We start from the raw sequence: 144,179 nt of genomic DNA on the forward strand, positions 1-144,179 counted from the left end.
TCAGTTGTCGTTCACCAGTGTACGTACGTCACCAAACTATAAGAGCCATGACGTACGATTGATGACATAATCATATATAATAATCACGCAGTACATACTACAAGATGATTAATTGTTCCTGTTTCAGGTAACAATTAATCCATAGAAATCTCATTGCATCACCACAGACATACACGTATCGACGACGACTGTACGTGTCGTCGGCAAAACGATAACTCGAGCTAGTAAACTGTTGGCGAATTTAATTAACCACCATCATGATTTGCCCGGCTGCCGGGATTGTTAGATAGGAGCAAGCTAAGCAAGGTGAGGAACAAGCGACCCAGCTAGTTGTTGCTCAAAGTCTTGGGTAACAAATAGAATCGAATCGTTTTTGCGTGTGGAAAAGACGGCTACTCCGTTATCTACGTATCTAAAAGGAAAAGAACATCCATCAGCTAATAATATTTATGCATGCTACTAGCTGATAGCTGATTGGAGGAGAAAGTAAATTCTGCCCCCCAAGAGCATGTGCTCTCGTGCACCACTGGATTTCTTTTTCCCGTGATTGTGCCCTGAGAGCATGTATTTCATTAAGGGGAAGCAAAAGCAAACACAATACAACAGACTCTGCTAAGCTAAGGATTACCAGCAAAGATTTGACACTTAAAATAAAAGGTAATTTACCAACAGCGGTAAACATCCTAGAACCAACTAGAGCAGCAAGAAACTAATCAAGGGATATGATAGGGACATTTTTTTAGCGAGAAGAGTTATAGCTTCAACCTTCTTCTTTTTTAACGTAATGGTAGGAGCTATGTCTTTCAATTAAGAAGATGATAAAATTGACCCAATTTATAAGGAAAACCATGTATGAAAACCTTACAGTCGCACAATTTATTAAAGGAAAATCGCCGAAAAACCTAAACACACTAGCTCAGACGACTAACCCTAGGCAACCCACTTTCACACAACCGTCAGAGCGCACCGCATGTCATCTCAACCTTCTAAATAAAAGAGGGGGCATTGGTCTCAAACTATTACAACATTATATTAGCTTTTTTTAGACTACAACATTATATTAGCTGACAGATGCTACAACAACACAAACACATAATCATGACTCCAGGCTGGATGTAAGAACGGGTTCTAGATAACATACCAATAATCTATATATTTATATATAATATTAAATAGGGAAGTGTTTTTTTTTCTTTTACTTTCCAAATTGCCATCGTTCCCTTCGTATCCCATTTGTGACCCGGATTTATGACCCATGATAAAGAGCATGATTTAAAAAATGTGCTAGGTTTCATGCAACGCCGCACGTGTATGTTTGCTAGTAAAAATAAAAACAAAATCTATTAGGCGCGGAGAACCACATTTATATCTTATCATGAGCCACCCGACCCGATCCACAAAAAAAAACCGACCCACTAATGTATTGAGTTAGGTTGGAGTCGTGATTTTCAACCTATGACGATCTGACCCAACTCGAAGAAACCCGACCCAAAGTAGAAAACCCAGAAAATAGCCCAACTCAACTCGATCCGTCAGTGCGTCTGGTCAGAATTGTGCCAAAGATTATGGCGCAACAATTTTTTCGTGGCCTGACCTAATTTGACCGGATATAATAATTAGACCCGACTCTAAAGTGAGGCAACTACCAAGTGTGAAACCAAAGCTCTGTTTTTTCCATCATTCTGTTGTAATGGCGCCCAGTGTCTAAGCCAATATAATAAATAAATTCCCATTACAAAAAAAATTAGGTTTTCTTTTACCAAAAAGCAAGTCATATTATCTAACAGAGTTGTGAATCCACTATCAAAGAATTCAAACTACATCTTTGTCCACATTCCTATGTGAGGAAATATCTCCTCGAATGCATGCATATACGTGGTGTTAGTGTTATCCACATCTGCATCCAAAGATATCGTCTGGTAAGTCTTTGCATATTGGTCCAAACAAATGCGTCGTGCAACACATTTACCCGCTGGCAACCGATGGAAAACTGCTTGGGGAGCATGTTGGCGGAAATGCTGAAAGGCACGCATCATGCGGTGCAACACGTACACGCCATTCATCTGACAAATAAAGTCATTAGTCATGGTCATAATCAATAAACCTATGTACTATGAGTCTGTTCGTTTGGCTGTGGCTTGTCGTAAACGATCGTAAATTTCCAGCCAGAACAGTATTTTTCTCTTACACAAACCGGCCAGCAGTACTTCTTCACGAACCAGCAACAATACGAACCAGCCAACCAAACAGGCTGATTATCGCTATTTTAATGTGGCGTGCATCATACTATACCACGTACAACGCCGCTGCTTAGCTAGGCGCTTATCAGCATATGCATGTTTATTTGCCACCGTGGAAGTTTGGCAAGGAGCCGGCGCCAGGAGATCTTGTTGACTCAGAGGATGGTAGCAGCAGATTAGGGCCTTGTTTAGATGCCACCCAAATTACAAGTTTTTTCACTCTCTCTCTATCACATCAATTTTTAGCCGTTTGCATGGAGTATTAAATGTAGGTAAAAAAAATAACTAATTACACAGTTTAGTTGGAAATCACGAGATGAATCTTTTGAGCCTAGTTGGTCCACGATCGGACAATATTTGTTAAATAAGACGAAAGTGGTACTATTCATCGGGTTGAAATTTTTTCGCAATCTAAACGAGGCCTAGCATGGAATGCTAGCTTTTCCCATTGTAGGTGAGCGCGTGTTTAGTTTCAGAAAGTTGGAATTTGGGACTACTGTAGCATTTTCGTTTTTATTTAGCAATTAGTGTTTAATCATAGACTAATTAGGCTCAAAACATTCGTCTCGCAATTTCCCACCAAACTGTGCAATTAGTTTTTTTTTTGTCTATATTTAATGCTCCATGCACAGGTCACAAACATTCGATGTGATAAGTACTGTAGCACTTTTTGAGAATTTAGGGTGGAACTAAACAAGGCCTGAAGGCTCTTCAGCAGGTCGTTGTACATGTGACGCCACGTGCACGCAGCGACTTCACACGCCATCCGCGCGCGTCCCCACTTCGTAAGCAAGCAATCGATCTGAACCGGACAACTCGCTGCCGAGAAAAAGCGCCGAAGCTCAGTTCGCTGGCGAGCTTGACGTTGACTTGAGGTCAGGTCAATGCAGGCTTCTGGCATGCATGCATCCTGGCGCGCCTATAAATATGGCGCCATTGCTTAGCATCGAAACATTCGATACAAGCTTGCTTTATTGTCCTTAGAAGCAGCATCTTAGTACGTATTATATTAGGGATGTGCTAATATATATACTACTTATCCTCACGTGATCTAGTGTAGTATATTCATACGTGAAAAAAGCTAGCTGTGGATCGATCGGACATGGCCATCGGCACTGCCACCGAACGACCGACGGCGGCGGCAGCCGTGGCGAGCGACAACCTGCTACGGCGACTGATCCTGTCGCTGTCGCTGTCGACGGCGAGCAAGGTGATCGTGAAGCAGCATGGCGGCGGCCACCAGCATCAGCACCGGGCCGGCGCCGGCGGCGGCGCGTTCACGTGCAAGACGTGCGGGCGCGCGTTCCCGACGTTCCAGGCGCTCGGCGGCCACCGGACGAGCCACAAGCGGCCGCTGGTGCGCGCACACGGCCTGGACCTCCTCCTCGGCGCGCGGCCAGGGAAGGGTGCCGCCACGGCCGCGGCCAGCGACGTGCACCGGTGCACCACCTGCGACGCCGTGTTCCCCACTGGGCAGGCGCTCGGCGGACACATGCGCCGACACAGGGCGGCAGCGGCGTTCGATGTCGCCGTGCCCGTGCACGGCGAGAGCGAGACGGCGGCGAGGGTTGTTGATGCCTTGTCTGGAGATGATGACGTGGGGCCCATTAGGTTATTCAAGTTCATATGAAACGATACTCGTTTGAAAGTGGCAAATTACAAATGCTCATTGCCTCATGCGTTTGTACATCATCACAAGAGGTTTTATTTTATTTTATTACAAAACTCTTATATACTGTAATAAAATAAGTACATAGTCATGCATATATATTGGAGAAACAATGTCTGATTAAGGTTTAAAGCTGCTGAATTTCTTTATTTCCTATATACCATCAATACAATATTTTTCTGGAAGAAGATACTATGAATCACTCTTCAATTCTTTTGTGAATCACTCTTCAATTACCTATATAATTTTCACACTGACATCGTATAACTTTTCTATTTATCCCAAAATTCTCCATGGTCTCAACAAGAAATAAAAACGAGAAAATAAAAAAAAAAGAGAAAAACAAATGAAAGGCAGTCATCAGGCAAAAAAACTTAACCCTATATACCCACCACTGCTGGCACTCAATGTATGCCCAGTATCACTTACTCCTACTCCCTTGTATGACCGCTTATGCACCCAATTGTGATGAACTAATATTGATTAAGGAAACGAAACCATAAAAGTTTTACTAGATCTAAATAAAATCTACCTTACTATTGTTGGCAATTTTTACACAAAATGTGCAAACAAGAATAAATATGTGAAATTATTTCGTTAATTGACGCAATGACTCCATGAGGTATATATAGTAGTCATGCCGTTGAGATCAAAGACAGAACAATTATATTCCCTATATTCCAAAACGTAGGTCATTTCAGTTTTTTTCGAAGTCAAACTTATATAACTTTGATCAAATATAGAGAAAAGTTTACGAGCATCTAGTTAGTTTTCATTAAATCTTTCATGCAATATTGTAAATGATAACATATCTTTTGTGCAAATTTTTAGCCAAAGTTATAAAAAGTTTTTGGCATAAAACAAAACTAAAACGGCCTAGACATTGGAAAAACTTGTAATCGTAGGTTATTATATAGCTCTTGATCGAGTATAACACTTCTAACTGTAGGTTATTATTATCTATATATTTTTGGTCACGTTAAGCCATTGCTGAGTATATCTATATCATTCGATACATTAACAAACACACACTAGGCCACATATATGTAGTCACACCGGCTTGTAGCTAGAGCCGATATATTTGGTAGACCTACAAATAAACTGTACGCGCACACTACGCGTTTAATTAATTTCTAAGCCACTTGCTTAGTATAGTACAATAGTACTCCTACTAGTCATTGCACTGTGGCTCACAAGCAGAGTCGATGGATCGAGTCGTCAGTGAATTCATTTTGGTGTCGGTTGTTGCAAACAACGAAGGCAGCATCAGCTGAATTTCCTGGAAACTTTCGGAGGTGTCACTCAACAGCGACAGCCGTACGCAGTGTACATGAGTTCCAAGTTCTGAGAAACTTCCAAAAGCTTGTTTTTTGGAGACAACGAACATGCATGCCAGCAAGGTTTTGGGTATGCTTAACAAGCTGGTACCTTTGTTCCACGACTAGCTTGACCTATGCAAGACTAGGTCTTAAGAGCTATATCAAGATAAGTATATGCACTCCAGCACTAAGCTGATGCACATTGGTTATTCCCTTTTATCCTATTCGAAAAAAAGAACCATTCCCTATTATCTTAATTAGTCTTTCATTTGCATTGGGGTCATGACACGGACGTCCCCTGATGCTGATTCATTTCTTTCCCGGCCTAATATTCTTTTGGTACTATTGGTTGGTATTAGTGTGGGTTCTATGAAAGTTTCATGGGCATTAAATAAGCTAACATGGTATAATATAAATGAAAGTGATGATGAAAGTTCGATGAGATGAAATGAGTTTCATGGGAATAAAACTTGCCAACACTTTTTCCAACAAACATGAAAAATCCTCTCTGAGAGTGGCCTAACATGCATGCACGAACCTCTCTCTCTGAGAGTTGCGTTGTTGCTTTGTGTTTGGATAGACCGGGTGATAATATATTAATATCATAGTGTGAACCGATGCAGATTAGCACAACTCCACTACACCTCTCCTCCCCATGCGATCTGCTCGTGTAGTTTCAGTGTTGTTGCCCCGTCATTGCACCCGCGTGCTCCGGCCGGCATTTCTCGTGCCGCCCGCGCCATACCCGCGCCCAAGATCTCCTTGAAGCCAACTGTTGCACCAACCACCCATGCCACCAGGCTCCCGCAGGCGCCCAAGGCCAAGCCCCCGCGGCACCGCGGAGGCGCCAGCGGTTGCGACGGTAAAACCAAGCCCACCTAGGCCCCCGCCCCTGCGCCGGCCAAGAAGAAGAAGTTTTCCTCTTCCTCCAAGGAGGAGAAGAGAAGAAGAACATGTAGCACTCACACCGTGAACCAAACAAATAGCATTTTTAGTTCCCCGTAACAGCTGACACTGGCAATTGATCGCATTACCGCGTTTCCACACCCATTGCTGAACCAAACAACATCCTATTGTTTGACAGACTGATACTAGTAGATAGATAGGCAGCTGTCCAAGTGGTCACTGCTCAGAAGTCCGTTTGTGCGCATGAATAATTGAATAGAATTCAACGACGTGTAATATTAGCAGTTATGGTCAAGCGCGTTACGTTCCGGTACGTAGGGTACGTCATTTCTTAATAACATGGATGGACGCGTTGATATAGTCGAGATCGATCTAAAGACATCAGCTTTGTTCGCACGCTGCAGACTAATGCTCGCTCATAATAATAAATTCCTTGTTCGATTCAGCACATGCATGGCTATATGACTGAATTTCTCAGTAAGTTGCATGCAATTAATCGAATTAAATTAATTAAGCAGTACGTACCGGATTAGCTAGCTAGGTAAAATAAATATGGGAGTGTCTAGCTATCGTTCGACAAATTTTATATAGCCAAATCTATCAGATTTTTTATAAATACGACCTAATAGCACTACTGGACACCGGCACCTTGCCGAGTGCCGGAAGCTTTGCCGAGTGTATTTTATCGGGCACTCAGCAAAGACGGTCTTTGCCGAGTGTCAAATAAAATACACTCGGCAAAAAAAAAACACTCGACAAAGATGACTTTGCCGAGTGTTTTTTTTCGGCACTCGGCAAAGATGTATTTTGCCGAGTGCCATTTTTCGGCACTAGGCAAAATACGTCTTTGCCGAGTGCCTTTTTTCTGGCACTCGGCAAAGATGTATAAAATGCGTCTTTGCCGAGTGCCTTTGTTTTGGCACTCGGCAAAGAGGCATTTTGCCGTGTGTATTTTTTTTGGCCCTCGACAAATCATTTTTTCAAAGTAATTTTTGAGGCCCTAAATGAATTCAAATGAAAAACTTTTCAACTACAAAGTTGTATAACTTCTCAAGATCTACAAAGTTTATTTGGGTCATTTCTTCATTTGACAAAGCGACAATAACGTTGTTCATAAAATCTATATCTTTCTCATATCTCTCATATTAGTTTCATGAAAGTAGAAGAGAGATATATAAGATTTGTGAACAATGTTACTACTACTATGTCGGATGAACAAATGACCAAAATAAACTTTGTAGATCTTGAGAAGTTATAAAATTTTATAGTTGGCAACACTTTGATTTGAAATCATCTTGTCATGCAAAAACGACGTTTGAATTTGAAAATTTGAAAATTTGAATTTTTGAAAAGACCTCGGATGGAAAAACTTCCTAAATGAAAATTGTAGGTCTCCAAAAGTTATAAAACTATGTAGTTGACAACTTTTTGATTTGAAATCATCTTATCATGCAAAACTACGTTCGAATCTCTCAAATTTGAAATTCGAATTTTTCAAACGACCTTGGATGGAAAAACTTCATAAATGAAAATTGTAGATCTCAAAAAGTTATGAAACTTTGTAGTTGATCACTTTTTGATTTGAATTCGTTTAGGACCTCAAACAAGCATTTACTCTCGGTTTAATATAATATATGAGGATAGATAACGGAATCTAGGACACAAGTAACAGTGTTGTGCAGTGGTAGAGCAGCAGACACACGAGGAAGACGTCGTGGGTTCGAATCCCGTTGGCCGCGTTAGCCGTGAATTTTGCGCAAACAATGCAGCGACTTCGATGGAGACGGATGGGCGCTGGCCGGTGGCGGCCTCCCCGAAAAAAATTGCTATTATTTTTGGGTTTTTTTTCGCATTTTCATTTTGGCGAGTGTAAATCTTTGCCGAGTGCTTTTCCCAAGTGCCCGATAAAAAGCACTCGGCAAAGATTTCTTTGCCGATTAATTTTTTGCCGACTGCCCTTTGCCGAGTGCGGCACTCGGCAAAGTGCCGGTTTCCAGTAGTGTAGATAGTTGTAGCACAATCTAACGTATAGAAATATGACAGATTTAGTACCAAAAACAAATCTGTCAACAAATAAATAGCAAAAATGAATAAATATATATACTCTACATTAGTAGTAGATAGCTAGTCTGAGTAGTAATAAGCATTAGCAAGAGGGACGAAGGTACTACTAAGAGAAAGAAGCCACCACCAGCAGCCGCCGCCGCCACGAAGGCTGCAAATAAAAGCCTGCTAGCTGATTTGACGAGCCACGCGCATGCACCAGGGTCTTGTTTAGATCACCTCTAAATTCTAAGTTTTTTCACTCTCTCTTCATCACATCAAATTTTAGCCGCTTGCATAGAGCATTAAATGTAGGTAAAAAAAATAACTAATTGCACAATTTAGTTCAAAATCACGAGATGAATCTTTTGAGCTTAGTTGGTCCACGATTGGACAATATTTATCAAATAAAACGAAAGTGCTACTATTTATCAAGTTGAAATTTTTTGCAATCTAAACATGGCCTAGTAGTACTACACGCGGACACGGCAAGCACCCCTTGTTTGGCCCCAGCAGTGTGTGAAACGAACATGAACATACATAGAAAAGTATGCAGATGCATAGATATCTTGCACACAAGCGACTATATATACAAGTAAGTATGTATCCTCACCTGGATCACAACCATATATATATCCAAGACTCGATCTTGCCCTTTATATATCTTGCACACAAGCGTCATCGACCTCAGCTCTCTGTCAGCTCGATCTTAAGCAGCAGCCAAAGCTCACAGAGTGTACACATATACACTACTACAAAGCTAGCATAAGAAGCACGCACATCGCGTCATGGAACGCCTTATTAACCATCTCCATGGACCGTCATGCTTCGACGGCGACGACGTCTTCCTCACTCTGTCGTGCGGCTCGTCCTCGTCCTGCTGCTCCTCGGAAGCAGTACCAGCAGCAGGCACACCGCCGGCGCACTCACCGCCGCCATGTGTGCTGCGTGGCCGCCGTCGCCGGCGGCGAGGGAAGCAGCAGGCGTCGTTGTCGTTCGACTGCCGGACGTGTGGGCGGGAGTTCCCGACGTTCCAGGCGCTGGGCGGCCACCGGACCAGCCACCTCAGGCGGCCGACGACGACCAAGAAGAAGACGCGGTCGTCAAAGGCGGTGCTGGTCCACGCATGCGCGGCGTGTGGGCTGGGCTTCTCCACGGGCCAGGCCCTTGGCGGCCATAGGAGGAGGCACCGTGGTGGGCCTAGTACTACTGCTACCGAAGAGGAGGTGGGCTGTGGTGGGCCTGCTGCTGCTGGCTATGCTGTGGGCCTGGCACGGGTCGTCGTGCCAGATGAGAGGCCCAGTTCGGCACAGCTGCTCGACTTGTTCGTTTAGTTAGATTTTACATCATCGTTCTTGACATTCCTTCACTTTTTCGGGTAAATTAAAAAAAAAATAGTGGGGCGCACAAGTTTTTCGATCTGGCCAAAAATGAATCGACTGTTTATAGGACTATATGTATTGTCAGAAATTAGTGCGTGAAAGCAGTTGTAAATATATTCTGTAGGATATATCATCTTCACTAATAAATTCAAGCTATAGCTAGCTAGCTTGTGTGTACTATGCAGTATGCATATTTTTCGATATATAAACAGGAACCATTTTATTACACATTTTGATTTGTTTATTACTCTGTGAGAAATAAGTGTGCTTGGGTGGTTGGGCCGGGCCATCGTCATATGATGGGCGGCCACACTCACCTAGCTAGGTGGAGGTGGAGGCGTGGAGAACCTGGTCCATCATATCTCTGCTCTGTTCATTAGAACTTATTGCAGCTGCGGCTCATTTGTTGCGAGAGAAAAATACTATTTCATAGCTGAAAAAGTAAGGATGATTCTGACTTATAAGCTCAAGCGAACAGAGCCCCTCTATCTAGGTCGGCTGACTCTGCCGGGCCCAATTATAAGACGAGTGAGTGATAGATATATGAATATAATAATGGAGCCTCTAATTTAATTTGTCAGTTTCTTTTAGAAAAGATAGCAAGAGCTTTGCCGACCAATATTAATTTCTCAGTTCATCCTAGTGCTATTTAGGGGTCAACACGTACATATAGTACCAGCCACAGCACACAATGTTGTCTCAAAACTTTATACCCACTAGTCCATCAACCCGTGTTCCCTCATGGGTTAACTTTATATAAACAATAGAAAACTCTATTTGATATATATTAACTAAAAAATTTCTTCATACGACAAACTTTTATTTGAATCTAGAATTACATACGTGTATAGCATTGGCATGTGTGAGAGATTCGTCGTGGCATAGCTAATGATGTAACATTAGTTAGATTCCACTGTTTGGCATTTTCTTTTACTTCTATGTTTTGTGTCCCAGTATAGCTAACTTTGTGCCATATATGGACATGTTGGATGTCTCTTTTTGGAATTGAATTGTGTGGATAACAATATTGAAAGGTTAGTTCACCTGCTGACCAGCAAATAAAATTTAAATGATTCAATCTTGGATATTGAGATATGTATCTTCAATTGTTTTCATAAATTGTAGTCTTTCTTGATTTGTCTAATATTTTTTTTGAGGTCAATGTGGAAGTCCATACAATAGATGTTTGGGTTGTCATTTGTTGGTTTCTGATCTTTTGCTTTGTGAATGATTGTCATCAACGTAATTAAGTTGTTGCTCTAATCTCTTGGAATATTGTTATTACATATTTCAAATTATTTGATATGTATTTATTGCAATGTTGAAAAGGAGGTGGCAACACTATTATGTTTCCATCCTGATAAGATGTTGTGCCACTTCTTTTAGAGTCATCTTGTTGATGTAGATGACTTCTTAGGTTGGTGTGATGTTCTATGATGTAGTTTTTGCTTATCATCAATAGATGTGTGATGTGACAAAAATTGGATTGATATATCAATCATAGTATTTAATGGAAAAAGTTACTTGTAGAAGAAAGGAGGAGCATTGATAGATTACCTTATTGATGGTGGCAACATCATTAGAGTTTCTGCTTTTGAAGGTCGCATGTGATTGCATTGTGTGTCAATGTGCCGTTGAAGCCCTGATGGTGTTTGCTTGTAGATCATATATATTATTTGGATTCAATTCCACCATTGTCGCATAGATTTGTTACCAGATTTTTTTGACCAAATGGATAAGATAGATTACTTAGTTAAAGATGTAGGTTGAACGCTCAAGATAAATACATTAATATTTTAAGATGGGTTGACCAGAGGTTAATATATTTATCAACATGTTACCATAACATATTTTAATTTTATTTAAAAAAGAGAGCAGATTCTAGGCTAAATTGTTATGTACTATAATGACAAAGTCGTTACAAATGCACAACGACAATCAAGATGTTCAATTTATTATATGAAAGAATTAATTTTGTGTAGTACTATTGCTTTATAAAAACACAAAACGCTTACAATTAAATTACCAGTATGTTATAGTATAATATTTTAGTTAATATATATTAAACTGGTATAAATAATTTACATGTCATTAAGTGTTTGTTTATTACTATTTACACATGATTTAGTGTTTGTTTATTTATTTATTAAAATAGATTACCAGTATTGATATGCCATAATGTTTTGGTTAACATATAGTAAAATTATTTGAAATAATAGTGGTTATCAGTTTATTTGTCGTAATAACTTATATTATATTAGTAGCGCATGTAGATTTATAGTTTTTTTTTAATTTGTCGTATAATAACTTACCAATTTACTTTATAATTATCTTTGTTAATGACATACGTGGGTAGTGTGGATGCAAACTTAGAGATATATTGCATTATCTTTTATAATGACATTTGCGGGTAATTAGATACGAATTTAGGAGTTATTTTTTGAATTATAGTTTATAATAGCAGTGATGCATAATTTAGATATAAAGTTAGAGAGTTATTTATGTATTTTTTATAATGGCAATATAGATAATTTTCTTATGTAATATAAAATATTGCTTAGCTATTATGTATTTGTTTAATGAGACGTTGCGCGGCTATATATGCATGAGCACGGCCTAATAGAATGCGGCGGTGCCGCCGTCTTCATCCTTGTTTTTTTTTTCCTCTTTCCACACTTTTCCAGCTCACGCTCCTGGCACCACAGAGAAAAAGCTTTGCGAGCCCACGGCGGAGGCCCCTGCGATCTTTCTGGATGGAACCAGCAGGAGCTCATACTCTTTTTTAATTTTGTTGGCTATCATAAATTGCTCCAAATTTTATTAATAGATTAAACTAACCGTCGACCTGGGCGTATTGCCGTATTTTTTATTAGTAACTAGTTGGGAACGTTTTTCTTCGAGCGGTCAAGGTTTTTTTCTCCTAAAAAATTAGATATTAGTCTATTTTTTAATCTATAATGACATATGTGGGCAATTTCGTAGAAAATAAAATAGATCTAATGGTTATGGATGGCTAAAGTATTTTGATTTGATGGCTAGATGTTTCTGATTAACGTGAGAATTTCTAACTTTTATCTTTTTTTTCTTAGCGCATCTAGCGAGAATTAACATGGAGCCTCCATTAAAGCCTCTAATTAGTAATAGAAAGATAAGATAAGATCGTTTGGTCCCAAAATAAGTGTACAATATGGATGGACTAGTGAGACAATGACTCACAGGATGGAGATGAACGGTGATGCATGCCCGGCGCGACGCAAAGCCACTACGGGAGACGCGTTCTTTGCCGAGTGCTTGGCGCTTTGTCGAGTGTCAAAACACGGGCACTCGGTAAAGAGGCCGTTTGCCGAGTGCCGCACTCGGCAAAGCAGGCACTCGGCAAAAGCCATCTTTGTTGAGTGCCAAACACTCGGCAAACGTCCTCTTTGCCGAGTGTCAGGCACTCACTGGTGCAGCAAGGCTTTTTGCTCCCGGTTGGGAAACCCCTTTAGTCCCGGTTTCCTAACCGGGGCACCAATCCGGGACTAAAGGTACCCTCCTTTAGTCCCGGCTTGACGCCCGGGACTAAAGGGGGACCTTTAGTCCCGGTTAGAAACACCAATTGGGAGTAAAGGGGGCCTTCAGGCCTGGCCAGGGACCGCCACGGGGCAGGACCTTTAGTCCCGGTTGGAAACACCAACCGGGACTAAATGTCCCTTTTTTTTTTCCTTTTTCTAGTTTCTATTTTTGATTTCTTTTTTCATTTGATGATTAGTTTTGATATTAAAATACATTTTCGAATACGCTGCTAATAGTAATATATATGTGTACTTCGCATGCGTAACTTTTTGTCCGAACTTTGTACATAAATAACAAACGAATATACGCGTACATGCAAATATATATGATGATCATATATATACACACGTTATTTTATGTACATATAATATGTGCATACATACATACATACATATATATATATATCTATATACATACATACATACATATATATATATATATATATATATATATATATATATATATATATATAAATTGTTTATGTCCTTAGCAATTCACTCCTCCAGATTTGGCATCCACGTTTCGTTCGGGTCATTGTAGAACTCACCGTTGGGGTTGATGACCTGGTCATTTATAAATCATGCTATAGTCTCTCGAATTGCTTTAAGTTGGTCAAGTCGTATGACTCTTTTCCTCAACCATTCAGTCTTCAATAAAAGTTAAAGAAAAAAGTATTAATATATATATATATATATATATATATATATATATATATATATATATATATATATATATATATATATATATATGTATGTATGTGTATTGCTCATGTAATTACTTATACAAATGAGAGCAATAAAGAAATTATAAATATACGATCGAAATAATATAAAGAAAAAAGTATTTATATACGTACTTTGAGTTGCTCTTCAGGAGTTCTCTTTGAGTATGCCATGATGAACTCGCAAACATAGTATCCACAGTAGTTGTTACCCTGCTCCTGCCTTAGAACCCACTTTTACGACAAAAAAATTAATTAGGGTCAATTGAAATCATCATATGGTGTTAATTGAATATAAATGTGTAGTTATAGTACTTACTTTGTGTGCGATTACACCCAATTGAGCTTTGCAATGTTTCATTTTTTGTTCCTCAACGAACCTTTTCCAAACCCTGCTCACAATAAAATAAAAAAATAATTTAACCTTTAATAATTGTTGAGAGATCGGCGCCATTATATATATATATGTTGTTATAGAGAAACTAAATTAATTACCCTTGTATAATATCTATCATGTCTTGATACTCCGTTTGCGGTTTTCTCAACGAGTCTAAGATTTTCAATCTACTATTGGCCATATCGATGACCATCAATATCCAGTGATTGCTGCATATATATATATATATATATATATATATATATATATATATATATATATATATATATATATATATATATATATATATATATATATGTGTGTGTGTGTGTGTGTGAGGTAACTAGCTAGTAAGGAAATATTGATATTGATGTCCCATATATATGATCGACATTAATTACTTATAATAACACTCACTTGAAGTTGTAGGGGAAGAGTATCTCCTTCTTGTCATGTTGGTTCACTAAGAAATTCATGAGATTTCTCTCAGGTTGAGGCTTATAATCCTTCGGGGGGGTTAGGGTGTTTGTATACGACATACGGATCAACGAACCCAACATCATTATCCTTTCTCTTTCTAAGTTCTGTCATCTCATATCTGCATACATGAAAATTGTGAATATATATATTATGAATATATAATAAAGAAATTGTGAATATAGTAGAAAATAATCACACTTACAGACAATAGCAGCTAATGAGACTTTTGTCGAGAGAGTCCAGGTGGCATAGTTGGTGTAATTCTGCAAGCTCGACATAGATAATGTCATTGCCACGAAAGTAATGGTGGTTTCTAATTCCGACAGAAAGATAGATTTGTCCCGCATCAGACGCCGACATGTACCACCCATTTCACACGTTCATTTGCGTACCCAGTTCACCTAATTTCTCTGGGTTGTATAGACTCTGGTCTGGTACAAATTTCTTGTAAGGATCCACTTCCGGAGCAGATGGTCCTTCAGCGAGCACTTCGGCAAGGTTCAAACCAGTTTCCTCATAAAACCGAAGAAACGACTCATAGCCGCCTACCTCCGCCACTAAGTTTAAGTTTGAACCATATTCGTTAGGAACGACAAGGGGGGGATTGATTGTTGCGTTTGTTGTCCGAGTTGTGCAACACCTTTCCCTACTCTCTTCTTTTTTTGCGCCGCCTCATATGACTTGGTGAGAGAGCGGTCATAGTCCGATATCGGTTGTTTCACGGCGCTCTTAAGAGAATCCTGTTTTTTTGTTTCAACTTCTTTCTTAGCTGATCTGGAGGTAGGAAGAAGTATGATGGCTCCGGGTTCTCCCTCGCTCGTCGTGCCTGTTTTGCACCTTCAAAGAAATCTATCACTTCTTTTTGTACTGCATCCTTTAATTCCTGTTCACTTTTCTCATAAGATAGTTTTTGGGGAATAACTGGATGAGTATTTGCTTTCTGCTTCTTTGCCGATGGGCAGGGCAATGGCTTCGTTTGCGGGGCGGACCTCATAGGGGCTGGCTTCCTTGGAGGCGGGGGAGGCATTGGAGACTGCCTTAGAGGCAGTGCAGACTTTGGAGGCGGCGGAGGCGTTGGAGACCTCGGCGGAGGAGTTGTGGACTTCCTTGGAGGCGGCAGAGGCGTTGGAGACCTCAACGGAGGAGTTGTGGACTTCCTTGGAGGCGGCGGAGGAGTTGGAGATGGTGGGGATGCAACAGTGCCTTCGAAGGCGTCATCATTGCCTTGAGCACTATGATGGTCGGGAGAAGCAACAACTAGACTTTGGTTGGCGGAGGCCCTGCTTTGTGAGTACAAAAAATAATGAGATATAAGTAAATGCTTATTATTAGTCATGCCCATAGAAAATTATCAAAAAATTGTTTTGTTAACTTTTGTCCGCACCTAATGTCTGCTGGCGGTGGAGCAAACGCCCTAGGGATAATGATGTAGCGCTTGCGCCATAGTATATATGCCTTGTATGCTTCTCCTGGAGTCTTCTCTCCATCACCTCCAGAAATGTCAAGAGCTAGATCCTCATAACCTTTACTCACTTTATCCACTGCGACCCTAGCATATCCAGGTTGTATTGGTGCCCCATGGATTCTTGGTGTCTTGGTAGGGTCTGGAGGAGTAAAAACACCGACAGCGACCTTGATTGTGTCATTCCCCCTTGGAACATGTAGCTCAATTGATGTCATTGGAGTAGTGACATCATCCACAGGTAAGCGCAGCGCCGCGTCATCTTGCTTTGGCAGCTCAGTGGAAGCGCAGCTGCTTTTCAACTGACCAGGGGGGCTAATATTAACATTCATTCCTAGCTCTGATGCCTGCCTCTGGGCACTCATTGCTATCTGCACTTGCTTTCTGATTTCTTCCTGCATTCTTACTTCCATTGCCTTTTCTCGCTCCTTTGCTTCAAGCACCATTTCCTCCAACATTGTCACCCGCGATGCTTGCTCCTCCTTGCTTCTCTGGCGGCTTCGGTAGGTTTCCCTGTCATTAGGGAAACCATGAACCCATGGAGTGTTACGTCCTAAGCCTCTGGTTCGGCCAGTGTGTTCAGCAGTCCCGATGGCATACGTCAGCTCATCCTTCTCTCTATTGGGCTTGAACACACCAATCTCTTTAGCTTCTATAGCAAAAGGCAATCGGCGTGCTGCTGTTTCGAGTTTTTGCCCATACACTGCCAGGCCGGTCTGTGGGTCGAGTCTTCCCCCATGACTGAAAAACCAATTCTTCGAGCGTGGGGGCCACTTGGCTAATTCTGGTTCGATCCCCTTGGCAATAATGTTCGCTTCCATTTTTTGCCACTTCGGAATGGTAGTATCGTAGCCACCTGATCCCATGTCATGGTGGTATACCTTTTTCGGGCATTCTCTTGGTTCCTTCTCACCCGTGCCTCACCCTCTGCTGATGTCTTGTACTCTATGAAATCATTCCAATAGGGCCTCTGTTTCGAGATCGGGCCCGTATCAGTATTGAAATTCGGCGTTTCGTTCTTCTTGATGTATGTGTTGTATAGGTGTTTCTTCCAAGTCTAGAATTGTGTGGCCATCTTCTTCATAGCCCACGATCGAACTAGCTCCTTCAATTCATCATCGTTGATATCATCATAATCATCCGCTTGCAACGTGAAATGGGCAAGGATATCATTCCAGAGCAAATTCTTGTCAACATCAGAGACAAAACTAACATCAGGCTCATTGATCTTTTTCTTCCATTCACGGATACTGATCGGAATTCTGTCCCTTACAAGGTACCCACAGTGTTCCACGAATTTCCTTTTATGTGGACCAAGTGGTTCGCCTGTCTCGATGTTGAATTCCAATATTATGTACCGGCCCTCCAGTGGTTTCTTCGGTCCTCGAACATTTTTGCTCTTCGCCATTGTGGTCGCCGATCCAGAGGGCTACATATAAAAAAATAAAAAATAAATATCTTTTGTACACAGAAATATATACAATATTCACATATAATATATATTTAGTATATATACCTCGCCTGTATTTTCTTGCAAAACATTTTCTTGCTCATTTTCAAGAGCTAGGTATTGACTTCCGTCATCAACATCCTGCTCACCAGCATTGGCAATAATATTCATCATTTCTTCCTCCATGTTGTCTCCCGGGCAGCCATATCTAACAAATTTAACAAAATTTAAGTCACATATATAAACAAGTCATATATATACAATAAGTCATATACAAATTTATCTAAGTCACATATATATAAACAAGTCATATATGTAAACAAGTCATATATGTACAATAAGTCATAAACAAAATAAATCTAAGTCACATATATAAACAAGTCATATATATAAACAATTCATATATGTAAACAATCATATATGTCAACAAGTCATATATGTAAACAAGTCATATATGTAGACAAGTCATATAAACAAGTCATATATGTAAACAAGTCATATAAACGACGAATTCGCCCTAGCGAGAACGACAATTCGCCCTAGCGAGAACGACAGGGCGAATTCGCCCTTGAACGACGAATTTGCCCTAGCGAGAACGACGAATTTGCCCTGTCGTTCTCGCTAGGGCGAATCATCGTTCTCGCTAGGGTATACAACAACGGGGTGGCGTTGCTCTGCATATACAACAACGGGGCGGCGTTGCTCCGCATATACAACAACGGGGCGATGTTGCTCCGCATACAACACAACAAGGCGGCGTTGCTCCGCATATAACACAACGAGGTGGCGTTGCTCCGCATACAACAAAACAAGGCGACGTTGCTCCGCATACAACACAACGAAGCGGCGTTGCTCCGCATACAACACAACGACGGCGTTGCTCCGCATACAACACAACGAGGCGGCGTTGCTCCGCATATACAACAACGGGGCGGCGTTGCTCCGCATATACAACAACGGGGCGACGTTGCTCCGCATACAACACAACGAGGCGGCGTTGCTCCGCATACAACACAACGAGGCGGCGTTGCTCCGCATACAACACAACGAGGCAGCATTGCTCCTTATACAACACAACGAGGCGGCGTTGCTCCGCATACAACACAACGACGGCGTTGCTCTGCATACAACACAACGAGGCGTTCCTCTGCATATATCACATACAAACACATATCGACGTACGTAGGGGTCGGTGGTGACGATCGACGTACGTAGGGGTCGGCGGTGATGGGCGTCCGGAGGCGGTGATGACGAGGCGGCGAGGGGTGGCCGGCGGCCGAGGCTCCTCCTTCTTCCTTCTCCCTTCTCCTTCTTCCTTCTCCCTTCTCTCCTCCACCTCCCTTCTCTCCTCTACTACCCTACAGAGGAGCGGGGTTGGGCCGGGGACGGCCGCGGCGGAGCGGGGCCAGGACGGCCACGGCAGAGCGGGGCCAGCAGCGGCGAAGCGGGGATGGCCCGCGGTGGAGCGGGGACAGGCTGAGGACGGCTGCGGCAGAGCGGGGCCGGGGCGGGGATGCCCCGCGGCGGAGCGGGGATGGGCCGGGGTGGTCGGGGGGGGGGGGGGCGTTGGCGAGCGAGCGACATCGGGGCGGTGGGGTCGCCGATGCGCGTGCGGGGGCTCGTGAGGTGCGGCGTCAGCGGCGGATCGGATGAGCGGCGGCGGTCTATTAGGGCTTGGCTCGGCAGTGGGGAGGAGGCAGAAGAGGGGCCGCGGCGGGGGCAGAGGCTATATAAGGGAGAGGACCTTTAGTCCCGGGCGCCACCACCAGCCGGGACTAAAGGCCCTTTAGTCCCGGGCCCTGTTAACGCCCGGGACTAAAGGTCACACCTTTAGTCTCGGCTGGTGGTGGAGCCCAGGACTAAAGGTAACCTTTAGTCCCGGCTGGTGGTGGCGCCCGGGACTAAAGGTTTTTGGCGGGTAGCCGAACTGCAGTTTCGCTGCCCGCCAATTCATTAGGATTTTAATATATTTCTTTTTACACAAATGATAAAAGGATAGTTAACTACACAGAAAATTAAATAAAAGACATAAAAATATTTAAAAAAAATATAGATTCTATTTTGCTTTATTGCACACAGGAAAATTATGTGACCTAAAGTTTTAATTTTTTTAACAAGTTTTAAAACACAATAAAGTGTTTAAATTACTATTTCGATAATGCAAAAATATAGTGTTCAATTAAATTCAGAAAAACTCTTGTGTTTCGACTGGAAATTTGTTTTCACATCATTTGAACGTGACATAATCCCACCATCAAACATAAATTTGTTTTCACATCATTTCAACGTGACATAATCCCAACATCAAACATAAATTTGTTTTCACATCATTTCAACGTGACATAATTCAACATCAAACATAAATTCACAATTATTACATAATATCTCTAATACACACTATTGAACATCAATATATATATCAAGCGGGCACAGTAATGAACTTCTTCTTGACGTATGTCCCTTGGTTATGATCGCGCCGTAACCATGGAGTGTCCTCATCGATTAGCTGGATGCTAGGGTCTTTGTTCACTGTGAAGGGTGAAATTTGGTCATCCTTTTCATAATCTTCTGACATGTCTGACTTGTCTTCGATTCCGACGATGTTTCTTTTTCCGGAAAGAACTATGTGGCACTTTGGCTCATCATTGATTGGGTGGTTGTCGTTTTTCCCTCTCTTCGGTTTTGTAGACATGTCCTTGACATAGAACACCTGAGTCACATCCTTCGCGAGGACAAACGGTTCACCTTTGTACCCAATATTGTTGAGGTCCACTGTTGTCATTCCATACTGGTTGTCGACTGCTATGCCGCCTCCAGTCGTCTTTACCCACTAGCACTTGAACAAAGGTACCTTAAAATGAGATGCATAGTCTAGTTCCCGTATCTCCTCTATGCGGCCATAGTATGTTTGCTTGTTCCCACTATGGTCGGTGGCATCTATGCGGACACCACTATTCTGGTTGGTGCTCCTTTAACTTGTGCTACTGTGTAAAATGTCTTCCCATTTATCTCGTACCCTTTGTATGTGAGGATATGCCACGATGGCTGCCTAGCCAACAAATACAGCTCCTCATCAATACTCTCATCACCCTGACATTCTTTTCGCAACCAGTCGCTGAAAGTTTCCATGTGCTGACGCGTAATCCATGCTTCAGACTTCCCTGAGAACTTAGATCGAAGGAGGTTCTTATGTGTCTCGATATACGGATCTACCAAGGAGGAGTTCTATAGAACTGTGTAGTGTGCTTTATTGAAATAATCATCACCCTTACCAATATATGTTTTCTTCTCTAGTGTCCCCTTTCCACTTAGTCTCCCCTCGTGTCGTGATTCAGGAACACCAATCGGGCTAATATCGGGAATGAAGTCAACACAGAACTCAATGACCTCCTCTGTTCTGTAGCCCTTGGCGATGCTTCCTTCTGGCTAAGCACGGTTGTGAACATATTTCTTCAGGATTCCTATAAACCTCTCAAAGGGGAACATGTTGTGTAGGAACACAGGATCGAGAATAGTAATCTCCTTAACCAGATGAACTAGGAGGTGTGTCATGATATCAAAGAAGGAAGGAGGGAACACCAACTCAAAGCTGACAAGACATTGAACCACATCATTCTGTAGTTTCACTAGATCCGTTGGATCGATTGCCTTCTGAGAAATTGCATTGAGGAATGCACATAGCTTCACGATGGCTATATGTACATTTGGCGGTAGAATTCCTCTTAATGCAACTGGAAGCAATTGAGTCATGAGCACATGGCGGTCATGGGACTTTAAGTGTCCAAATTTCTTCTCTGGCACATTTATTATACCCTTTATATTCAAGGAGAATCCAGACGGTACCTTAATGCTATCTAGGCATTCAAACAAGTTGTCCTTCTCTTCTTTGCTAAGAGTGTAGCTGGCAGGACTTAAGTACTGGCGTCCATCATCTGTCTTCTCTGGATGCAGGTTGTCTCGTTCTTTCAAATACCGCAGGTCCTATCGTGCTTCAATTGTGTCCTTAGGCTTCCCATACACGCCCATGAAGCCTAGCAGGTTCACACAAAGGTTCTTTGTCAGGTGCATCACGTCGATCGCGATGCGGACCTCTAGGACTTGCCAACATGGTAGCTCCCAAAATATGGACTTCTTCTTCCACATGGGTGCGTGACCGTTGGCGTCCTTTGAAACATGTCCCTTTCCAAATATTACTTTCACATCATTGACCATATTGAGGACGTCCTCACCAGTTCGGTTGTGAGGCTTGGTCTGGTGGTCTGCCTTACCTTTAAAATGCTTGCCTTTCTTTCTTACATGGTGATTTACAGGAAGAAATCATCAATGCCCAAGGTACACGACCTTGCGACACTTTTTGAAGAATATACCTTTCATGTCACCGAAACAGTGAGTACATGCATTATATCCCTTGTTTGATTGTCCTGAAAGATTACTTAGAGCTGACCAATCATTGATTATTACGAACAACAATGCTCGCAGGTCAAAGTGCTCCTGCTTGTGCTCATCCCACACACGTACACCTGGCTTGTTCCACAAAAGTAGAAGTTCTTCAACTAGTGGCCTCAGGTACACATCGATGTCATTACCAGGTTGCTTTGGGCCTTGGGTGAGCACCGGCATCATAATAAACTTACGCTTCATGCATAACCAGGAAGGAAGGTTGTAGATACATAGAGTAACAGGCCAAGTGCTATGACTACTGCTCTGCTCCCCGAAAGAATTCATACCATCCGTACTTAAAGCAAACCTTAAGTTTCTTGCGTCACTTGCAAACTCGGGGAATTCTCTATCGATTGCTCTCCACTGGGACCCATCAGCAGGGTGTCTCAACATATTGTCTACCTTACGGTCTTCTTTGTGCCATCGCAACAACTTTGCATGGTCTCTATTTCTAAAAAGACGTTTCAAGCGTGGTATTATAGGAGCATACCACATAACCTTGGCAGGGATTTTCTTCTTGGGACGTTCGCCCTCAACATCACCAGGGTCATCTCGCCTGATCTTATACCACGACGCATGACATACAAGGCATGCATCCAACTTCTCGTACTCCGTGCCATGGTAGAGGATGCAGTCATTAGGACATCCATGTATCTTCCGGATTTCTAATCCTAAAGGGCAGACTACCTATTTTGCTTCGTACATAGTGCTGGGCAATTCGTTATCCTTCGGAAGCATCTTCTTTTGGATTTTTAGTAACTCCGCGAATCCCTTGTCAGATACACCATTCTTTGCCTTCCATTGCAGCAATTCCAATGTGGTACCTAACTTTTTCTACCCCGCATCACAAGTTGGGTATAGCAATTTCTTGTGATCCTCTAGCATGCGGTCGAACTTGATCTTCTCCTTTTCACTTTCGCATTCTCTTTGTGCGTCATGAATGGCCTGACCAAGATCGTCAGCGGGCTCCTCCTCTGCCCCGACCGCTTCTTTAGCGGGCTTCTCCTCTACCCCCACCTCTTCTTCAGCGGGCTTCTCCTTTGCCCCCACCTCTTCTTCAGCTTCCCCCATTGCAGTATCATTGAAGGCACCATATTCAACAAAAATGTCATCATCGCCCCATTGTTCTTCTTCACCTTCTTCCATTACAACTCTGGTTTCTCCGTGCTTCGTCCAACAAATATAGTTTGGCATGAAATCCGACTTGAACAAGTGTGAATGAAGAGTCTTTGAGTTAGCATATTCCATCGTATTCTTACATACGGCACATGGGCAGCACATGAAACCATCGCGTTTGTTTGCCTCGGCCGCACGTAACAAAGAATGCACGCCGTCCATGAACTCTTGGGAGCGACGATCAGTATTGTACATCCAATGCCGACTCATCTGCATTACATGACATAAATACCGTATTAAAACCTAGAACATAATTAGTTAATTATACAACATGCATACCACCACAAAAGCTATAAATTTAAGAAAGTCTCGCTACAATGTAGACAATCCCAACTACCACTAAAAACACTAAAGCTAAAATGCACTTCAGCAGCACAAGGATTTCGCGACCAATCCCAACTTCAACAGATAGATCCCCCGTTTGTTCAACATCTTTGGGCTTCTTCGGCTGGATCACTGCCTCGTTAGCCGCCATATCTGCCTGTTGTGCAAGATATTTTTGCACGAGTTCAACATACTCTTCCTCCCAGTAGAAGCCTGAACATCCAGTGCCATCCCACTAAAATTAAAATAGAAAATTAAAACTTTAATCACAACCATCATGAAAATAGTTATAAACTAACCACAGTCATTAAATACGATAAAATAACTCACATTGCGATCCGGACACTTGTAGAAAATGCGACCCTTGTTGGGACCCTCCTTCTTCACTCGGTACTCCATCACAATCTTTGTCTCATCACAACACTTGCCGCATGCAATGAGTGGAAGGCCCGGCCTAAGTCGCTTTGGAAACCCATGAGAGGCCGAGGACCCGGAAGCAGTTGCCATCTACTCTCTATACTCATTTTTAATACACTATACATTTCTCATTTTATAAACAAATAAAATTAAAAAAACTCTAAAATTCTCTATATCTCTAAACAATGAAGTGTGCTATGCATGCTACAAATGAACGGTGAATACTAGTTTTTAATATCTACTTTAACCTTCCTTCATGTAAATATGCAAGCTTGAAGTGATTTTGAGCTCAAATTGCTTACAAATAAAAAAAACCACAATAAAGAACCATATATATATAGGAGATAAGACAATGGTGAAACATGAGAGTATAAAGTTGGTAACCTTTAGAACCAAAGAATCGACGAAGGAATCGAAGAAATCGATGGAGGAATCGAAGAATGGATGGAGAAAGAGCAAGAACACTGCTTAAATTTAAACTTAAGCTCTCGGGCGGGCTCGGGGAGGAAGAAGACGGCCAGCAGAATTTATAGCTCAAAAACATGTTTCAATAAATAACCATCCGTACTAGTTGACCTTGCTTACGTGATCATCTCGGCGAGCATTTCTCCACCGGACGGCACCATACTTGGTCAAGGAAGAGCTCCGATTCTACGAGGAAGGGAACACGGTCTTCCACGATCGTTGCCTCTCTCCCTCGTAGAATCAAAGCTCCTCCTTGATGTCCATTACCGCTCGGCAGAGAACATGCTCGCCGAGCTGAACATGGTCCGTAAGTTCAACTAGTACGGATTTTCTATAATTTTCTAACTATTTTCTAAGTTTTTCATTTCATAAAAAGTTAAAATAAAATGTTTAGTCACGGAGTCCATAGAAATGACCATATTTTGACCTAGCAACGTATTGTCAATTGTCATTGCATTGCATTGCACCCCGGACCGGACTCCGAACAATAAAATACTATGGTCGATCGATGCCGTTCTTTGTCGTACAGTCGCACGGTGACGGCCGACGGACCCTTTCAACCACCAAATCTGTCAGGCCCGGCTATTCGGGCGTATCGTCAAAAGAGAATGGATTTGCTTCCTATTGCACGGCCTTCCATTGCATCTATCATACCAGTCGGAGGCACTAGTCCCTATACTCATTTTTTAATACACCATAAATTTCTCATTTTATAAACAAATAAAATAAAAAAACTCTAAAATTCTCTATATCTCTAAACAATGAAGTGTGCTATGCATGCTACAAATGAACAATGAATACTAGTTTTTAATAGCTACTTTAACCTTCCTTCATGTAAATATGAAAGCTTGAAGTGATTTTGAGCTCAAATTGCTTACAAATAAAAAAAACCACAATAAAGAACCATATATATATAGTGAACAAAATGAGATAAGACAATGGTGAAACATGAAAGTATGAAGTTGGTAACCTTTAGAACCGAAGAATTGACGGAGGAATCAAAGAAATCGATGGAGGAATCGAAGAATGGATGGAGAAAGAGCAAGAACACTGCTTAAATTTGAACTGAAGCTCTCGGGCGGGCTCGGGGAGGAAGAAGACGGCCAGCAGGATTTATAGGGGGGCCTCTAGTCCCGGTTGGTGGATCCAACCGGGACTAAAGGTCACTTTCCATTCCTGGGCCACGCCACTAGCCGGACAAGAGATTTACTCCCGGTTAGACCCACCAACCTGGAGTAAAGGTCCGGGACTAAAGGTCCCCTACCACAACGGCCGGGCGCAGGAGCCATTGGGTAGGGACCTTTAGTCCCGGTTGGAGCCACCAACCGGGACTAAAGGTCTCTCTAGTCCCGGGAGCAATATTTCCCGGGACTAGAGCCTGGTTTGACCCTTGGATCAAAGGTCTGTTCTCTACTAGTGACTCGGCAAAGAATAATCCGCGGCAAAATACCTCAGGCGACGCCGGTGGCCCCTCCATCATCCTTTGCCGAGTGCTGGCCGTTAGCACTCGGCAAATGTGCTATCTTTGCTGAGTGCTGCAAGCCTGGCACTCGGCAAAGAGGTTCCTTTGGCGAGTGCCAATTCCGACACTCGGCAAAGTATTTTTTTTTGTTTTCAATTTTTTATGGCATTTATACAGTACCTTGAAGCACATGTTCCAATTTGGAACTTTTCTATGACTTTTTGGTATATTTTTTAATTTTTTTATGTTTACTTGAATTTTTCTCGAAAAAGTAAATTTGAACTGCAGGTGCATGAAATATTGGAATTTAGCGATTCAAAAAATGGTATTCATGTTTTTGAGTGTATTTTGAGGCCGTGTGCAGGGACATTCATGAAATTTCGAACATCTGTTTCACGAAACATGACCACCAACTTGTTAAAAAAGTGTTTTTTAATTATATAAAATGCAAACGAAGTCCGAAAATCACGAAACTTGTCGAGGTGTCGTGTCATCGCATGTAGAGGCTGTGGTAAAAAAATTAGAAGTTTTTGAGCAAGTTATGACGTACGATACTTAAAACCCAGACATCTCCACATGTGACACTTAATCCTGTCATATTCAAATGTCAGTGGTTTGATCCTGCAGTATCGGGAAAGTCCCATCAACTTGGGATAGTCAAAACTCAATAGGATTCCTTCTATCCAGGAGAAGATGTCTATATTGTGGCTCAACAAGCCACACAAGTTTATTATTGTCCATATGCTTGCAAAACCGACCCACGTCTTCAGGGTTGGTATATTGTGCACAAGGTATCACCACACGGTAGATTACCTCGCCCAAACCCTGATGATTACAACTTGAACCCAAACACGCATGACGGAGAGTTCTATCAATAAGAAGAGGGGCTACCAGGGATGCTTGAGATAGACTTAACCGGGGAGATTGAAATGGAAGCAGACGAGGAATGGGTTGTTGACGAGGACACTACAAATGAGGTGCATGATCCGAAGGACTTGGAAATGCTTGACGGACTACGACTAGGCAATGACAACGATGAGGATGAGGCTATTGAGGATTTGGACAATCTTGATAGTGATGACGATACCTATCGTCCAGATAATCCCGATCATGAAGAATATTAGAAATACATGTAATACTATGTTATTTTGTAATTACATTTTCTTTATTTTGCATCTCTTACTAAGTACGTCTCATTTATCTGTACTTACTGGTTTACTCTTTTTAATTGCAGGTGATGGGGCCCACTAGGAGGAGCTGCCCCTCGGTTTACGCCAACCGAAGGGACATGTCGGCGGCTGAGGAGGCGGAGGCGTCAGAGAGGCCGAGGAGGCCGAGAGGCTGGCCCAGGCGAGAGCCGTTGACTAACCACGGGCGTAGCTCCTCACGCGACTCTGTGCACGACGATGACCTTCAGCACACGGTGGACGGGGACGGGGTCCATGGATGGAGGATGAGGAGGCGGTTCTAGCGACGGAGGACGAGGAGGCGGCGACGGTAGGGGGTTCCACTTCCTCTGGTACGTCGAAGCCCTACCAGCGAGGTCCCGCAAAGCTCCCGAAGTGACCGATACCTGTTGAGAGACGCCCACTGATTGCACCCGAGGGCGATAAGTAAGTAACTTCATATGTTCTTCATTTGATATGTTGAAAAATCATAATAACAACTAATAACTATTGTGGACCACTTGTGCAGGAACTGGGTGCTTGTGGACCAGGCTGCCCCGGCACGCAATGTGAATGGCATCCTGGGACTTCTGTGCAAGGAACACTTCCCTGGCCTGGTTAGGAAAGGAGATCAGGATTGGGAGCCGGCCTGGATGTTCGACCACTATGCCCTCGTGCAGGATGCTCTAGATCAAAATGGCATTCGCAGCAGAAACAAGGCAGATCGGGTGATTAGGGAGTTGTGGGTAAGTCTTTCTTGCACTACATTCCTCAATTCCTCGCATTCATTGGACATTCTTGAAATAAAATAATGAATACCTTGTGTGTTTATGCAGGACTTCTTCAGAATCCAAGAGGGACAGGAGGAAAGTGCGTATCAGGTGGCTTATGCTTCCTGTAAAAGGCGTGTCACGGACTTGCACTACGAGTCCCGCCTCTAGGCCCACATAGACTACAACGCCAAGTTCCTACTCAGGCGTGTCAACAAAGAGGAGGCAAGACGGATGACACTGACAAGGGAGCAGTACATACAGGTAAATACAAAACATGAATATTCATTTATTTTGAGATTAAGTATGCCTAATTTGATCTTTTGATATGTCGTCTACTTGATGTCCTGTAGGTGATTCCAAGCTGGTGCGCCACCCACCACGATTGCTGGGAATATATTGTGGAAACCTGGTTGTATGGGGACTGGCATAAGAAGCACGAGGAGACCCGCGATAGGCGTTTGTAGATGCCAGGTGTACCTCACCATCAGGGCAGCCACAGCCTCAACAAATATACAAAGGCATATGTAAGTCTCCGCCATTGCTCTAATCTAGCTGCGCTCAATTCTGCATCATTTCTAACCACATGTTGTTGTCTTTCTCGTAGTCGGATGCACACGATGGCCAGCCAGTTGGTCAACTCAAGGCATATGCTCTGGCTTACATGGGCAAGGTGACGGCCGACATCGAGTACGACCCAGATGCCCTGCTTGAGGCGTACACCAACTCCAACGTCCACACCCGCCTCTCTTCGTACATGGAGGCAGCAAGGTCAGTCCATGGGCCGGGCTACGATATGAGAACCGAGGAGCGCCTTGATCCTCAGCTCGTGATGAGGGTGGGGCAAGGCAAGAAGCATGGGCGGTTCTGGATTGGCGACAGCGTCCTCGACACGGCCTCTACTCCTCCTCTCCACCAGCTCCGAGCAGCGAGCACGAGCTCAAGCGTGCCCATACGCCAACGGCCGACCGTGGTGTCGGCACTCCAGGTAAGCATTCCTATTTCATTCGTCGTTCTTTGACTTTTACATACCTTACCTATGCATTATTGAAACATTGGGGTCAAATGCTGCAGGCCTAGGTGCAGGAACTACAGGCCGAGCGGGAGGTCGAGCGGCAGAGGCTACAGGCTTTGGAGGCCCAGCGGGAGCAAGATCAGCGGCATATGGCCGAGATGATCAAGTTCATGCAGCAAATTGGCCAGCAACAAGGTTGGGCGATCCCACAGACGCTGCTTGTTCCAGACCCACCTCCACAACATCCTGATTCTACCCCGGTGAGTATAAGTACGAAGTTTTACTTATGCTGAAACTTAGAGAAACCTAGTGAAACCTAGAGAAACCTAGTGGTGGTGGTGTGGTGGTCATGGTGGTGTGGTGGTCATGGTGGTGGTGGTGGTGGTGTGGTGTTGGTGGTGGTGGTCACGGTGTTGTGGTGGTCATGGTGGTGGTGGTGGTGGTCATGGTGGTGATGTGGTGGTGGTGGTGTGCTGCTGGTGGTGGTGAAGTGGTGGTGATGGCGGTGATGTGGTGGTGGTGGTGGTAGTGGCGGATATTTATCTTGCATATTTATCTCTTCTCTTGTCGCTCACGTGCAATCTCTTCTATTTTGTGCAGCGTCAATCGGGGGTGGCGTCGAACCACCTTGGAGGGTCGCCGGGATCGCACATTGGGCCATCCCAACCCGGACCGTCGCCGTGAGCTTCAAATGACAGCCGTTGTGATATAATGTACCTGTGAACTTTGTGAACTATGCTTGTGTGTTTGGACTTTGAACTTGGGAGTCGAGATTGTGATACTTGTATGCTATGTTTGTGTTTGTGGAGGATTGTGATATACATTTGTGTGATATATAGTTGTTATATATATATATATATATATATATATATATATATATATATATATATATATATATATATATATATATATATATATATATATATGATGTATATCTTGTTTGCAACGATGGAAGACTAAAAACCAAAAAAAATTTGAATTTTTTCACTTCTTTGCCGAGTGTCATGACCATGTCACTCGGCAAAGCTGGGAATCTGAGACACTAAGCTTCCCAGCTTTGCCAAGTGCCATGGTCAAGGCATCGGCAAAGAAAATTTAAAAAAAAACTGCTTTGCCGAGTGCCTATCTACAGCACTCGGCAAAGAAAATCCAAAAAAAAGAAAACAAGCTTTGTCGAGTGCCAGATGTAGACACTCGGCAAAGCATTAAAAAAAAAATAAAAAACATATTTCTTTGCCGAGTGCGACACATGGCACTCGGTAAAGGGGCCGTCACCGTGACCTGGCCGTCACGGTGGCTTTTCTTTGCCGAGTGCCGTCGTGGCACTCGGGAAATCCTTTACCGAGTGCCCAACATGCGGCACTCGACAAAGAAGCCTTTGCCGTGAAGGAATATGCCGACAGCTCTTTGCCGAGTGCAGCACTCGACAAAGGCTTTGCCGTGTGTAATTGCAGCAAAGCACGCATCTGCTGTACTAAGCGGGCGAGGTGGGCCGATGAGGCAGCGACGCCCTAGACAAGGATGCCTTTGTCTGACCGTTTGCAATCGTTTTCATATAATTCCACGGCAGGCGCGGTGCAACGTACCCGGCCAGATGATCCAGTCTCGACGCCTGGCCGGATCGGATGCAGTACGACCTGCCTTGACACCGATGGCATCGATAAGCAGAGTGTGTGGGAAGGGAAGGGATCGGACGCAACCTGCTGCCGGCTCGCACGATACGTAGCCATGGTGGCCACGTCGTCGTCGTTGCCGCGGTGGGTGCCGACGCCGAGCCCGTCGCGGACGCTATGGCGCTGGGGCGGCGGCGGCCTCTTCGCGTGGGGCGGCCGGCGTCACCGAGGCATGGCGTCGTCAGACGGAGCGGCGGCCGCCGAAAGAGCCTGCGTCCTCGTCGTCCCCAGATCGGGGTGCGAGCTGCAGGTGGTGGTGCCATCGTCAACGGCGGAGGACGGCGGCGGCGGCGGCGACCCCAGGGCGTTCCTGACGTGGGAGGAAGTGCGCGTTTCGGCGGCCGGCGGTGGCGGCCCTCACGGGGCGCCGGACGTGAGGATCCTGGACGGGATCAGCGGGCACGCTCGCCCCGGGGAGGTGCTCGCCATCATGGGCCCCTCCGGCGGTGGCAAGACGACGCTGCTCGACACCCTCGCAGGTGAGTGTGAGTTCGTTCGTCACCGGCCTCATCATCTCCTAATAACTACCCCACCCCACGCATGCACTCAAGAGTGTCAAGTCTCATCCATCCATGCATGCATGCGATTAATGAGCCCGGCCGGCCGTACGTACTTAGTACTTTTACCGACGACAAAACGGCCGGCCGGCCAAAAAAAAAATCGCCTTTCGTTTGAGTTTGTTTACCTGATAAGCCGTGGCTGAAAGTATTGTTGGCTAATTTGGTGTGAGAAAAAAATATTATTTGTTGGCTAAAAAAGTATGGTTTATAAGCCAAATAAGTCCAAGCGAACAGGACGAATAATCCCTACTACATGTGGATTGTGGACTGCTGGTAGCATGTACATCATATTTCTCTACTGTTTTCTTGTATCTAGTTCGTGTCTAGCCTATGATAGCAGAACATACGTTTGGACCAGCCAGGATGGAGTCTTCTTTTTTTAATTAAAATAAAACAATATATCGAATCACTCATTGGGTCGTACTACAAAGGATGGGATCCGACTCTACGACAGCACTCTCCCCGTTCCAAATAATAAGACGACGTTTTGGCTTTTTCTAGATTCATGGTTTTTGTTATGCACATAGGTATACAATTATGTCTGCATAAGGAGTGAAAAACTATATATCTAGAAATGCCAAAACGTCTGATAATTTGAAATAGAAGGAGTACGTGCTAAGACTTCTCATAAGGGCCACAAAACAGGCTTAATTAAGCTATTGCCCCACTCGAAGGGAAATTGATACAAACACAGTACCCTATGTATGCATGGCGGAAGCCAGCTCCTACTAAGTTGAAATGAATTGAAATGCTTTCGTGCGTTGGTCAATGTCTTCCTATGTGCTAAGGTTTTCGTTTTCGAAAATTCACCGACACCCCCGCTTTTCCCATAAGTTTGTCCACGTACATAACCTATATGGAAACCCCATTGAAATCCAGTCTTTGTTCTTTGGAAACTTCCTTTGATGCGGTCTCCCACCAATCTCCTAGAGAGGGGCAAGGTGGTCTTTATTTTTTCTGAAAAAAACACTTGGATAATAACTTATATTTAAGGATTGTATGCTTAATTAGATTTCTCATTTGTAGGACCGTCTTCTAGACATCCACGCAAAGGGGTGAGGAAGACATAGATGCAGCCTAGCTTGTTGCCACCCATGAGCACAAGAAGTTTGATAACAAGGCCAGCCTCTCCTATTTGCTTTCCTTTCGTAATTATTGAAAGCCAGAGCTCCTGACATTGCTCTTCAAATAAAAGTCTATAATAATGTTAATTAAGTCAATCAATTTTAATCACTGAATTTGTATAAAAATATACTAATATTTAACATACTAAACAACTCACTACTGGATTCAGGCGCTTTGTCGAGTGCCTGCGGCACTCGGCAAAGCCCTAAATACACTCGGCAAAGGTTTTGCCGAGTGCCGCACTTGGCAAAGGCCACTCGGGAAAAAAATGGCCGGCAAAGCAGCCTTTGCCGAGAGCCATTTGTCGGGCACTCGGCAAAGCTTTTGCCGAGTGCCGAGACAGCACTCGGCAAAGAAAACGAGCCGTCACAGCGCAGGAAACGGTGACGGCGGCACTCGGCAAAGTTTTTCAGTTTTTTTTAAATTCTTTGTCGAGCGCCGCTCGGGCTGGCCCTCGGCAAAGTTTTTTATTTTTATTTTTTTAAAAATTCTTTGCCGAGCGCCACCCGAGATGGCACTCGGCAAAGTTTTTTATTTTCTTTGCCGAGCGCCGAACGGGTGGCTCTCGGCAAAGTTTTTTTTTTAAAAAATCTTTGCCGAGTGCCGGATGGGTGGCACTCGGCAAAGTTTTCTATTTTTTTAAAACAATTCTTTGCCGAGTGCCATGGTCATGGCACTCGGCAAAGCTAGGAAACGGGTTGGTGCCCCTTTTTCCAGCTTTGCCGAGTGCAGTGACCGTTGCACTCGGCAAACTGACCGAAACCAGTTTTTTATTCATTTTTTACATTCCATCACGACAAACACAAATTATCACATATATCTCACATCCATCCAAACATATATCACATATTTATCACATCCATCGCATATATCACATTCATCACAATATATCACATACATCAATCCAAACATCTATCACATATATCACAGTTATCCAAATATACCACTAGTGCATGACAATTATATCAGAAATCCATCACCAAGTGAACAACAAATGCAAATACAACTAATGCTACTCATCACCAAGGTGGAAACTGAGTGCCTGGTGAAGGAAAAGCTGGATCAGTCGGAGGCGCATGAGCTAGATTATTTGAACCCTCCGACTGAGGCTGCACAAAAGAGAAGAGATTGCATGCGTTAGACAAGATTACTTGGATAGCTAATCTAGGTCATACAAGCAAAGCACAAGCGAAAACTCACAGGAGTAGCTGCAGCTGTAGGAGTCAGAGGTGGAGCGAACAGCGCAGGTGGCACAGCGGTATGTTGCCCAAGAGTCTGTATGAACTGCATCATTTCTGCCATCCTCTGCGCCTGGGCCTCTCACGCGGCCCGCTCGGACTGCAGATGGGCCGCCAGGTCCTGACGTTGCCTTGCTTCTTCTTCCAGCTGGGCCTGCAATATTTCACTCCAATGTTTTAGTAATGCAAAGCTAATTAAGGTGTGTAAAGATCAATGTACGACGAGTAAAACAGGAATAACCTCAGGTGCGTCGACCCATTGCTGTGAAGCGCTTGGCCATGGCCGTATGGCCGGGCTTGTGCTCGTGCTCCGTGCTCGGATCTGGGAGAGAGAGGGAGTAGAGGTCGAGTCGATGACGCCGTCACCAAGCCAGTACTGCCCAAGCTTCTTGCCTCCACCCACCCTCATGACGATCTTTGCATCAAAGTCCTCGGTGCCCGGGTCATACTCTGGCCCATGGACCGACCTTGCCGCCGACGTGTACTCACTGATGCGGGTGTGGACGCTCGGGTTGGTGTACGCCTCAGGCAGGTCCTCTGGGTTGTAGGAGACGCTGGACATCGCCTTGCCCTTATGGGACATACACCATGCCTGGAAGTCAGAGCATTGCTGGCCACCATGTGCCTCCAACTGCGAGAAAGACAGCAAGATGATTAGAAATCAGGCATAATTGAGCATCAGAATAGATAAATGAATTCGCGTACCCATAATTGTTTGTATCCAGCAAGGTTGCGGTTGCCTTGATGGTGTGCTGGACCTTGCATCTGCAAACGCCGCTCTCGGGCAGCATCATGCGTCTCGGCCCACCCGGGCATGAACCACTTGCCCATGATCATCGCCCAGCACTCGGGATATGAGGAGCACCACCAGGGACACATTTACACATCATCAAGTATTTGACATATAAAAAGATCAAATTAAACCAACTTAATCTCAAAACGAATCAATATTAATGTTCTTTATCTACCTCAAGGTACTGGTCCCAAGTTAGCGTCATCTTTCTTGCTTCTTCTTTGTAGACCTTCTCTCTAAGTTTCGACCCGTAGTAGGTTATGATGGCCTGGATGCGCGTCTCGTGATGCATGTCGGTGATGAGTTTTTTACAGGCTTTGGTAGCCACCAAATCTGCCCTAGCCTCAGATCCCTCCTCGCTTCTGAAATAAGTTTGCATACAGACGCGATGTATCCATTCATTATTTCAAGAAAAGTCCAATGAATGCGATGTATTGAGCAGTGTAGTGCGAGGGAGACTTACCCAAAACTCTGCCTTCACCCGCTCCGCCTTGTTGGGGTAACCCACATCGGGGGCGGCGGCATAGTGGTCAAACGTCCAGGCTGGCTCCCTCCTGCTGGCGTAGTCAACAAGGCCAGGGTAGTGTTGCCTGCACAGAAGACCCAGGACGCCACTGACTAGGCATCCGTGACCACCACCTGACACAATCGTCCAGTTCCTGCACAAGTGATTAAGAAAAATTATTAGTTTCTCTATCGATTTTCAACACATCATATGAAGTGGTGGTGATTAAATCTAAAGTTACTTACTTTTGCCCTTCGGGGTGAATCATTGGGCGTTGGTGAGGAAGCAGAACCGGAGAGAGGCTCGCCAGACCTCGCAAGTAGACGTTGCACGAACCAGAGGGAGCGGAACCCGTACCATCCTCCTCGTGCGTCCCCTCCCCCTCGTGCGCCCCCTCCTCCTTGTTCGTCTGCCAAAGCAGCTCGTCGTCATCCTTGGGCCTCGCCTCCTCCTCGTCCTCCTCACGCTGTGTGGTAGGAGGCAGCGGCGGCTGCCTCCTGCGGCCGCTGCTCCTCCTCCTCCTGTTCGACGGCCCCTCACCTGCAACGGCATCTGCAGTGCGTGGTGTTTGATAAAGCGAGGACACGTCCCTGTGACGGTCGCTTCGGCCCGCCATCTTTGTTCAATCACCTGCAATTAAAAAGAATAAACAAGACATAATTAGAAGTAGAAATAGATGCAAAATAAACAAAACATAATTACAAAAACATAGTATTACATGTATTAGAAATAATCTTCATGATTGGGATTAGCTGGATCATAGGTCTCGTCATCATTATCAACATTGTCATTGCCCAAATAATCAACACTATCCGAAGGAGAAATGTTGTCTTCATTGTCATTGCCTAAACGTAATCGCTCAAGCATTTCGAAGTCCTTCACATTTTGAACCTCATCTCCAGCGTCCTCGTCATCAACCCTTTCATTGTCTAGTTCCATTCCGATGGCTTCAGTTAAGTCTATCTCAAACCTCCCTTGTAGCCCCTCTTCTTGAAAGAACTCTCCGTCATATGTGTGTGGGTTGAAGTTGTAATCTTCATCGTTTGGGACAGGTAGTTTACTGTGTGGCGAGACCTTGTGCATGATATCCCAACCCTTAAGATGCCCTTTGGTTTGGCACGCATATGACGTATAATAAACCTGCGTAGCCTGTTGAGCCACAATATAGATATCGTCTCCTGGATAGACGGAATCCTGTCGAATTTCGACTAGCCCAAGATTAGGGGCCCGTCTCGTTACTCGAGGATCAAACCAATGGCATTTGAATATGACAGGATTAAAAGGTTTGGCACCATAAAATGAAAGTTCGTATATTTCTTCAATTCTTCCATAATAGTCGAGGCCATCAGTGCGGGGCGTAAAAACTCCACTATTTGTGGTTTTTTTATTTGGCCGACTCTACTCGTAGCTTGCTGTGTGAAAGCGAGTCTGATCATGAAGGGGTTTCTATGCCGAGTCCATCATGTCGTAGAACACCTATATGGCTGCCTCCATCTCCTTCTCACATCCTTCAGCGAACTGTGCTTGGTGAGCGTCATCTAACATGTCTGCTACCCCGGCATCAGCATCATAAGCCTCGACGCGTGGTCTCACCACGTCCTCTCTCATACGATGGGCTTCACCATGGTGGACCCATCGGGTATAGTCCGGTGTAAATCCATTCTTCAAAAGATGTTTACCAATTTGTCCTTGTTTACCCTTTTCCTATTTGCACATTTGCTGTAGGGACATAAAACTACACTCGGGGATTAAGCTGCCTTGCCAAATACACGGTTCAAGAAAGCATTGGTCTTGTTCATCCATTCATTGGTGTAATCACTCTGACTTCTCTTGCCCGTGTACATCCACTGACGGTCATCCATCCTCTAACATATATATCACCGAGCAAAGTAACCATCAATTGCATCTACATGGTGTTCCTACTGTCTATTAGGTGAGGATAGGTCCTAATCTCACTCGCGGATACATAGATGAGGTTAGTCTCCATGGTCTACTCCTATCCAAGACAGAATTTTGGCAGCACCTCCCCGCTGTTCTTCAGATACACGTCTTGCTAGGGAGAGTGTGTATCCGGAGAACAACAGGGAGGTGATGCCGAAACTCTATCTCGGATCGGAATAGACCATGAAAACTAACCCATCTACGCATCCGTGGGCTGTCCAAAAAACATGGACAATCCAAAATAGATACGGTCATAGATATGTAAAGATCTGCATACCTCCAACCATATCTCTTTCGAACGGGAGACGCCTAACTAGGTTACGCGATCTACGACCATGATACGGAAAGAGGGGTTATACCTAGGGTGGCGGTGGAGTCAAGCTAGCGGAGCCATGGCGGGTCAGTGTAGTGGCGAGGCGACGCGGTGTAGACAAACCCGCAGCGGCGAGGAAGAGGATCGAGGTCGCTGAGATGCTCCGGCTCGGCTACGACGGCTCTTCTTTGCAAAAAAAAGAACAAAATACTATCTTAGTTCAAAATTTTGGCAGAACCTCCCCTGCACGGTGAGGTATCCAAAACCTGTAAAAAACATACGGCACGATGCTCGACAACCACATATACATATGCATTCAATTCAACATATCATTGCCAAGTCACATTCATCCACCACCACCACCGCCGCTGCCGCCACTCTACTCTTCTACTACTACAACCACCACCACCACCGCCACTCTACTCTTCTACTACTACAACCACCACCACCACCACCACCTATTACTACTACTACCACCACAACCACCTACTGTACTACTACTACCACCACCACAACCACCTACTACTACTACTCTACCGAACTCTACTTCTACTAAAACATACTACTACTGCTACTCTACTACTCACCTATGGTGTCGGGGGTTGGGAGGGCATCGGGGCGTCGGGGTCGGCCGAGGCGCGCTGGGGACGGGGAGAGGATGGCCGCGGCGGTCGGGGGCGCGCCGAGGATGGCCGGGGTCGCGTCGAGAGGGTTGGGGCGGTGCTGCTGTGGGCCGAGGCGTGGGCCACGGGGTTAGAGCGGTGGGCGTGGGGCGACAGGAGCCGACGGGCCGCGGTTTCTGGGGCGGCCGATGGAGGCGCGCCGGTGTGGGTGGGCCAGCGGGCGAAGGCGGTGGGGGCACGCCGGCGGGGGCGCGCCGCCGTGCGTGGGCGGCGGCGCGTCGGTGGGGTGGGGCGGGTGGGGGCGCTTCGGCGGGGCAGGGTGGGCGAAGGCTGTGGGGGCATGCCAGCGAGGACGCGCCGTTGTGCGCGGGCGGCGAAGCGGCGGGGGCGCGCCGGCGGGTGAGCAGGCGGGGCGTGCGCGAGGCGGGGCGGGATGGCTGGCCGGTCGGCGCAGGCCGAGGCGGGACGGTGGCGCGCGTGTGTGCGTGTGTGGGAGGGAGGGAGGTAACGGTTGGGTGGCCGGTTTGTCTGTGGATGGGCCGTTTGCCGAGTGCCCCGATCTGACACTCGGGCTGCCGGTTTGTCGAGTGCCAGATCGGGGCACTCGGCAAACGTGTTTTCCTTTTTTTTTAAATCTAAACCCTAAACCGCACTGCATCGTATTTTTTTTTAAAATACCACTTTGCCGAGTGCCGGGTGGAGAGACACTCGGCAAACATTTTTAAAAAAATTGGCACGCTCTTTGCCAAGTGTCCCCACGGACACTCGGCAAAGGGAACACTTTGTCGAGTGCCTGGCAGCTGGCACTTGGCAAAGAGCATGTTTGCCGAGTGTCAAAAGATGACACTCGGCAAACCAATTTTTTTTTGTATTTTGACCTCCAAACTTTTTTTGTAGTCCTCTTACAGTACATGGTACTTCATGTCGAAATTTGGTACATTTTCCGAATTGTTTGCTATATTTAGTTAATTTATTTCATTTAATTGAATTTTTTTGGAAAATGCAAATTTGAACTGCACGTGCATCGAATAATGGAATTTAATGATTAAAAAAATGATATTCATGGTATTGAGTGTAGTGTGAGGCCGTATCCAGGAACGGACCCGAAATTTCGAACATCTTGTTCATGAAACATGACCACGAACTTGCGGACGAATTGTTTTTAAATTCTATAAAATGCAAACGAAGTCCGAAAATCATGAAACTTGTCGAGATGTCATGATATCGCATGTGGAAGATGTGATAAAAATTTGAGAAAGTTTGGTACACGTTATCACGTACGATGCTTACAAACCAGGACATCTCCGCATGTCACGTACTAAACAACTACCCATGACAGACATAGATGAAGCCTAACTTCTTGCCACCCATGACAGAGAGCACAAGAAGTTTGATAATAAGGCCAGCCTCTCCTGTTTGCTTTCCTTTCGTAATTATTGATAGCCAGAGCTCCTGACATTGCTCTTCAAATAAAAGTCTATAATAATGTTAATTAAGTCAATCAATTTTAATCACTGAATTTGTATAAAAATATACTAATATTTAACATACTAAACAACTACCCCAGATTTGTCACGTGTTGTATTTTCATAACATATCTATTTGAAGCTATAAAAGCTGATATTATTTTTTCTATAAACTTAGTTAAAATTATGATGCTTGATTAGAACTAGACTAAGAGTTATATCTTCTTTTTTTGGCATGGATCGGAGGTACTCCAGGCTGTGCAACTCATTCGTATCATACGCATGCAAACAAAGCATGTTTGCTTTCTTTTTTTTTTAAAAAAATTCTCAGAACTTTTCATGTAAGATATATGAGGTCCTTCGTTTGGACATGCATGTTTCATTCATAATGGTCTCTCATGGATGGGGAAGTACACAGCTTATTGCTTGCTAAAAACTGTAGCACTCTATGCCTAGTAACAGAACTCAGCAAAAAATATTACTACTACTAATGAACCTAGATAATTAATGTTTTACGTAGAGGTTGCAAAAAATTAAGAAATTTCAGCAGAAGCAGTTGCAATCACTGGCCATGCTCCCCTCGTATCTCGGCTACCGTCCCGCACCAACTTTGCTTTGACACCATTATTGCCGATGGATCCTACACCATTCAGTGACCACGCACTGCACGTGCAGAAATCTTCTGTGTATAGGCATTCAGTTCCCATCCAATCGGAACATTACATTGCTATTACTATATGGTAGCCTCAGCAGTAGGGATGAAAACAGATCGGATACTGACGGATATCACCGATATTACATTTGTTTTCATATTTTTGTCCGGATTCGGATTCGAATACGGATAGTGTCAACTATGTCGGATAGGATACGATTGGATATCGACATTATAAATATGCGATTTGAGTATTCGGATACGGATACGGTATCAGATGTTGGATATCCAGACTCGGATACGGACAGATCTCAACCCCTCTAAACGGATTCGGTTTCGAATACGGTCGGAAAATATCCGTACCGTTTTCGTCCCTACTCAGCAGAAATCCTAGCTATTAGTAATTCCTTAGTTCTTTTTTTTAAATGAGCTTAGTTTTTGATGATTCTTCTTCTTCTGAATGTATCCGTGGTGCCTTTTGTGTTTGTTAGCTAGTTAGCTAAAATAGCCTTTGTCAAAAATAAGGTTGCGAACCAAATTTCATTTTCTAAAATCATAGTGAAAACCACAACTGATAGCGTCCGTACTGATTGTGGTCATGAGGTATGCGTAGGCTTTGTGTGCATGTTTATTTGTGGTTGTTCAGACATCCTTGTGCTAATTATGCAAAGTCATTATATCACAATGTGCAGCATACGAAAATAATAGTTTTCTACTCGATAGCAGCGCGATTTACACAAATTTCCTGCTATCGTCGATATGTCATGCATGTTATGTATCATAGAGTTTTATTTAATTTATTAAATATTATACGTGCCAAGTCCATAATATATCCAACAATCCCCACCAAACTCTAGGGTTTATAACAAAGTAGTCTCAGGACCACATTTCCTTTATATACCAGTATTTTGATGAAAACTGTTAAGTTGAACATCCATCTAGAGCAATAGTTTCACTCAGTCATAACTGAACAATGGACTAAGCCTTGAATTGACAGTTTTGTTTGAGGTGAATGTCACTAAAGTCCTTAGCTGATACTTGGTTGCAAAAGACATCCCCTCTATTTGAAGCATATAAGTCATACTCCAGTGCCTTTCATGAGTATTTAGAGATCACCCAAATCTCATAGACTGTGACTCATATAGGTGTGCTCCTCAAAAGATGTTCTGTAGGACAACATCTTTGCTTTAGCAAGCCACTTGGAACACATTAAGGTAAAAACCAACCTGCCTTACAGAAAGGAAAGATATGCATCAGAAATGAGTCTTACTAAGGATCTTTCCTCATAATTTACTATTAGCTTGTTTCACCATCCTACTTCACGGGATCTCCGATCACATAGGATAGGTTACCACTATAGTAAATTTCATGTGAGTCTCAAACCCATCTCTCTCGATGCACTTTCTATCACATTACGTGACAGACCCTTAGAGAATTGATCTACCAGATTGTTAGACGTGTGAACATAGTCCAATGCAATTACTCTGGAGTTTTTCAATTTTCTGAGAGATTTTAGTCGTCTCTTAACATGTCTTGTAGACTTCATGTTATCCTTAGAACTGTTAACCTTCGTAATCACAGTCTGGTTATCGCAGTTTATAGAAATAGTCGGTATGGGTTTTTCAACAACCGGTAAATTCATAAGAAGATTACGAAGCCACTCGGCCTCAGAGCCAATGGTGTCTAATGCTGTGAGTTCTGCTTCCATTGTAGACTTCGTTAAGATAGTCTGCTTGCAAGATTTTCAGGACCTCCAAACAAAAACACATATCCACTTGTGGCATAAAGCTCATCAGCATCAGAGATCTAGTTGGCATCACAATAGCCTTCCAGCACTTTCAGATGTCCGATATAACGAATACCATAACTCTTGGTGCCCTTTAGATAGCGCATCACTCTCTCAAGAGCACGCCAGTGATCATCTCCCGGGTTTGATATAAATTGGCTCAGCTTGCACACAACAAATGAGATGTCAGGCCTTGTTGCACTAGCAAGATACATGAGCGAACCAATGATCTGGGAATATCTCAACTGATCCCTTGCTATTCTCTGATTTTTCCTCAGTAGCACACTCGGGTCATAAGGTGTAGGAGCAGGTGCACAGTCACTAAACCCAAAGTGACTCATCACCTTTTCCACGTAGTAGGATTGTAACAGAGTTACCCCACCATCACCTTCTCTCATAAGCTTGATATTAAGAATAACATTAGCCTCTCCTAAATCTTTTATCTCAAAATTATTAGATAAAAATTCCTTCACCTCCCCAATCACTTTGAGGCTAGATCCAAAGATCAGTATGTCATCAACATATAAGCACAAAATAACTCCTTTACCCCCACCATACCGATAGTACACATATTTGTCAGCTTCGTTCACAACAAAGCCAGCAGATGTTAAAGTTCTGTCGAACTTCTCATGCCACTGCTTAGGAGCTTGTTTTAGGCCATATAATGACTTTAATAATTTACACACCTTTACTTCTTGACCATTTGCTACAAACCCATCCAGTTGATCCATGTAGATCTCCTCTTCTAACTCTCCATTTAGGAAAGCTGTCTTAACGTCCATTTGATGAACGATGAGACCATAAGAGGCTACCATGGAAAGCAAAACTCGAATTGTAGTCAATCGGGCAACCGGTGAATAAGTACAAAAAATCCTCACATTCTTTTTGAGTATAACCCTTGGCCACAAGCCTTGTCTTGTACCTTTCGATAGTACCATCAGGCCTATGTTTTTTCTTGAACACCCATTTGCACCCTATAGGATTGCACCCATAGGGACGATCAACTATTTCCCAAGTTCCATTAGACATAACAGAATCCATCTCACTCCGTACTGCTTCCTTCCATAAGTCAGCATTAGGAGAGGATATGCCTCTTCAATAGTCGTTGGTGTGTCATCCACAAAGTACACAATATAGTCATCACCAAAAGACTTTGCAGTCCTCTATCTCTTACTTTTTCTAGTGACTATAGTGTCATCCTCCTCAGGATTTTGCATACAGGGTTCCTCAATTTGTTCTATCAGAGTAAAATTTTCATGCTCATGGAGAATTATAAATTCATAACCAGTTGTGCTAGGTGCATTTTTCATGAGAAACTCATTCTCAAAAAATATAGCGTCTCTAGATTCCATGATTGTATCAACAACCATCTCAGGAACACCAGAATTTATAATTAAGAATCTATAACCCACGCTGTGAATAGCATAACCAAGAAAGACATAATCAACAGTCTTTAGTCTAAGCTTTCGCTTTTTATTTATTGGCACATTCACCTTAGCCAAACAATCCCAAGTTCGCAGGTAACAGAGATTTAATCTCTTCTTTTCCCATTCCTCGAATGGTGTAATTTCTTTGTTCTTTGTGGGCACTCTATTCAGGACATGACACGCTATCAATATAGCCTCACCCCACCATTCCTTAGATAGTCTCGCAGTCTCTAATGTGGCATTAACCAAATCAGTTAGAGTACGGTTCTTTCTCTCTGCAATCCCATTGGACTGTGGTGAGTATGGTGGCGTCCTCTCATGAATAATTCCATGCACCACGCAAAACTTAGAAAATTCATTTGAGAAATATTCTCCCCCACGATTGGACCGCAAACGCTTGATTTTCTTCTCAAGTTGATTTTCTACCTCAGCTTTATAGACTTTAAAATAATGCAATGCTTTATCTTTAGTTTTCAATAAATACACGTAGCAAAATTTAGTACAATAATCTATAAATGTCATGAAGTATCGTCTACCGCCTTTAGTCAATTTGCCATTCATTTTGCATAAATCAGAATGAACGAGTTCTAATGGTGCCAAGTTCCTCGCCTCAGTAGCCTTGTGAGGCTTGCGCGGTTGCTTCGATTGCACACACATCTGGCACTTAGAATCTTTGACTAAGTTAAATTTCGGGATTAAATTCAGATTTGCAAGCAGCGTGAGACACCCAAAATTAATGTGATAAAGTCGTGAATGCCATATATTCGACTCATCCGAAACATTAACATTGTTCACTACTTTATTACACACATCATCAAGCGAAGATAAGTAGAACAAGCCTTCGCAATCATAACCTTTTCCAACAAATGTTCTATGTCTCGATACAACACACTTATTGGACTCAAGCACAATTTTAAAGCCATCGCTACATATTTGAGAACTGCTAACAAAATTCTTCTTAATAGAGGGGACATGTTGCACGTTTTTTAATAGCACCGTCTTTCCCGAAGTAAACTTCAGAACGACCGTACCAGCACCAAGAACATGTGCATGTGAACCGTTTCCCATCAGCAAGGCTCCAGTCCTGCCGGCCTGATAGGAAGTAAACAAAGAAACATCAGCACACACATGAATATTAGCACCGCTGTCCATCCACCACTCAAATTAGAAGAAACTCTATCAAGTAGAGGAACCATATATAAACTAGTGGGTTGTATTTTCCAATATGGAATGCTATATTTTCCCTTTAATTTTCTAAACCAATTAGTAATTAATAAGTGAAAAGTAAGTTCAGTTTTTTATTAGCACATTATTGCTTACAGTTAATTATGGCCTCCATTTCGCGCATATTTTTAACTACCACCATTTTGAGCTTGTTTCAGGTCTTCAGAACGGAGAGGTTGAGTGGCCACTACGGCATGTCAGAATTTGTGATCTCAAACACCCTCTCAGCTACTCCATACCTGTCTGTCATTCCTGTATTACCCGGCGCAATGCTATACTATCTCACCGGACTAACTAAAGGCGTGGATCACTTCACCTATTTCGTCATGGTTGTTTGCATATGTTGCCTTCTAGTTGAAAGCATGATGATGGTTATTGCTACGATTGTTCCGGACTTCCTTATGGAAATCATCATTGGAGCTGGAGTGCAGGGGGTGATGATGCTAAATGGGGGCTTCTTTCGCCTTCCTAATGAGCTCCCAAAGGCCATATGGAAGTACCCCTGCTACTACATGTCCTTCCACAAGTATGCAGTGCAAGGACTCTACAAGAACGAGTTCATGGGTTTGTCTTTCCCAAGTGATCAGCTGATTGAGTCTAATGTCACCATCAGTGGCATTCAGGTCCTCAAGGTTAAATTGCAGGTGGAGTTGGGGTACTCGAAATGGGTAAACCTTGCGATCCTTTGTGGACTGATGGTGACATACAGGATGATATTCTTCACTATCGTCAAGGTTGCTGAGGAAATTCGACAAAAAATGGGAGGCAAACGAGGATGTGTAAGATAGTTGCCTTCTACGTGTCTTTCTACTTTCCCATTCTTCAATCACTTTTCACTAGAGGATTCTTGTTCTTTGCCGAGTGCCTGAGGCACTCGGCAAAGGCCAAATTGCACTCGGCAAAGCCTTTGCTGAGTGCGGCACTCGACAAAGAAAACACGGCAAAAAATTGATCGGCAAAGCCCTCTTTGCCGAGTGTCTTTTATCGGGCACTCGGCAAAGAAAAGTGACCGTCACGGCGCCGGCCCCGTTGACGGTCGCTTTGCCAAGTGCCAACCTTGCAGGCACTCGGCAAAGATTTTTTATTTTTTTTTAAAAAAAATTCTTTGTCGAGTGCCCTCTATCCGGCCCTTGGCAAAGATGTTTTTTTTCTAAAAATTCTTTGTCGAGTGCCCCCTGGCCGGCGCTCGACAAAGTTTGAATTTTTTTTAAAAAAAATTCTTTGCCGAGTGCCCTCAGTCCGGCACTCGGCAAAGTTTGATTTTTTTAAAAAAAAAATTCTTTGCCGAGTACCATTGTCATGGCACTCGGCAAAGTTGAAAAAATGGTTTTCCGAGCGCCCATTTTTCCAGCTTTGCTGAGTGCTGTGACCATGGCACTTGGCAATGGGGTCCTTTGCCGAGTGCAACACTCGGCAAAGTGACCCAAAACGGCAATTTTTATTTTTTTACATTCCATCGTGACAAATAAATTTATACAAATATATATCACATATATATCTCATCTATCCACACATTCATCCGCACTTATCACATTCATCACAATATATATCACATATATAATAATAAGTGCTCAAGTCCATCCAAATAAATTCACAAGTCCATCAAAGTCCATAAGTGAATCACAAGTATATCACAAGTTCATCACCAAGTGAACAACAAATGAAAAAATACAACACGCACTCATCTCGGCCACTGCGACTGTGGTGAAGGCCCAGCTCCATCATTCGGAGGTGTATGAGGTGGATTATTCGAACCACCGTCTGATGGAGACTGCACAAAGGAGAAAAGATTGCATGTGAGATAAGATTATTTGGATAGCTAATCTAGAAAGGTAGAGGCCATACAAGCAAAGCACAAGCGAATGTAAAAAACTTTCATACTCATAGGAGTAGTTGTAGCTACAGGATGCGGAGGTAGAGGTGGAACCAACAGCCCAGCTGGTAGAGAGAAGCCCACACGTTGCCCAAGCCCTTGTAGGAACTCCGTAATGTCCGTCAGCCTCTGCGCCTGGGCCTGCCGCTCGGCCTCCAGCTGGGCCGAGAGAAGCCCACACGTTGCCCAAGCCCTTGTAGGAACTCCGTAATGTCCGTCAGCCTCTGCGCCTGGGCCTGCCGCTCGGCCTCCAGCTGGGCCACCATCCTCTGCTGCCCAGCCTCTAGCTCCTGACGTTGCCTCATTTCTTATTCTAGCCGAGCATGCAATATTTCACTCCATTGTTTCAGTAATGCAAAGCTAATTAAGGTGTGTAAAGATCAATGTATGACGAGTAAAACAGGAATAACCTCGAGTGCGTCGACCCGGTGCTGTGCAGCGGTCGACTGTGTGTGAATGGGCAGGCTCTAGCTTGTGCTCCATGCTCAGATCTGGGAGAGAGAGGGAGTAGAGGTCGTGTCGATGATGCCGTCGCCAAGCCAGAACCGTCCATGCTTCTTGCCTTGCCCCGCCCTCATGACAGCCTCTCCATCGAAGTCTTTGGTGCTCGGATCGTGGTCTGGCCCATGGAGCGACCTCGCCACCTCAGTGTACTCACTGATGTGGGAGTGGACGCTCGGGTTCGTGTATGCCTCGGGCAGGTCCTCCAGGTTGAAGGAGACATCGGACGTCGCCTTGCCCTTGTGGGCCATACACCATGCCTAGAAGTCCAAGCAAGCCTGGCCACTATGTGACGCCGACTACGAGAAAGACAGCACGATGATTAGAAATCAGGTAGAACTGAGCGTCACAATAGATAAATGAATTCGCGTACCCATGCTTGTTTGTATCCAGCGAGGATGCGACTGCCTTGATGGTGTGCTGGACCTTGCATCTACAAACGACGGTCCCGGGCATCCTTGTGCATCTTGAGGTACTCCTCCGTGAACCACCTCTCCACCATCATCGCCCAGCACTCAGGATACGCTTGGCACCAACAGGGAATCATCTACACATCATCAAGTATTGGACATATAAGAAGATCAAATTAAACCAACTTAATCTCAAAATGAATCAATATTGATGTTCTTCATTTACCTCAAGGTACTGCTCCCGGGTCAGCTGCATCTCTCTTGCGTCTTTCTTGGTTTTCCTCTCTCCAAGCTTCGACCCATAGTAGGTTATGATGGCCTGGATGCGCACCTCGTGATGCATGTCGGTGACGAGTTTTTTAAAGGCTTTGGTAGTCACTTGCTCCGCCCTGGCCTCAAATCCCTCCTCGCATCTGTAATAAGTCTACATACAAAAGCGATGTATCCATTCATTATTTCAAGAAAAGTCCAATGAATGCGACGTATTGAGCAATGTTGTGCGAGGGAGATTTACCCAAAACTCTGCCTTCACCCGCGCCGCCTTGTTGGGGTACTCCGCATTGAGGGCGACGGCGTAGTGGTCAAACGAGTAGGCCGGCTCCATCTTCGATGCGTACGTGACAATGCCAGGGAAGTGTTGCCTGCACAGAAGACCCAGGATGCCGTTGACTAGCCGTGCGCTACCACCCGACACAACCACCCAGTTCCTGCATAAGTGATTAAGAAAAAATATTAGTTTTTTTCATCATATCATATGAAGTAGTGGTGATAACATATAAAGTTACTTACTTTTTCCCTTCAGGGCGAATCACTGGGCGTTGGTGAGGAAGCAGAACCTGTGGGAGGCTCGCGGGACCTCGCAAGTAGACACTCGAAGAGGAGTCGGAGGAAGCGGAACCCATGCCTGCCGCCTCCCACTCGTCGTCCTCATGCGGCCCCTCCTCCTCATCCATCTGCCGAACCAGCTCCTCGTCTGACTCGTCCACGGGCGCCACCTCCTCCTCCAGCTCCTCCTCATGTGACGTGGGAGGAGACGGCCCCTCCTACGGCTGGCGGTCCTCCTCCTCCTCCTCCTGTTCGATCCCTCCACCGCCCCCCTCCGCCTCCTCTTGTAGCCGGCGTGGTCATTGATAAATCGAGTTCATGGACCTATGACGGTCGCCCGCCATCTTTGTTCAATCACCTGCAATAAAAAAGAAAAATAAGACATAATTAGAAATAGGTGCAAAAAAATGAACAAAACATAATTACAAAAAACATAGTAATACATGTATTAGAAATATATGCAAAAATGAACAAAACATAATTACAAAAAACATAGTATTACATGTATTAGAAATAATCTTCATGATTGAGATTAGCTGGATCATAGGTCTCGTCATCACTATCAACATTGTCCAACTCATCAACACTATTCGAAGGAGGAATGTTGTCTTCATTGTCATTGCCTAAATGTAATCACTCAAGCATTTGTATGTCCTTCAGATTTCGCACCTCGTCTCCAGCGTCCTCATCATCATCCCTTTCATTGTCTACTTCCATTCCTATCTCTTCGGTTAAGTCTATGTCAAACCTCCCTTGTAGCCCCTCTTCTTGATAGAACTCTCCATCATATGTGTTTGGGTTGAAGTTGTAATCTTCATCGTTTGGGACAGGTACTTTACCGTGTGGCGATACATTGTGCACAATAGACCAACCCTTAAGATGCTCGGCGTCTTTGCACGCGTATGACGTATAATAAACCTAGACGGCCTGTTGAGCCATAATGTTGACATCTTTTCCTGGATAGACGGAATCCTGTTGAATCTCGACTAGCCCAAGCTTAGGGGTCCGTCTCGTTACTCCAGGATGAAACCAGTGGCATTTGAATATGATAGGAGTAAGAGGTTTGGAACCATAGAATGATATTTCGTAGATTTCTTCAATCCTTCCATAATAGTTGAGTCCATCCATGCCGGGCGTAACAACTCCGCTGTTTATGGTTTTTCGATTGGGCCGACTCTACTCATAGCTTGCTGTGTGAAAATGATATCCATTCACGTCATAACCGGTAAATGACTTGACCCTAACGGCACAGCCATTTGCAACCTGTCTCAGCTCGTCACTTATAGGCGCATCAGTTTGGGCTTTCTGTTTGAACCAACAAATGAAATCAGGGCTCTCTGGTCCCACACCCTGTGAAAGAAGGGTATCATTTTCTTGTGGGGTAGGTTGCCTTGATCCATGCTAGGATTGACGAAGAAATTCCCTGTACCAACGAGAAACAAGGGGGTTGGACGAAGAAATAAGGACATACGGCGAAATGAAACAAGTTCGTTCAAAACTTACCCAATGAATGGCTGCACCTCGACAAGGTTGGTCAACACATATAGCATGATACTACGCCACTCTTCATTTTTCAATTGCTTAGTGGTTGATGCACTTGCGCTTCTGAGTTGCCCTTGGAAAAGGCTGAGGTTTGATTTATTTTTGCCAGCATTGTAACGAGGGGGTGGATTATAAACGCTAGGAAGGTTCTTAGTGTAGTATTTCTCTATGAAGTTTGACACCTCCTCTAGAATGTATGCCTTTGCAATGGAAGCCTCAATTTTGGCTTTATTTCTACATTTTTTGCGAAGAGTCTTCAGACATCTCTCAATTAGATAGCACCAACGGTCCTACACGTCCCCCCCATCTGTGCCTCATATGGGAGGTGCACAATCAAATGCTGCATCGGCAAGAAGCAGCTGGGTGGAAAGATCTTCTCCAACTTATAGAGCAACATGGGTGCCGCCTTTTCCAAGTCATCAATAACGGTCCGAGAGAGCTCCTTGGCACAAAGCTGGCGGAATAAGTAGCTCAACTCTGCCAGCACTTGCCAGACATGCTCTGGGACATAGCCTCGAACCATCGTCGGAAGAAGCCGCTCAATCCATATGTGGTAGTCTTGACTCTTCATCCTGTTGACTCGCAGAGTGCCTAAGTTCACTCCCCTCTTTAGATTCGCTGCATACCCATCAGGGAACATTAGCATCTAGATCCATTCAAGTACTTCCCTCCTTTGGTCCTTTTTCAAGACAAAATCGGAAATAGGCCTTCTCTAGGTCTTGCCACGACTAGGAGGCTGCATCTCTTGATTTGGTCTATCGCACAACGTTGCCAGGTCCACTCTAGCCTTAGGGTTGTCCTTAGACTTTTTAGTGTCCATGAGTGTTGCCCAAAGTGCCTCGGTGACATTCTTTTCAGTGTGTATTACATCAATGTTATGTGGCAGAAGAAGGTCATCGAAATAGGGGAGCCTCATCATGCCCATGATATGAGTCCACATATGTTGCTCACCATATCCCACAAAACCACCTTGTTCATTGGGCATGAGAGCATCTATCTAAGCATGAACCTTGGCACCAGTCATCATCCATGGTGCAGGGTTTGTCACTTTGACACCTTTCGTAAAGTTCTTGATGTCTTGTCTGAATGGATGGTCAAGAGGTAGGAATTGATGATGTCTGTCGAACGACGAATACTTGCCAACCTTCTACAACCAAATGAACCTCACACCTTCCTTGCATATTGGGCATGGGAACTTCCCGTGAACACACCAGGCGCAGAATATCCCATATGCCAGGAAGTCATGTAGGGAGTAGTGGTACCAAACGTGCATTTTGAAGGTTGTCTTTGTAGCTCGATCATATGTCCATACCCCTTCGTCCCAAGCACGGACTAGTTCATCAAACACGGGCTCCATGAACACACCCATATTACTCCCTGGGTGTCCAGGAATTATCAATGACAAGAATACGTTATGTCGTTGAAAGGAGACACCGGGGGGGGGGGGGGGAGATTAAGGGGGATAACGAAGATGGGCCAACATGTGTATGGGGCAGCCATCATTCCATAAGGATTGAACCCATCTGTTGCTAGCGCGACACGTATATTACGAGCCTCATCTGCTTTGTCACGATGTTTGTCATTAAAGCGGATCCAAGCTTCACCATCGAATGGATGTACCATCTTGTCAGGATTGTACCGTTTGCGATTTTTGTGCCATGTCATCTGTTTCGCGGATTCCTCGGTCATGTATAGCTGTTGGATCCTCGGTAGAAACGGAAGGTACCGTAGGATTTTCATGGGGATCGTAAGTTGCCTCTTCTGGCCATCATCAGAGTCTACCTCCAGGTACCTGGATGATTTACACTTTGGACAGAACTTTGCATGCTCATGTTCTTTCCTAAATAGGATGCACCCCTTCGGACAAGCATGTATCTGCTCATACGGCATCTTAAGTGCACGAAGGAGTTTCTGTGACTCGTACATGCTCTTTGGCAGAATGTGGCCCTCCGGAAGTAGGGTGCCAATCACGGCCAACATCTTATCGAAGCCTTCTCGACTCAAGTTTAACTCGGACTTCAACCCCATTAAGCGTCCAATGGCATCCAGTTGAGACACCGTTGACCGATCATGAAGGGGTTTCTGTGCCGAGTCCATCATGTCGTAGAACACCTGTGCGGCTGCCTCCATCTCCTCCTTCTCACGTCCCTCATTGAATTGTCCTTGGTGAAAGTCATCTAACATGTCTGCTACCCTAGCATCAGCATCAAAATCCTACACCCGTGGTCTCACCACCTCCTCTCTCATACGATGGGCTTCACCATGGTGGACCCACCGGGTGTAGTCCGACATAAATCCATTCTTCACAAGATGTTTACCCATTTCCACCTAGTTTACCCTTCTCCTATTTCCACATTTGCTGCAGGGACACAAAACTAGGCAATGTCCTTTAGCAGCCTTGCCAAATGCACTGTTCAAGAAAGCATCTGTATTGTTCATCCATTTTGTGGTGTAATCACTCTGACTTCTCCAGCCCGTATACATCCACTGACGGTCATCCATCCTCTAACATATGTATCAGCGAGTAATGTAACCATCAATTGCATCTACATGGTGTTCCTATTGTCTAATAGGTTAGGATAGGTCCTAATCCCACCCGCGGATGCGTAGATGAGGTTAGTTTCCATGCTCTACTCCTATTCGAGACAAAATTTCGGCAGCACCTCCCCGCTGTTCTCTAGATACACGTCCTACCAAAGAAGAGTGCGTATCTGGAGAACAATAGGGAGGTGATGCTGAAACTATGTCTCAGACCGGAGCAGACCATGGAAACTAACCCATCTACGCATCCGCGGGCTGTCCAAAAAACGTGGACAATCCGAAACAGATACGGTCGTAGATATGCAAAGATCTGCATACCTCCAACCGTATCTCATTCGAACGGGAGACGCCTAACTGGGTTACGCCATCTACGACCATGATACGGAAAGAGGGGTTATACCTAGGGTGGCGGCGGAGTCAGGCTAGTGGGGCCATGGCGGGTCGGTGCAGTGGTGAGGCAATGCGGTGCAGGCAGACCGGCACGGCGACAGGAACTGACTCGGCTCCGACGGGCACTTCTCTACAAAAATGGAACAAAATACTGTCATTTTAAAAAAAAATCGGCAGAACCTCTCCTGCACGGTGAGGTTTCCAAAACCTACAAAAAACAACGGCACGATGGCTGACAAGCACATATGTCTCAAGAGAAGCCATGTAGTTTGGATATCAATCCATGCAGAAGAATATATCCAAGTAGTACCACAACTTCTACTACTACTTCCACTATTGCTACTACTACTACCACTAGTTCTACTACTACTACTACCACTATTGCTACTACTACTACCACTAGTACTACTACTACTACTACTACTACTACTACCACTAGTTCTACTACTACTACCACTAGCACTACTACTACAACTAATACTACTACAACTATCACTACCACGACAACAACAAGAGAGAGGGCATACCTGACGGGCGCCGGGGGTAGGGGCGGGCGGCGTCGGGGTCGGGGTTGGGGTCGCCGGAGTCGGGAACGGGGTCGGGCACGGGCGGCGTCAGGGCGGGCGGTCCACGGGGTGCGGCCGGGGGTAGGGCCGGCTCCTCCTCCTCCTCCCCTCCTCCCCCTCCTGCTCCTCCTCCTCCTCCTCGCCTCCTCCCCCTCCTCCTCCTCCTCCCCTCCTCCACCCGCCGGCATTGGCGGGCCGACGTGGGCGAGCTGGCAACGCTTGGCCACACATGGCGTAGGGGCGGGGGCTGGAGGGGGCGGGGGCAGGTGCCGGCGCGGGGAAGGGCGGCGGCGCGCGACGTTGGCGGCGGCCCGGTGGCTGTCGAGCGCGGGGAGGGGAGGGCGGCGCACGGGGAGGGGAGGGTGGCGCGCGGCGCGGGCCGACGTTGGCGGGCGGCGGCGCGGGGATGGCCGGGAGCGGCAGCGCGGGCCGGCATTGGCCGGGAGCTAAACGCGCGGGGGCTGTCTGTGTGTGGCTTGGACTGCTCGGCCGAATTCGCCTAAGTGCCCCCACCCGCCCCTTTGCCGAGCGCCGGATCAGGGAGGCACTCGGCAAAGGAGGCAACTTTGCCGAGTGCCCCGATCCGGCCGTCGGCATGTGAAGGCACTCGGCAAAGAGGAAATTTCTAAAAAAAATTAAAAAAACCTCTTTGCCGAGCGCCTTATTCTTGGCACTCGGCAAAGACCCCATTTGCCGAGTGCCATGCCCCGGCGCTCGGCAAAGTTTTTTTTTTGTTTTTGGCCTCCAAATTTTTTGTGCAGCCCTTTTAAAGTACCAGGAACACCTCTTTAGAATTTATGGATTTTTTGTGGCTCTTTGATATATTTAGTTACTTTATTTCATTTACTTGATTTTTTTTTAAAAATATAAATTTGAACTGCACGTGGTACGAATAATGGAATTTAATGATTCAAAAAATGATAGTCATGTTACTGAGTGTAGTGTGAGGCCGTATCCAGGAACAGACCCGAAATTTTAGACATCTTGTTCACAAAACATGACCACGAACTTGCGTGCAAAGTGTTTTTAAATTCTATAAAAAACAAACGAAGTCCAAAAATTATGAAACTTGTTGAGATGTCGTGATATCGTATGTGGAGGCTATGATAAAAATTTCAGAAGATTTCGTGCACGTTGTCACGTACGATACTTACAAATCAGGACATCTCTACTGTGTCACCGACAAACACGTGCGTATATATTATCGACGACGACTGCTGTACATCGTCGGCAGATAATAGATACTATTTCGAGCTGAGTAAACTGTTGCCGAACTTAACCACCATGATTCATTTGGCCAGGGTTAGATAGACAGATAGGAAGAACAGACGATGCAAACAACCGCTCTGGACCGGACGACCCACTGCCATGCCAAGAAAAGCGGCGAAGCTTCGCCTGTCGTACGTGGGGCCCTGCCATTGGTCGCTCAACGAGCTCAGTTCGCTGGCGAGCTTGACGTTGACTTCAAGTCAATGCAGCGTACAGAAGCTCTAGCGGCTTCTGGCAGGCAGGCATCCTGGCGCGCCTATATATATAATACGGCGCCATTGCTTAGCATCGAAACAAGATTGCTTGCTGATTATATCCATAGAAACAGCGTCTTAGTACGTATTATATATATTAGGCACGTGCAGTGCTAATAATATAGTATATATGCATACACGTGACCAAGCTAGCTCGATCTAGCTACATCCTCTCGATCGAAAAAGCTGTGGATCGATCGGACCATGGCCACCACCACAACCGAACGACCGACGACGGCGGCAGCGAGTAACAACCTGCTGCGGCAACTCATCCTGTCGCTGTCTCTGTCGACGGCGAGCAAGGTGATCGTGAAGCACGGCGGCGGCGTGTTCCGGTGCAAGACGCGCGGGCGCGCGTTCCCGACGTTCCAGGCGCTCGGCGGCCACCGGACGAGCCACAAGCTGTTAGGGTAACAGGCAATTTCCATGTCATTTTAATTCCATAAATTAACAGCATGACGATGACATATAAAGAATTATTAATCATTGAAATCATGATATCAATTATATCCATGATAAAAACTACATGCTAGATCGTATATCATGTGAAACATATGAAGATCATGAATCATAACAAAGAGAAACACATGGAATGATATATATTTCATATCTGCAACAAACATAAAGCTACATACGAAACAAAAGGACGGTAAACAGTAAAACACATACATAGAGCATATATCTAGCAGGAACAGACATAAGATATCTTATGAAATGACATGACTGAACATATGAAACAAACTGATGAACTACTCAAACATGTAGAACGTAAAACAGAGAGAGATGAAATGATCATACCCTCCCATCCACAATTCTGAAGTTCCAGCAACTTCCCTTGACATGCCGTAGGAGAAGAAGGTGTTCCCTCCGTCAGCGATCAGGAAGAAGACGACGTATGGTGACGGCGGCTCTTCAGGCAGTCGCGTAGACGCTCCCCAAAACCTAATTGCCGATCCCCCGTGCAAAGTCCCGAACGACAAGGGCTTCGGAGGCACCTGCCCTCTCGCTCCTCCGTGCGCCGCAGAGTTACGAGATGAGGAAGCCATCAAGCAACTGAATCAATCTTCCGAAATGCGTGTGTTGTTCTCTCTTTAACTGGAGTTGGAAGACTCGCAGGGAAACGGAGAGGGCATGCGCAGGGAAGACAGAGAGACCCCAGGAGATCAGGAGTCAGGCCGGCTTTTAGCTGAAAACTCCCGTGGTTAGTGGGTACTAAAAAGTTAACACGACACGCCACGCCCGCCTGCCGCGCCTGCCCGATCCGGCCGTCGGCATGTGAAGGCACTCGGCAAAGAGGAAATTTCTAAAAAAAATTAAAAAAACCTCTTTGCCGAGCGCCTTATTCTTGGCACTCGGCAAAGACCCCATTTGCCGAGTGCCATGCCCCGGCGCTCGGCAAAGTTTTTTTTTGTTTTTGGCCTCCAAATTTTTTGTGCAGCCCTTTTAAAGTACCAGGAACACCTCTTTAGAATTTATGGATTTTTGTGGCTCTTTGATATATTTAGTTACTTTATTTCATTTACTTGATTTTTTTTTAAAAATATAAATTTGAACTGCACGTGGTACGAATAATGGAATTTAATGATTCAAAAAATGATAGTCATGTTACTGAGTGTAGTGTGAGGCCGTATCCAGGAACAGACCCGAAATTTTAGACATCTTGTTCACAAAACATGACCACGAACTTGCGTGCAAAGTGTTTTTAAATTCTATAAAAAACAAACGAAGTCCAAAAATTATGAAACTTGTTGAGATGTCGTGATATCGTATGTGGAGGCTATGATAAAAATTTCAGAAGATTTCGTGCACGTTGTCACGTACGATACTTACAAATCAGGACATCTCTACTGTGTCACCGACAAACACGTGCGTATATATTATCGACGACGACTGCTGTACATCGTCGGCAGATAATAGATACTATTTCGAGCTGAGTAAACTGTTGCCGAACTTAACCACCATGATTCATTTGGCCAGGGTTAGATAGACAGATAGGAAGAACAGACGATGCAAACAACCGCTCTGGACCGGACGACCCACTGCCATGCCAAGAAAAGCGGCGAAGCTTCGCCTGTCGTACGTGGGGCCCTGCCATTGGTCGCTCAACGAGCTCAGTTCGCTGGCGAGCTTGACGTTGACTTCAAGTCAATGCAGCGTACAGAAGCTCTAGCGGCTTCTGGCAGGCAGGCATCCTGGCGCGCCTATATATATAATACGGCGCCATTGCTTAGCATCGAAACAAGATTGCTTGCTGATTATATCCATAGAAACAGCGTCTTAGTACGTATTATATATATTAGGCACGTGCAGTGCTAATAATATAGTATATATGCATACACGTGACCAAGCTAGCTCGATCTAGCTACATCCTCTCGATCGAAAAAGCTGTGGATCGATCGGACCATGGCCACCACCACAACCGAACGACCGACGACGGCGGCAGCGAGTAACAACCTGCTGCGGCAACTCATCCTGTCGCTGTCTCTGTCGACGGCGAGCAAGGTGATCGTGAAGCACGGCGGCGGCGTGTTCCGGTGCAAGACGCGCGGGCGCGCGTTCCCGACGTTCCAGGCGCTCGGCGGCCACCGGACGAGCCACAAGCTGTTAGGGTAACAGGCAATTTCCATGTCATTTTAATTCCATAAATTAACAGCATGACGATGACATATAAAGAATTATTAATCATTGAAATCATGATATCAATTATATCCATGATAAAAACTACATGCTAGATCGTATATCATGTGAAACATATGAAGATCATGAATCATAACAAAGAGAAACACATGGAATGATATATATTTCATATCTGCAACAAACATAAAGCTACATACGAAACAAAAGGACGGTAAACAGTAAACACATACATAGAGCATATATCTAGCAGGAACAGACATAAGATATCTTATGAAATGACATGACTGAACATATGAAACAAACTGATGAACTACTCAAACATGTAGAACGTAAAACAGAGAGAAGATGAAATGATCATACCCTCCCATCCACAATTCTGAAGTTCCAGCAACTTCCCTTGACATGCCGTAGGAGAAGAAGGTGTTCCCTCCGTCAGCGATCAGGAAGAAGACGACGTATGGTGACGGCGGCTCTTCAGGCAGTCGCGTAGACGCTCCCCAAAAACCTAATTGCCGATCCCCCGTGCAAAGTCCCGAACGACAAGGGCTTCGGAGGCACCTGCCCTCTCGCTCCTCCGTGCGCGCAGAGTTACGAGATGAGGAAAGCCATCAAGCAACTGAATCAATCTTCCGAAATGCGTGTGTTCTCTCTTTAACTGGAGTTGGAAGACTCGCAGGGAAAACGGAGAGGCATGCGCAGGGAAGACAGAGAGACCCCAGGAGATCAGGAGTCAGGCCGGCTTTTAGCTGAAAACTCCCGTGGTTAGTGGGTACTAAAAAGTTAACACGACACGCCACGCCCGCCTGCCTGCTTGCCTGCCTGCCTGCCTGCCACGCCACGAGCCCGAGCCCGAGCCCGGCCCGACCGGCGGCGCGCGCGCGCGTGGCACGCCTTTGTCCGTTTCTCAACTTCTCAAATTAAACGGATTAATTCCAATCATTTAAGTTGAGTCAACGTCCTTTTAACTTCCAATCCGGTATAAATAATAATACCCTCAATTACAAGCCATAGAGTTATTGATTTATTAAATATATAAATGGGCCTAGCCCATAATAAATCCAACAATCCCCACCAAACTCTAGGGTTTGTAACTGTATAGTTCCAGAATCACAATTCTTTGATATACCAGTGTTTCGATGGAGACTGTTAAGTTAAACATCCACCTAGAACAAGAGTTTCACTCAGTCACAACTGAACAATGGACTATGCCTTGAATTGACAGTTTTGTGTGAGGTGAGATTCACTCAAATCCTTCGCTGGTACTAGGTTGCAACAAGCATCCCCGCTGTTTGAAGCATATAAGTCACACTTCTATGCCTTTCATGAGTGTTTAAGGATAACCCAGGTCCCATAGACTGTGACCAGCAGTCTGACTCATATAGGTGTACTTCTCAAAAGATGTTCTGTAGGACAACATCTCATCTTTATAAGACTCTTGAAATACATTAAGGTAAATACCATCATGCCTTATAGAAAGAAAGATATGCATCAGAGATAGGTTCGTAGGGAACTTTCCTCTCAATCTACTTATAGCTTGTTTCACCACTCTACTTCACGGGATCTTCGATCACATAGAGCAGGTTACCACTACAGTAGACTTTCACGTGGGTCTCATACCCATCTCTCTCGATGCACTTTCTATCACATTTCGTGACAGTCCCTTAGTGAATTGATCTGTCAGATTATTCGACATGTGAACATAGTCCAACGTTATAACTCCGGAGGTTTTCAACTTTCTGACAGTCTTTAATCTTCTTTTAACATGCCTTGTGGACTTCATGTTATTCCTGGAACTGTTGATCTTTGTGATCACAGTCTGGTTGTCACAGTTCATTGAAATAGCCGGTATCGGTTTTTCAACTACCGGTAAATCCAACAGGAAATCACGAAGCCACTCGGCCTCAGCTCCAGCAGTGTCCAATGCAGCGAGTTCTGCTTCCATTGTAGACTTCGTTAAGATAGTCTGCTTGCAAGACTTCCAGGAAACAGTGCCACCTCCAAGCAGAAACACATATCCGCTCGTGGCATAAAGCTCATCAGCATCAGAAATCCAGTTGGCATCACAATAGCCTTCCAGCACTTTTGGATGTCCAGTATAATGAATACCATAAGTCATAGTACCTTTTAGATAACGCAACACTCTCTCAAGAGCACGCCAGTGATCATCTCCCGGTTTTGACACAAACCGGCTCAGCTTGCTCACAGCATATGAGATGTCAGGCCTTGTCGCACTCGCAAGGTACATGAGTGAGCCAATGATCTGGGAGTATGTCAGTTGATCCCTTGCTATTCTTCGATTTTTCCTCAATAGCACGCTAGGATCATAAGGCATGGGAGCAGGATCACAGTCACTAAAACCAAAGCGACTTAATACCATTTCCACATAGTGGGATTGTAACAGAGTTACCCCACCATCACCTTCTCTAATAAGCTTGATGTTTAAAATAACATTAGCTTCTCCCAAATCTTTCATTTCAAAATTGCTCGACAGAAGTTTCTTTACTTCCTTAATCACATTGAGATTTGATCCAAAGATCAGGATGTCATCAACATATAGGCACATCATAACAGCTTCACCCCCACCATATCGATAATACACACACGTGTCAGCTTCATTCACAGAGAAACCGTTAGATATTAAAGTATTATCAAACCTTTCATGCCATTGCTTAGGTGCTTGTTTTAGGCCATATAATGATTTTAACAACCTACACACCTTGTTCTCTTGACCATCCGCAATGAACCCTTCTGGCTGATCCATATAGATCTCCTCTTCTAACTCTCCATTCAGGAAAGCTGTCTTAACATCCATCTGATGAATGATAAGACCATAAGAGGTAGCCACGACAATTAAGGTGCGAATTATAGTCAATCGAGCAACTGGTGAATAGGTGTCAAAGAAATCTTCACCCTCTTTTTGGGTATATCCTTTGGCCACAAGCCTTGCCTTGTACCTCTCAATTGTACCATCAGGCCTAAGCTTTTTCTTGAAAATCCATTTGCAACCTATAGGTTGACACCCATAAGGATGGTCAACGACCTCCCAAGTTCCATTAGACATAATAGAATCCATCTCACTCCTTACTGCTTCCTTCCACAAGTCAGCATCAGGAGAAGAATATGCCTCTCTAATGGTGGTTGGTATGTCTTCCACAAGGTACACTAAATAGTCATCACCAAAGAATTTTGCAACCCTCTGTCTCTTGCTCTTTCGAGTGACTATAGTGTCATCCTCCTCAGGGATGTGTACATGAGATTCTTCAGCATGATGTATTGGAATAGACAGTTCGTGTTCATGGGGAATTATAGTCTCATGACTTGTTTCACTAGGTGTATTCTTCATTGGGAATTCATTCTCAAAGAATGTAGCGTCTCTAGATTATGTGATTGTATCAACATATATATCAGAAACTTCAGATTTTATAATTAAGAACCTATACCCAATGCTGTGAAAGGCATAGCCAAGGAAAATACAATCAACAGTTTTAGGCCCAAGTTTACGCTTTTTGTTGATTGGCACATTTACTTTAGCCAAGCAACCCCAAGTGCGCAAATATGAGAGATTTAATCTTCTTTTTTTCCATTCCTCAAATGGTGTGATCTCTTTGTTCTTTGTTGGAACTCTGTTCAGGACATGACATGCTGTCAAAATCGCCTCACCCCACCATTCCTTGGATAATCCCGCTATACTCAACATGGCATTCACTAACTCTGTTAGAGTGCGGTTTTTCCTTTCAGCAATCCCATTGGATTGTGGTGAGAATGGCGGTGTCCTCTCATGAACAATACCATGTTCCACACAGAACTCATCGAAAACATTAGAGAAATATTCTCCACCTCGATCGGACCTTAACTGCTTTATTTTCCTCTCAAGTTGGTTCTCAACTTCAGCTTTATAGGTCTTAAAATAATTAAACGCTTCATCTTTTGTTTTTAAGAGATACACATAGCAAAACTTGGTGGAGTCATCTATAAACGTGAGGAAGTATCTTTTACTGCCTTTAGTCAAAATTCCATTCATTTCGCATAAATCAGAATGGACAAGTTATAGAGGTGCTAAATTCCTCGCCTCAGCAGCCTTGTGAGGCTTGCGGGGTTGTTTTGATTCAACACATACATGACACTTAGACTTTTTGACCAAATTGAATTTAGGAATTAAATTTAGATTTGCTAACTGCATAAGACAGCCAAAACTTGCATGACAGAAACGTGAATGCCATAAATCCGACTCATCAGAAATATTAACATAATTCACCATTTTATTACACACATCATGCAGTGATAAGCGGAACAAGCCTCCGCAATCATATCCTTTACCAACAAAAGAACCATGTTTCGACACAACACATTTATTCGACTCTAGAATAATTTTGTAGCCATCTCGACATAGCATAGACGCACTAACAAGATTCTTCTTGATGGAGGGCACATGCTGCACGCTCTTCAATGGCACCGTCTTTCTCGAAGTAAACTTCAGAATGACCGTACCAACACCAAGAACATGAGCACGCGACCCATTTCCCATCAACAAGGCGCTAGACCTCTCGACCTGGTAGGAAGAAAACAGAGAAACATCAGCACACACATGAATATTTGCACCACTATCCATCCACCACTCAGGTGAATTACATACTGAAAGAACAAATGGTAAAGAATTACCATACCCAGATGCTCCTTCTCCAGCATCAGTAGTGACAACATTTGCTGATTTCTTTTCATGCTTGAACTTGCGCTCAGGGCACTCACTTGCCCAGTGCTGTTCACTGCCACAAACAAAGCAGCCTCCATCTCTCTTGTTGTTGTTCTTCTTTTTAAATTGTGCTGTTTGAACAGGCTTAGTTGTGTTCTCTTGCTTGTTCTGGTTTTTTCTTCTTTTTATACTTGCGGAATCCAGAGTTTCTCTTCTGTACCACATTAGCAGTAGAGGTCTCAACACTCTTTCCATTGTCTTTTGCTCTCGCTCTCTCCTCAACATCAAGAGTACCAATGAGCTCTTCAACATTGAACTCCTGTCTCTTATGTTTGAGTGAGGTAGCAAAGTCCTTCCAAGAAGGTGGTAACTTGGTGATTATACCGCCAGCCACAAACTTATCAGGTAAGACACATGGAAAGAGCTCAAGTTCCTTAGCTAGTGCCTGAATCTCATGAGCCTGTTCCACTACAGATCGGTTCTCAACCATCTTGTAGTCATACAGCTGCTCCATGAGGTACAGCGCGCTACCAGCATCGGTAACTCCAAACTTTCCCACAAGTGCATCCCACAGCTCTTTCCCTGTAGGAAGGATGATATAGCTTTTCTGGAATTTTGGATCAAGTGCGCTAATCACTGCACCTCGAAAGAGGTTGTCATTAGCCTTAAACTTAGCCTCATCCTCAGGAGGCAAGTTAGCAGGTTTGCCCTCAGAGATATGATAACATGACATTGCAGTGAGCCACAATTCCATCTTAGCTCTCTATATCAAGAAGTTTTTACCATCAAAAAGATCAGGCTTTAACACAGCAGCAAAACCTCTGACAGAAAAATGCCTAAATTTAGGTTTTTGGAATGTTAGGATAATAGGCAATTTCCATGTCATTTTAATTCCATAAATTAACAGCATGATGATGACATATAAAGAATTATTAATCATTGAAATCATGATATCGATTATATCCATGATAAAACTACATGCTAGATCATATATCATGTGAAACATATGAAGATCATGAATCATAACAAAGAGAAACACATGGAATGATATATATTGCATATCTGCAACAAGCATAAAGCTACATACAAAACAACAGGACTGTAAACAGGAAACACATATGTAGAGCATATATCTAGCAGGAACAGACATAAGATATCTTATGAAATGACATGACTGAACATATGAAACAAACTGATGAACTACTGAAACATGTAGAACGTAAAACAGAGAGAAGATGAAATGATCATACCCTCCCATCCGCAATTCCGAAGTTCCAGCAACTTCCCTTGACATGCCGTAGGAGAAGAAGGTGTTCCCTCCGTCAGCGATCGGGAAGAAGACGACGTATGGTGACGGCGGCTCTTCGGGCAGTCGCGTAGACGCTCCCCAAAACCCTAATTGCCGATCCCCGTGCAAGGTCCCGAACGATAAGGGCTTCGGAGGCACCTGCCCTCTTGCTCCTCCGTGCGCGTAGAGTTACGAGATGAGGAAAGCCATCAAGCAACTGAATCAATCTTCCGGAATGCGTGTGTTCTCGCTTTAACTGGAGTTCAGGAGTCAGGCCGGCTTTTAGTTGAAAACTCCCATGGTTAGTGGGTACTAAAAAGTTAACACGCCACGCCACGCCCGCCCGCCTGCCTCGCCACGAGCCCGAGCCCGAGCCCGAGCCCGGCCGGCGGCGGCGGCGCGCGCGCGCGCGTGTGGCATGCCTTTGTCCGTTTCTCAACTTCTCAAATTAAACGGATTAATTCCAATCATTTAAGTTGAGTCAACATCCTTTTAACTTCCAATCCGGTACAAATAATAATACCCATAATTACAAGCCATAGAGTTATTGATTTATTAAATATATAAATGGGCCTAGCCCATAATAAATCCAACACAAGCGGCCGCTGACGCGCGACCAAGCAAGGGCGCCACGTTAGCCAGAGACGTGCACTGGTGCAGCACCTGCGGCGTGGTCTTCCCCACCGGGCAGACGCTCGGCGGACACATACGATGCCACAGGGCGACAGCGGCGTTCGGCTTCGATGTCGCCGTGCACAGCGAGAGCAAGACGGCGACGAGGGTGGTTCATGCCTTGTCATATGGAGAGCAGGGCGAGAGCGAGGACGGTGACGTGGAGCCCATGTGGTTATTCAAGTTCATATGAACGATACTTGTTTCAAAGTGGCTGCACACAATGCCAAAGAGAAACCCGTTGTGCAACGTCGTCTTAAGCTTTGTCCGAGCAGGTGCGAACAATGCCGAGCAGTCAAGCTTATGGTCCAACCACCATGCTGAACTGCCGAGCTGCGTGAGTCGTCGCCGAGCAGTGTAAACCGTTGCCGAGCAGCATAACCTGTCGCCGAGCAGCGTGACATGTTGCCAAGCACCATGAACCATCGCCGAGCAGGATGACCAAAGTACGGCTTGCCATAAGGGTGTAAGGAACTCATGTTTAGAATCGAAAATTTATCCGCAGTGGACCAAGTTTGCCCACTTAGAGTCCGAACAAAGTTGTAGGAGTCAATCTTCCTCTATAGGCGTGTAGTCTGCTAGAAAAAAACCCCGCACACTCACCGTGAGGTGAAGTGTGCCCACTTAGTCCCTAAGCCTGACAGCAGATGATGTAGTCATGTGGTGCCAGGGTAAGAAACTTGAAGAATAGTAGAAAACCAGCCGAGCAGGAAGCCAGTCCCCGGGCGTGCCCCAGAAAGAGACAACGCACATTCACCGCAAGGTGAAGTGTGCCCACTTAGTCCCCGAGTCTGACAGTAGGTGATGCGGTCACGTGGTGCCAGGGTTAGAAATAGAAAAATAAATAAAGACCAACGGAGCAGGCCACCAGTCCCCATGCTGCAGGCAGAGTTATTGGAGGAACCGAATCGTGGAGAAAAAACCGGAGAGATTGTTGTACAGTGTTAGTTACTGAACCTTAATAAATGGCGGAGTATTCGGCAATATTTTGGCGAGGAAACAACTGACAGTAGCAACAAACTAGCGACGTGGGCTGAGGTTGCGCGAAAATCCTAGAATGTCCCATTAAGCCGCAGCGGAGAATTCGGAGCGGCGCAGATCGCGGGAACAGTTTCCCAAAAACCCTTGAATCGTAAAAGTGGGGAAGACCCTATATAATAGTGCCGCCGCAGGCCCCGTTCCGACCTTTTCCACTTCTTCTTCCTCCTCATCTTTCGCGCTGCCAAATCCGCAACCACAGTTTCCTCCGCCACCGAAAACCTAACCAGATCTGAGAGATGGCGCCGAAGAGAGGAGCTATGAAACCGAAGAAGATGAGTCCCAAGAAGACCGACGCCGTGGCCCAACGCGATGAGGAGTGGGTGCCGTCGTGAACGGGAGAAGCTGAGCTGAACTGATTGGTGAAAGCCGGTGTTCTCCCCAACCGTGTGACCACCGGATGGTGGCCAGCTTCCGATGAGTCCTTTCCCACGCCTCACATTGACGAAGCAGTAGTATTCGAAGACTATTTTTGGCACGGGTTAGGGTTTCCTGTGCACCCATTTCTGAGGGATCTATTGGAGCTCTGGGGGGTTACTCTGTGCAATCTCCACCCCAATACCATTCTGCACATCTCTATCTTCATCCACTTTTGTGAGGCATACCTTGGCATCCTACCCCACTTCAATCTTTTCCGTCACATATTCTGGCTGAAGAAGAGAGGCGGCGCTGGTTCCAAGGTGGTCGCCGGGGTGTATCTCCAGCTTCGGGATGGGATGGTGAGTGAATATCTTACCATACCGCTGAACACGTCGCTAAAGGAGTGGAACACTAGATGGTTCTACATGAGACAAAGCCACCCAGTGGTGCGTTGTAACGCCGACCACATCCTAGAAAGCCAGAGGAGTTGGTCGGAGCTACCGAGCAAGGATGACATAGAGTAAGTGAATGAACTCCTCAGCTTGATAAAGGGCGTGAAGACCAACGATGGATTGGTAGCGGCGAGTTTCATAGTGCGCCGCATACAACCCTGTAAAGAGAGGGCACACCCAGGCTTTGAATTCAAAGGTGAGACCGACGGGACTCGAGAGAGGCTAGAAATACTATCCAGGAGCGATGTCGAAGAGCGAACTGCCGAGCTGTTTGCTCCGCTATCCTCCTTCAGGCTATCAGGGTATACGAAGCCCTTCAATTGCAAGAATTTGCCTCCTCAGGTGAATGTCCTGACTATATGTTTCCTTGTAGTTTATTTATACTGCCAAGCAATAAACTGATCCTACTCATGTGAAGATCCATTTGTAGGACAAGGCGGTGTATTTCTCAGGCGTGCCGAGAAACGATTGGCTGCCGTCAGTAGATGTACGATGACCTGTTCAAATTGAAGAAAGCTCCATCGGTGTCTCCTCGAAATCCAGAGGAATGGACACTAGTCAGACGGAGAGTCCTCCCCCCATGTCGGCGAAAACTAGGGGGAAGAGGCCGGCGAAAGATGAGCCGGCCTAGAAGAAGAGGAAAATAGCCACGACTGCTCCCCGCAAACCAGGCGGGATCTCTCTGGATGATGACTAGACCAATCAAACATGAAGGACCGTAGTGTTCGATTGGTCTAATGACGACGAGATTCTCAAGAACCCTCTCTCGAGCACGAAAGAGCCTCCGCGCAACCCACGCGCGGAGCAACAAACCGGGGTAGGCGAAGAAGTCCGTGAGCCTCCAACAAGGAGAGTCCCCGAGCATCAAGCGGAGGGAGTTGCTGCGCAGCAGACGTCGGAAATCCCTGCAGAGCAGGCAACGGAGATCCCGGAGCAACAAAAAGCAGCAGCCCCAGAGCAGTAGGTGGAACCAAGGCCGACCGAGGAAGAGCCAAGAATTCCCCCGCCGAGCACAGGAGTCGACCCCACAGTTGCGCCCAGAGGCTCAGGCCGGCACCGTCGGTTCAAGAAATTGAACTGTCAGACCAAACCATAAGTGTCCTTGTGCTGACGTTACTTCGCTGTATTTCCCTTACTTCTGTTGTGACTGAATAACTAATTTGGTACAGTGCAAAGCCAACAACTGATCCAGCCCCGCCCACTCAGACTGAGCAGCAACCAGTAACTGGCCCTGGAGCGGTGGAGACGCCAGTAGACCACATCCAGGAGTCCCCGAGTGTTTAGGAGCCAATTACTGCCCCTAGTGGGCTTGATAACCGTGAGCGAATGCCTACTACGGCGAACGAGTCGGCGACAGCGCCTTCGGCCACTGAGGAATCAATAGCGGAAGAGCATTCAGCGCCGAAGGAGCAAACGGCAATCCCTGATACTTCAGAGGGCATGGTTGGACCTACTATCCGACCACCGAGCCCCAAGGTGGTCCACTCGGCTGCAATGGAAGAAGACAAGGTGGAAGAGATCGTGCGTGATGAACCTCGACCCCTAGCAGTCCGGATTCTTCGAAAGCGCGGCGATGAAATAGTTGTTGTTGAAGAGGAGCACACCACCAAGGAGTTCAGGAGACTGGAGACTTCTCTTAGTGGTGTGATGAAACAGATTAAGGTGAATACTTCGTCTGGAAAGATCCTGGTTGTTTATTGGAATTGGTTAACTATATTGTCATCATTCATTTTGCAGGAGATATCTCGAGTTGCCGAGCAGTGCCGCCAGCTGATAAAGTGAATGGAGCCCCTTGCTGCGGAGAACGAAAAACTCAAAGATTCCAGGAACCTCTCGGAGAAAAATATCCAGAGGGCCCAACGCGAACGAGATCTTGTAGAGTCGAACGCATAGGACCAGGAATACCAGAAGGGGGTCCTTACCGAAAAGCTGGCGGCTATGTCCGAGCAAGTGCGGAGCCCAGTCCGAGTAGCTTGCCACTGTCTCCGACCAACTAAGAAGTGCTTCCGAGCAGCTGGAGAGGAAAAGTGAACAGCTCAACAGTATATCCAAACAGAAAGCAGGTACGGTGCATCAATGAATGTACTTTGGTATTGCTGAACAGCCACACGCCCGTTAACAACTGTTGTTCTTGTAGAGCAAGACGTTGAGCTCGGACAGATGCGCCAGGCCATCGATCAAATTCGCTAGGAGAAAGAAAAAGAAGCAGAGCGGGCGGACAAATTTGTTGAGGAGCTGAAAGGTGAATTCCTCCTGGTCGGAATTATTGTTGGAGTAGCTTCCTTGTATAATGGATCATTGTAACTCTCACAGGCCATCATCATAAAGCCAAAGCGCAGTTCAACATGCTGGTGCAGGAGGCCAAGGTCCAAAAGGAGAATTATGACGCTGTAATCATCGCAATTAAGCCAGTGCTTGACTACGTCGATCCGAAAACGGCTGCTCAGCACGACGACAGGCGTCAACGTCCTGACACCATAATCCAGAGGTGCAAGGCAGCATGGGAGAACTTCAAGACTTTCAACCGTGATGCCATTACGACCATCGCGACCCATGTCCTCACGGTTGTTCGGTCCCATTACCCTACCATCGACCTTCAGTCGATAGGGGGTGGGTTCACCGAAGGACTGGACGACGTGGGGACACAGCAGCTGGAGGATGAAGTGGAGGACGCAGCGAAGATGCTGGCCGACAATATAGACCTGTTTGGTGAAATGGATGGTAACGGCGAAGCTCAGTGATCAACTCATAAATTATCATCTATAAAAGCCTGACAGTGTAATTAGAAAGCGTGAAAGTGCAAGAAACAATTATTCGTCGAATAAATGCTTTAAGGTGCATGTATATATAATATATGCAGTTTGCTTGTAGTTCGGCGAAATAATCTTTGAAGTTTCAAACCTAACATGATTATGTGTAGTTCAATTAACATCCGACCAGTTGGTCTGCTATTGATCCCTATGGCCTTGGCCAGCCCATAGTCCATAACGTCGAGCGCGGAGCCCGTGCATGTGTAGGAGTAACAGACGTGACCCAGGAACCGCAGTGACCACCCATGACATAGATCGCAGAGCCCGTGGCACGTGTAGGGAAAAATTTGTGGCTGAGTCTTTTCCATAAAAAACAACGCTGAACGTGTTCTGGTCGGCAGTTGTTATACGAACTTGGAGATGAAGGCAATGTAGACGGCGTCCGAGCAATGTATTCTATGTTCAACTCTCGGCCTTGGCTAACCCATAATCCATAACATCGAGCACGGAGCCCGTAGACATGTAGGAAAAATAGGTGTGACCAAGGAACCGCAACCGACCACCCATAACGTAGAGCGCGGAGCCCGTAGCACGTGTAGGGAGAAATTGGAGACTGGGACGTCTCCAAAGAGAACAGAAAAGAAAGAATGTTGCTCTCTGATCAAAGAATGTTTTCACTATATGGGGAAATCATGTTCGGCGATTTAGAGAAATCGTGTTCGGCGATTTGGAGAAATCGTGTTTGACGATTTGGAGAAACATGGTCAGCGTAGTTACGGCGAGTACATATTGGAGTTCGTCATGAAATGGCATATAGTTTGGCGACCACAAAAGGATGTTAAACCACAAAAGAGACAAAATGGTGACACGTTATGGAGACCAAAAACTTATCTGAATATATAAAATTGTAAAGTAAATATCTATAGTGTTTCAAGGATAGAACATATAAGGTGTTCGATGTGCCATGAGTTAGGAACATCGAGTCCTTCTAAGTCACTTAGGCGATAAGAACCTGGTGGAGTAACTTCTTTGATGACATAAGGCCCTTCCCATGGGGAAGAGAGCTTGTGCAACCCTTCAGTCTTTTGTTTTCTGTGGAGAACGAGATCGCCAACAGCGAATGAACGTCCTTTGACATTTCGGTTGTAGTACCTCCGCAAGCCTTCCAGATATTTAGCTGTACGGACACAAGTGATTAGGCGCTCTTCCTCGGCTCTGTCGATGTCCTCAGACCGAACAGCCTCGGCCTGCTTTTCATCATAGTTTTCCACTCTAGGTGCTCGGAAAGTAACATCTGCTGGTAGTATGGCTTCTGAGCCATAGACTAGAAAGTATGGAGTTACGCCAGTGCTACGACTAGCTTGAGTATGCAGTCCCTAGACTACAGCTGGAAGCTCCTTGAGCCATCTGCCCGGGTGCTTTTCTTCTTTCTGATACAGTCGCTTTTTTAGGGCATCAAGGATCATACCGTTCGCCCGTTCGAGTTGGCTGTTGGCTCTTGGATGGGCAATAGAAACATATTTGACGGAGATGCAACGGTCTTCGCAGAAGTCCTAGAAGTGATGTCCAGTAAACGTAGTTCTGAGATCGGTGATGATGCTGTTTGGCAGACCAAATCTGTGGATGATATCTTCAAAGAGCTCAACTGCCTTCTTTGCAGTAGCCAAGACGAGCGGTTTATATTCAATCCACTTGGAGAACTTGTCAATGGCGACATACACGTACCGGAAACCACCAGGTGCTGGCTTGAAAGGCCTGATCATGTCTAGTCCCTAGCATGCAAAGGGCCAGGAAGCTGGAATGGTTTGTAGCTCTTGCGCTGGCACGTGTATTTGCTTAGCGAAGAATTGGCATCCTTCACAATGTCAGATGAGATCTTTTGCATCAGTGATGGCTGTGGGCCAATAAAAACCAGCCCAGAAAGCCTTGCTGACCAATGTTCTCGAGGCCGCATGGTTGCCGCAGGAACCAGAGTGAATTTCAAGAAGTAGCTTCACTCCCTCCTCTTGGGTGATGCATTTCTGCAGTATCCTTTCCTTGGCACTTTTCCTCATCACGCTGTTGTCCACCAGCACATAAAGCTTGCTCTGACGAACTAGGCGTTCAGTTTCAGTCTTATCTGTGGGTACCTTGGCGTTGGTGAGGTACTTGATGAATTACTCCCTCCAATCGGCGACTGGCGAAGGTACCACAAGAACCAACTGCTCGACAGGGGGAACTTCTTCAACTTCCTTATCTTCTTTGATGGATGGCGCCGGGAAATCTTGAACAAAGACCCCCGGCGGGATCGTGGCATGAGAAGAACCCAGCTTGGATAAGTGGTCGGCGAGTTGATTTTGGTCATGTCCCACGTGGTGATACTCGATGCCATAGAATTTTCCTTCAAGCTTTCTGATTTCAGCATAGTAAGCATCCATCTTCTCGCTGGAACAGGACTAGTCTTTGTTGAGCTGGTTGATAACCAGTGCGGAGTCCCCGTACACCATGAGGCGTTTGACGCCGAGCTCGACAGCTATACGAAGACCATGAAGACATGCTTCGTATTCCGCAGCATTGTTGGAGGCCGAGAAGTGTATCCGCAAAACATAACGTAGCTTATCCTTGGTCGGCGTACTGAATAGAATACCTGCACCAGCACCATTGATGTTAAGGGCGCCGTCGAAGTACATCACCCAGTGTTCGGGGCAAGCAGTGGCGATGGGCTTTTGGATCTCGGTCCATTCAGCGACGAAGTCGGTGAGCGCCTATGACTTAATGGTAGGTCTGCTTCTGAATTCGATGGAATAGGTGCTGAGCTCAACAGCCCATTTAATGATGCGGCCATTGGCCTCTTTGTTGCGAAGAATGTCCCCCAAAGGGAACTCAGTGACCACGGCGATCTTGTAGCATTCGAAGTAGTGCCGGAGTTTGTGTGACGTAATAAGAATGGCGTACAACAGCTTTTGTACCTGAGGTTAATGAGTTTTGGGCTCATTAAGTACCTCGCTGATGAAGTAAACCGAACGTTGTACTTTATAGGCATGCCCGGCCTCTTCGCGTTCGACCACAATAGCTGTGCTCACGACGCGGGAAGTGGCGACGATGTATATTAATAGAGTCTCATCTGGCCTTGGCGCTGTCATGATCGGCGGCTTTGTTAAGAACAACTTGAGCTGCTCGAAAGCTGACTCTACCTCCTCTGACCAGGAAAAGCGCTCGGAGGCCTTGAGGAGCTTGAAGAAAGGCAACCCTTTTTTGCCGAGGCATGATATGAAGCGGCTTAAAGCAGCCATGCAACCTATAAGCTTCTATATATCCTTGACGCATGTTGGCCATTTCATATTGGTGATGGCGGAGACCTTGTCAGGATTAGGCTCGATTCCTCGAGCACTGACGATGTAGCCCAGCAGTATACCGGATGGAACTCCAAAGATGCACTTTGAAGGGTTCAGCTTCCATCGGTACTTGTTCAGGATGGCGAAGGTTTCTTTGAGGTCGGCGATAAGGTTGTTGGCTATCTTGGTCTTGACGACCACATCATCGATGTAGGCTTCGACGTTGCGGCCGATCTGTTGGTCGAGGCACATCTGAATGGCCCTTTGATAGGTAGCCCCAGCGTTATTGAGTCCGAAGGACATAGTTTTGTAGCAATATGCACCGAAAGGTGTAATGAACGACGTCTTTATCTGGTCTTCTTCCTTGAGGGAGATCTAATGATAGCCGAAGTAACAGTCAAGGAATGATAGTAGTTCGCAGCCGGCAGTAGAGTCTACAACCTCGTCTATCCAAGGCAAGCCGAAGGGGTCTTTAGGGCAGTGTTTGTTGAGATCAGTATAATCAACGCACATTCTCCATTCTTTATTCTTTTTTTGAACGAGAATAGGGTTTGCTAACCAATCTGGATGATACAGTTCTTTTATAAACCCGGCAGCTAAGAGCCATTTTATTTATACCCTAATAGCCTCCTTCTTGTCTGGCATGAATCAGCGGAGTTTCTGCTTGATCGGTTTGGCAGTCGGCAAGACATTCAAGGAGTGCTCAATCTTCTCCCGTGGTACCCCCAGCATGTCTGCAGGTTTCCAAGAAAACACATCGGCGTTGGCACGTAGGAAGAAGACGAGCACGCTTTCCTATTTAGGGTCAAGGTGAGCCCCAATCTTCACGATCTTGGAGGCGTCGTCAAGGCCGAGGCCGACCTCCTTGACTTCCTTGGACTTGGCGGAGGCGTGGGGAAGCTCTAGCTCTGGAATCTCCATGTCATCGGTGGGTTCTGTCTTGGCTTCAGTGACCACGCTAGCCATCTGGATGGAGAGGTTGGTGGCTTCGGTGAGAGCGAGACTCTTTGTCTTGCAGGCATAGGCAACGAAGAGGTTGGCCCGCAGAGATAGGACTCCTGCAGGCGAAGGCATCTTCAACACCAGATACGTGTAGTGTGGTACGGCCATGAATTTGGCCAGAGCTGGTCAGCCAAGTATGGCGTGGTAGGCGGTGTCGAAGTTGGCGATGTAAAAGTTGATATGCTCGACGCGGTAGTTGCTTGCCGTGCCGAACTGTACTGGCAGGGTGATCTCTCCAAGTGGTCTGGATGTCCTTCCAGGTAGCACACCCTAGAAGGAGGAGTCCGAGGGTGTGAGATCTGATATCGCAAGGCCCAACTCCCTTAGGGCCCCGGCGAAGAGTAGGTTCAAAGCACTGCCACCATCAATAAGGACTTTTCTGAAGAGCACCTTCTGGATGGTTGCGTCGAGGACGAGGGGGAAACGCCCTGTGTAGGGTATGTTTGCTCACTGGTCGGCCCTGCTGAAGATGATGGGGACCTCGGACCATGGGCGATAGCTGGGGTCGGCGGTGGTTTCTTCTAAAGCGATGGCGAGCACTCGTCGAGCGGCAAGCTTCCGTTCCCTTCTACTCTTAGTGGAGGCAAGGCCCCCAAAGATGGTGGCGACCACCTTATCGTGGTCCTGAAAGGCATTGTTGTTGTTCCCAGGCGGTCGGCGACCTCCGGCCCCATCGTTGGCGTCGTCATCATTCCTCTTGTCCTGGAACTCCCAGGCCAGACCAATGCAGTCCTTCATCTTGTGTTTGGCGTTCCTATGAAGAGGGCACAGACCATCAAGGATCTTTTGGTACTGTTCGTCATAGTTACGCTTGGCGCGAGGTTAACTAACGGCGGTGAAGATGTGTTCTAGTTGGCGGCGGTGATTTTGGCCAGGCCTGTGTCCTCCTGTTCGATCACGGCCGCTATCGCGATGATAGCTGCGGTCGTCGGGGCAGCGGTCGCTGTGACGTCGGTCGTCGGGACGATCGTCGTTGCGGTGAAGCGGTCGCTGAGTGCCTGCATCGTCGTTGAAGTGCACCTCGGCTTCCACGGCACCGGCGTACTGGTTGGCGGTAGTTACCATTTCGCCGATACCGGTCGGTAGCTTACGGTTGAATTTGGAGTGAAGCTCGTGATGGTGGAGTCCTCGGATAAAGGCGGTGATGACTTCAGCTTCCGTGATGTTGGGGATATAATTCCTCATCTCGGAGAAACACCGGATATAGCTGCGGAGGAGCTCGGATAGCTTCTAGTTGATGCGGCTAAGATCATGCTTCGTGCAGGGTCGAGTACACGTGGCCATATAGTTGTCGATGAAAACTTTCTTCAACTCTTCCCATGAGCCAGTGGAGTCCGGCGCAAGGCTGGTGAACCAGCTCATGGTGGGTGGCGTGAGCATGACGGGGAGATAATTTGCCATGACACTGGTGTCTCCTCCCGCAGCGTGGACGGCAGTGGCGTAAGCCTACAGCCACTGAGTTGGGTTCATTCTTCCTTTGTAGGGCTCGACCCCAGTGATCTTAAAACCATGGGGCCATCGAAGCATTCGTAGTGCCCTTGTGAAAGCCGGAGGCCCCTCAGGGTTGTCGACACCGTCGTCTGTGGCGTTGTGGTCGGGGATAGGCTTGAGGGCTGAGTCCGGATTGCCGTACTCCTTTTCGTAGTCCTAGCAACGACGCACTTCATCTTCGTGGTGACCAAAACGACGTTGCTCGATACACCGCTGCGCATCCCGGAGGTTGCTAAGGTATACTCTGGCATCCTGTTCGACCTCCTGGTCGTGCTGGCGATGGTGTTCGGTGCGATGCCCCCCGGGTCCCCCCTGGAGAGGTAGCGACTGATCGGCGAAACGGCTTTGACTGGGGCGGTGATTGGACCTCTGCGCAACTGATCGGTGAATTGTGCTCGCAGAGCACGAAGGTCTCTGATCCTCGCGGATCTCATTGACCTGACAGTGAGCCGCTTTAAGCATGGCGGCGATCTTGGTGAGCTCGGGCGTTTGAGGGAAACGAGCGAGCTCGTTGGTGGCTACTGCTAAATTGGCGCTTGGAGTCTTGAAGACGTCGTGGCCGTCGACGCGGAGAAATTCTTCGTCGAGGTCACGGTGGAGCGGGAGCGGTCTTCCTTGGGAGTCAAGCTGATTATTCCGAGCAGCCTCGGCCCTCGCGATGGCTGCCTCATTTTCTTGCCGCTGCGCACGGTTGACGTTCCGGTTCTCCCGAGCGACATGCTCCTCCTCGGTTTCGCCGTTCCGAGGAGGGCTGTCGATGCTGACGTTGAAGATCGCTCCACCCCGGAAGGGTGGAAGGAGGAATTGATCGGAGAAAGCTTCGGTGAGGGTCTCCGTAGAGCCCTGAGACTTGGAGCCCGGAGTTTCTTCCGGGATGGTCTGGAGGTGCGCCCCGGGGCTCTGGCCTAAGTGTAGCATGTTGATGGTTGGCGGAAGCTAGACGACGACCTGGTCGGTGAGTTTGCCCCTTAGGGCATGTTGGTGAACGGCGGCGGCGTTGGAGAACCCAAAGGGTAGGGCCGTAACCCCTGCGGTTTCCCGAGCAGCCTCCGATAGATCTAGATCGGAGGGTGATCGGAGCTGAACCAGAGAGTCTAGTGCTGATTCGGCGACGGAGAGACAATTGCCGAGCTTCAGTCCTACTCGATCGATGGATTCGATCCAATCATCGTTGTTGATCGGCATCCTCTGGTAGCGAGGAAGCGGACGGCGAGTCGTCGTCGAAGGAGACCTCGGAATCGGCTCCGAGATCGGATCTGCAGTTGCAGGTGCGGGGGTGGCCGACGCAGAACCGATCTGCCCTGGCTCGAGGAGCTCTCTGAGTCCGTCAGCGTTGATGACCCACGAGATGGATTCGGCCGTGAAGATCTGGCCAGGCTACGGAAGGGACGAAGAGCCTGCGGAAAAAACCATCTTGCTCGACAAGGAAACAGCATGCACACCCCTACCTGGCGCGCCAACTGTCGACAGAATATCGTCGATAGTCCTCCGAGGGGTATCCCACGAAGGTAGATTGATCGGCAGAGGAGCGTGAGATCAAGAACAAGAAGGCAACAGAGACATACAAGTTAGACATGTTCAGGCTGTCAGCATGACGTAATACATTACTCCTGTGGTCTGTTGCTTTGTATTAGCTATCGTATGATATGCCGTGATTTTAGAGGGGGTCCCTGCCCGCCTTATATAGTCCGGGAGGCAGGGTTACAAGTCGGTTAGATCTGAGAGATAACCGGAAAGTAATAACTGATTACAGGAATCTTGAGATCATACATATCCTAGCAGATCTCGTAGAATCTTCAGGATATCTTTCCGATGTCTTGCGGAAGGCGCCGAGCAGAGTCGTGCCCCGCATGGCTTCTTCTTGTGGGCTGGGCCACCCCTGGGGGCGCAACCCATATGGTCTGCCGTGGGTATCCGGGATCGTACACCCCACAATCAGTACAGTATATGAATCACTCTTCAATTATTTTGTGAAATCTAGTGATTCTTTTCTTAATATAATTGTCACATTGACATCGTATAACTTTTCTATTTTTCCCCAAATTCTCCATTGTCTAAACAGGAAATAAAAAGAGAGAAAATGAAAAAAAAAATAAAGGAAAGGCTGTCATCCGGCAAAAAACTTAACCCTATCTACCCACCACCGCTGGCACTCAATGTCGGCCCACTGCCACTTACTCGCTTGTATGACCGGCGTATGCACCCTTCTATTTGTCATCCGCAACTACTCACTATATCTATGTCATACGCTTTCTATATAACTCATCCCTTAAGACTTGTCACTTCCTGCGAACTCCATCGCCAAGTAATCTCTAGTTCATCTCATATGGTGTTCAACGGAAATATTGTCCATTTTCGTGTTCTTAGCAAGGACCTGAAAAAAACCATACCTAAATCCAAAACCCTACTTCGCATCAACTTCTTTCAACTAAGAGGATTCTTGAGCACACATGTACTTTTTTAATTTGGTTGTTTTCATGACTTTCACTCATTGCATGGATATATATATGCATAAAGATGTTAAGTACTCAGTAAGAATGAAAAATACCCAAAAGTTAGTATATCGTAGAAATCTCTATTAAAATAATATCATGCAATTTTGGTGATACTTTGGAAATATGGCCATTTTCGATCATGGCCGATAGTAAACCCCATAGTGAAATCCCAATCCATGGGTGGAATCATTGTGTACTACCCATCCACATGTATTTCCCCCCCCCCCCCCCCCCCCCCCCCCATAATATAAAGTCCGATAAAAATGAACCTATACCCTAACCTAAGTAAACCTTGACTCAAAAGGTTATCTAGCTAGGGCTCCATCACCATACTAATTATGAAACATAATTGTGACGAACTAATATTGATTAAGGAAATGAAACCATAAAAGTTGTACTAGATCTAAATAAAATCTACCTTACTATTGTTGGCAATTTTTTATGGTCATGGTTGCCTATACACGATTGACACAAACTGTGCAAATATGAGTAAATAAAATATATGAAATTATTTAATAAATTGACACAATGACTCCATGAGGTACATACAGTCATGCCTTTGAGATCAAAGGAAAACAATTATATTCCCAATATTCCAAAACATAGGTCATTTCAGTTGTGTTCGAAGTCAAACTTATCTAACTTTGACCAAATATATAGAAAAGTTTACAGGCATCTCTTGTTAGTTTTTATTAAATTTGTCATGAAATGTTGTAAATGATAATATATCTTTTGTACAAATTTTGAGCCAAAGATATAAAAGTTTTTGACATAAAACAAAACTAAAACGACCTAGACATTGGAAAACGTGTAATCGTAGGTTATTATATAGCTCTTGGTCGAGTATATAACACTTGTAATTGTAGGTTATTATATATTATTGTTGCCTCAACATGCGACAGCAAAAGGTTTTTGGTTTCGTTAAGCCATTGCTGTTGAGTATATCTATATCATTTGACACAGTAAACTAAAACATATCAGTCACACCAGCCTCTATATATATGGTAGACCTACAAAAAAACTGTACGCGCAGACTACGCGTTTAAATAATTTCTAAGAGGGGATGGTTGACGAAGCCACTTGCTTCGTACTCCTACTAGCTAGTCTGCACTGTGGCTCACAAGCAGAGTCGATGGATCAGTGAATTCATTTCGGTGTCGGTTGTTGCAAACGAAGGCATCAGCTGAATTTCCTGGAAACTTCGAAGGTGTCACTCAACAGAGACAGTCGTACGCAGTGTACATGAGTTCCAAGTTCAGAGAAACTTCCAAAAGCTTGTTTTTTGGCTACAAGGAACATATACGCATGCCAGCAATGTTTTGGATATGCTTAACAAGCAAGGTACATCTTCGATACCTTTGTTCCACGACTAGCTTTACCTATGCAAGACTACGCCTTAAGCTTTCAAGATATGTATGCACTCCAGCATTAAGCTGATGCACATGGTTCCCTTTATCTTTGTTCGGAAAACAAAAGAATCATTCTCTATCATCTTAATTAGTCTTTTAATTGCATTAGGGTCTTGACACGGACATCACCTGATGCTGATTCATTTCTTTCCCTAATATTCTTTTCATACTATTGGTTGGTAAGGTCAGTCTTAGTGTGGGTTTTATTAAAGTTTCATGAGTATTCAATAAGCTAACATTTTATAATATAAATGAAGAAAAGACGATGAAAGTTCCATAAAATAAAATGAGTTTCGTGGGAATAAAACTTGTCAACAAACATGAAAAATGCTCTCTGAGAGTGGTCTAACATGCATGCACAAACCTCCCTTTCTGATGCCGGGTTATCAACACGAATTTGACCTAGAGGCTGTTTGGTTTCACGATTCCAATCTGCCGTCAATTCACATGTGAATGGGTTGCACTGCTTCGTGTTTGGATAGACCGGGTGACACTATATCCCAGCGTGAACCCATGCAGATTAGTACAACTCCACTACCCCTCTTTCTGCTCCCCATGTGATCTGCTCGTGTAGTTTCAGAAAACACCCTATCATCGCAGCCACGTGCTCCGCCCGGCCTTTCCCGTGCCCCTCATCGCCACACCCGCGCCCAAGACCTCCTTGAAGCCAACTGTTGCACCAACCACCCATGCCACCCAGGCTATGGCCCCAGCTATGGCTCCCACCGATGAGGCGCCATTGGTTGAGATGCCCACGATGGCGTCGACCTCGAAGACCAAGCCCACCTAGGCCCCTGCCCCTGCGCTGGCCAAGAAGAGAAGTTTTTCTCTTCCTCCAAGGAGGCAAGAAGGAGAAGAAGAATATGTAGCACTCACACCGTGAACCAAACAAATAGCAACTTTAGTTCCCCTGTAACTGCTGACACTGGCAATTCATTGCATTACTGTTTCCACACCCATTGCTCAACCAAACAACACCCTATATGTTTTATAAATTGATACTAGTAGATAGATAGGCAGCTGTCCAAGTGGTCACTGCTCAGAAGTCCTTTTTGTGCGCATGAATAATTGAATAGAATTCAAAGACGTGTAATATTAGCATCAGTTATGGTCCAGCGCGTACGTTTGGGTACGTAGGGTACGTCATTTCTTAATAACATGGACGTGTCGATATAGTCAGGATCGATCTAGAGACACGCTGCAGACTACTGCTCGCTCAATAATAATAATTCCTTGTTCGATTCAGCACATGTATGGCTATATATAATACACTAGCTAGCCACTAGTCCACTAGGACTGTGGATTGAATTTCTAAGTAAGTTGCATTGCATGCAATCGAATTTTCCGGGAAGGTCACTGAAAATGGTTATCAGCGATCCTTTCCACTCCCCCCGAGCGCTCCCTAAGCGGGACTCCGGGCTAGCCGGCGCCACCCAGCGCCAGGGCCGTGCCGAGGGACGTGCAAGCGGTGCGAGGCCTCTAATTACTAGGGGCCCCAAATTTTATTGGATTTACTAGCTACCAACCATCACTCCATCTTTAGTTCATCACCAGGTGTGTGCAAACTGCTAGTGACTGCCAGCTATAGGCCTAGCTATAGGGGATAAATTCAAGCCCATGCCGTTAACTTTCGTGATGGATTAGCACTGGAACAGGCATGAGTCAGGACTGTTATAAAAAAGGTCCTAGGTCATTGTAATCTTTTCCTTCGATTTAAATTTACTATTCTTCTAATCATTATATGAACTTTTTTTTCCAGGCAATCATTATGTGAACTATAACTATATCTCCTTCGTATGATTACGCCTAGTGTTCTAAGGTTAATATGTATATAAGATATGCATGTAGAATTCATAATTATTGTAGTCCTTTTTATCAAAGGATAAAACAACCTCATTTTACAGTTTGGTACAAGTCCTCAAATTTTACTGGCATGGCCCTACCCAGCGCTCCTCCCCAGCGATATCGCCACCTCCCTGGCCGCCATCGCCGCCCACCAGCACGCGGTGGCGGTGGCCCCAAAAAATGGGTAACCCTCGCAGTCCACTTCCTCCACCCCTATCCCACTCCTCCACCACCCCCTCTACCCTAGCTTCTCCAATGAGTCTCCGCCAGGTCAGCCAGCCGGCGGGGCGGATCCGGCCCCTAGAGGCCGGAGATCTAGCCTCTCCCTCCCTAGATCTACGGATTCGCACAGGGAGTCGAGCGTCCGTTGCATGCCCGGCTGGTGGCGCGGTCTGGCGCGGGCACACAAGCTGCCCTGTTGGGTCCTTGGCCGACCGTGCTGCGCTGTTGCTATGGCCACGCGCAATGCTGTGGCTGGCTTCCCCTTGCATGGCCACAGCGGTGGCGGCCGCGGCTGGCCTGGACACGTCCAGTGCCCGCCGTGGCCGACTTCCCCAGCCTGCCCGCGTTTGTGGCGGGTGGCCTGGCCTTCCCTTGCCGTCAGCCTTCGGCCAGCGCTTCCCCCGCGCCGGATCTGTGACGGGCGGCCGCAGCTGCTGGGCCTGCCGTCGTTGGGCCTGGCCGCGGGCGGCCTCATCGTGCTGGTGGCCAGCGCACCACCCGACCCGGATCTATGTCGGGCGGTCGTGGCTGGACAGGACTGGCCAGCACCGGCTTCCACAGCCCTCGCTGGTGGGGCTGGCCTCCAGTCGGCTGCTCTCCCCTAACTATCGGGGGACGTGGCCGCGGCCGACCTCCGAGCACTCCCGGACTAGGGTAGGGCTGGCTGCAGCCTGCTGGGGCCCGCAACAGCTGGTGACCTAGCTAGAGCGCTTCCTGCCAGATTTGGCGGCCGACGGCCTCTTGTCGGCTCTGTGGTTTGGTGCCATGCTGGCGGCTTCGATCATTTTGCTGTTGGTGGCCCCGCTGCGGGTGCCACGGCTGGCCTACGCCTATGGATGTTCAGTAGCTAGATGAAAACCTTGCTTGGTTCCTCCAGGCCGACGGCTGTGGCGCAACCGACGCCATCTGCCTTCTTGGAGGCATCGTCGAAGTTCCTGTTCGTTGGGCAAGCCAGGGTCGAAAGACCTACTTGTGTGCTTCTATCAGTGTTGTTGGCATCTGCGGATTTCAAAGTCCTTCTTGAAAGCATCGTCGGAGCACTGCTACAGCCCATCTCCCGCTACTCTCGCCAGGGTCGCTCCTTCCTGTTTTGTGCCTGTGTGCTTCTAGCGCGACTTCGCAATGGTCTGTCTAGCCTACTTGCTGTTGCGACCGTCGTTTGGTTCTTCGCAGCGGATACTTTGCCGCTGCCTCTCTTCTTTGACGGATGCTTTGTCGTCATTGCTGCTCGGGCAGATACTTTGCCAGCGCCATCGTCTAGGGCGCCCCCCTCATGCCAGATGCTGAGGGCGTGATGGCCCCCCTATTGCGGATACTTTACTGCGTTCACTCTGGCGGATATTTTGCCGACGTGTTGCTCGGGTGGATACTTTGCCGCCGTAGTCTCGTCGCTTCTCGGTGGATGCTTGGCCACCGCGCCTTCATCTCTCTTGCTGGCCGCGTTGTATTGATGTAATTTTTCCTTTGCAGGTCCAGTCGTTTAGGTTTGTGGTGGAGGGCCTCTCCCTAACGCCTTTTTTTTGTTTTTTTGTTGTCGTTTAGGTTCCTAACCACTTCCTCCATGGTTATGTAACCGGCACTATGTGTTCTTCCGTAGCTGCATTGTGTAAGCCGTTCTTTAATTCCGGCTCTCCTTCTTAATGAAAAACGCGTGAAATCATGTTCTCGGAAAAAAAAGAATTAAATTAATTAATTAAGCTGTACGTACCGGATTAGCTAGCTAGCTAAAATAAATATATATACTCTACATTAGTAGTAGATAGCTAGGCCGAGTAGTAGATAGCAAGAGGGACGAAGGTACTAAGAGAAAGAAACCAGCAGCAGCAGCGAAAGGCTGCTGCAAATAAAAGTGGAAAAAAATTCGCTGCACACGGTATCTACTGTACCTCTCTACATACATGCCATGGATACTTTGCCACGTATCGATTAACAAGATCCAACAGCGTATGGGGAAGATTTCCTCGTAGGCTCCGTATGCGGCTTCGGTGGTCTCCCACGCCCGCTGCTTTTCTGCCTCCCTCCGTCCCTCATGTGCTGTTGGATCGTGCTGATCGGACACATGACAGATATCCATGGCATGTATGCAGGGAGACACAGTGGATATGGTATGCACCGAATTTTTTTTAAAAAAAAAGCCTGCTAGCTTATTTGAGGAGCCACGCGCATGCAACAGTACTACCATCGAATACTACACGCGGACACGGCAAGCACCCCTTGTTTGGCCCCAGCAGTGTGTGAAACGAACATGGACATACATATAAAAGTATGCAGATGCATAGATCGATCAGCTAGAAGCGACTATATATATATATACAAGTATGCAATACCTCACCTGGATCACAACCATATCCAAGACTTTTGCCCTATATATATCTTGCACACAATCAAGCGTCATCAACCTCAGCTCTCTGTCAGCTCGATCTTATCCGTGCCAGAGCAGCAGCCAAAGCTCACAAAGAGTGTACAAATATACTACTACAAAGCTAGCATAAGCACGCACGTCGTCATGGAACGCCTTGTTAACCATCTTCATGAACCGTCATGCCTCGACGACGACGACGTCTTCCTCACTCTGTCGTGCGGCTCCTTGTCGTCGTCCTGCTCCTCCTCGGAGGCAGCAGCAGCAGGCACGCCGCCGGTGCAGCTAGCGCCGCCACGTGTGCTGCGTGGCCGCCGTCGCCGGCGGCGAGGGCAGCAGGCGTCGTCGTCGTTCGACTGCCGGACGTGTGGCCGGGAGTTCCCGACGTTCCAGGCGCTGGGCGGCCACCGGACAAGTCACCTCAGGCAGCCGGCGAGGACCAAGAAGAAACCGCGGCCTGAGGAGGTGCTGGTCCACGCGTGCGCGGCGTGTGGGCTGGGCTTCTCCACGGGCCAGGCCCTTGGCGGCCACATGAGGAGGCACCGTGGTGGGCCTAGTACTACTACTACTACTGAAGAGGAGGAGGGCTGTGGTGGGCCACACGATGTCTATACTCTGGACCTCGCACGGGCCGTCGTGCTACATGAGAGGCCCAGGTCGACGGCCTCCTTGCAGCTGCTCGACTTGTTCGTTTAATTAGATCAATCATACTGTCCTAAAAAAAATAGATCAATCATACTTCTCTCTCTCAAAAAAAAAAAAGATCAATCATATTGCATCATCGTTCTTCATGACTTCACTGTTTCAGATAAATTTAAAAAAATAGCGGGGTGCACAAGCTTTTGTGTCCAAAAAATAAATCGAATATTTGTATATGTCAGAAATTAGTGTGCGTGTAATAAGCATCTGTAAATATATCCTAATCTTAGGATATATTATATATATCGTCATCTTCACTAATTAACTTTTTTTAGAGTTTTAGGGCGAAAATGCCCCGGTCATTGCATTATCACAAGGACCAGGAAACAGTTTGAAGCATGACGATATATAGCTAGCCAGTGTGCGTGTATATTTCTTGCATTATCACAAGGACCAGAAAGCAGTTTAAAGCATGACGATTTATAGCTAGCTAGTGTGCGTGTATATTTCTTTCTTTATAAACAGGAACCATTTATTACACACTTGAATTTGTTTATTACATGTGAGAAATAAGTGCATGTCCTTGGGGATTTTTTTTTATTTTTAACCCTTTTTTAAAACAATTTTTAAACATAACACGCCTTCACTTTTATTTTGAAATCTAACTCGTTTGGCCGCGCTAATCTCCCTAGCATGGCCAAACTGCGCTGTCGTGCCAATGCAGTAACAAATCTTGTGGTATTTTCATTTGTGACCGTCTTTGATAAGTACATTTTCATTGTAACCGTAACATTTGTAATATAGATCTTGTGGAATTTGTGATGTACGTGAGTCTAGTCTACAGCACTGCCGGCTCAAGTAATGAACCGGTAGTGTTGCCTACATCAACACTGACGGTTACTACCACGAACCGGCAATGATCACAGGAACAACACTGCCAGCTTGTGTCACGAACCAGTAGTGTTGGCTTCCTCAATACTATTGGTTGGCTCAAAGAGCATTGCCGGCTTGTGTAACGAACCCGCAGTGAAGATTGTGATCACTATCGGTTAAAAAAACGTCACTGATGTGAACCCCCCATCACTGCCGATTTGGTTGTGCACGCCGGATCAAAACCCGGCAATGAAGGGGCGGTTTGAACCGGTACACTACTGGAAACCGGCAATTTGCCGAGTGCCTGCGACACTCGGCAAAGCCCGAAATAGACTCGGTAAAGGCTTTGCCGAGTGCCGCACTCAAAGAACCCGTCGGCAAAGGTTTCTTTGCCGAGTGCCACATATCGGGCACTCGGTAAAGCCTTTGCCGAGTGTCACATCAGCAGTCGGCAAAAAAAAACCGACGTCAAATCTGACGGCCTCTTTACCGAGTGCCACCTCAGCGGCACTCGGCAAAGAATTTTTCTTTTTTTTTGAAAATTCTTTGCCGAGTGCCATACTCTTGCACTCGACAAAGAAATTTTTTCTTTTTAAAAAAAAATCTTTGCCGAGTGTCATGGCTCTGGCAGTCAGCAAAGCTGGGAAATTGGGTCTCTGCTTCCCAGCTTTGCCGAGTGCCATGGTCACGGCACTCGGCAAAGCCCTCTTTGCCAAGTGTGGCACTCGGCAAAGAGGGGAAAATGCTATTTTTTTTTGCTTTCCATCAGCGCAAACAAATAAATCACATATATATCAACACACAGCACATGATATATCACATACACATCCATATTCCATCACATACACATCCATAACCCATCACATACACATCCACCATCCATAATACATCACATACAAATCCATTGTCCATAATCCATCATACATTCGCATCATCCATGACAATATCCATCACAATATATATATATGTCTCTAGTAGTAGTCCAACATAAGGCTAAGTCTAACACAAGTCCATGCAATATGAAAAGAAACAAATAAACGGTACCTACTGCCAGCCTCCCCACCCAGAGTGTGAACTGTCACCTTGACGAGGGCTAGATGTCCATCCGGCCTGTGGAGAAGGGCCACCTTGAGGAGTCGGGTTCGAACCCGCCGGCTGTTGCTACACAAAGGAGAAGCGAATTCATGAGTATCTACAGGAGGGCCGCACAAACTAAAGGAACAAACAAACATATATACTCACCGGAGTCCCTACAGAAGGAGGAGGAGCCACAACTGGAGCGAGCAGCGACTGGGGCACAACCACACCTGGCAAGGTCTGAAGGCTCGCCATGAAGCTAAACATGTCCTGCAACCTCTGCGTCTTGGCCGCCCTCTGGGCTTGTACAACCTCCATCTCCAGCCGATGGGCCTCCGCCTGGGCCGCCTGCTGGGCCTCCAACCTCCGCAAGTCGGCCTGCAACATTCCACCTGCAATGTTTAAACAATGCAAAGGCAAGGTAGATGTGTAAAAGCAATGAACGACGAATAAAACAGTACTAACCTAGAGTTCCGCCATCTGCTGTTGTGAGCTCTGCTGCCGAGAGCGTATGGGGAGGGAGGAGCTCATGCTCCTTGCTCCAATCTCGGCGAGGTTGGGAACAGAGGCGGAGTCGACTGTGATGTCCGCCATCCAGTACCGGCCGTGCTGGTTCCTTCCTCCTAGCCTCATTAGGAGGTCTGTGTCCAGGGGCTGGGTGGCCGGATCGAAGTCCTCCCCATGGCGCTCGTAGTCTGCCGAGGTGTACTCGCTAAGCTTGCTGTGGACGCTCGCGCTGGTGTACGCCTCGAGCCCGTCCACCGGGTTGTAGGTGACTTCCGGGGCCGTCGCCTTGCCCTTGTGTGCCAGGGCGTACGCCATGAACTCGTTGCATTTCTGGCCTTGGTGCGCCTGGGACTGCGAGGAAAACACAAAGATGATTATAATTGAGCGTTAGAATAAATAAATAAAGATTGAAAACACAAAGAAGATTACCCATGTCTGGGCGTACGCGCTGAGGCTCCGGTTGCCTTGGTGGTGTGGCGCCCCACCCATCTGCAGGCGGCAGTCCCGACGGATGTTGTGCTTCTCTGCCCACTCCTCCGAGTGCCACCTATCCACAATGGCCTCCCAGCAGAGGCGGTTCCTGGCGCACCAATCAGGACATTGCTGCATGCCATCAAATTATTGATATGTCAGAAGATGAAATGAAGCCTACCTATTCTTCATGGAAGGAGTCAGTATTAATGTTTCATACTTACCAAGAGGTACTGCTCCTTGGTGAGCGTCCTGGTCCTGGCATCGGCCTTCCTCACCACCTGACCAACGACGTCGGCGCTGTAGTTGATGATGCACTGGAGCCACGTCTCGTAGTACAGGTCCGAGAGTCGGGACCTACAGACCTTGTCCTGCACTCGCGCCGCCTGGTCCTCAAACCCTTCGTCGCACCTGAAGAAGTCCTGCATACAGACATCATGTATCGTTTCATTATTTTAAGAACGACCAATGAATGCGTAGTATTGACCAATTTAGTGCGATGAAGACTCACCCAGAACTCGGCCTTGATCCGCGCCGCAATGGTGCCGAACTCGCTGTCCTCGGCGGCATAGAAGTGGTCCCACGTCCAGGGTGGCGAAGTCACCGAGGCATAGGTGACCATGCCAGGGTAGTGCTGCCGAATCAGAAGGCCCAGGGTGCCATTGATGTGCCGGCCCGTTCCGGACACAACTTCCCAGTTGCTGCAAGAGTCATTAAGAAGAATTGTGGAGATGCAGTTCGATTTTCAACATGTCATATGAAATAGTAGTGAAATAATACTTACTTGTCGCCGCTGGGTCGAATCACCGGGCGCCGGTGAAGTGGGATCGGCCGCGCCGGTAGCTGTGAGGGCCCGCGCAAGTAGACTCCCAACGAGGTAGAGCCAGAGGCAGTGCTAGTGGAACCCCCTGGTGTCGCTATCGCCGCCTCCCCATGGTCCGACGAGTCAGAGGAAGTGCCACCCCTCCTATGTGTAGGCCCACCGACTGGTCGTCCACGTCCACCAACGGGGTGGCAGCCGGCTGCACCCTCATCTTCGGACGGCCGCGGGGGCGGCCGCTCCTCGTCCTCCTCGTCGGCGGCTCCGACAAGCGGTCCTCCTCAGCGTGGGGTGGTGACCATATAAAACATGCATGCAAAGGAGGAGGGGGTTATACCTAGGGTGGCGGTGGAGTCAGGCTAGCAGGGCAGTGGCGTGTCGGTGCAGTGGCGAGGCGATGCGGTGCAGGCAGACCAGCAGCACCGACGAAGACGATCGGGGTCGCCGAGTCCCTCCCACGGGTCCTTCTCCTACATAAAAAGGCAATAGGTTAGAATCCGTTGAAAAATTCGGCAGCACCTCCCTTGCACGGGGAGGTTTCCAAAACCTGCAAGAAACGTAGGCGCGATGGCCAACAACCACATATATACCAAACGTAGGCACGAAGGCAACAAACATATATATACCAAGACGAGCCATGTACTTTAGTTCTCTTTCCATGCAGATGAAAGTATCGAAGTAGTACAACAACAAGTACTACTACCACTACAACTACTACCAACACTAACACTACTACTACTAACACTACTACTATCACTACTTACTACTAACAGTACTACTAACACTACTAACTACTAACTACTACTACTTACTAACTACTACTAACACTACTAAGTACTACTACTAACTACTACAGGTGTAGGACTTCGCGACGAGAATGGCAGCGACGAGGGTCGGCGACGACGGCGGGGACGGCCGCAGCGGCGTGAGGGTCGACGGGCCTAGGCCGGCACCTTCCTTCTCCTCCTCTCTTCTCCCCTCCTCCTCTCTTCTCCCCTTCTCCTCTCTTCTCCCCTGCCTCCTCCTCCTCTCTTCTGCAGTGGCGCGGTGGCCGGGGCGGGGTGGCGTGGTGGCCGGGGCGGGGTGGTGCGGTGGCCGGGGAGGGGAGGCACGGTGGCCGGCGGCGGCGGCTGAGGGAGAGAGAGGTGAGAGGGAGAGAGAAATGAGAGAGCGAGACAGAGAGCGCGCCGGCCGGGCGCGGTTGAAGGAAACGGCGGCTTTGTCGAGTGCCAGATCGGCGGCACTCGTCAAAGTCAATTTTCTTCGCCGAGTGTCGTGATCCGGCACTCGGTGAAGTCTTAATAAAATTTCAACAGCTCTTTGCCGAGTGCCAGCTGGGCGGCACTCGGCAAAGAATTTACTTTGCCGAGTGCCAACCCTAGGCACTCGGCAAAATATTTTTTTTTGTTTTTTGCCACCAATTTTTTTTGAAGCTTTAGTACATTACCACAAACAACATGTTTAAATTTGGGACATTTTCATTACCTTTTGGCATATTTCTATAGTTTATTTTGTTTTGTTGAATTTTCCAGAAAATGTAAGTTTGAACTACAGGTGCATCGAATAATGGATTACATTCGTTCAAAAAATGTTATCCTTGTTTCTTAGTGTAAATTTAGGCTAAATCCAGGAACTGTCTCGAAATTTCGATCAACGTGCTCATGGGGCAACGCCGCCAACCTGCGTGGGAGTGGTTTTTTAATTGTATAAAATGCGAACGAATTCCGAAAATCATGAAACTTGTCGAGTTGTCGCCGTATCGTATGCGTATGCCGTGGAAAAAATTTGAAAAAGTTTCGAGCACGTTGTCACGTACGATGCTCACAAACTAGGACATCTCCACATGTGTTTTGTGAGCATCGTACGTGACAACGTGCTCGAAACTTTTTCAAATTTTTTCCACGGCATACGCATACGATACGGCGACAACTCGACAAGTTTCATGATTTTCGGTGATCACATGTGGAGATGTCCTGGTTTGTGAGCATCGTACGTGACAACGCACTCGAAACTTTTTCAAATTTTTTTCACGGCATACGCATACGATACGGCGACAACTCGACAAGTTTCATGATTTTCGGAATTCGTTCGCATTTTATACAATTAAAAAACCACTCCCACGCAGGTTGGCGGCGTTGCCCCGTGAGCACGTTGATCGAAATTTCGAGACAGTTCCTGGATTTAGCCTAAATTTACACTAAGAAACAAGGATAACATTTTTTGAACGAATGTAATCCATTATTCGATGCACCTGCAGTTCAAACTTATATTTTCTGGAAAAAATCAACAAAACAAAATAAACTATAGAAATATGCCAAAAGGCAATGAAAATGTCCCAAATTTAAACATGTTGTTTGTGGTAGTGTACTAAAGCTTCAAAAAAAAAATTGGTGGCAAAAAAACAAAAAAAATAAATTATTTTGCCGAGTACCTAGGGTTGGCACTCGACAAAGTAAATTCTTTGCCGAGTGCCAAACGGGGGGCACTCGGCAAAGGGGACGCCGCTGAATGCCGTTAAGCCCTACCAATCTTTGCCGAGTGTCTGCCTTTGCCGAGTGCCAGGCACTCGGCAAAGACAGCCTTTGCCGAGTGTAGGTCTATGCCGAGTGCCAGGCACTCGGCAAAGGCCTCTTTGCCGAGTGTCATATTTTGCCGAGTGCGGCGCTCAGCAAAGCAGGTCTTTGCCGAGTGCCTGAAATTTGGCACTCGGCAAAGATTTTTGCACTCGGCAAATCACGTGTTTCCCGTAGTGGTAGTGAGAGTCGGTTGTGTGGATACAATTGACTGTGCAAATGTAATTTCACGGTTGGTTTGAGGCAAGAAACTGACTGAAAAAATGTTTTCACGGTCAGTGAACTAACTGCGAAAAAATGTTTTCAAAGTTGTTAGAATGGAAGACCGACTGTGACAATGCTTTCACAGACGGTCGCTGGCCTGTCTGTAAGTACTGATTTTCAAGCCACCACCGTGTTTGATCAACATACGAAATGTCTTTGTAGTAGTTTCCTAAGAGGACCAGCGCTGGCAATAAAAATGACTCAGATACGGCTCGTGATGTTTTCCACACCTGCTACCAGCAGACCTTTATTTTATTGTGGTTTGAACACCATGCAGTCGAGCTAGTCACCAAATCAAATTGAAGCACTCCTGCGTGCCGATCCTTCCATCACGAAATGAATAAACAAACAAACATGGGTGTGTGAGTGTCGCACATTTCAACGCGAGGGAATGCATACGAAAGCGAGAAAGTGACTCCAACCGACCAAATCAGCAGCAGGCTGCTTAATTCCCTAAAGAGAGTCGTTTTGGAAACAACTTTAACTCCCACTTTTTTCGCTATCAAATCTTTATAAAATAGTTAAAATATACTTTTATGAAACTATATTTCGCGACCACTTACATCACCTTTAAATTTCTAAACTCAACATAAAAGAATTTATTTGTAGTCTATAAGTTTAAAATGTTTGACTTGAGCAACCTCAAAACAACAACTTGCTTTAAGGAGAACCGGAGGGAGTAAATCCAACTGCACGTGTAAATTAATAATTTGGATTCCAGTGTGAGCACGCAGGTGACCACGGACGGGACGACGGAAGCGCCCGCCCGCCCAGGTCGTAGGCACGAGACTGCAGTAAATCCCCGTTCCCGTTCTCACTACCTTGTTCATTCCTCTGCTGCCAGGTCCTGCCTTCGCTTTCGTACATTCTCCTGAGGGCAGTGTCAGCTGCTTGAAAACCACGGCCTCGTACATCAGAGAACACCCTGCAACCTACCAAGCATGTCACTTGCTTCCGTTGCCACCGCACTGCGGTTGTCGCGTGTTGCATCACGGCAGGACTTGCCGGTGCGGTGGCGGCCAAGGACACTGTCTCGGCGCGGCGGCCGCTGCGGGGCAACGACACGGGGGTCTCGGTGCAGGGCAAGTTCGAGCTCGGACTCTTCAGCCCCGGCGTCTCCGGCCGGTTCTACTTCGGCATCTGGTACAAGAACGTGCCCGTGCAGACCGTCATCTGGGTCGGCAATCGTGTCAATCCCCTGTCCGGTGTTGCCTCCACCGAGCTCCGGGTGTCCTCATCCGACGGGAACCTCGAGCTCGTCGGCGATGGGCTTGTTAAGAACACAGTACGTCTAAAACGTAGATTAGGGGATAAACATCTTACTTAGATGGAGAAACTGATTTCTCTACTTCGCTCTGGCGCAGTTGCGCCGCAGCCACGTGAACGCTGGTGTCGTGAGAGCTCGGCGCGATGGAGTCCAGCGTAGTGGTGGCGATGCAGAGGTGACGGTGACGCGAGGTGCCGCGGTCCGGTGGTGACGGCGAAGTCAGTGGATCTTCCCGTCGCTGGCAGCACCCTCTTTAGATCGGGTTAGGTTTAGCTGTTGGTGGGTCACGGCGGCTCAGGTCAACCTCGTAGTTAGAGCCCTGGTCCCCACCTCTCTTTATAGTGCTGTGCGGCAGGGGCCCACCAACCATGGAATGGTTGGACGCCCCCGATCAGTGCGTTGATCCAAGGGCACAATTGGCCGTTGGGCTAATTGGTGGAGATCAAACTAACATTCTCCCCCTTGATCTCACCATACATCTTTCAATTTCATATCATTTACTTTTATTCATTCCATTACAGATTAGCGCATAGAGCATGTTTTATCGTCACGGTCAATTGCCGATAGATTTAACAATTACAACACACCACTCTGTTCTGAAATAGATACTTAACTTTTGGCCTTCGCTTTGTCCAGGAACTATAGGCTTTCCCTTAAACCCATGCCGGCTATATGTTCTCTGAACACGTTGGGTGGTAAGCCTTTTGTAAGCGGATCCGCGAGCATCTTTTCGGTACTTATATGCTCAAGACTTATGACATGATCCCGGTCTTTATCTTTCACAACATAATACATTATGTCAATTTGTTTGGCAGCACCACTTGATTTATTGTTGTGAGCATACTGTACTGCCGGATTATTATCGCAGTATAACTTAAGTGGTCTATAGATATCGTCAACTACCTTCAAACCGAGTATGAACTTCTTTAGCTAGTTCATCTGCCCCGTTGCCTCATAACACGCTACAAACTCTGCATACATTGTGGACGATGTAGTGATGGTTTGCTTTGAGCTTTTTCATAAAATAGCCCCCCTTGCGAAAGTGAATACATATCCAGACGTGGATTTTCTATCATCTCCCGCATAATCAGAATGTGAATATCCCACTATATGGAGTGAATCTGATCTTCTATACGCCATCATAAGGCTTTTCTTTCCTCGCAAATAACGCAAGACTTTCTTTACTAATTTCTAGTGTTATGTTCCAGGATTGCTCTGGAATTTATCAAGTAACCCGGTAACAAATGCTAAGTCAGGGCGCGTACATACTTGAGCATATTACAAACTTCCGACAGTTGAAGCATATGGAACCGTTTTCATTTGATCAATCTTATACTGATTCCTGGGGCATTGAAAATCCCCATATCTGTCGCCCTTCACTATAGGAGCAAGTGAGGGACTACATTTGTGCAAACTATATTTCTTTAGAACTTTTTCTAAGTATGCCTTTTGTGATAGTCCTAATACCCATTTACTTCTATCTCGGTGAATCTTGATCCCTAGAACGAACGAAGCTTCCCCAAGATCTTTCATATCAAATTTTGAGGATAAAAACTTCTTTGTCTCCAGTAGTAGACTGACATCACTACTAGCAAGTAAAATATCATCCACATACAGGACAAGGAAGAGAAACTTCCCATTCTTAAACTTTGCATAGACACAATTGTCCTCTACATTCTCTTTAAACCCAAAATTCCTTATTGTCTGATCAAACTTCAAGTACCACTGTCTTGAAGCTCGTTTTAATCCATAAATGGATTTCTTTAGGCGGCATTCCATTCATTCTTTTTCTTTCATGACAAAATATTTCGGTTGTGCCATGTAAACATTTTCCTCCAAGTCCCCGTTGAGAAATGTCGTCTTTACATCCATCTGATGTAATTCAAAATCGTAATGTGCCACTAATGCCATTATGATTCTGAAGGAATCCTTACATAAGACTGGAGAAAATATCTCATTGTAATCAATCCATTCTCTTTGCGTAAAGCCTTTTGCCACAAGTCACGCTTTATATCTCTCTATATTCCGTTGAGAGTCAAGTTTTATTTTGTAGACCCATTTACAGCCAACTGTTTTGGCTCCTTTAGGAATTATGTCCAAGTCCCAAATTTTATTGGCATTCATAGATTTCATTTCATCTTCCAATGCCTCAAGCCACTTTGATGAATGGTCACTTCTCATGGTTTCTTCAAATGAGGTGGGATCATCCTCCAATTGAAATTCCTCATTATTGTATACTTCATAGTCAGCAGGAATAGCTGATTTTCTAACTCTTTGAGACCTTCTAGGGGCCTCCACAATTGGCCCATCTTCTGTTTAAGGCTGTTGTTGCTCCCCTCATGTGTGGCAATAGGTTCTATAGGATCCTAAAGAATAGGTTCCTCATCGTCATTCATTGTTGCCGCAGGTGGAATAATAACAGGTGCTGGCACCACAGTATCTTGCACTGTCGGTGTAGCGACAACAGGTAGTGAGAAAAATTGCTCATGAATCATCGGAGTCAGCGCATACACCCGCTTCTCTTCAAGGTCAATTTTTCGAGCTACCATGCTCCCCCTCATCATTTCGTCCTCTAGGAAGACAGCGTGTCTCGTTTCCACAAACTTTGTATGTCTGTCTGGACAGTAGAAACAAAAACTTTTTGACTTTTTTGGGTAGCCAATGAAATGGAAACTTACTGTTTTGGGATCTGGCTTTCCAATGTTTGGGTTAAATACTTTAGCCTCAGCAAGACTCCTCGGCACACGTAAATGGTTTAGTGAGGGTACTCTTCTTGTCCACAACTCATACGGTGTTTTGGGCACCGACTTACTTAATACTCTATTGAGAATATGAATGGCGGTTTTTAACGCCTCCATCCATAGGCTCAACGGTAAGGTGGAGTAACTTATCATACTGCGCACCATATCCATCAGGGTACGATTGCGTCTTTCAGCTACTCCATTCTGCTGAGGTTCGCCCGGTATAGAATACTGGGCTACTATGCCATTCTCCTATAAGATCCTCGCAAAAGGTCTAGAAACTTGGCCATATGGGGTATACCGACCGTAGTACTCCCTCCACGGTCGGATCTAACTATCTTAATCTTTAAATTATGTTGGTTTTCAACTTCTACCTTAAATATCTTAAATTTATCCAATGCTTCTGTTCTTTCTTTAATTGGATAAATGTATCCATAACGGGAGTAATTATCTGTGAATGTTATGAATGAATCATAACCATCCACACTCTTTACATGAAACGGATCACAGATGTCTGTGTGAATAATCTGTAAAATTCCTGCGCTTCATTTGACATCTTTCTTAATTATCTTTACATACTTTCCTTTTATGCATTCTCTACATTGTTCTAAATCTGAGAACTCTAATGGAGGAAGAATATCATTCTGAGCTAGCCTTTCTATTCTCTCCCTCGAAATATGGCCTAAACGACAGTGCCATACTTTCGATGACGCATCGTGAGCTCTCTTTCGTTTTCTGTTTACATCCGCAGACGAGGATACATTCTCATTGTCGCACGCAACGTTCCCATCGTCGCATACAACATTCACATCATCACGTAGTGATAACAAATAAAACTCTTTTTGTAACATAGCAAGACCAACACATGCATTATTAAATGTTATCTTACATTTGCCATTTCCAGAGTACCTCTCTGTCACCAGCTACTTTATCAACTGGGTAGCATATGTCTTTGAAGACCCAGTGAACTGACTTTTTATTCTATTGAGGTACTCGATGACCGTGTTACACTCTAGGATTGAGCCCACAATTGCAGGCTCAATCGTTTTCTTTATCACAGCCAAACATTTCTGGTTGGCAGTGACCCACTTCCTATGCTCAAGGTCATAGGACATCTTTTGGGATTCAAAATCCCTCTCTCTAGTTGTCCAAGCGGCATCAGCCTCGTTTGTCTCCCTCACCGGTGCCACAGACTCAGTGAGACACAGTGAGGTGACTACCCAGTCCACCTTAGCCAAGATGAAGGTCAGGTCAATCTTTTTTCTTCCACTCCGTGTAGATGTCACCTTTGAGAGTGGGGATCAAGTTGTATCCGCCTGGCAACACAAATCGTATAGAACGAGAACCTAAATAATAACAACAATTGCATGCCTTGATTCCAACGTTGGTCAAAATTAAAACATACAACTGTTTATACATTAAATCTACGTCACCGTTGGGCAAAAATAGAAATAATGCATAAAATCATTAAAATTACGATATTGTTATTAACAACGTTGGTCAGAAAATAACTACATCATAATCATGTCAAAATCTCTTTTTCTCCAATTAAATATCACGTTGGTTCAAAATAACTAGAGAATAAACTGTTTCTTTAGCAACGGAAACATGAAAATTCATTATCTATGTTTCAGAAGCATTAAACTTTTCTCAAATATTCTCTGAAAATTATCCTGTTGGTTCAAATTTTAACAGAGATATTAAACTAGACAAAATTCATCGAAATCTGCTTCTAAAAATTAAATAAAACAAAAACAAAAAATGTTACTATGCAATTTGGACCAAAATTCTTGGCGCGCTATGCACTGTCGTGGCCTAGCTGTGAAAATCAGCCTGCTCCTGTTCGGCTCTCTTGCGCGCTGCGCCTTCCTAGGCCACAACCTGGGCCTAGACCAGCAAAGCCGCATGCCGCGCGAGCCCACCAGGGCCAAAAGTTGGCCCATTCGCTGTCAGTCGTTCATCTGCATTGGACGGTCGAGCACGCGCATCGATCGAACAAAACTCCGACGCACCGACTCTGAGCGCAGCAGTAGCGAGCGACCGAGTGAGAGCAAGCGGTGATGGCGCCGTCGCCGGCATGCACGCTCCCCAGCGGGTGAGCACGCCGCCATTGAGTGGTCTGGGTGGCGGTGCCCTGATCCCCACGCGGGCTACAGTGAGGAGCTTGCGAAACCCTAGATCAGACCCAGTCGCATCTCCTTCTCTTTCTCAGCCTCGTGAGAGACCGAGCGAAGATGAGAGCTCAAGGTGGACGAGACGCAGGGGATGGCGGCTCCGCCGTGGCACCCCTCGTCGACGCACACGTGCGGCCCGAGCCGCGCGTGGCATCATTGAGCGGCACCACGGTGGTGCCCTTTGGCCTGAGCCCGAGGCGGATATCGTGCGCGGCGCTTCTCCCGCCTCGGCGGCTAGGGTTGACTTCCCTCGCGGCGTCCATGCGACGGCCGACGGTGGAGACGGAGCGGGTGGACCCCAGGTAGGAGCTTGTTCCCCTTGTCCGAATTGCTCTCTTCCCCTTCCTCGTCGCGAGTTAGGGTTAGGGTTTCGTTAGGGTTCGGATTAACCCGATTCAGTTTTTCTCTCGGTTTTGATTCGAGATCGGTGAGATAAGCCCCTTCCCCTCCCCCCTTCTTCTCTTTTAGATCTTCTTTCTTTTCTTTTCAGAGTTGAACCGATTTGGGGTTAGGGTTAGGGTTAGGGTTCATCTTCCCCGATGGGTTTGGGTTCGGTTGAACCCTCTGCATTTCTATTTCTTCCCCTCGATTAGGGTTAGGGTTTCAATCCAAACTGGATCGAACCCTCTGTTACTCTTCGATTTCTTTTCAATTCTCTACCCCATACTAGGTCTACACACTATTAACCTGCCTCTAATGCCATTGTTGAGAACGCAGTACCTCTGAAACGTAGATCAAGGGGATAAACATCTTTCTTAGATGGAGAAACTGATTCCTCTACTTCACTCTAGCGTAGTTGCGCCGCAGCCGTGTGGACGCCGGTGTCATGGGAGCTCAGCGCGATGGAGTCCACTGTAGTGGTGGCGATGTAGAGGCAATGGTGACGCGAGGTGTCGTGGTCCGATGTTGACGGCAAAGTCAGTGGGTCTTTCCATCGCTGGCAGCACCCTCTTTAGATTGGGTTAGGTTTAGCTGTTGGTGGGTCACGGTGGCTCAAGTCAACCTCGTAGTTAGAGCCCTGGTCCCCACCTCTCTTTATAGTGTTGTGCGACGGGAGCCCACTAACCTTGGAATGGTTGGACGCCCCCGATCAGGGCGTGTTGATCCAAGGACCTAATTGGCCGGTGGAGATCAAACTAATAGGGCTCAGCCCATCCTCCCCTACCACGCCAGGCGTTGTGTGGTCACCTGGTCCTCCTCGATGGCGGCAACTCCTCCAACGTGCTGTGGCAGAGCTTCGACCACCCGACGGACACGCTAGTGCCCGAGGCGTGGCTCGGCGAGGACAAGCTCACCGGCGAGTACTAGACGCCGACGTCGTGGCGCAGCGGCGTCTGGACGGGGCACGTGTTCGCCAACCTACCGGAGGCCGTCAACAACGTGCTCTTCAACCAGACGTATGTCGAGACGTCAGCGTACCTGCGGCGTCAACAGCGTGCTCTACGACAACACGACCATCACGCGCATGGTGCTGGACCTCACCTACCAGACGAAGCAATTCATTTGGGTCCTCGGCAACCAGAGCTGGCATTTCTTCTGTGCCGCGCCCACCGTCCGGTGCGACGTCTATGCGCTCTGTGGCGCCTTCGACATCTACGACCAGAGGAGCCAGTAGCCGTGCCAGTGCCCGCCCGGGTTCGCTCCGGTAGCGGACCGGGTCTGGGGCCTCAGCGACTAGAGCGTCGGGTGCCACCGAAGCCTACCGCTGCAGTGCGGGGGCAACGGGTCAATGGACGGCTTCCTAGAGCTGCCGAGAACGAAGCTCCCTAACGATTCGCTCTCCGTGGCAGGCGCCGCCCAGAGCGAAGCAGAGTGCGAGTTGGCTTGTCTAAACAACTGCTCCTGCCAGGCCTACACATTCTCTGGCGGTGGTTGCACTGTCTGGCACGACGGATTCCGCAACCTTGAGCAACTGTTTCGAGATGCCGAGGGCGGGGGCGGGGTGGGGCGGGGGTTCGTCGTCGTCGAGCCTGTACCTCGGGCCGTTGGAATCTAAATTGCAGCATCTGCGCGGCGCGAAGGGGAAGAAGAACAGGCAAATTGCAGCATCGTTTTGGCACGCCCTTGGCATCTTCTCTATTACCAGTACTAGTAGTATTTCTGGCGGGCTTGACGATCCCATCAAATGAGCATTCAAGTTTTGACACCGAAGCCACCATGCTTTGTCACACTACTAGAGAACAGACTTTAGAACGATGTCCTAATTTGGCATTAGCCTCGGCATTTTTTGCCCCTGGGACTAAAGGTTCCTGCCCAACGGTCATCCGCGGGGCAGGGATCTTTAGTCCCAGCTGGTATTATCAACCGGGACTAAAGGAACCTTTAGTCCCGGTTGGTAATACCAGCCGGGACTAAAGCTTTTAGTCCCGGTTTGGGTGATGCCCTAGGAATAAAGAGTAATCTTTAGTCCCGGTTTGGCCCCCTAACCGGGACTAATTATCCCGGCCTATAGACCAGCTCATTTCTTCCTTCCCGAGCCCGAGCCATTCCATTCAAACTCATTGCCTCTGTTCTTCAGCTTGCTGTTGTTCTTGCTCTCTCCCCCTCTATTGGTGTTGCTCTTCAATTTTGGAGGTAACAAACTTAATCCTCTTATGTTTTATCAGTAGCTTATCTCATTTTGCGATGTAGATGCATGTGTAACTTTATATGTTGGACTTTATTATGATTTTATGTCATTTTTAGCTCAAAATCACATGATGATTTGCATATATGTTTGGATAAACAAAAGTTAAATTAGTTCATCAAAATCACTTGATAGTTTAGTATTGCTAGTATATGTAGTACATTTCATGGTTTAGTTAGATAAATAAATATTTTTATTTTTTTTAATATATTACTTTAGAAATGAGAAATTTACAATAGTTTGCAAAAATAAGTATAGAAAGTAACTTGATATGGTGGATTTGATTATGATTTCTATGTCATTTTTTAGCTCAAAATCACATGATGATTTACAATAGTAAAATCACTTGATAGTTTGGTATTTTACTATTATACATAGTACATATTTCATGGTTTAGTTAGATAAATAAATAATTTTAGTTTTGTTTAAATATATTATTTTAGAAAATGTGAAATTTACACTAGTTTGCAAAAATAAGTATAGAAAGTAGATGACAACTGGTACCGGATCCTCGGCCTCTCGTTCGGTTGCGAAACGACTAAGGCCAGAACTCCCTCTCATTATCTGCGGCAAGTGTAAGCAGAAGATTGTGATGGAGTACCGAGTCAAGAGACAGGGACCCATCAAGGGTCGTGTTTTCTACAAGTGTCCGGATCATGATGTGAGTTTCTTACGCATTTGATTATTATGACTAATTGACCTGCTTTTCTTGAATATTTTTGACTAAATATTTTTTGGCTTTAATTTTAGTGGGAGGGCAATGGATGCGATGGTTGGTACTGGGAGAAAGATTATGCTACATACGTGCAGAATTCAGGGTGCAGCTTGAGGTAGCGGCTGCTGATGATGAGGCAGTGAGCCAGCAGGAGAAGCTTATTGATATTCAACAGACGAATGATTTGTCTGTTTTAGTTGCGTACGGTCACGAAATAATTATGTTACTGAAGTGCATTGTAGTTTTAGTTTGTTTAGTGATAGTTGGGATTGCTTACGTTGTAGCCAGGCTTAGTTAATTAATCAACCATGTGTAGTGTCATCTATGTTGTGTAATAAAATACTTAATTATGTTCAAGGTTTTCATAATTTGTCGTGTAATGCAGATTATGTCACGCCATTGGATGTACAATGCCGATCGCCGCTCCTAAGACTTTATTGAGGGCGTGCACTATTTCTTAGGTGTGGCCTGAGGCAAATAAGCGGGATGGTTTCATGTGCTGTCCATGTGCCCTATGTAAGAATTTAAAGGAATATTCAAGCTCAATGAGTCTTCATTCACATTTGCTTAAGTCAGGTTTCATGTCAAACTATATATGTTGGACTAAGCATGGAGAAAGCGGGGTCATGATGGAAGAAGGTGAAGGAGAAGATTTAGACATTGATGACATTATTGCTTAGTATGGTGCCTTTGATGATACTACAATGGGGGGAGATGAAGAAGAGGTAGCGGTAGAAGATGATCTCGGTGATGCTCTTGGCGATGCCATTCGTGATGCACAACAAGAATGCGAAAGTGAAAAAGAGAAAGTTAAGTTCGAGCGCATGCTTGAGGATCATAGGAAGTTGCTATACCCGACGGCCGAAGAGGGGCAAAAAAAGCTAGGTACAACACTGGAATTGCTACAGTGGAAGGCAAAGAATGGTGTATCCGATAAGGCATTTGGGAATTTATTGAACCTCATAAAGAAGATGCTTCCGAAGCCAAATGAATTGCCCACCACTACGTACGAAGCAAAAAAGGTTGTCTGCCCTTTGGGATTAAAAATCCTAGAAGATACATGCATGTCCTAATGACTGCATCCTCTACCATGGCAATGAATACGAGAATTTAGGATGAATGCCCGGTATGTAAAGCATCGCGGTATAAGATCAGGCGCGATGATCCTGGTGACGTCGAGGGTGAACAACAGTCCTAGAAAGAAAATCCCTACCAAGGTTATGTGGTATGCTCCTATAATACCACGCTTAAAACGTTTGTTCAGAAATAAAGACCATAGCAAAGTTGTTGCGGTGGCATAAAGAAGACCGTAAGGTAGACAATATGCTGAAGACACCTAGCTGATGGGTCCCAGTGGAGAGCGATAGACAGGGAATTTCCAGAGTTTGCAAATGAGGCTAGAAACTTAAGGTTCGCCTTAAGTACAGATGGTATGAATCCTTTTGGGGAGCAGAGCACTAGTCATAGCACTTAGGCCAGTTACTCTATGTATCTACAACCTTCCTTCCATGGTTATGCATGAAGCGGAAGTTCATTATGATGCCGATCCTCATCCAAGGTCCAAGGCAACCTGGCAACGACATTGATGTCTATCTGAAGCCATTAGTTGAAGAACTTCTAGTTTTATGGAACAAACCAGGTGTACGTGTCTGGGATGAGTACAAACAAGAACACTTTGACCTACGAGCAATGTTGTTCGTAACAATCAATGATTGGCCTGCTTTAAGTAATCTTTTAGGTCAGACAAACAAAGGATATAATGCATGCACACATTGTTTTGATGACCTTGACAGTATATATTTGAAAAGATGTCGAAAGGTCTTGTACCTTGGCCATCATCGATTCCTTCCTTTGAATCACCAAGTAAGAAAGAAAGGGAAGCATTTTAAAGGTAAGCCTAGACCACTGGAAGAAGCCTCATAACTGAACCGGGGAAGATGTACTCGCAATGGTCAAGGATGTGAAAGTAGTATTTGGAAAGGGACAAGGCAGTGAATCTATTCCCAAAGATGCTAAGGGACACGCACCCATGTGGAAGAAGAAGTCCATCTTTTGGGAGCTACCCTATTGGCAAGTCCTAGAGGTCCGCAACGCAATCGACGTGATGCACCTGACAAAGAATCTTTGTGTGAACCTGTTAGGATTCATGGGTGTGTACGGGAAGCCAAAGGATTCACTTGAAGCACGCCAGGACTTGCAGGGCATGAAAGAACGAGACAACCTTCATCCAGAGAAGACAGATGATGGACGTCATTACTTAAGTCCTGCTAGCTACACGCTTAGCAAAGAAGAGAGGGACATCATGTTCGAATGTCTAAGCAGCATCAAGGTCCCATCGGGATTCTCCTCCAATATAAAGGGTATAATAAATGTGTCAGAGAAGAAATTCCTAAACTTAAAGTCCCACGACTGCCATGTGCTTATGACGCAATTGCTTCCAGTTGCTTTAAGAGGAATTCTACCTCCACATGTACGTCTAGCCACCGTGAAGCTATGTGCATTCCTCAATGCAATTTCTCAGAAGGCAATCAATCCAGTGGAACTAGCTACTCTATAGAATGATGTGGTTCAATGTCTTGTCAGCTTTGAGTTGGTGTTCCCTCCATCCTTCTTTAATATCATGACACACCTCCTAGTTCATTTGGTGAAGGAGATTAGTATTCTTGGACCTATGTTCTTACATAACATGTTCCCCTTCGAGAGGTTTATGGGAGTCTTAAAGAAATATGTGAAAGTTCATTCTAATCCTGAAGGAAGCATCGCCCAGGGCTATGGAACACAGGAGGTCATTGAGTTCTATGTTGACTTTATTCCTGACCTTGCCCCGATTGGCGTTCCCGAATCACGACACGAGGGGAGACTCAGTGGTAAAGGAACTTTAGGGAAGAAAACATATATTGGCATGGAAGACGATTATTTTAATAAAGCACACTACACAGTTCTTCAGAACTTGTCATTGGTGCATCCGTACATCGAGATACATAAGGAGTTCTTACGATCCAAGTTTCCAAGGAAGACTAAAGCTTGGATTAGGCGTCAGCACATGGAAAGTTTTAGTGGTTGGTTGTGAAAAGAATGTCAAGGCGATTACAATATTGATGAGCAACTGTATTTATTGGCTAGGCAACCATCGTGGCATATCCTCATGTACCAAGGGTACGAGATAAATGGGAATACATTTTACGCAGTTGCCCAAGATAAAAGGAGCACCAATCAAAATAGTGGTGTTCGCATAGATGGCACAGATCCAAATAGGAATATACAAACATATTATGGCCGCATAGAAGAGATATGGGAACTAGACTACGCACCTAATTTTAAAGTCCCTTTGTTTCCGGTGCCAATGGGTGAAGCTGACCGGAGGAGGGGTAATAGTCGACAAAGAGTATGGAATGACAACAGTGGACCTCAACAATATTGGGTACAAAGACGAACCATTCGTCCTTGCTGCCGATGTGAGTCAGGTGTTCTATGTGAAAGACATGTCTACAAAATCAAAGAGAGGAAAAAACGAAGACATCAACTCAATGATCAATGAGCCAAAGCTGCCACATAGTTCTTTCTAGGAAAATAAATATAGTGGGAATTGAAGACAAGTCAGACATGTTAGAAGATTATGAAAGAAATGTCCAAATTCCACCCTTCATAGTGAATAAAGATCCAAGCATCATGTTAAATGATGAAGACACTCCATGGTTACGACAAGATCATAACCAAGGGTCATACGTCAAGAAGAAATTCACTGTTGTGCCCGCATGATACAACGATGCATGTTTAATATATTATGTTTTAGAGACGGATATTATGTAATATGTTATGACTTCACATTGTAATATGTTTAATATATGTTTCAAATTTCACAAGTGTGTGACATAGTTTCAGAAAGTCTATATGAGATTCAAGAATTTGTGACTAGTGTTTGATAAAACTTTCTCAAATGGGAAAATGAGCTATGTAACAATTGTAGATCTTGCTGAGATGATCAAACTTGGTATTCAGAGTTTTTTCATCTGAGGTCATTTAGTGTCTCATTTGAGCAAGTTTGACCAAGTCAAATTTGGTCAAATAAAAAAATAACACTTTGACTCTAGTATTATGAACTCTAAATGACTTCAAATTGAAAAGTTTTGAATACCAAGTTTGTTAAACTCATCATGATCTACAATTGTTGTTTTGGTCAACTTTCCATTTGAGAAAGTTTGGACGGTTCAAATTTGTGGATTTTTAAATTTCGACGCCTACAAACTAGTTTTTGGAACCCTAGATTGTCTCAAATTGAAAAGTTTTGAATCCCAAGTTTGTTCAGCTCATCAAGATCTACAATCCTTATATAGGCCATTTTTCATTTGAGAAAGTTTGAACAAAATGTAGTTCAAATTTCACAAGTGTGTGACATAGTTTTAGAAAGTCTATATGAGATTCAAGAATTTGTGACTAGTGTTTGATAAAACTTTCTCAAATGGGAAAATGAGCTATGTAACAATTGTAGATCTTGCTGAGATGATCAAATTTGGTATTCAGAGATTTTTCATCTGAGGTCATTTAGTGTCTCATTTGAGCAAGTTTGACCAAGTCAAATTTGGTCAAATGAAAAAACAACACTTTGACTCTAGTATTATGAACTCTAAATGACTTCAAATTGAACAGTTTTGAATACCAAGTTTGTTAAACTCATCAAGATCTACAATTGTTGTTTTGGTCAACTTTCCATTTGAGATAGTTTGGATGGTTCAAATTTGTGATTTTTAAATTTCGACGCTTACAAACTAGTTTTCGGAACCCAAGATTGTCTCAAATTGAAAAGTTTTGAATACCAAGTTTGTTCAGCTCAGCAATATATACAATTGTTGTTTTGGTCAACTTTCCATTTGAGAAAGTTTAGACGGTTCAAATTTGTGATTTTTAAATTTCGACGCCTACAAACTAGTTTTCGAAACCCTAGATTGTCTCAAATTGAAAAGTTTTGAATATTAAGTTTGTTCAACTCATCAAGATCTACAATCCTTATATAGGCTATTTTTTCATTTGAAAAAGTTGTAGAACAAAAATACTATATTTTCTTTATTTTTATAGGTTCAGCAAAAATTTCCTGTCATTTTGGTCAAAAACCGAGAAAAAATTGAAACATTGACGTTACAATAATGTGATAATAAATTTCCTATCGAATAATATTAGTTTTATTAATTTTAAGTTACAAATATATTTTTGCATTAACAAAATACTTAGTATTAGTAACATTTATATTCTATATTCGTAAAAGAAATTAAAAACTTTAGGTTACAAAATTTTCCTATTTACAATAAATAATTAGTTAATCAATAGTATTTTTTAAAATAAATATTGCAAAGTATTGAAGTTGCTATAGAATTAATTGATTAACCTAGTATTAAACAAGGAGAACAAAATCAAAATCCCAGGCCTTTCCAATTACTCTGGCGGGCTGCCAAAATTTTCAGGCCTTCAGTTCCGGCCCAGGTTAGGAACCGGGACTAAAGGGTGGGCGGCAATTATGGCCAAAAATACCTTTAGTCCCGGCTGGTAACACCAACCGGGACTAAAGCTCCTTTAGAACCGGCTGGTAAGCTGAGCCGGGACTAAAGGGTTGGACCTTTCGTCCCGGTTCGGCTTACCAGCCGGGACCAAATGGCGTTTAGTTCCGGCTGGTGTTACCAGCCGGGACTAAAGGGTCCCAGCCTATATATATCGAACGGTTCCTGTTCTGTTCATCTTCTACTTTTCGATCTACACGTCGCCGCCGCCATCTTCGATCTCGCCTCCGTCGCCGGCCTAGCCCCGCCCGGCCGTCGAGCCCGTCTCTGCCGCGCCGCCATTGTCGTCTACCCCCGCCCGGCCGCGCCATCCGCCGTCTCTCCGCCACCGCACCCGAGCCACCCTCCGTTGCCGACCGCTTCCTGCCCGGCCTCATCGTCGAGCCCCGCCCGGCGGCCGTCGAGCTCGTCTGCCGCGCCGTGCCGTCGTCGTCCTCGCGCGAGGTGCTCAGCTCGGCCCCATGGCCGGCCAGCACGCCCTGCCCGGCCCGCCCATCCGCCCCAGCTAGCCTTAGCTAGCTGCTGATCTCGGCCATATTTTTTAGATTGTTTTATATATATATGTTAGATTAAAATGTATGTTAAATTTAATTACTAGTTTATTTAGATAGTTTTTTAGATAGTTTTTGATATATATGTTAGATTAAAATGTATTAAAATTTAATTAGTAGTTTATTGTTAGTTTTTTAGATAGTTTTTGATATATGTTAGATTTAAATGTATTAAAATTTAATTAGTACTTTATTTAGATAGTTTTTTTAGATAGTTTTTTATTATAGTTTTTTATATATTTAGTAATTATTATTCTATCTCTCTCTATATATGTGTTAGATTTAATTTTGATTTAGTAATTCTATCTATGTATATATGTTAGGTTTAATTAGATTTAGTAATTAATTCTATCTAGATATATGCGTGTTATTATATTTAATTGGATTTAGTAATTATATTCTATCTCTCTATATATATGTTAGATTCTATATGTATACATATGTACTTAATTATTTCTATGTGTATATATACATGTACTTATTTCCATGTGTTGAGAGAGAGAAAATTGTATCTAGAGAGACATTCTATGTGTTATCACATGCATATCTAGAGATATATACATATGCACTAATTTCTATGTGTTGAGAGAGAGAGAGAAAATTATATCATTCTATGTGTATATATACATGTACTTATTTCCATGTTTTTGGATCGAAAGTGTTTTTGATTCGATTCCAAAGCCTATACCTTATTATTGTTTATCCTTATGAAATATTATGTGTTATTATATTTAATTGGATTTAGTAATTCTATATGTGTTATCACATGTACTTATGTTATGTGCCATAGTAATTCTATCTATGTGTTATCTTGAAGATACAAATGGCTACTCCGGATGATAACTTGAATGATGACATAATGGCGGATATTATCAACGCCGGCACCAATGCGGATGTAGATAACACGAGTCAGTACTTTGCTGATTATGAGGATAGCCTGAATATCTCGGTGGTTGAAGATCAACAAATTATCGCGCAAGAAAATACTGGCGAGGTATATTCGATTATCTATCATCTCTTATAGATGCATGCGTACGTATATTTGTTGTTAATCGTTGTATTTCTACTCATGTAGCCGGTCTCTGGATCTACATCAACCTCCAGCAAGAGTAGGAAAGTCCGAGGGCCAAAAAAGCCATTAGAGGGCCGTTTCATAATATCAGAATTCGACACCGACACCGGCAAACCATTGGGACCACATGCTCAGACATATGTCAATCAATGTGGGTTCATTGTAAGGGATAGGATCCTGTTAGTGCTCGTGAATGGAAGCAGAAGATATCCGCTCCTAATTTTAGTTTTGTATCTGATCGTGACAAGAACCTAGCTTGGAGAGATATCACTCAGCATTTCACATTACAAGCAGATGATGCTTTGAAGGAGCTAGTGAGGGATTGGACAATGAAGAAGATGGCAACATTATTCCAGAGTTGGAAGAAGACATTATATAAAAAGTTTATCTTGAAGAATGATACGCCGGATTTCAATGCTAAGGCGTTTGTCAAGTTGGAGTCCCATTGGGATGACTTCGTACAATACAAGACATCTCAAGAGAGTGAGGAACGTGTGATGAGGAATCAGCAGAATGCCCGACAGAAGCAATACCATCATCGCATGGGATCAGGTGGTTATAGGAGTGCTATTCCCAAGTGGCAGAACCTAGAAGCAGAGATTACTGCCAAGGAAATCATACCTGAAACAATAGAGAAGAACTGGCCTCAACGCGTGAAGAATTGGTTCTACGCTCATGGGGGAAGCCTAGACCCAGACACTGGCAAGCTAATTTTCGGCCAAAAAATTAAGAGAGCAACACAGAGACTAGCTCGTGCTAGGGAAGAAGCTGATAGTGGTGTTTTCAAGCCCAATAGAGAGAAGGATGAATTGACATATGCCCTAGAGAATCCCGAACACGGTGGTCGAACAAGAGGCTATGGGGTGGTTCTGTGGCTACAAGCATTCCCAGTAGACAAGGATACCTACAGAAGCCGCCAGAGAAAGAAGGATGATGAGGCAGACCGAATCCGCGTATTGGAGCAATTTGTTAATGAGTCACGACAAGCATTGCTTGAATCACGTGAACGAGAAAAATCTCTTGAGGCAAGAATGCAGGAGGAGATCAAGAGGCAAGTGCAGCTAGCAATGAGTCAAATGAAATCGCAATCAACGCTGGGAGTAACCATTAGCCCCGTTGGTCAGATGAAAAGTAGTTGTGCTTCCACAGAGCTGCCAGTTATTCAAGATGACGCTGGGTTGCGCTTCCCTGTTGATGACATTACCGAGCCTCTAACAACATGTGAGCTGCACATTCCAGATGGTAATAATGCATCAATCATGGTGGCTGTCGGGGTTGTATCTCCAATAGACTGAACGAAGACACCAAGAATCCATGGGTCAGTTATTCAACCTGGATATGCTAGCGTCTCGATCGATAGAGTGCTCAAAGGTTACAGCAATGTTCCTCTTGACATTGAAGGCAGTGATGGGGAGAAGACACTAGGAGAAGCAGAGAAAACATTTATTCAATGGCGCAAACGCTTCATCATTATTCCTGGGGTGCCACCGCTTCCCCTACCTCACCCTAGGTATGAATGAAAGTGAATGAAATATTATTTTCCATTAATTTTCTATTGGCTTCAAAAATAATTGACCCACAACTTATTTTTGTAGCAGGGTCTCCCCCAGCCTAGCCCAATCATTCATTCCCCATCTCATCATAGCGTCGCGGGGGGCGAGACGACTTCATCCCCACGGCGATCTCCAACTCCTACACCGGCTCCATCGCCTCCACAACGATCTCCAACTCCTACACCGGCCCCACCGCCTCCACAACGATCTCCAACGCCTCCACGCCTACAAACTAGTTTTCGGAACCCTAGATTGTCTCCAATTGAAAAGTTTAGAATACCAAGTTTATTCAGATCATCAAGATATACAATTGTTATATAGATCATTTTTTCATTTGAGAAAGTTTGAACAAAATGTAGTTCAAATTTCACAAGTGTGTGACATAGTTTTAGAAAGTCTATATGAGATTCAAGAATTTGTAACTAGTGTTTGATAAAACTTTCTCAAATGGGAAAATGAGCTATGTAACAATTGTAGATCTTGCTAAGATGATCAAACTAGGTATTCAGAGATATTTCATCTGAGGTCATTTAGTGTCTCATTTGAGCAAGTTTAACCAAGTCAAATTTGGTCAAATGAAAAAACAACACTTTGACTCTAGTATTATAGACTCTAAATGACTTCAAATTGAAAAGTTTTGAATACCAAGTTTGTTAAACTCATCAAGATCTACAATTGTTGTTTTGGTCAACTTTCCATTTGAGATAGTTTGGATGGTTCAAATTTGTGATTTTTAAATTTCTACACCTACAAACTACTTTTCGGAACCCTAGATTGTCTCAAATTGAAAAGTTTTGAATACCAAGTTTGTTCAGATAATCAAGATATACAATTGTTGTTTTGGTCAACTTTCCATTTGAGAAAGTTACATGGTTTAAATTTGTGATTTTTAAATTTTGACGCCTACAAACTAGTTTTGGGAACCCTAGATTGTCTCAAATTGAAAAGTTTTGAATATTAAGTTTGTTCAACTCATCAAGATCTACAATCCTTATATAGGCCATTTTTTCATTTGAAAAATTTGTAGAACAAAAACACTATATTTTCTTTATTTTTATAGGTTCAACAAAAATTTCCTGTCATTTTGGTCAAAAAAACCGAGAAAAAATTGAAACATTGACGTTACAATAATGTGATAATAAATTTCCTATCGAATAATATTAGTTTTATTAATTTTAAGTTACAAATATATTTTTGCATTAACAAAATACTTAGTATTAGTAACATTTATATTCTATATTCATAAAAGAAATTAAAAACTTTAGGTTACAAAATTTTTCCTATTTACAATAAATAATTAGTTAATCAATAGTATTTTTTAAAATAAATATTGCAAAGTATTGAAGTTGCTATAGAATTAATTAGTATTAAACAAGGAGAACAAAATCAAAATCCCAGGCCTTTCCAATTACTCTGGCGGGCTGCCAAAATTTTCAGGCCTTCAGTTCCGGCCCAGGCCAGGAACCGGGACTAAAGGGTAGGCGGAATTGCCCGCCCAAAAATACCTTTAGTCCCGGCTGGTAACACCAACCGGGACTAAAGATCCTTTAGTCCCGGCTGGTAAGTCGAGCCGGGACTAAAGGGTTGAACCTTTAGTCCCGGTTCGGCTTACCAGCCGAGACTAAAGGAGCTTTAGCCCCGGTTGGTGTTATCAGCCGGGACTAAAGGGTCCCGGCCTATATATATCGAACGGTTCCTCTGTTCATCTTCTACTTTTCGATCTACAATGTCGATCTCGTCTCTGCCGCGCCCGGCCGCGTCGAGCTCTGCCGCGCCGCCGTCGTCGTCTACCCCCACCCGGCCTCGTCGTCGAGCCCCGCCTGGCGGCCGTCGAGCTTGTCTCCGCCGTACGTCGTCCTTGCGTGGCTCAGCTTGGCCCCGTGGCCGGGCAGCACGCCCGCCATCCGCCCCTAGCCTGCTAGCTATAGCTCGGCCATATTTTTTTAGATAGTTTTTGATATATATGTTAGATTAAAATGTATTAAAATTTAATTAGTAGTTTATTCTTAGTTTTTTAGTTAGTTTTTAGATAGTTTTTTATATATGTTAATTAGATTTAAATGTATTAAAATTTAATTGTACTTATTTAGATAGTTTTTTTAGATAGTTTTTATTATAGTTTTTGATATGTTTAGTAATTATTATTCTATCTCTCTCTATATATGTGTTAGATTTAATTTTGATTTAGTAATTCTATCTATGTATATATGTTAGGTTTAATTAGATTTAGTAATTAATTCTATCTAGATATATGTGTGCTATTTTATTTAATTGGATTTAGTAATTATATTCTATCTCTCTCTATATATGTTAGATTTAATTTTGTTTTAGTAATTGACACATGCATATTTTATTAGTAATTCTATCTCTATATCACATGCATATTTTATTTTAGTAATTCTATCTATATATCACTTGGATATTTTATTAGTAATTCTATCTATATCACATGTATCTAGAGAGAGATTCTATATGTGTACATATATATATACTTAATTATTTCTATGTGTATATACATGTACTTAATTATTTCCATGTGTTGAGAGAGAGAGAGAAAATTGTATCTAGAGAGACATTCTATATGTTATCACATGCATATCTAGAGATATATACATATGCACTTATTTCTATGTGTTGAGAGAGAGAGAAAATTGTATCATTCTATGTGTATATATTTAATTATGTGTTATTATATTTAATTGGATTTAGTAATTCTATATGTGTTATCACATGTACTTATGTTATGTGCCATAGTAATTCTATCTATGTCTTGAAGATACAAATGACTGCTCCGGATGATAACTTGAATGATGACATAATGACAGATATTATCAACGCCGGCACCAATACGGATGTAGATGACACGAGTCAGTACTTTGCTGATTATGAGGATATCCTGAATATCCCGGTGGTTGAAGATCAATAAATTGTCGCGCAAGAAAATACTGGTGAGGTATATTCGATTATCTATCATCTCTTATAGATGCATGCGTACGTATATTTGTTGTTAATCGTTGTGTTTCTACTCATGTAGCCGGTCTCTGGATCTACATCAACCATAGACAAGAGTCGGAAAGTCCGAGGGCCAAAAAAGCTATTAGAGGGCCGTTTCATAATATCAGAATTCGACACCGACACCGGCAAACCATTGGGACCACATGCTCAGACATATGTCAATCAATGTGGGTTCATTGTAAGGGATAGGATCCCAGTTAGTGCTCGTGAATGGAAGCAGAAGATATCCGCTCCTAATGTTAGTTTTGTATCTGATCGTGACAAGAACCTAGCTTGGAGAGATATCACTCAGCATTTCACATTACAAGCAGATGATGCTTTGAAGGAGCTAGTGAGGGATTGGACAATGAAGAAGATGGCAACATTGTTCTAGAGTTGGAAGAAGACATTCTATAAAAAGTTTATCTTGAAGAATGATACGCCAGATTTCAATGCTAAGGCGTTTGTCAAGTTAGAGTCCCATTGGGATGACTTCATAGAATACAAGACATCTCAAGAGAGTGAGGAACGTGTGATGAGGAATCAGCAGAATGCCCGACAGAAGCAATACCAGCATCGCATGGGATCAGGTGGTTATAGGAGTGCTATTCCAAGTGGCAGAACCTAGAAGCAGAGATTACTGCCAAGGGAATCATACCTGAAACAATAGAGAAGAACTGGCCTCAACGCGCGAAGAATTGGTTCTATGCTCATGGGGAAAGCCTAGACCCAGACACTGGCAAGCTAATTTTTGGCCAAAAAATTGAGAGAGCAACACAGAGACTAGCTCGTGCTAGAGAAGAAGCTGATAGTGGTGTTTTCAAGCCCAATAGAGAGAAGGATGAATTGACATATGCCCTAGAGAATCCCGAACACGGTGGTCGAACAAGAGGCTATGGGGTGGTTTCGTGGCTACAAGCATTCCCAGCAGACAAGGATACCTACAGAAGCCGCCAGAGAAAGAAGGATGAGGAGGCAGACCGAATCCGTGTATTGGAAGAAAATTTGTTTAATGAGTCACGACAAGCATTGCTTGAATCATGTGAACGAGAAAAATCTCTTGAGGCAAGAATGCAGGAGGAGATCAAGAGGCAAGTGCAGCTAGCAATGAGTCAAATTGCAATCGCAATCAACGCTGGGAGTCACCATTAGCCCCGTTGGTCAGATGAAAAGCAGTTGTGCTTCGACAGAGCTGCCAGTTATTCAAGATGAGCTGGGTTGCGCTTCCCTATTGATGACATTACCGAGCCTCTAACAACATGTGAGCTGCACATTCCAGATGGTAATAATGCATCAATCATGGTGGCTGTCGAGGTTGTATCTCCAATAGACCGAACAAAGACACCAAGAATCCATTGGTCAGTTATTCAACCTGGATTATGCTAGCGTCTCGGTCGAATAGAGTGCTCAAAGGTTACAGCAATGTTCCTCTTGACATGAAGGCGGTGATGGGGAGAAGACACTAGGAGAAGCAGAGAAGACATTTATTCAATGGCGCAAATGCTTCATCATCATTCTTGGGGCGCCACCGTTTACTATTATACATAGTACATATTTAATGGTTTAGTTAGATAAATAAATAATTTTAGTTTTGTTTAAATATATTATTTTAGAAAATGTGAAATTTACACTAGTTTGCAAAAATAAGTATAGAAAGTAGATGACAACTGGTACCGGATCCTCGGCCTCTCGTTCGGTTGCAAAACGACTAAGGCCAGAACTCCCTCTCATTATCTGCGGCAAGTGTAAGCAGAAGATTGTGATGGAGTACCGAGTCAAGAGACAGGGACCCATCAAGGGTCGTGTTTTCTACAAGTGTCCGGATCATGATGTGAGTTTCTTACGCATTTGATTATTATGACTAATTGACCTGCTTTTCTTGAATATTTTTGACTAAATATTTTTTGGCTTTAATTTTAGTGGGAGGGCAATGGATGCGATGGTTGGTACTGGGAGAAAGATTATGCTACATACGTGCAGAATTCAGGTGCACTTGAGGTAGCGGCTGCTGATGATGAGGCAGTGAGCCAGCAGGAGAAGCTTATTGATATTCAACAGACGAATGATTTGTTTGTTTTAGTTGCGTACGGTCACGAAATAATTATGTTACTGAAGTGCATTGTAGTTTTAGTTTGTTTAGTGATAGTTGGGATTGCTTACGTTGTAGCCAGGCTTAGTTAATTAATCAACCATGTGTATGTCATCTATGTTGTGTAATAAAATAATTAATTATGTTCAAGGTTTTCATAATTTGTCGTGTAATGCAGATTATGTCACGCCATTGGATGTACAATGCCGATCGCCGCTCCTAAGACTTTATTGAGGGCGTGCACTATTTCTTAGGTGTGGCTGAGGCAAATAAGCGGGATGGTTTCATGTGCTGTCCATGTGCCCTATGTAAGAATTTAAAGGAATATTCAAACTCAATGAGTCTTCATTCACATTTGCTTAAGTCAGGTTTCATGTCAAACTATATATGTTGGACTAAGCATGGAGAAAGCGGGGTCATGATGGAAGAAGGTGAAGGAGAAGATTTAGACATTGATGACATTATTGCTTAGTATGGTGCCTTTGATGATACTACAATGGGGGGAGATGAAGAAGAGGTAGCGGTAGAAGATGATCTTGGTGATGCTCTTGGCGATGCCATTCTTGATGCACAACAAGAATGCGAAAGTGAAAAAGAGAAAGTTAAGTTCGAGCGCATGCTTGAGGATCATAGGAAGTTGCTATACCCGACGGCCGAAGAGGGGCAAAAAAAGCTAGGTACAACACTGGAATTGCTACAGTGGAAGGCAACGAATGGTGTATCCGATAAGGCATTTGGGAATTTATTGAACCTCATAAAGAAGATGCTTCCGAAGCCAAATGAATTGCCCACCACTACGTACGAAGCAAAAAAGGTTGTCTGCCCTTTGAGATTAAAAATCTAGAAGATACATGCATGTCCTAATGACTGCATCCTCTACCATGGCAATGAATACGAGAATTTAGATGAATGCCCGGTATGTAAAGCATCGCGGTATAAGATCAGGCGCGATGATCTTGGTGACGTCGAGGGTGAACAACATCCTAGAAAGAAAATCCCTACCAAGGTTATGTGGTATGCTCCTATAATACCACGCTTAAAACGTTTGTTCAGAAATAAAGACCAAGCAAAGTTGTTGCGGTGCCATAAAGAAGACCGTAAGGTAGACAATATGCTGAAACACCTAGCTGATGGGTCCCAGTGGAGAGCGATAGACAGGGAATTTCCAGAGTTTGCAAATGAGGCTAGAAACTTAAGGTTCGCCTTAAGTACAGATGGTATGAATCCTTTTGGGGAGCAGAGCACTAGTCATAGCACTTAGCCAGTTACTCTATGTATCTACAACCTTCCTTCATGGTTATGCATGAAGCGGAAGTTCATTATGATGCCGATCCTCATCCAAGGTCCAAGGCAACCTGGCAACGACATTGATGTCTATCTGAAGCCATTAGTTGAAGAACTTCTAGTTTTATGGAACAAACCAGGTGTACGTGTCTGGGATGAGTACAAACAAGAACACTTTGACCTACGAGCAATGTTATTCGTAACAATCAATGATTGGCCTGCTTTAAGTAATCTTTTAGGTCAGACAAACAAAGGATATAATGCATGCACACATTGTTTTGATGACCTTGACATTATATATTTGAAAAGATGTCGAAAGGTCTTGTACCTTGGCCATCATCGATTCCTTCCTTTGAATCACCAAGTAAGAAAGAAAGGGAAGCATTTTAAAGGTAAGCTAGACCACTGGAAGAAGCCTCATAACTGAACCGGGGAAGATGTACTCGCAATGGTCCAGGATGTGAAAGTAGTATTTGGAAAGGGACAAGGCAGTGAATCTATTCCCAAAGATGCTAAGGGACACGCACCCATGTGAAAGAAGAAGTCCATCTTTTGGGAGCTACCCTATTGGCAAGTCCTAGAGGTCCGCAACGCAATCAACGTGATGCACCTGACAAAGAATCTTTGTGTGAACCTGTTAGGATTCATGGGTGTGTACGGGAAGCCAAAGGATTCACTTGAAGCACGCCAGGACTTGCAGGGCATGAAAGAACGAGACAACCTTCATCCAGAGAAGACAGATGATGGACGTCATTACTTAAGTCCTGCTAGCTACACGCTTAGCAAAGAAGAGAGGGACATCATGTTTGAATGTCTAAGCAGCATCAAGGTCCCATCGGGATTCTCCTCCAATATAAAGGGTATAATAAATGTGTCAGAGAAGAAATTCCTAAACTTAAAATCCCACGACTGCCATGTGCTTATGACGCAATTGCTTCCAGTTGCTTTAAGAGGAATTCTACCTCCACATGTACGTCTAGCCACCGTGAAGCTATGTGCATTCCTCAATGCAATTTCTCAGAAGGCAATCAATCCAGTGGAACTAGCTACTCTATAGAATGATGTGGTTCAATGTCTTGTCAGCTTTGAGTTGGTGTTCCCTCCATCCTTCTTTAATATCATGACACACCTCCTAGTTCATTTGGTGAAGGAGATTAGTATTCTTGGACCTATGTTCTTACATAACATGTTCCCCTTCGAGAGGTTTATGGGAGTCTTAAAGAAATATGTGAAAGTTCATTCTAATCCTGAAGGAAGCATCGCCCAGGGCTATGGAACACAGGAGGTCATTGAGTTCTATGTTGACTTTATTCCTGACCTTGCCCCGATTGGCGTTCCCGAATCACGACACGAGGGGAGACTCAGTGGTAAAGGAACTTTAGGGAAGAAAACATATATTGGCATGGAAGACGATTATTTTAATAAAGCACACTACACAGTTCTTCAGAACTTGTCATTGGTGCATCCGTACATCGAGATACATAAGGAGTTCTTACGATCCAAGTTTCCAAGGAAGACTAAAGCTTGGATTAGGCGTCAGCACATGGAAAGTTTTAGTGGTTGGTTGTGAAAAGAATGTCAAGGCGATTACAATATTGATGAGCAACTGTATTTATTGGCTAGGCAACCATCGTGGCATATCCTCATGTACCAAGGGTACGAGATAAATGGGAATACATTTTACGCAGTTGCCCAAGATAAAAGGAGCACCAATCAAAATAGTGGTGTTCGCATAGATGGCACAGATCCAAATAGGAATATACAAACATATTATGGCCGCATAGAAGAGATATGGGAACTAGACTACGCACCTAATTTTAAAGTCCCTTTGTTTCGGTGCCAATGGGTGAAGCTGACCGGAGGAGGGGTAATAGTCGACAAAGAGTATGGAATGACAACAGTGGACCTCAAAAATATTGGGTACAAAGACGAACCATTCGTCCTTGCTGCCGATGTGAGTCAGGTGTTCTATGTGAAAGACATGTCTACAAAATCAAAGAGAGGAAAAAACGAAGACATCAACTCAATGATCAATGAGCCAAAGTGCCACATCGTTCTTTCTAGGAAAATAAATATAGTGGGAATTGAAGACAAGTCAGACATGTTAGAAGATTATGAAAGAAATGTCCAAATTCCACCCTTCATAGTGAATAAAGATCCAAGCATCATGTTAAATGATGAAGACACTCCATGGTTACGACAAGATCATAACCAAGGGTCATACGTCAAGAAGAAATTCACTGTTGTGCCCGCATGATACAACGATGCATGTTTAATATATTATGTTTTAGAGACGGATATTATGTAATATGTTATGACTTCACATTGTAATATGTTTAATATATGTTTCAAATTTCACAAGTGTGTGACATAGTTTCAGAAAGTCTATATGAGATTCAAGAATTTGTGACTAGTGTTTGATAAAACTTTCTCAAATGGGAAAATGAGCTATGTAACAATTGTAGATCTTGCTGAGATGATCAAACTTGGTATTCAGAGTTTTTTCATCTGAGGTCATTTAGTGTCTCATTTGAGCAAGTTTGACCAAGTCAAATTTGGTCAAATAAAAAAATAACACTTTGACTCTAGTATTTTGAACTCTAAATGACTTCAAATTGAAAAGTTTTGAATACCAAGTTTGTTAAACTCATCATGATCTACAATTGTTGTTTTGGCCAACTTTCCATTTGAGAAAGTTTGGACGGTTCAAATTTGTGGTTTTTAAATTTCGACGCCTACAAACTAGTTTTTGGAACCCTAGATTGTCTCAAATTGAAAAGTTTTGAATCCCAAGTTTGTTCAGCTCATCAAGATCTACAATCCTTATATAGGCCATTTTTCATTTGAGAAAGTTTGAACAAAATGTAGTTCAAATTTCACAAGTGTGTGACATAGTTTTAGAAAGTCTATATGAGATTCAAGAATTTGTGACTAGTGTTTGATAAAACTTTCTCAAATGGGAAAATGAGCTATGTAACAATTGTAGATCTTGCTGAGATGATCAAATTTGGTATTCAGAGATTTTTCATCTGAGGTCATTTAGTGTCTCATTTGAGCAAGTTTGACCAAGTCAAATTTGGTCAAATGAAAAAACAACACTTTGACTCTAGTATTATGAACTCTAAATGACTTCAAATTGAACAGTTTTGAATACCAAGTTTGTTAAACTCATCAAGATCTACAATTGTTGTTTTTGTCAACTTTCCATTTGAGATAGTTTGGATGGTTCAAATTTGTGATTTTTAAATTTCGACGCTTACAAACTAGTTTTCGGAACCCAAGATTGTCTCAAATTGAAAAGTTTTGAATACCAAGTTTGTTCAGCTCAGCAATATATACAATTGTTGTTTTGGTCAACTTTCCATTTGAGAAAGTTTAGACGGTTCAAATTTGTGATTTTTAAATTTCGACGCCTACAAACTAGTTTTCGAAACCCTAGATTGTCTCAAATTGAAAAGTTTTGAATATTAAGTTTGTTCAACTCATCAAGATCTACAATCCTTATATAGGCTATTTTTTCATTTGAAAAAGTTGTAGAACAAAAATACTATATTTTCTTTATTTTTATAGGTTCAGCAAAAATTTCCTGTCATTTTGGTCAAAAACCGAGAAAAAATTGAAACATTGACGTTACAATAATGTGATAATAAATTTCCTATCGAATAATATTAGTTTTATTAATTTTAAGTTACAAATATATTTTTGCATTAACAAAATACTTAGTATTAGTAACATTTATATTCTATATTCGTAAAAGAAATTAAAAACTTTAGGTTACAAAATTTTCCTATTTACAATAAATAATTAGTTAATCAATAGTATTTTTTAAAATAAATATTGCAAAGTATTGAAGTTGCTATAGAATTAATTGATTAACCTAGTATTAAACAAGGAGAACAAAATCAAAATCCCAGGCCTTTCCAATTACTCTGGCGGGCTGCCAAAATTTTCAGGCCTTCAGTTCCGGCCCAGGTTAGGAACCGGGACTAAAGGGTGGGCGGCAATTATGGCCAAAAATACCTTTAGTCCCGGCTGGTAACACCAACCGGGACTAAAGCTCCTTTAGAACCGGCTGGTAAGCTGAGCCGGGACTAAAGGGTTGGACCTTTCGTCCCGGTTCGGCTTACCAGCCGGGACCAAATGGCGTTTAGTTCCGGCTGGTGTTACCAGCCGGGACTAAAGGGTCCCAGCCTATATATATCGAACGGTTCCTGTTCTGTTCATCTTCTACTTTTCGATCTACACGTCGCCGCCGCCATCTTCGATCTCGCCTCCGTCGCCGGCCTAGCCCCGCCCGGCCGTCGAGCCCGTCTCTGCCGCGCCGCCATTGTCGTCTACCCCCGCCCGGCCGCGCCATCCGCCGTCTCTCCGCCACCGCACCCGAGCCACCCTCCGTTGCCGACCGCTTCCTGCCCGGCCTCATCGTCGAGCCCCGCCCGGCGGCCGTCGAGCTCGTCTGCCGCGCCGTGCCGTCGTCGTCCTCGCGCGAGGTGCTCAGCTCGGCCCCATGGCCGGCCAGCACGCCCTGCCCGGCCCGCCCATCCGCCCCAGCTAGCCTTAGCTAGCTGCTGATCTCGGCCATATTTTTTAGATTGTTTTATATATATATGTTAGATTAAAATGTATGTTAAATTTAATTACTAGTTTATTTAGATAGTTTTTTAGATAGTTTTTGATATATATGTTAGATTAAAATGTATTAAAATTTAATTAGTAGTTTATTGTTAGTTTTTTAGATAGTTTTTGATATATGTTAGATTTAAATGTATTAAAATTTAATTAGTACTTTATTTAGATAGTTTTTTTAGATAGTTTTTTATTATAGTTTTTTATATATTTAGTAATTATTATTCTATCTCTCTCTATATATGTGTTAGATTTAATTTTGATTTAGTAATTCTATCTATGTATATATGTTAGGTTTAATTAGATTTAGTAATTAATTCTATCTAGATATATGCGTGTTATTATATTTAATTGGATTTAGTAATTATATTCTATCTCTCTATATATATGTTAGATTCTATATGTATACATATGTACTTAATTATTTCTATGTGTATATATACATGTACTTATTTCCATGTGTTGAGAGAGAGAAAATTGTATCTAGAGAGACATTCTATGTGTTATCACATGCATATCTAGAGATATATACATATGCACTAATTTCTATGTGTTGAGAGAGAGAGAGAAAATTATATCATTCTATGTGTATATATACATGTACTTATTTCCATGTTTTTGGATCGAAAGTGTTTTTGATTCGATTCCAAAGCCTATACCTTATTATTGTTTATCCTTATGAAATATTATGTGTTATTATATTTAATTGGATTTAGTAATTCTATATGTGTTATCACATGTACTTATGTTATGTGCCATAGTAATTCTATCTATGTGTTATCTTGAAGATACAAATGGCTACTCCGGATGATAACTTGAATGATGACATAATGGCGGATATTATCAACGCCGGCACCAATGCGGATGTAGATAACACGAGTCAGTACTTTGCTGATTATGAGGATAGCCTGAATATCTCGGTGGTTGAAGATCAACAAATTATCGCGCAAGAAAATACTGGCGAGGTATATTCGATTATCTATCATCTCTTATAGATGCATGCGTACGTATATTTGTTGTTAATCGTTGTATTTCTACTCATGTAGCCGGTCTCTGGATCTACATCAACCTCCAGCAAGAGTAGGAAAGTCCGAGGGCCAAAAAAGCCATTAGAGGGCCGTTTCATAATATCAGAATTCGACACCGACACCGGCAAACCATTGGGACCACATGCTCAGACATATGTCAATCAATGTGGGTTCATTGTAAGGGATAGGATCCTGTTAGTGCTCGTGAATGGAAGCAGAAGATATCCGCTCCTAATTTTAGTTTTGTATCTGATCGTGACAAGAACCTAGCTTGGAGAGATATCACTCAGCATTTCACATTACAAGCAGATGATGCTTTGAAGGAGCTAGTGAGGGATTGGACAATGAAGAAGATGGCAACATTATTCCAGAGTTGGAAGAAGACATTATATAAAAAGTTTATCTTGAAGAATGATACGCCGGATTTCAATGCTAAGGCGTTTGTCAAGTTGGAGTCCCATTGGGATGACTTCGTACAATACAAGACATCTCAAGAGAGTGAGGAACGTGTGATGAGGAATCAGCAGAATGCCCGACAGAAGCAATACCATCATCGCATGGGATCAGGTGGTTATAGGAGTGCTATTCCCAAGTGGCAGAACCTAGAAGCAGAGATTACTGCCAAGGAAATCATACCTGAAACAATAGAGAAGAACTGGCCTCAACGCGTGAAGAATTGGTTCTACGCTCATGGGGGAAGCCTAGACCCAGACACTGGCAAGCTAATTTTCGGCCAAAAAATTAAGAGAGCAACACAGAGACTAGCTCGTGCTAGGGAAGAAGCTGATAGTGGTGTTTTCAAGCCCAATAGAGAGAAGGATGAATTGACATATGCCCTAGAGAATCCCGAACACGGTGGTCGAACAAGAGGCTATGGGGTGGTTCTGTGGCTACAAGCATTCCCAGTAGACAAGGATACCTACAGAAGCCGCCAGAGAAAGAAGGATGATGAGGCAGACCGAATCCGCGTATTGGAGCAATTTGTTAATGAGTCACGACAAGCATTGCTTGAATCACGTGAACGAGAAAAATCTCTTGAGGCAAGAATGCAGGAGGAGATCAAGAGGCAAGTGCAGCTAGCAATGAGTCAAATGAAATCGCAATCAACGCTGGGAGTAACCATTAGCCCCGTTGGTCAGATGAAAAGTAGTTGTGCTTCCACAGAGCTGCCAGTTATTCAAGATGACGCTGGGTTGCGCTTCCCTGTTGATGACATTACCGAGCCTCTAACAACATGTGAGCTGCACATTCCAGATGGTAATAATGCATCAATCATGGTGGCTGTCGGGGTTGTATCTCCAATAGACTGAACGAAGACACCAAGAATCCATGGGTCAGTTATTCAACCTGGATATGCTAGCGTCTCGATCGATAGAGTGCTCAAAGGTTACAGCAATGTTCCTCTTGACATTGAAGGCAGTGATGGGGAGAAGACACTAGGAGAAGCAGAGAAAACATTTATTCAATGGCGCAAACGCTTCATCATTATTCCTGGGGTGCCACCGCTTCCCCTACCTCACCCTAGGTATGAATGAAAGTGAATGAAATATTATTTTCCATTAATTTTCTATTGGCTTCAAAAATAATTGACCCACAACTTATTTTTGTAGCAGGGTCTCCCCCAGCCTAGCCCAATCATTCATTCCCCATCTCATCATAGCGTCGCGGGGGGCGAGACGACTTCATCCCCACGGCGATCTCCAACTCCTACACCGGCTCCATCGCCTCCACAACGATCTCCAACTCCTACACCGGCCCCACCGCCTCCACAACGATCTCCAACGCCTCCACGCCTACAAACTAGTTTTCGGAACCCTAGATTGTCTCCAATTGAAAAGTTTAGAATACCAAGTTTATTCAGATCATCAAGATATACAATTGTTATATAGATCATTTTTTCATTTGAGAAAGTTTGAACAAAATGTAGTTCAAATTTCACAAGTGTGTGACATAGTTTTAGAAAGTCTATATGAGATTCAAGAATTTGTAACTAGTGTTTGATAAAACTTTCTCAAATGGGAAAATGAGCTATGTAACAATTGTAGATCTTGCTAAGATGATCAAACTAGGTATTCAGAGATATTTCATCTGAGGTCATTTAGTGTCTCATTTGAGCAAGTTTAACCAAGTCAAATTTGGTCAAATGAAAAAACAACACTTTGACTCTAGTATTATAGACTCTAAATGACTTCAAATTGAAAAGTTTTGAATACCAAGTTTGTTAAACTCATCAAGATCTACAATTGTTGTTTTGGTCAACTTTCCATTTGAGATAGTTTGGATGGTTCAAATTTGTGATTTTTAAATTTCTACACCTACAAACTACTTTTCGGAACCCTAGATTGTCTCAAATTGAAAAGTTTTGAATACCAAGTTTGTTCAGATAATCAAGATATACAATTGTTGTTTTGGTCAACTTTCCATTTGAGAAAGTTACATGGTTTAAATTTGTGATTTTTAAATTTTGACGCCTACAAACTAGTTTTGGGAACCCTAGATTGTCTCAAATTGAAAAGTTTTGAATATTAAGTTTGTTCAACTCATCAAGATCTACAATCCTTATATAGGCCATTTTTTCATTTGAAAAATTTGTAGAACAAAAACACTATATTTTCTTTATTTTTATAGGTTCAACAAAAATTTCCTGTCATTTTGGTCAAAAAACCGAGAAAAAATTGAAACATTGACGTTACAATAATGTGATAATAAATTTCCTATCGAATAATATTAGTTTTATTAATTTTAAGTTACAAATATATTTTTGCATTAACAAAATACTTAGTATTAGTAACATTTATATTCTATATTCATAAAAGAAATTAAAAACTTTAGGTTACAAAATTTTTCCTATTTACAATAAATAATTAGTTAATCAATAGTATTTTTTAAAATAAATATTGCAAAGTATTGAAGTTGCTATAGAATTAATTAGTATTAAACAAGGAGAACAAAATCAAAATCCCAGGCCTTTCCAATTACTCTGGCGGGCTGCCAAAATTTTCAGGCCTTCAGTTCCGGCCCAGGCCAGGAACCGGGACTAAAGGGTAGGCGGAATTGCCCGCCCAAAAATACCTTTAGTCCCGGCTGGTAACACCAACCGGGACTAAAGATCCTTTAGTCCCGGCTGGTAAGTCGAGCCGGGACTAAAGGGTTGAACCTTTAGTCCCGGTTCGGCTTACCAGCCGAGACTAAAGGAGCTTTAGCCCCGGTTGGTGTTATCAGCCGGGACTAAAGGGTCCCGGCCTATATATATCGAACGGTTCCTCTGTTCATCTTCTACTTTTCGATCTACAATGTCGATCTCGTCTCTGCCGCGCCCGGCCGCGTCGAGCTCTGCCGCGCCGCCGTCGTCGTCTACCCCCACCCGGCCTCGTCGTCGAGCCCCGCCTGGCGGCCGTCGAGCTTGTCTCCGCCGTACGTCGTCCTTGCGTGGCTCAGCTTGGCCCCGTGGCCGGGCAGCACGCCCGCCATCCGCCCCTAGCCTGCTAGCTATAGCTCGGCCATATTTTTTTAGATAGTTTTTGATATATATGTTAGATTAAAATGTATTAAAATTTAATTAGTAGTTTATTCTTAGTTTTTTAGTTAGTTTTTAGATAGTTTTTTATATATGTTAATTAGATTTAAATGTATTAAAATTTAATTGTACTTTATTTAGATAGTTTTTTTAGATAGTTTTTATTATAGTTTTTGATATGTTTAGTAATTATTATTCTATCTCTCTCTATATATGTGTTAGATTTAATTTTGATTTAGTAATTCTATCTATGTATATATGTTAGGTTTAATTAGATTTAGTAATTAATTCTATCTAGATATATGTGTGCTATTTTATTTAATTGGATTTAGTAATTATATTCTATCTCTCTCTATATATGTTAGATTTAATTTTGTTTTAGTAATTGACACATGCATATTTTATTAGTAATTCTATCTCTATATCACATGCATATTTTATTTTAGTAATTCTATCTATATATCACTTGGATATTTTATTAGTAATTCTATCTATATCACATGTATCTAGAGAGAGATTCTATATGTGTACATATATATATACTTAATTATTTCTATGTGTATATACATGTACTTAATTATTTCCATGTGTTGAGAGAGAGAGAGAAAATTGTATCTAGAGAGACATTCTATATGTTATCACATGCATATCTAGAGATATATACATATGCACTTATTTCTATGTGTTGAGAGAGAGAGAAAATTGTATCATTCTATGTGTATATATTTAATTATGTGTTATTATATTTAATTGGATTTAGTAATTCTATATGTGTTATCACATGTACTTATGTTATGTGCCATAGTAATTCTATCTATGTCTTGAAGATACAAATGACTGCTCCGGATGATAACTTGAATGATGACATAATGACAGATATTATCAACGCCGGCACCAATACGGATGTAGATGACACGAGTCAGTACTTTGCTGATTATGAGGATATCCTGAATATCCCGGTGGTTGAAGATCAATAAATTGTCGCGCAAGAAAATACTGGTGAGGTATATTCGATTATCTATCATCTCTTATAGATGCATGCGTACGTATATTTGTTGTTAATCGTTGTGTTTCTACTCATGTAGCCGGTCTCTGGATCTACATCAACCATAGACAAGAGTCGGAAAGTCCGAGGGCCAAAAAAGCTATTAGAGGGCCGTTTCATAATATCAGAATTCGACACCGACACCGGCAAACCATTGGGACCACATGCTCAGACATATGTCAATCAATGTGGGTTCATTGTAAGGGATAGGATCCCAGTTAGTGCTCGTGAATGGAAGCAGAAGATATCCGCTCCTAATGTTAGTTTTGTATCTGATCGTGACAAGAACCTAGCTTGGAGAGATATCACTCAGCATTTCACATTACAAGCAGATGATGCTTTGAAGGAGCTAGTGAGGGATTGGACAATGAAGAAGATGGCAACATTGTTCTAGAGTTGGAAGAAGACATTCTATAAAAAGTTTATCTTGAAGAATGATACGCCAGATTTCAATGCTAAGGCGTTTGTCAAGTTAGAGTCCCATTGGGATGACTTCATAGAATACAAGACATCTCAAGAGAGTGAGGAACGTGTGATGAGGAATCAGCAGAATGCCCGACAGAAGCAATACCAGCATCGCATGGGATCAGGTGGTTATAGGAGTGCTATTCCCAAGTGGCAGAACCTAGAAGCAGAGATTACTGCCAAGGGAATCATACCTGAAACAATAGAGAAGAACTGGCCTCAACGCGCGAAGAATTGGTTCTATGCTCATGGGGAAAGCCTAGACCCAGACACTGGCAAGCTAATTTTTGGCCAAAAAATTGAGAGAGCAACACAGAGACTAGCTCGTGCTAGAGAAGAAGCTGATAGTGGTGTTTTCAAGCCCAATAGAGAGAAGGATGAATTGACATATGCCCTAGAGAATCCCGAACACGGTGGTCGAACAAGAGGCTATGGGGTGGTTTCGTGGCTACAAGCATTCCCAGCAGACAAGGATACCTACAGAAGCCGCCAGAGAAAGAAGGATGAGGAGGCAGACCGAATCCGTGTATTGGAGAAATTTGTTAATGAGTCACGACAAGCATTGCTTGAATCATGTGAACGAGAAAAATCTCTTGAGGCAAGAATGCAGGAGGAGATCAAGAGGCAAGTGCAGCTAGCAATGAGTCAAATGCAATCGCAATCAACGCTGGGAGTCACCATTAGCCCCGTTGGTCAGATGAAAAGCAGTTGTGCTTCGACAGAGCTGCCAGTTATTCAAGATGACGCTGGGTTGCGCTTCCCTATTGATGACATTACCGAGCCTCTAACAACATGTGAGCTGCACATTCCAGATGGTAATAATGCATCAATCATGGTGGCTGTCGAGGTTGTATCTCCAATAGACCGAACAAAGACACCAAGAATCCATTGGTCAGTTATTCAACCTGGATATGCTAGCGTCTCGGTCGATAGAGTGCTCAAAGGTTACAGCAATGTTCCTCTTGACATTGAAGGCGGTGATGGGGAGAAGACACTAGGAGAAGCAGAGAAGACATTTATTCAATGGCGCAAATGCTTCATCATCATTCTTGGGGCGCCACCGCTTCCCCTATCTCACCCTAGGTATGAATGAAAGTGAATGAAATATTATTTTCCATTAATTTTATATTGGCTTCAAAAATAATTGACTCACAACTTGTTTTTGTAGCAGGGTCTCCCCCCAGCCTAGCCCAATCATTCATTCCCCATCTCATCACAGCGTCGCGGGGGGTGAGACGACTTCATCCCCACGGCGATCTCCAACTCCTACACCGGCCCCATCGCCTCCACAACGATCTCCAACTCCTACACCGGCCCCACCGCCTCCACAACGATCTCCAACGCCTCCACGCCGGTCTCCAACACCGGCCTCATCGTCTCCACGCCGGTCTCCAACACCGCCCCCACCCCCTCCACAGCGACGCACTATAGAGACGTCTATGGTCCTGGCGGCAAAGAAGACCCCAAAAAAAAGAGTTATTTCTCAAGAAATACTTCCTGAAAAGACTGATGAGCAAATAGCAGCTGAAGAAGACAAAAAAGTGAAAGATTTTTTTATAGATATCGAAAAGCAGAGACAAGCGAAGCTTAAGGAGAAGCCGTACTTTTACATACCACAAGATCTGCTGAGGCAGAAGGTCGAAGCTCACAAGAAAAAGATACTTAAACTTCGTAAGCCTCCGCCACCATCAGACTATGACCGCTCCCTCGTGAAGTCACATGATGCAGATAAGAAAAGGAAAAGAGCATCAGGGAAGGATGTCCCACAGCTCGGACAACAGAAGCAACCAATGCAAAATCTTGTTGTTGCTAATGAATATGGTTCCAACATAGAAGTCTATCGACCAGACAACTCTGGAGAAGTGTCTGTTCAAGATCTTAATGCTTTTTTTGAACTAACTGGTTTAACCTTGGATCAATTGACGGGCAAAGCTCCAATCCAGAACTTGGAAGTTGATACCTGGAAGACTTATAAATTTGGCAAAAGTCTGTACAACCCTGCGGCTCTGAATGAATTGGGTACGCAAATGTACTTGCTCAACAAGTGGTACATGCAGGCGTGTGGCAGGGGTGAGGAGTGGATCTTTGTTAGATTTAGAGACCATCATAACTTCCGTGGCGATGACATCTTACATATTAGTTTCGAAGAATTGCATCAACTATACCACATGGACGCTCTGGACAAATCAATCATTAGCTGCTTTTGTTTGTAAGTGATTCTTACTTTTATTTAATAAACTCACTTCCATGCGTACGTGTATAATTATCCTCACATGTAACTTATATTTATATACAGATTCCAGATGTCAGAGCTCCAAAGAATACAAGACACCAGTGTTGGCTTCATTGATCCTTATATCCTATTCAAAACCGATATTATTGTCAAGGAGCAGTGGGTATCTGAAGCACAGAAGAATATCATGAGGTTCTTCGTGAAGCAGCACGACAAAACAACAATACTTTTCCCGTACAACTTTGAGTAAGTGTTAATAATAATGTAGTCTACACATTTTATGTAATATCAATACAACTTATATGCATGTACGTGTGTGTATAAACCAATGCAGGTTTCACTGGATACTCATTGTCATTGAGTTAAACTCAAGTCGGTTAGTAATCTTGGACTCGTCGAGAAAAGAGCGGGCACTATACCAAGATATGATAGACATTATCAAGGGGTAATTTCGATCTCTCGCGCACAACTATTATTGAATAGACTTTGCCATAATTTATTAACGATCGTACATTATTGGTCGCACAGGGTTTAGAAAGAGTTTATTCGGCAACACCGCAAGGATTGCAAGGCACCACTTAATGTAGTTGAAATACCAGTAAGTTGTATTATATATACTTCCCCATGTGTTTAATTACTATATCGTACTTCAATTTATGTGTGAGATGATGAGAATAATCTTATTCTCGTACAGTGGTGTTTGCGGCAGCAGCCAGGTAATAACTTGTGTGGATACTACGTTTGTGAATTTATCACTGCACACATAAGAAGAACTCCTGAAGATGTCCTCAGAGTACGTATATATCAATTTTTTATTTATTTTTAAATGAATATATATATATGTATTAATACTTTTCCTTTTATTTCAAATGCAAGACTGAATGGTTGAAACAAAGAGTCATGCAAAAAGACCATCTGAAAGCAGTTCAAGAGTCAATAGCAGGATTTCTTCTAGAAAAAGTGCTAAATCCCAACGGCGAGTTCTACTTTGATCCTAAGGAATAAATGATGTAAATTAAATGTTTATTGATATCGTTATTTTCGAGAACAAGATTAGGAAAGTGTTGTATATATACATATATATCTATAATATATATAGTTTCATACTTTATTCGAATATAATAATGCTCGAGATGAGAATTAGATGTAATTATATGCGTGCGTGTATTTATATTAGCAGCGTAGAATACGTACATAAAAACATATTATATATTAAACAAATATGTGTAACTGAACTGAAAACAAATTAAACAAAAAAAAAGAAAAAAAAGGAACCTTTAGTCCCAGTTGGGGTTACCAACCGGAAATAAAGGGTGCGGCCACGTTTCCTCGGCTAGAGAGCCTTTAATCCCGGTTGGTAACACCAACCGGGACTAAAAGTCCCTCTTTAGTCCCGGCTCGATGACCCGGGACTGAAGGTTCCACCTTTAGTCCTGGGATCGTTGTCCCGGCGCGGTAACCGGGACTAAAGGCCGTTACCTCCCGGGACAACAAGGCCATCCTGTAGTAGTGTCGGTTGTCACTTAGAGTGTACCTTTTTCTTTCGTTCGTTCTTTTTTCCAAGGGAACAGGATATTACTGTGGTGGCTTCACTCCACTGGCCCTTGTATTCCACTTCCTTTTTTGCTCTCCAGTCTCTACAACTAATAATGGAGGAGCAATTTGGAACAACGAGAGGTGATGTCCAATGCTTCTACGCTTACCAATTATATATTTGATTAATATGCGTCACTAGGTTATCATTCATCATTGATCAGCCGCTTATCTAAGCATTCCATAAATGGCGCGTTTGGTGATTGTTTGGATTCAGATTTCATAAAGAGAAGAATGTGGTGGAATTGACCGATGTACCCTTCGCCATATGATACTTTTCTTGAATATGGAGAAATAAAATGTTTGAAAAATATGAGTAGTATTAATTAATCCATTGACACATTATTGGGCCACACAAAATCTCAGCGGCACAGAGTGCGACACCCTGTGTCACTGCAAACATGTTATGCACAAACTCATGGCAACATTCATCTCATATCATGCGCATTAGTGTTGCAAAAATGCTGAAAAACAAAAATTTCTGTGGCTTTGTTTGTATTGTGCAAGTTGTGGTCATTTTGGGTTATTTGCGAAGCTAGATCCTTAAAAACTTAATAACAACTCTTAAAAAAAACTAATGTTTGTAGTACAAACTTAGGTCTGATTACTAGAATGGGAATGAATGTCAAAGTTCTGTGTCAAGTATTTTCCCACAACTATGAAAAACTATAAATGAAAAACAGATTCTGAGCTGTCACTTAACTGCTGACTACCAGTTTTCGACTCAAAATTTAAATATAACTTCAAAGACAAGTTTTCCTAGATGTGGTATGACTAGCTTCACCAGATCATCTTATAGCTGTTTACAAATTTTGAAATCGTTGGACATCATTTGCTATTTTTCATAGAGGAGGACCGAAGGCCTCGCCGACTTCTTGATTGGCCCAAATCTCAACTTCGTGCAAATGTTCCTTTCTGGCCTTTCCCCACATATCATCGGTGGACAAGTTTGTCTGGGCGAGGGAATACCTCTTAACAGAGTACTCGTTGCACTTGTGAAAGGAGAACTCAACGATGCCTGACACTGGTAGGCTTCGAACTCACCTAAAAACTTTGTTGAAAGACTCACGCACGTTTGTGGTCATGATGCCATACCTAAAGCCGCCCTCATCATATCCTAGTGCCCACTTAGACTTGTGCTGCATCTGCTCCTCCAACCATGCCTTAGGCTTAGTGTTCAGTAATTTGTCAACTTCTTTCTTTCTCTCCTCAAACTGATGCTATGAACGTGCACAACATAGGGCCTTTACCTTGTCTACAACCTTCTTCTTCCTTTGACGGCGCCAGAAATTAGCTCCGAAATGTCTCATGCACCATCTGTGCTCGAGAGGAGGGTAACCATCAATCTCTTCTCTGGCTGCATTACGCAATCTGATGTGCCGGTCTGAGATCATACATACCCGCCGAGAGGTGCCAAGCACATGTATCCGTAGAAGCTGCATGAACCAGGACCATGAATTGTTGTTTTCTCCCTCTGCCAATGCAAACGCTAGTGGCACTATCTGATCCTCCAGATCAATAGCTGCGGCCATCATCAAAACGCCCCTGTACTGGCCTGTAAGGAAAGTGCCATCAACGTGTATGACTGGGTGACAGTATTGGAGAGACTGTTCGGTTTGTGAAAAGGACCAAAAGACACGCTGCAGGACATGTGTTATGTGACCGATAGAGGAGACAAAGTACTTCCCTCCGGTGTATGGAAACCATCTTAAGCCGGGGTTATAGTAAGCCATTGCACACAATATCCTAGGAACCCTGTTGTACGCCTCCTTCTAACTACCCCAAGGAATCTCCAAGGCTAGCTGCTTCGCACGCCAAACCTTTCCATACTTGGGAGTATAACCTGTGAAGCCGAGTATAGCCCGAATCAACATTGACACCAAAACATCGCTATCCTCATCCACGAGGCCCAATATGCGATGGGACAGGTAATGTGCCGTGAGCTGAGAATGTTCTAGCTTCCCCTTATTTGTTAGACATGTGTGGGGTTGAACCACTTTCGTTATCCTCCATTTCCCATCACTGGCCTTCCTACGAGCCAATACCTTCCAAAGACATCCTTGCTTGCATGTTACGTAGATCTCACTAGTAGAGAAATGACATTTCATCCGCTTCGATTTTGGGCATTAGTCTCGGTATTTTTTACGTCCAGGAGTAAAGGAAGAATTAGTCCCGGTTGAAGCTACCAACAGGGACTAAAGGCCCCTGTCCTGGCACGCTTTCGTAGTAGGCCACCTTTAGTCCCGGTTGGTGTTACCAACCTGGACTAAAGGTCGACCTTTAGTCCCGGTTGGTGTCCCGATTGGTGTTACCAACCCGGACTAAAGGTCCTTCAACCTTTAGTCCCGGTTGGTAATATCAACTGGGACTAAAGGGTGACCTTTTAGTCCCGGTTGGTGTCACCAACTGAGATCTCTTGCTTTGATCTGAATGTGTAATAGTGTAGGGTCTATGGTGATGTATGGCATAGTCTTGCAGAAATAGCTTTAACTCAGACATTGTATTGAAAACCATCCCCTCGCTGATGATCGAATTTTGAGGGTCATATGTTGATTTCCTAGACAACTGTAGGCTAGTGTCACAAACAACCTTGTCAGTCATGCTAATATCCCTGTAGCTAGGAACGCCACTATAGGGTACGTTGACCGACCTTAGTTGCATCATCTCAGCGGGGGGAAGGTAGTGCCGTGCTTCGCTCAACCTCACCCATGAATCATAGTGACTAGTGAGTAGCCTCCTCTACATGAGTAGGAACTTGCACAACTTTGACTCCCATGTCCACATATGGATTCACATACCAATCACCGTCGTCTTCTAAGTTACCTTCACCTTCTTCACCGTCTGAGTCTTTTGTTTCAGTGGCATCATCCTCAGCAATCCTTTGCTCTTCCATTTGCTCCCGCTCATCCCGATCGTACATTCCCTCATCGAAGTTGTCATTCACAACACCTCCAGAAAACCTCTAAGTTTGATCGTACACCCTAGGAGGAGAAGACTGAAGTGGCTCCTGCGTCACACTACTACTGTAAACTTAATAGAGGCGGGCAAAAGAGATTAACAGAGGCAGGGCAAACCATCCGCCTCTGACAAAAGGTCACGGTTAATCCAGCATTAACGGAGGCTGTTGGTCTGACCACCTTGGTTAATTTATTAACCGAGGCAGTTACTCTAAGCTGCCCACCTCTGTTAACTAGTTAACCGAGGCGGGTGAATAAAGCCGTCCGCCTCTGTTAAAGTATTAACAGAGGCGGTTGTTATTAACTGCCCACCTCCATTAAAAAATACTTTTTTTTGAAATTGAATTCGAATTTCACAAATTAAACACAGACAACAAAGTAGAAAATATGCATATAGAGGACAAACATATATTACATTAACCAATATTAAGTTGTTACATATATTACATGCATGTCTTCCTTATCGTACCGCGAATCGAACCAACATTAAGTTGTTACATATATTACATGCATGTTTTACTTATCGTACCACAAATATATATCACATTCATGCATGCAACTAAGATCACCGCTTATTTACTGGCCCTAATCAAACCATGTCCGGCAACTTTTAGTCCCTCATGTCTAGCATGGTGCTCCAGTTTTTTATGTTCTCATACTTATCCGCGGTCGCTAACTCGCTCTCCTGGTTGAAGAACGATCGCCCAACATGCACGCAAGAGTCCGTGAAGAATGGTTGCGCGGCGGATGGTGGACGGCACGCGAAAGCTCGTCGCAGGGGGCACACAGGGACCGGTGCGGGGGACGAAGAGGTGTCGCGGAGGGGTTAGCAAGGCGGATCTCCCCAGCGGACGGTGTGGCGGTGCGGATCTCGCAGGTGCACGGCGGCGTGGCGGAGCTAGGGTTTTGAGATCTCCTAGCTGCATGGCGGCACGACGACATGAATGACTCAGAGCTCCTCGGTGCGGAGAAGGAAGACGAGAGGCGGGGATAGAGCTCAGCACGTGTGGGGGCAGGGGCGGTGGCAGGGTTGAAACTCGACACCGGCGATTACGGCGGCGGTAGCGACGACATGAGAAATTTTGGTAGCCCTTCGGGGTGAAAATGAACACGCCGAAGGACTTAGGCATTTTGGGAGGTGCACTCCGGCTTTTATAGACCTGTATTAACCGAGGCAGGCAATTTGCAGCGCCCGCCTCTATTAATATTAACCAAGGCGGGCCCCATTATCTACTCACCTCAGTTAAGATTTTGAAAATTAGTTTTTAAACTTGATATTTTATTATCTAAAATGTTAATTTTACTCATTTTAATTTATCTAAAATTGATATTTATTAGCTAAAATAAATAGTTTAGTAGTAGAGTAGAACTTGTTAAATAAATACTTGTTTCATTTTTTCAATATGAATGACATAATTTTTAAGAATGAACACTTAACAGTGCTGCATACATATGGTTCCATTATAATAATAATTAAGTTACAAAACTTCTCGTTAATTAATAAGTCACTACAATATTACATATATGTGTGGCATACGCATCATTTTGGTGCAGGCGCACCCATGGACTTCTTCACACCGTCGGGGCGGAACTAGGGCATCATCTTGGTCTTGTTGAAGCGGGTCTCGACGGACTTGATCTTCCATGAATGATTGGTAAAGAGCGCGAGCTCTGTATTGTTGTTGTATTCTTTGGGACTCTGGACTCCATTAGCTCCCATGATCCCCTGCTTTCCTGACACAACCACGTGCATCTTATCGTCCTTGGGCATCCCAAAGTAGGCTACTTGCGCAGCACGGCTTGCTAGTACCCACTGACCATCTTTGTAGCCGACACTTTGGAGCTCCATGGTGGTTAGCCCATACTATTCCACGACAACCCCCTTTGGCTTGACCCAGTGGCATCGAAAGACGGGTATTTATAGGTCACCACCATAGTCAAGTTCCCATATCTCTTCAACCTACCCATAGTATGTCCTGGTCTGCCCCGTCGGCTCATCGATACCCTCATATCAAACACCATTGTCCTGTGCCGTGCTCTTCTTGTCCTTCTCTTTTGTGTGGAACCTATATCGATTGATGTCATACCCTTGCCACGAGGTGATTTGGGTGGATGGGCCGGCCGTAAGACTCCCTTCATCAGATTCTCCAAGGGGTATGCCCTGCTCTTTGATCCACAATGTGAAACTGATCTTGTGCTATTACTTGACCCATGCCTTCGTGCGATCTCCGTCATGAGCGGCGTGGATCTCCTCCAGGTGCTGGTCAACGTAGCGTTCCATGACCACTAACTGATGAAGGGCGCTATGGTGAGCTTGTTGCACCGTTTCGTACCCTACATCAGTGCATACTTTCCTCCCCGTGCACCCCGTTCCTGAGGTTCCGCCTTTGTGCTATGGGACAGGCAGCCCAATCGCCTTTCCATCCCGGATGTATTTGGTGCAGCAGTTAACGGCCTTCTCGGTTGTGTATGCCTCGATCATAGAGCCCTCCGGGTAAGCACGGTTAAGGACGTATCTATTGAGGGTCGACATGAACTGCTAGTATGTCCACATCTCTTGTAGCTAGACAGGTTTTTGAATCTGATCAACCATGTGCATCATCAGGTGTGGCATAATATCAAAGAAAGACGGCGGGAAGCACATCTCGAGCTAGCAAAGAGTCTCCACGACGAACTATTTTAGGCCAGGCAACTCGGCTTCATTAATGACCTTCTGTGTGATGTGGTTAAAGAAGTAGGACATGCGTGTGACAACCATCTTCACGTACTCTGGACCGATAGCCCTGATCACAAGCTGTGCGAGCTGCTGAGGTCACCGAACGGATTCATCCCGTCGGTACTCGGCGCGAACCTGACGTTCCTTGCCTTGTTGCCAAACTCCGAGAACTTGGTGTTGAAACGCTTCCACTGCTGGCCATCGGCGGGGTATCGCAACTTGCCATCGTCCTTCGTGTGATCAACAGATGCATGCCAGGACATCAGCTTGGTATCCTCGGGGTTCCTGAATATAGCACGCATGCGATCGATCACGGGCAGGTACAACATCGATAGTGCAAGACTTTTCCTCTGTGTGTAACCCTCTTCTTCCTTGTCCTCATGAGACGGGATCTGCTTCGCACTACTCTTCTTGGCCGTCTTCTTCTTCTTCGGCCCACTCGAGGCTCCCTCGTCGTTTGCATCCACGTGACAACTGGCATTCCTCTTGTATCGACTTGAGCCATAGTGCGGATAACTCTCCAACTTCTCATACTTGCCCCAATGTAAGATACAGTGGTTAGGGCAGGCGTGATACTTTTTAAGCTTCAACGCCACTGTCCGGATCAGCTTCTTCGCCCAATAGGTATTGGCGGCACCTTGTTACCCTCTGGGTATATGGAAGCAAGGATATGTAGTAGGTCGTTGAAGCTAGTGTTGGACCAGCCATGGCGAGCCTTCAACATCAGCATATGGAGGTTAAAACGTAGCGCCGTCCACTGCTTTGGATAATCCTTATAGAGGGGATCAATTGCTGGCTCGAGACGGTCAGCAAGTCCCTCAAACAACTCCACATCCTCGGGATCCATCACAGCAGCCAGCTCACCATCCCCATTGCCACCCAACCGCCGTCGTCATCGTCGGCCATGTCTTGGAGCAGATCATCCATTGTGATGTAATCAATCCACAAACACTACAGTATCGCCAGCAGCAGTGCCGTGCCCGCCGGCTGCTGCTGCTGATGATGAGAGTTGTTGTCCTCCGTCATGTTCTGCATTCACCGACGACGTCGATGAGTTTCCTCTAGATGCACCGGCACTTGCATCTGCTTCTCTGTGAAACTTCTAGATGGTGTAATCCTTGACAAAATCATATCGGACCAACTGTGATTGCACCATATCATCTTTGTGGGCAAGCTTGTTCTGGCAGTGATTACACGGACAAATGATGCGTGGTCGCTTCAGACTCAGACTATGCTTTTTCGCAGTGGCAACAAACTCTCTCACATGATCCAGGTAAGACGGTTCTAGCCTCAATGTCTTGTACATCCATTCCCTATCCATGACCACGAACCATGCACACACACAGCGAAAAAGGCATATAAGCATAGCAGTATTAAAAAATACAGCCGGGTAGTTCTAGATCTTATTTCTTTCTCCTCCATATAAATCTAAATCTAGATCTAGATAAAAAGCACGCAAATGTTGAAAAAGAGAAAAGAATAAGGATTGGAGAGTGAGTAGCTACCTCTTGCGGTGCCCTCCTTCAACAAATCCAAGGGCAAAACTTCTCCCCTAGGAAATGATCATTTTTGGGGTTTTCGAGCTCAAAACCCACAAAAATGGAGAAGTCGTGGGGAAGAAGGGTGGGTGAGGCTGCATTTATAGTCCAGGCTTAACCAAGGCGGGCAATAAATGGGCAACCACCTCAGTTAATGGTAAGTTAACCGAGGCGGTTGCCCTAACTCAACCGCCTCGGTTAATAAATATTAACCGAGGCGGTTGCTTTAGGAAAACTGCCTTAGTTAATCTATTAACCGAGGTGGTTGTGTTAGGGCAACAGCCTCGGTTAATAGTTATTAACTGAGGTGGTTATTCATTAACCTAGGCGGTTGCTGGGCTGGCTGCCTGCCCACGAATAACCGAGGCAGGCAACCGGCCCAACCGCCTCAGAGCCCCTTTTCCAAACGCCTTGGTTAAGTTTTTATGTAGTAGTGTCAACTGACTGTCCAATACCATATTGACTGGTGTTGCATCCATATGGACCCCCATTGGTGTTCTGCGCCGCCAACGCCATTAGTGGACAGGAAATCCTACTTCCTATGTCCAATCTCCACCACCACCTCTGGTAATGTCACATTTGACCCTTCAACTACCTTTTTGTAGCGCGACTAGAGAGCCCGTTGCGCAACGGCATCAGCACATAATGTGCCTTGCTCTTCCCACTATCAAACCTCCCCTTCAATGTGAAATCATCATCAAACTTCTCCTGAACCCACAAAAAAAGGTCACTGAAGCTAGGCGGCACATCAAAGAATTACACTTCATCTTCCATATTCTCAAACACTCCATCTTCTTTTCTAACACTTCCTCCATAAAACAAACAGAATAAACAATCCATCTACTAAAACTATTTCAGCAAACTATATCAAGTCTTCGAAATCATCCTCACGAATATAATATACAACTACTAACTAAACCCTAAACTATACATACTAACTAAAAAAAACCTAAACTAACTAACTAATTAAATATAAACTAATCAAAACTAACTCACTGATTAAAGAGTACACATAAAACCTACAAACATATAAAAATCTAACTAAATAATTAAATACGTATATATAGCCAACTAATTCATTAGTTATATTAGTACGAACTAATTATATATATATATATATACTAATATAACTAACTAATTAAATACATACCTAAATCAAAATTTTCACCAAACCATATCTAGCAAAATAGTTATTGAAATCAAATCGGAAACAACAAACCAAGACGTGCATTACCTTGCCTACGACGGGGGGACCTTAGGGGTCACCCAACCCCGACGCCGGTGAGGGCCGCCGGCGGCCACGAACCCCTACGCGTTGGGTCTGCCGGAGACGAGGGAGGAGAGGGTGGGCGTAGCTGAAGGAGGGCTGGAGGAGGAGAGGGACGCCGGAAGACGGCTGCAACGGCGCGAGCTCCAGCTGCGGTGGGGTGGAGCGGCAGCGGTTGGGTGGAGCAGCGGCGGCGCGTCGCGGACTAGAGAAGAATAAAAGAAAGGGAGAGAGAGGGTGGCTAGCGTGCGAGCATGTATTCCCTCTGCCGCGCCAGGAGGGGTGGCTTGGCAGGGGCCACGCCAAGCAGGCTGGCGCGGCAGCGGGCAGCTGACCTACCACGGTGGCAGGCCAGCCGCGCCAGGAGGGTTGGCGCGCCAGCGCAGTTTATAAGAGAGGATGACCAGTTCTGGGATAGATTACACACATGTGTTTGGGGCTCCGAGACTGTAGATGATTTTGAGTCACAATGGAATTCTATCATAACAGATTTTGGACTCATGGGAAATGATTGGGTTTCCACAAAGTTTGACATGCGTCAATCATGGATTCCGGCATACTTTATGGACATACCTCTAGCAGGAATCCTTAAGACTACGTCATGATCGGAGAGTGCAAATTCTTTTTTTAACCGTTTCATTCATCGAAAATTGACCTTTGTTGAGTTCTGGCTAAGGTTTGACACAGCTTTGGAGTGCCAACACCAAGAGGAGTTGAAAGCCGATAATGCAAGTCTTCACACCACTCCTAAATTGATAACACCATGGGCCATGGAGAAGCAATGTAATGTGATATATACACATGAAGTCTTCAGTAAATTTCAGGAACAAATCATAGCTGCAAGAGACCATTGCATTATTCAAGGCATTACAGAGTGTGAAGATATAAAAATTGACACCATCAGCAGTATATCTGGAAAAGAGCGAGTGGTTCAGTTCAACAAGTCAGACATGTTTGGTAGGTGTTCCTGTAAATTTTATGAGTCCTATGGCATCCTGTGTCGTCATATCGTACAAGTGCTTAGAGCTGAGAAGCAAAGTGAGATACCATCTATTTATATTATGAAGAGATGGGAGAAAAGATGTAAAAGGTTTGTATTGTATGATTTTTTCTATGGGTGTTTTGTACAATAGTACTGATCAGATATTCAATTTTACAGGGTTCTATTCTTTGATGAAGAAGGTAACCTGCTAGATGAGAAGCCTGAAGATCCTATGGAGGTGTCAATGCGGAAAAAGATTTCAGATTCACGCAACCAGTTTGAAGATCTTATCCAGATGGCCAAGAACTCTGAACAAGGCATGGTACATCTACAAATTCTATTGCGTGTATATAGGCTGCAGATGCATCTTGGAACTGTCTTATTTCTCTGAACTACAGTTATTCATGCTCAATAATGAATATGGTGAAGGATTTTATTCTGTACAGACTTTGCAAGGCATCATTGGCAGTTAAATAAATATTTAATGACCATATCATAGCCTGACGTGTTGAGATAACTGTTTTAGCAAGATATCCTATTGATTGCTTGTCACTACTAGTTATGCAGATTTAGAATTAGATTGCTAGTTAATCATGTTGATTCATTCTATATGTTTCCTGCTGCTTGTAGTTAACCTGCTGATTCATGCTATATGAAACATTAAATATGATTGTGCATACTAAGATTAGTGCTATTGACCCCACATTCTTTCTTGATTATATATATTTTTTGCAGTCAGTTTACTTGGAAGAATGAGCATTGTAGGGGACCAGTAACCAAGCTTCTGATGTGTCGTATACAATCCCAAATTAGAATACAATTTCTGCAAATTTCTGTTCATTTCAGAGATAGCACAAATTAGAATACAATTTGCCATCTATACAATTTCTATACTCTTTGATGTGTCCTATACAATCACAACTTGCCCAACTTGCTACCACCCGCAAGGTTTACAGAACACCAGGCAAAGCACGATTTACAGCACACATGCTTCAATGCATTTCATGACAGCACACAGCTTCAGAATGAAGCAATCCTCCCTGTTCTGTTCCTCTCGCCAATGCACCTCAGGATGAGCACAGCTTCAGAACAATGCACCTTGCTCTCGCCAATGCACCTTGCACCAGCATGGCAGTCAACGGATACAAGCCCTACAGAGAAGAACAATTTTGAGTCACCAATCCAGCAGGCAGCAGGGGCGGAGGAAACAAATTTCAGAATGGAACAATTTCAAGCATGTGTGCTGAGGGCCAGGGGCGGCGGAGCCCTCACCAGGCGGCGGAGGGCCAGGGGCGGCGGCGCCCTCACTAGGCCGGAGGAGGGCAAGGGGCTGCTTTGCCCTCAGCAGGCCGGCGTAGGGTAACGGGCGATTTTGCCCTCAGCAGGCGGCGCCAGGGAAGGGGCGGCGGAGGATAAGGGGCGGCGGCGCCCTCACCAGGCCGGAGGAGGGCAAGGGGCTGCGCCGCCCTCAGCAAGTCGGCGTAGGGCAAGGGGCGATTTTGTCCTCATCAGGCCGGCGTAGGGCAACGGGCGATTTTGCAGTAGGCGGCGCCGGGAAAGGGGCGGCGGAGATCTCTGGCGGCGGAGGACAAGGGACGGCGGAGGGCAAGGGGCGGCGCCGGGCAAGGGGCGGCGGAGGGCTGGGGCGACGGAGGATGCGAATCGCCAGGGGGCGGCGCTGTCTTGGCTGGGCGCAGGGGTGGCAGAAACGATCTGTCGACTAAATCGGCAGGGAGTTTTTTGAAAAAAACCTGGGAGGTGTGTGTGTGTGGGGGGGGGGGGGGGGGGGGGGCTTAAGCGCAAAATCGCCCCACCTCTCGTCCCATCCATCGGATTGGCATCCTGTGTCCCTGATCGTTAGTTTGCAAGTTTCGACAGGTCGTTTAGTTTGCACCTGATATGGTGCCTTGAAATAACCCTAGTAGTCCCTTCCATACAGCCTCTAATATCATATTCCCTCCGTACTGGCAATACAGGTTGTTTTAGGGGTTGGCAGTGTTTTCACATATTGAAGTCGTTTTAGCTGTTTGGTTTCTCGCTTGGATGAGAATGCCCCTAGGTGTCTTTGGTTCCTGTCGTACTCATTCACGAGGAGCATTAAAACCGCGTCTCTTCGGTTGCCGTTGCCTCCGCTCCCACGTCTCTTCGGTTGTCTCCGCCTCCGGTTCCCTTTCACGAACCAAACTTCTGACCAAACAAACACAAAGGGAAAAAACCGAGCACCACTGGAGATCCTAAAATCGCGGCATGCAAAAGGCAAAAAAAAAAAAAAATTTGTGGCATGCAAAAGGAAAAGAATCGAACGCCGGAACGAAAAAAAAATTACGCCACCAGAGATCCTAAAATCATGCCATACGAATGGAAAAAATTAGAGATCCTAAATCGGGCCATGCAAAAGGAAAAACATCGAGCGCCAAAAGGAAAAAAAATCGTGCCACCAGAAATAAAACCTTGCTCCTCTTGCCTCGGGCTCCATCGTGCTAACCAGCCCATTGAATGATTGTTAAATGGAAGAAACCCGCAATTCTATTTAATAAGAGCAAACAGGAAAAAATACACCCTAACTAATCACTCCTTGATATGTTAAATCTTGTCCAAAATGACCTATTTACCGGTATGGAGGGAGTAGTGGCTCTTCTTCAAGGGACATCACTAATTGTAGCTCACTGATTTCAACACATTAGGGCAGCCTAACCCTAAAACTAGGAGTAGTTAGAGCGCTAGACACATTTGTTGGCACGTTTTAAGAAAAACATGTCTACGCCTCCACAGGTTCAGTGCTAGACACGTTTGCTTGAATGACCATTTCGCAGATGACTGAGATGATCGATCGAACACCTCTTTTTTCTTCCTCGACTAGTAGTATTTTGAAGCAAAGCAATGTTTAATTTCTTGATGTAGGATCAGTCACCTGTTAGGGTTGTGTTCCCTTTTTTGACTCTCATTTTATACTAAGAACTGAGATTGATTCTTGTAACAGCAAGGCATTTGAAGAGGCAAAATCATAAGCTTTAGCTAGACAAGCAAGTACGTTTTTGGGTTTCGGATGGCATGCTGTTAAATTGAAAAAGGAACTGAAGCCAAAGAGTTGCTAGCTAATGACACAGCAACTGGTCAGATTCCACAGGAGTGTATTGTTAGAAGTTGAGCAATGATGTGCAGCTCGGCTGACATGACAACCACATTGGTACTGGTGTGCATATTTTTTTAATTGAATATATGTGTATATGTTGGGTTGTTGGGATAGCTAGTGACAGCATACCAATTCTATTTCTCATATTCAGAGTCTATAATGTAAAGTTCAAATTATGCTGTTTGTGGCTGCAGATTGTTGCTTTCAAATGGTGTTTGGCAGGATGCTTCAGAAATGCTTGGTCTTATGATTTTTGACATGTGAACAACTTACGGAAAGCTAAAAGTGACATATCCCATCTGTTTCTCAGGTAAGTCAGTGCATATTAATGTATCAAAGATGTATGGTATCCTGATCAATAAAACATTCCTATCATTTGTAAGCAATGTAGCATTATAATATATATATCACAGACCATTGTTCTTGTCAGTGTGAATATCTAATCCTAGAGCAGAGTAGTTAACAACAACTATAAGCATTGTATTATTTCATTAAGATACTAGAGAATCTGCATGCTTTATGATGTCACAACCGTCGGGGAAAAAAATCTTTACTTCTATCTCCAGCTAAGACCCTTTTTTTTCTAAATTCATAACAAATATTTGTGTGTTGTTATAGTTTAAGCACTTATATTGAATGCATTATTATTTAATCTGCAGGATCATAGAAGCATGTCAAGGAAATATGTTGAATGAAGAAGTGAAGATTGAGAATGGAAGTGAAATCATTTTTAAATATACTATAACCCAATGTGTTAGTGTCATGGGTTCGTTGCCGCGGCAAGCATCGTTGTTCGTCGGGTGTCACTGAGTGTGGGTCTCCGGTGGCTCGGGTGGACTCAAGAACACAAGAGAAGACATGGCGATGTATCCTGGTTCAGGCTATCGGAGCCCTACGTCTTGCAGCGATTCCATGCCAAATCGGGTAGTTACAACAAAACAGAAAGAGATTTGGCATGGAATCGCTAGGTGCTATCCTATGGCTTGTCGACGGTGAGGCTTCTTCCCTGGCGAGGGACGGGAACGCTCCTCTCTCGCTTGTTTGCCGATGGGAGGAACGCTCCACCATTCCTCTCTGTTGAGGGGAGAGCTCGGAATGCTCTGCCGATCGAATTTGTGTGCGTCTGTTTGACCTCTCCCCTCCAGGTGCCGACCTTCCCCCTTATATTTTGAGGGAGGTCGGGTACAAGGTGGTTAGGGGGTTAAGTCTGTAGTCTTCGTGCGCCAGAGTACAGGAGGGCACTGCCGCGACGTGTATAGACCCTAGCGTTGTCATGGAGTCAGGGGAGCCTCCACTACCCCAGATCTAGACATCACTGCCGGTTCAAAAACCCCCTTCATTGCCGGATTTTGAATCAACAGTGGCATACCGGTAGTGATGTGGGGTTGACATCACTATCAGTTCTTAAAAACCGATACTGATCTACAGGAAAACAGTGTCGGTTCCTAGCTCCACCCGACAGTGTCTAGTTGAACAACACTGCCGGTTTGTAGTCCCAACCGACAGTGATGGTTGCTTCAAGTGTGTCGGTTCTTGGCTCAAGCTAACAGTGTTGAGCAAGCCTACACTATCGGTTCATGGCTCAAGGCGGCAGTGTTGAGAAATCCAACACTGTCGGTTCATGGCTCCAGCCGGCAGTGTTGAGAAAGCCAACACTGTCGGTTCATGGCTTAAGCCGGCAGTGTTGAGCAAGACAACACTGTCGATTCACGGCTCAAGCTGGCAGTGTTGAGAAATCCAACACTATCGGTTTGTTGATAACCGATAGTGATGGTTACGACAATACTGCCGGTTCGTTGCTAACCGACAGTGATGGCCCATTCACATTTTATTGTTTTATAATTGATTTTAATTTATATTTTTTTGTGGAATCGGGTTTCGCTTTATATACGCTACGTAGACGACAGGTCCATCAATATTAAACATTACAAATGTTACGGTTACAGTTCAAATGTTCTTATCCAGATATCGATCCCTCAAAACAAAAAAGAAATGTTCTCGGACTTAACCCTCTTCTTCCTTGTCCTCATGAGACGGGATCTGTTTCACACTACTCTTCTTGGCCGTCTTCTTCTTCTTCGGCCCACTCGAGGCTCCCTCGTCGTTCGCATCCATGTGACAACTGGCATTCCTCTTGTATCGACTCGTGCCATAGTGCGGATAACTCTCCAACTTCTCATACTTGCCCCAATATAAGATACAGTGGTTAGGGAAGGCTTGACACTTTTTAAGCTTCATCGCCACTGTCCGGATCAGCTTCTTCGCCCAACAGGTATTGGCGACACCTTGTTACCCTCTGGGTATATGGAAGCAAGGATATGTAATAGGTCGTTGAAGCTAGTGTTGGACCAGTCATGGCGAGCCTTTAGCATCAGCATATGGAGGTTAAAATGCAGCGCCGTCCACTGCTTCGGATATTCCTTATAGAGGGGATCAATTGCCAGCTCGAGACGGTCAGCAAGTCCCTCAAACAGCTCCACATCCTCGGGATCCATCACAGCAGCTGGCTCACCATCCCCATTGCAGCCCCCACCGCCATCGTCGTAGGCCATGTCTTGGAGCAGATCATCCATCGTGATGTAATCACGATCTGCATTGTCGCCAGCAGCAGTGTCGTGCCCGCCGGCTGCTGCTGCTGATGATGAGCGTTGTTGTCCTCCGTCATGTTTTGCATTCACCGACGACATCGACGAGTTTCCTCTAGATGCACAGGCACTTGCATCTGCTTCGCCGTGAAACTTCTAGATGGTGTAATCCTTGACGAAATCATATCGGACCAACTGTGATTGCACCATGTCATCTTTGTGGGCAAGCTTGTTCTGGTAGCGATTACATGGACAAATGATGCACGGTCGCTTCAGACTCAGACGATGCTTTTTCG

General features: G+C 44.6%; 4 protein-coding genes and 1 pseudogene across 4 annotated transcripts; 3 read left to right on the forward strand and 2 right to left on the reverse strand.

The window, feature by feature from the left end:
- Nucleotides 1-3,213: 3,213 nt before the first annotated feature.
- LOC136482801 (zinc finger protein ZAT18-like) lies at nucleotides 3,214-4,081 on the forward strand. Its single transcript, XM_066479995.1, has one exon. It carries the CDS (start codon nucleotides 3,343-3,345, stop codon nucleotides 3,868-3,870), a length of 528 nt encoding a protein of 175 aa, XP_066336092.1. The 5' UTR covers nucleotides 3,214-3,342; the 3' UTR covers nucleotides 3,871-4,081.
- Nucleotides 4,082-37,797: 33,716 nt separating this feature from the next.
- Nucleotides 37,798-44,952, forward strand: LOC136480756 (ABC transporter G family member 1-like). The gene is made up of 2 exons (XM_066478217.1): nucleotides 37,798-37,947; nucleotides 44,323-44,952. Exons 1-2 carry the CDS (start codon nucleotides 37,798-37,800, stop codon nucleotides 44,950-44,952), a joined length of 780 nt encoding a protein of 259 aa, XP_066334314.1.
- Nucleotides 44,953-58,572: 13,620 nt separating this feature from the next.
- Nucleotides 58,573-59,304, reverse strand: LOC136480757 (secreted RxLR effector protein 161-like). The gene has a single exon (XM_066478218.1). It carries the CDS (start codon nucleotides 59,302-59,304, stop codon nucleotides 58,573-58,575), a length of 732 nt encoding a protein of 243 aa, XP_066334315.1.
- Nucleotides 59,305-72,331: 13,027 nt separating this feature from the next.
- Nucleotides 72,332-72,646, reverse strand: LOC136480758 (uncharacterized). The gene has a single exon (XM_066478219.1). The coding sequence runs from the start codon at nucleotides 72,644-72,646 to the stop codon at nucleotides 72,332-72,334; it is 315 nt and encodes a 104-aa protein (XP_066334316.1).
- A 14,213-nt stretch (nucleotides 72,647-86,859) lies between these two features.
- LOC136480760 (G-type lectin S-receptor-like serine/threonine-protein kinase At2g19130) lies at nucleotides 86,860-97,761 on the forward strand (annotated as a pseudogene).
- Nucleotides 97,762-144,179: the final 46,418 nt, after the last annotated feature.

Source organism: Miscanthus floridulus, chromosome 9, assembly GCF_019320115.1.
Source record: "Miscanthus floridulus cultivar M001 chromosome 9, ASM1932011v1, whole genome shotgun sequence".
In the NCBI taxonomy this organism is placed as follows: Eukaryota; Viridiplantae; Streptophyta; class Magnoliopsida; order Poales; family Poaceae; genus Miscanthus; species Miscanthus floridulus.

Coding starts and splice junctions, on each gene's coding strand:
- LOC136482801 (XM_066479995.1), top strand. CDS start 3,343: ATGGCCATCGGCACTGCCACCGAACGACCGACGGCGGCGGCAGCCGTG.
- LOC136480756 (XM_066478217.1), top strand. CDS start 37,798: ATGGAGGCGCGCCGGTGTGGGTGGGCCAGCGGGCGAAGGCGGTGGGGG. Junction 37,948..44,322: donor GGTGGGCGAAGGCTGTGGGG/GCATGCCAGCGA, acceptor AGCTTGTTTCAG/GTCTTCAGAACGGAGAGGTT.
- LOC136480757 (XM_066478218.1), bottom strand. CDS start 59,304: ATGCCTTATGATCCTAGCGTGCTATTGAGGAAAAATCGAAGAATAGCA.
- LOC136480758 (XM_066478219.1), bottom strand. CDS start 72,646: ATGGCCGTACCACACTACACGTATCTGGTGTTGAAGATGCCTTCGCCT.